At 40.9% G+C, this 144,179-nt stretch overlaps 1 protein-coding gene and 1 long non-coding RNA gene across 15 annotated transcripts; one reads left to right on the top strand and one right to left on the bottom strand.

Moving 5' to 3' along the window:
* Positions 1-55,764: 55,764 nt before the first annotated feature.
* On the bottom strand, positions 55,765-91,526 carry LOC129145851 (uncharacterized). The gene is made up of 5 exons (XR_008551955.1): positions 91,442-91,526; positions 90,551-90,730; positions 65,712-65,826; positions 57,060-57,138; positions 55,765-56,206 (listed from the first exon to the last, which is right to left on the bottom strand). It is a non-coding gene; the product is annotated as an uncharacterized LOC129145851 (long non-coding RNA).
* A 467-nt stretch (positions 91,527-91,993) lies between these two features.
* On the top strand, positions 91,994-131,090 carry FMR1 (fragile X messenger ribonucleoprotein 1). 14 transcript variants are annotated; one of them, XM_037511845.2, is made up of 17 exons: positions 91,994-92,202; positions 103,767-103,819; positions 106,829-106,922; positions 109,050-109,121; positions 109,392-109,540; positions 110,837-110,930; positions 111,016-111,132; positions 113,340-113,510; positions 113,597-113,675; positions 117,292-117,401; positions 118,619-118,753; positions 119,246-119,308; positions 121,500-121,586; positions 123,980-124,175; positions 125,691-125,873; positions 126,362-126,444; positions 128,605-131,089. In XM_037511845.2, the coding sequence occupies exons 1-17, from the start codon at positions 92,152-92,154 to the stop codon at positions 128,764-128,766; spliced, it is 1,899 nt and encodes a 632-aa protein (XP_037367742.1). In that variant the 5' UTR covers positions 91,994-92,151; the 3' UTR covers positions 128,767-131,089. The 14 variants fall into 14 exon arrangements, with proteins under 14 accessions (XP_037367742.1, XP_054551493.1, XP_054551492.1 ...); XM_054695518.1 differs by having other exon boundaries at positions 91,996-92,202; positions 125,766-125,873; positions 128,656-131,090; XM_054695517.1 differs by having other exon boundaries at positions 91,996-92,202; positions 125,766-125,873; positions 128,605-131,090.
* The last annotated feature ends 13,089 nt before the right edge of the window (positions 131,091-144,179 follow it).

Genomic DNA, 144,179 nt, shown 5'->3' with positions numbered 1-144,179 from the left:
AGAGGAAAATATATAGCAATAGAAGCTCATATCAAAAAACAAGAAAGAACTCAAAGAAACAACCTAATCTCGAAGCTCAGAGATCTAGAAAAAGAACAACAAAAAAAACCCAAAACCAATAGAAGAAAAGAAATAATAAAAACCAAAGCAGAAATAAATGAAATTGAAACTAAAAAAAACAATCCAAAAGATCAATGAAACCAAGAGCTGGTTCTTTGAAAAAATCAATAAAATAGACAAACCCCTAGCCAGGCTCACAAAGGAAAAAAGGGAGAAAGCACAAATAAACAGGATCACAAATGAAAGAGGAGAAATCACAGCGGACACAGCAGAAATCAAAAGAATAATCAGTAACTACTATGAACAGTTATATGGAAACAAGTTCAACAATCTAGAGGAGAGGGACAAATTCCTACAACTCTACAATCACCCAAAGCTAGATAAAGAAGAAATAGAACACCTAAACAGACCAATTACAGTTAGCGAAATTGAAATGGTAATCAAAAACCTCCCCAAAAACAAAAGCCCAGGACCTGATGGATTTACAAATGAATTCTACCAACGATTCAGAGACAAATTGGTGCCTATCCTTCACAAACTCTTCCAAAAAATTGAGAAGGAAGGGACAATACCAAACACGTTCTATGAAGCCAACATTACACTAATACCAAAACCAAATAAGGACAACACAAAAAAGGAAAACTACAGGCCAATCTCCCTAATGAACACTGATGCAAAAATCCTCAATAAAATTTTAGCTATCAGAATCCAACAATGTATACATAAGATAATTCACCACGACCAGGTAGGATTCATTCCAGGGACACAAGGATGGTTCAACATCCAAAAATCAATCAACGTTATCCAACACATCAACAAAAAGAAATATAAAAACCATATGATAATATCAATAGATGCCGAGAAAGCTTTCGACAAAGTGCAACACACATTCATGATAAAAGCCCTTGAAATTCTTGGGATACAAGGAACATACCTCAACATCATAAAGGCCATCTATGAGAAGCCAACAGCCAGTGTCATTCTCAATGGTGAAAAGCTGAAAGCAAGTCCATTAAGATCTGGAACAAGACAAGGATGTCCACTCTCACCACTGCTTTTCAATATAATACTGGAAGTCCTAGCCAGAGCAATAAGACAAGAGAAAGACATCCAAGGAATCCAAATAGGAAAAGAAGAAGTCAAACTATCACTACTTGCAGATGATATGATAATATACATAGAGAACCCTAAAAACTCTACAGAAAAACTAATTCAACTCATCAATCAATTCAGTAAAGTGGGAGGATACAAAATCAACATGCAAAAGTCAGTAGCCTTCCTATACACAAACAATAAATCTGAAGAAGAAGAAATGAAAAAAAAATCGCTTTTAGTATCGAAACAAAAAAAAATCAAATATTTGGGAATAAATCTAACAAAAGAGGTAAAGGACCTATACAAAGAAAACTATAAAACACTGTTAAAAGAAATAGAAGAAGACACAAAGAAATGGAAAGACATCCCCTGCTCATGGATTGGAAGAATAAACATTATTAAAATGGCCATCCTACCAAAAGCAATATACAGATTCAATGCTATTCCAATCAAAATTTCAATGTCATTCTTCAAAGAAATAGAACAATTATTGATGAAATTCATATGAAATCACAAAAAACCCCGAATAGCCAAAGCTCTCTTGAAAAAAAAAGAAGGAAATGGAGGCATCACACTCCCAGACTTCAAACTCTACTACAAAGCCATAATCATCAAAACTGCATGGTATTGGAACAAGAACAGACATACAGACCAATGGAATGGAATAGAAAATCCAGAAATAAACCCACAGATTTATGGTCAACTAATCTTTGACAAAGGAGCAAAGACTACGCAATGGAGCAAAGAAAGTTTGTTCAATAAATGGTGCTGGGAAAACTGGGTCGCTACATGCAAAAGAATGAAGCTTGACCACTACCTTACATCATACACAAAAATCAACTCAAAATGGATTAAAGAACTAGACATAAGACCTGAAACCATAAAATACATAGAAGGAAATATAGGCGAAACACTACGTGATTTGCACATCAAAGACATCTTTACAGACACATCACCCAAAGCAGTTATAGTGAAGGCAAAGATAAACAGCTGGGACTACATCAAATTAAAGAGCTTCTGCACAGCAAAAGAAACAATAACAAAAACAAAGAGAAACCCCACCAACTGGGAGAACATTTTTGCACCCAACACTAATGATAAAGGACTGATCACAAAAATCTGCAAAGAGCTGATGAGACTCAACAACAACAAAGAAAATACTCCAGTCAAAAAATGGGCAGAAGAGCTAAAAAGAAACTTCTCTGAAGAGGAAATGCAAATGGCCAACAGGCATATGAAAAAATGTTCAACATCACTTGTCATCAGGGAAATGCAAATCAAAACTACCATGAGATACCATCTTCACCAGTGAGAATGGCACATATTAAAGAAACTAGCAACAGCAAATGCTGGCGAGGGTGTGGAGAAAAAGGAACTCTTCTACACTGTTGGTGGGAGTGCAAACTGGTCCAACCACTATGGAGAGCTGTGTGGAGATTTCTGGACCTACTAAACATTGAGCTTCCATAGGATCCAGCAACTCCACTCCTAGGTATTTACCCAAAGGACACAGAAACATCAATTCCAAAGAGCACCTGCACCCCTATGTTTATAGCAGCACTGTTTACAATAGCTAAGCTTTGGAAACAGCCCAAATGCCCAAAAATAGATGACTGGATCAAGAAGATGTGGTACATATATACCATGGAATATTACTCAGCTTTCAAAAAAGATAAACACATGCAATTTGCAGCAACATGGATGGTGCTGGAAGCGATCATGCTCAGCAAAATAAGCCAAAAAGAAAAAGAAAAATACCGGATGGTCTCACTCATAGCAGGAATCTAGAAAACTTAAATAAGGGATCAGGAAAATGAATAACTATAAGAAAGTGAAAATCAAAATCAACAAAAAACTATGAACCAGAGACACTTTTTGAGGGGTGGGGTGCGGGAGGGGAGGGATTGGGGTCAGAATGGGGGGTTTGCAATTGTATGGGGGAATATAAAAATAAAATTTATTATTTAAAAAAAATAAAAACACAGTAAACTTAAAAAAAAATAAAAGTAAAAAAACACTTAGGGGACTCCCTGGTGGCGCAGTGGTTGAGTGCTGGGTTACGAAGCTGTCCGCAGCCTCTGCAGTGCCGGTTTGACCCCCGGCTGCTCCCCGGCCACCAGAGGAGGGTCCCGCATGGCACGCAGACCTCTCCTGCCGCCCGCTGCTCCCTCAGCAGTGTACTTCATCACTCTGCCTGCTCTGTTCCCCGCTCTGGCTCTGGTGAATTCTCTCACCCTCCCGCACTTCTGACTGTACCCAGTGCTTGTATAAATAAACAAACAAATAAATAAATCTAAAAAAAAAAAAATACTTAGGAGGGCCTCCCTAGTGGCGCAAGGGGTTAAGCACCGCACTATGAAGAAATCTGCAGCCTCTGCAGCACGAGTTCGATCCCCAGCTGGCCAGGAGAAATCACATGGTGAGGTAGACCTCTCCTGACTCACCTGCTGCTCCCCTCAGCAACTGCTGTGTGTTTCAGTCAGTCTGCCTGTTCTGTTCCCCACTCTGTCTCTGCTGGATCCTCTTACCCCCCACATCTCTGGCCTGTACCCCAGCTCTTGTATGAGTAAATAAATAAATCTTTTTAAAAAAATAAAAAATAAAAAAAAAGTCAGTGAAAAAAAATACTACCTTACTAAAGAAATAACACGCATGAAACATTTAGCAGCTTACGAAGTACCTTATCTCATTGTGACGTCACCACCCTGCAAGAGAGATGTTGTTATCACCTTGAAACAAAGCTCCATAATTATTTTTATGTTCCAGCTGGACATAGACCATATTTGTGAAGTTTTATTTAATTTAGTCAAGAACTATGTGAGATATTAACAAATCAGAACTTTAGACAATTTTAGAGGAAATTCAACTTATATAAATCTTTTAAATATGGTGTAATAATAACTGTTAAGAGGATTCCAAAGGAAAGGTCACCCTGTTAGATGCCCTTTGATGAATACATGACGCTCTGCTGTGCATAGCATAATATTTTCACTTTCCTAACTGTTGTGCTAAAGTCCCACAAAACGCTTAATACACTTAAGTGGATTAAACAGGTCTCCTGTGATCTGATTTATATGGTGAACGTGCCAAGTAAAACCTCTCTCCACAGAGGGATCAGATTGTAAACCAGTTGAACTCTGATAAAATTATCATAAATTCCAAACTAGTGGAGGCAGAATTAATGACATTTTTGCTTTATGCTCTTCTTATGGAAGGGCCAAACCATCTTTGTTGAACATTTTAAATGTCTCAACAATGTTCGAAGAGCATACTGTTTAATATAATTGTCACTAGACACATGTGAATGAATAATTGAATTTTCTGTTTTACATCATTTAAAGTAATTTAAAATGTGAACACTGAAGTAGTATAACTTTTATATTGATTATACGTTTAAGAAAAATATTTTGGAGTAACTGGCTACATAAAATATTGAAATTATTGAAATTATTTTTGCCTATATATTTTAACTTTTTAATGTGGTTACCAAAAAATCTCACATCCTACTAGTGTTTTGCACTATATTTCTAGTGGACTTCACTGTTCTAAGGTATTCTTTACTGTTCAACTTGGGTGGGAAAAAGAAATGTATGGTTTGTGTAGAATGGTACTTACAATTTTTAAATGTTTGTTTTTTATTCCCCAATAGTAAGTTAAGCTCTTTGGACTGGGATGATTTCCTAACACCAAGAAAATATCACATGCCTTCCCAACCCATGATAACATAGGTCATAAACCACGTTCTTGGAAAGAGTGGACATGTCCTAATTACACTACCACACTACTTATCCGGATTTGTCTTTTTGAAAAGCAACAGAAGTTGTTTTATTTTGTATTTGTAGCTTTTGTTTTGCTTTTTATTCACTGGTTTGTCCATCTTTCATGAAATCTTACCTGCAATGTATGAGGTGATATAAAGGATGGCAGCAGAGAGTGGTCATTGGCCTCCCTCTACCACAACCCATGACCCTAACACCATACCATCCCCTGCATGTGCTTGTGCAAACACACGCACGCACGCATACACACACACACACACACACACATCCCTCTTGACTGCCTTTGGCATCTGTTCATAATATACAGTCTGAACAACACTGTTCAAAAACTAAGCCTAGAGTTGGATTATGCTAAGTGAAGTAGGTGAGCAGAAAGCAAAATATTGAATAATTTCATTCATATGAGGAATACAGAGAAACAAAACAAAGGAACAGACAAAGCCAAGCCAATAATCCTAGGAATCTGACTGTGTAACTCAGGCTAGCAGAAGGGGAAGGTGGGGAACAGGGAACAATGGACTATGGGGAAGGATTATGGATGACTTGGTGGTGGGGCATGGCGTGGTAACACATCTGAAGATGACACCCCTAATCATATACAGTGTTGTGAACCAATATTACTTCAATAAATATAATTTAAAAAATTAAAATCAGTAAATGGGGGGGGGGGAAACAGCCTAGAATTAGAAAGGAAACTAAAAGAATACCTCATTTAAATGAGATATGTCATCATTCAGATACTTCTGCTCCCATGCTTTCCTCTTATGAGTGCTCTCTGCAAAATCTGTTCACTCGCTCTTCTTGCATACTCTATTCTGAAATGTTTGGTTGAGGTTTCCCGATGTACAGAATGTCAGCTGTAGGAAAGTAAAAATGAGCCTTGCGGGGGAAGAGTGTACAGAGGGGTATGCATACAAAGAGAAGACGAAAGAGGGATTTTGCAACTGGTAGCTCCTAGTAATGAAAGCAAGATAGACAAACTGTTCCAGAACAGGGTCATCATTCACATAGTGTAACAGGTTGGAGCCACTGACTATAGAGATGAGTTCTCCCAATGCCTTCACAGTTCCTGAGGAGAGCACAGTGTCAGGACACATTAAAATCACTGATGCCCACATTCATCCTTAAGCTTTAAAGAAAGCATGGGTCAATGCAGAAGGCAGAGGAATATGCAATTCATTTAAGCAACCTATCCGTACAACAGGCCAACATAACCCAAGCTTTAGTACCTCAAGGGCAGCACCCAGATACCTGTATCATTCACAAATGTGAAATAGCTCATGTCCTACCAAAGTCTGACAAATGAGGTAATACAGGGAAGGAAGGAAGCCCCCATGAATTACAACATATAACTAACATACATCTCAAAGCAGTCAACACATGGTTGAAAGTATGCTTTGCCTGTGGACTGTGAACTTGGCAAATGAACAGAAAGTTTGCTCACATAATTCATGCATCCCATGCAGCTAAATGCTGACTCTGTGTTCTGACAAGTATTTCCTGAATCAAAGCAGCTGTCTGGGAGCTGGGTCCAGATTGCCCTATCGCTGTAGATTTGTGGCTACAACAGACACCTTTCAAGGCTAGTGGAGACGGAGGGGGGAGGCAAGGGGATGGGGAAAATTGCAGGAGGCCCAAGAGGGAAGCTATTTGGGAATGGCAAAGAGCACACAGGGAAAGGCTTAACAGCTTCTCCGCCAAGAAGCAATCATTGTGGGTCCTCCCCTTCAACCCTGAATCCCACTGGACCAACACAGCTGCTCTGTAGAAGGAATGTGTTCAAGAAACAAAGTATCCTTCAGAGAGTGCTTATTATTTTTTCCCACTCGGAATGTGCTGAACCTGTAGGCAATGTTATGCAACGCTTGATATGACCAGGATTAGAAGTGACTGGTAAGAGACCTTGGCATTTCTCTTTTGCTAGTTATAATTCTGAACCTCTCAGGTGGTGTGACCTAAACAGGAAAGAATGCATTTGGAGGCAGGGTGTTGGCACATAGTAAGCCATGTCAACTGGCCTCCTTAATGAAACTAGTATACTTTTGGTTATAACCACCACAGCAGCCCCAGAAAAGTGCAATTTAATGATCATGGTGGTTACGAGGATTTTCCTTATGCTTTGCTTTTCCTTGTATACATTAAATGTACAGTTCAAACACCGGATGTGGTAATTTAAAGAATGCATGCCAAGGTGAACTATTTCTTTTGGTAGAAAGATCATCCCACTAAGAACAAAGAAATGTGTTCTGCATCTTTGGTAGTCAATTTGCCAGTATCCTCTTCAGTAAAATGAGGCGATTTCACACAGTGACCTTGAAGTGTGTCCTGCGTGGTTCTCACAGCACGTAGGATGTGGTGCGTGGACACTCCCATGCTTAACACAAGGCAGACCTTGGCCATCGTCCCACGGACAGGCTCTAAGTTGCTAACGCTACCATGACTGTCTGGTGTCAGCTTACGGTGTCTAGGACAGGATGTCCTCTGTGACTGATGGTGGTAGACTCTCTGGATGTCTAGATTTGGCTGGTAACATGCCAATTTTTAATGGACTATTCAATTGTTCCAATGGATTTTAGGAAAAGATTAAAAATACTTTATTTCATGATGTGTCCACATTCACCTTCCCAGGGAGCCCCTCAGTTACCTCATTTGGGACAGTCCTATGTCTCTTGTGACTCACATCTCAATCATTAATTCAGACAGGGCAAAGACAAACTGCTGCGAGTATCTTTTGCCTCCCTCCTGGGTTCCTTCTCACACAATCACCAAGCAGCACTAACATATGAAAAGACCTCATTATGTAGTTCATACACGTCAACTATTTACCCTCCCCTGAACTGAGTGATTCCATCATATGATACAAAATCACAACTAACAGTAAATGAAAAGATATTCCCAGGCTTTGGCATGATGCCAGTTTACTTGAACACTTCTTTCCAATTAAAAGCTTGTTTTAATGACAGTAAATTGCAGAAATCCTTCCTTAGTATCCCCCTAAGTTGATTAGCACCAGAAATTTCCCAAACGGTTGGCAGTGCTCAAGAGAAATTCAATCCATGTGAGATTCAATCATTTGAGTTTTGAGCTTCCTATGGACTGATGCACCCTCTTCTTAGGGTTATTTTTCAATTCCCAATGTAAACTTGCTTATGTACTGAGAATACCCAAACAGCCTGCACACATAGGTATGCATAATACAGTTGGTTTGAATCAAATAACCAGTGACATTCTCACACTGAATAAATGAACCCCCAAGATAGGATTGTTTAAAGAACTATCTTAACTTTTTATTCCACTTTTTCTATTTCATAATCATTAATGGTAAATGCACCAATTATTATTAATACACATGCTTAAAGACTTCGTAATTTCTACAATCTATTGCAATTTTAAAGAAGAATGAACAAAGATGTGGGAAACAAATTTCTTTCATTTATTAGTGTTTTCAGTATCTTTGTACCTGGACCAGAGTACTCTGTTATTGTCAAGAGCTCAGAGCATGGAATGTTATCAACTCACTTTAGATTCATTTTTTATTCTAAAATACACCTCTGATAGAAAAAGAAGGGAAAAGTTTTCAGCTCCTCATCTTACCACAGCCTATTGATAAACCCTATTGAAATAAAGCTTGCTTTATATATTATCAATACAACAACAGAGAAAAAAATAAATCACATATTGGTATGAATTGTGCAACTCATTGAAAATATCACTATCCAAACAATAGCTGCTAAGTCTATCAGCTGTCTGTGACACGCCTCCTCCTCCCAAGGTACCCTGTTCTTAACCTTCCCTCTGCCAAAGCAGAACAAGACAGTAGTCAGCTCAGGAGGACGTGGGGGCATTCAGGAACATTCTCCCATCCATTGTCTTATGGGGAACCATACTCCAAATGCAGACAGAAGCTACAGTCCAAGGTCTCCTGGCCAGCATCTGTTCCCTAAGAACATCACTAATATTAGCATTTCTGTATAAAGGACTAAGGAAAGGGTAAGAAAAATTAGCATATCAACTATTTTCCTCTCTCTAGTCTGTGCATGGTTGAATGCTTCACTGGTCCAAATTTTGCTTATCAGTCAATGCTATGGGCAGGGCAAAATACAGCCACAAGAAAATTTCATAGTAGGAAGTTTAAAGTAGAGATAGAAATTTAGAGCTGGAAATCATCTTAAAGATGTTCTAGTTTCACCTTCATTTTAGGGATGAGACAGTGAGACTCCAAAATAGGGAGTAGTTTGCCAGGTATGGCCTAGGGAGGGATAGAGAACAGACAGCATTCAGGGTTCTGGATTGCTCTGCCCCCTACCAACTCTCACTGTGCTTAAGTTGTAGCCTCTCTGGGGTTTGGTCATTGGCCAGATAAGACTCTGGAGACTGTAGAGCCACCCTAAGGACAAATGGGGAGTTTGTTCCAGCTTAAACAACCACTAATAAACACCAGAGGGCAGACATCATCTATCTGAATCCAGTGACCAATAAAATGAGGGTGACTGGTACCTGAGAACATAGTTCCAGAATGCCTTTGTCCCCCTCATATGGAAGGCTGAGATTTCATCCCTGTTTAGAAGACACGTTATTACCAGTACTTATTCATTTCTAACTCACCTTTCCCCAACAGGTGGTTCCACCGCTTTCTTGAACCCTTATCCAATGCTCCCAAGATTATATTTATGATTTCTAGTACACTGTATTTTAGTTTGCGACAAATGTTATTTTATTGCCATCCCAAATCTATCTTTCCTAATGAACACTGTGCATTTCTGAGTTGTATGGGATTCTTTTCTCTTGTTTGGCAAAAAAAAAAAAATAATTCTTTATTATTAAGCAAGAAAACAGAAAATACAGAGAAACAAAAATAAAAATAATCCCTAATCCACCACATCTGGAATAATTGCCACTGCTACCATTTACAAGTTTCTGAAGATGATTCTAATTGCTGTAAGGCTTTCCTTCAGTTAACAAGGGCAGGACCATTAGACCAATGTCCTTATTATATTGAAAAATGACACAACCAGTCTTTTTTTCAGCACTTTACAGCATCAAGTTTATTTCTGCCTCAGCGCCTCCAGAACAGTACCAGCTGTTCCCTTCACATGGAATATTTCCCCTACACCTTCTCGGACTGGTTCCTTCATATCATTTCAGGTTTCTGCTCCTTCAGAGAAGAATTTTCCCAACTAAACTACTCACATTAGAACCCAATCATTTTCACTCAAATTACCCTATGTTGTTTTCAACCTAACACAGTGCATCCTGGTATTTCTTCTTTATTTCTTTAGCTCTTCATTGTGTCGCTCCTTAGTTAAGATCCATGGAGACAGAGATAGTGTGTGTCTCGTTCACCATTAGATTCCACAATACCTAGCACAGTACCCAAGCCCAAAGAAGACAAAGACTTGGGGTTATACTGAATGATCCATTGTCTCTTAGGTTACCTCTCATAGCCAGTAGTACAGGTAGTAGTCCATGGCTTTGGAAAGCACTAACTGGACTACACATGACACGAAACACATGTCATAGTCTCAGTTTAAGCCTGAGATATGACAATGCTATCAATTCCCTCTTTTACTTTAAACTTGCCATAGCACTGGAAACACCTTGAATTTACTGAACACCACACAATGTAGGCAACTTGTATAAACACAGATGTCAGGTTTGCCTCTGTAGTACTTCTGTATCCAACTGAGGTTCTTAGCAGTGTTGGTAGTGAAATAAATCATAATCTCTTAGCACTCTAGTTCTTCAGTTTCTCTTCCTTTAGAAAGCAGGGCCTTGATATAAAGGTCCACTTGTCTAAATCCAATCTGATTTTGGGGAAAAGAGTAATTTTAACTTTGAGATGCATATTCAATTTGTTTATAATGATGTAAAAAGCAAAACATATCAAAATTTTCTATGAAGGAAACAAAATCCCCCATTGTGGGTGGTATTTGGGAATCGTATCTTGTCTGTTGGCGGGGAATGACCAATATCAACAGGCAATAGCTGGAGGCATGAACTTTGCAGTCAAATCTAAAACCTGCCATTTAGGTGACCTTGTGTAGGTGACTTTAACCTCCTTAAAACCCAGTTCACTCATCTGTAAAATAGGTAATAAAAGTGCCTACCACCCAAATGAGTATATAATCCATATATTACTCTGGAATGTACTTATTACATAGAAAACATTCAACAAAGAGTAGCCATTATGACTCTATAGGTAGACATATTTATTTACTTACTTATTTAGCTTCCTTACTAAATACAAATACTCGTTAAGATCTACAACATGGTATGTAATTGTTAGTAGTCATCTAAGATGTGGGACAAAGCAACTATGGTGACATTTCTCAAGGAGTCATACCTGAGTGCAAAGGAATGCAAGGAAGAATACAAGTTCTACAAAGTGAAGTTGTATGAGTTAGGATTAGTCTGTTTGAAGGTGATAAAACTTAACCCAACCAGCTTAGGTATAAGTGTTTATATACTGGCTCTCAGAATCAAAGAATGAACTTCAGGGACGTGGACTAGAGACTTCATGCTGCTGAGCTGCCCACTCTCTGTTCCTCTCCCACTCCTGCTACTATCCATTCATTTTTGCTTGCTCCATTCTCTTCTAATGTAGGAAGAATTCCTCCTTGTTATGGGAATTATGGCAACAATTAGCCTTCACTTCCAATCCTTCTAATTTACCACTGGAACAATCAGTGTGGCCAGGATGATGGGGGTATTATGATTGGATTGACATGGATGATATGATTATGATATGGATGGCTACCCATATGTGAACTACAATAAGAAGAGAAACAGTTCTCCAAAGGAAGGTGGGGACAGATCTCTGGAGCGATATAAACAATGAATGTCCAAACGCAAAAGGCAAGAAACATTGGTGTGAATGTGGAGAAATTGTATGCAAAATGGTGTAGACACCATGGAAAACAATATGGAAGCTCATTCAAAAATTAAACAGAACTACTATATGATCCATCAAGTTCAGTTATAGACACTTATCCAAAAGAACTGAAATTAAGATCACCAAAAGATAATAGCACTGCCATGTTCACTGCAACATTGCTTGCAAATAGCTAAGGTATGGAAACAACTTGAAATTCTAACAGATGAATGGGTTTAAAAATGCAATGTTGGGGGTCTCCCTGGTGGCACAGCAGTTGGGTGCTGGGCTGCAAGGCTGCCCGTGGCCTCTGCAGTGCTGGTTCAATCCCCCGCCGCAGGCAAGGGTCCCACATGGTGCACAGACCTCTCCTGCCGGGCCCACTGCTCCCCTCAGCAGTGTACTTCATTGGTCTGCCTGTTCTGCTCCCCGCTCTGGCTCTGGTGAATTCTCTTCTCTCACCCTCCCATGCTTCTGACTGTGCCCAGTGCTTGTATAGATAAGTGGACAAATCTTTAAAAAAAAAATGCAATGTTGGTTGTTTGCCAGGGGCTGGAGGAGAGAAAATATGAAATTACTAATCAAGAGGCATGAAGTTTCAATTAAACAAGGTGAATAAGCTCTAGATATCTGCTGTACAACATTGTACGTATTGTTGACTAACAATACTGTATTATAAGCTTCAAAGTTTAAGTGAGTAGGTCTCATGTTATATGTAATAAAATAGAATTTAAAAAAGAGAACAAATATCAACTAACACAATGATCTAATAGTACCAGTCATATTGCATCATAACAAATAATCCTGTATTATTAGTGTGAATATATATTTATTAATACCATTTGGGAAATTCTTAATATCAAAACAAGTTATATTTCTCTTTCTGACTTTCTTGTTTACTGTTTATCTGGGATGTGCTAGAGAGTAAGCCCCAATATTATTTTCAATCATGGCTATAACAGACTCAATTTCCATCAGATTCCTTTTCTTTTTGAATGAATACAACATTTATTAATATTTCCAATAGAACTCTAAGATAAAATTCTTATTATTATTGAATATGGAAGCCCACGGTTATTTGAAAGAATGCAACATTTAACATTTCCAATAACATACTTAGAGAAGATTCTTTTTATCGTATTTTATTGATTTGCTATTCATTCATAAAACTATCTAATTTGGGGAGCACAACTACACCCCTCCACATGTGCACATGCATCACTCACACCCCACAAAGCTCCAGTGCCAATATCCTATTACCTTACCTGCCTCCATCATTTCCTTCCTCCCTCCCTTCTGATCAGCACCATGTTTTTCAGAGTCTAAGAGTTTTTTTTGTTGTGTTTTGCTAATTTTTTTTCCTTTGGCTATTTATATTCCACAAGAGTGATGATTTAGAATCCCCCTGTAGTCAACAGTTTGATTAAAAGGTTGAAATTATTACAACCAAAATCAGAATAACTAGTTACTTCTCTCTGAAATCAGTCAAAAGCCAACCGGCTGATGATGAAGAATATTGTTGAGATATATTTATGCCCACGAAGTGGGGTACATTTCATATGTCTATGAAACAAGAAAAAAGTTTCATCACCCTGAATCATTATGGGAGTTTGGTAGGTTGTAATTCTGACAAACAACAATAAAAGCATCATGAAAAGATAGCATGAGGCTAGCATTCTTCCCCAGCAGCCCACACTTGGATAAGTAAGAGACTATCTTCCAAATATCTGTTCTCCCCTTCTCTTTTACTGAAAAAAAAAATTTTTATTTTATTTATTTTTTTTTATAGAGGCATGTTTTATTTATTTATTTGTTTGTTTGTTTGTTTTGTTTTTGTTTATACAAGCACTGGGTACAGTCAGAGGCGTGGGAGGGTGAGAGGATTCACCAGAGCCAGAGCGGGGAGCAGAACAGGCAGACTGACGAGGTACACTGCTGAGGGAAGCAGTGGGCAGCAAGGGAGGTCTGCGCGCCATGTGGGACCCTCCTCTGGTGGCTGGGGAGCAGCCGGGGATTGAACTGGCGCCGCAGAGGCCGTGGGCAGCTTCGCAACCCAGCGCTCAACCGCTGCACCACCGGGGAGGCCCTCTTACTGAAAATTTTAAGCAAATACAATACAAAGTAAAAATCAAAAGCAACAAGCAACGATAAACCAGGGGAAGGGAAGGGCGGGGAGAGGAAGGACTAGAGTCAAAATAAGGGGGGCGGGGTGCAATTGTATGGGGAATATAATCAAGATGAAAATGCATACATTGTGCAAAGATGAAAAATGATGTAAGAATTATATGAAATAAAATATTTAAAAAAAATACATTATCACCTGGCTGAGCAAACTACATCTCCAAGAGCAGTTTGCAGCTTGGAATGGTCATGTTACTAACAACAAGACAAGTGCAAGTCTGGTATGGTGTTTCCAAGAAAAATGAAGGTAACATGCTTCTTGTTCTCTCTTCCCCTTTTCTGCTTCGGGAAATATAGATGCAATACTTGGAATCATCTTGGTCTCTGCTGGTCCACTGGAAATCTACTGATAAGCCATGTATGACGCCACGGAACTATAACCTAGCCCTGAATTGCCTCTCTCCAAATTGAATAAATCTGTATCTTGCTTAAGCTACCCATTTTCATATATTTGATACTCACAACCAAACCTAATCCTAATTGATGCAAGTGCTTCTTATTTCATTTGAATTAAGAATGCAAACAGCCTTTTCCCTGTGGAGACACAGTCTGATACCATCCTGAAAGAAGAGGAGAAACTCCTAGCGGTCTTTGAGTCATTACATAGCTTTTGTCAGTTTAATGCAGCAGTAACACAAATGATAAACCTAAATAATACAAATGTTTTCATGAAGAATGTTTTCATTTTTTTTCACTTTAATAATGTTAAAATGCAAAGATAAATATAAAAGTGAATCTAACACCTTATGTCAGTTCTTTATAAATTCATTGTATAACTGAATAGTTTAACACCATTTTAGATGAGTCAGCTCCCAACAAACTAGCTCTAAGAGGTGAATTAATCTAATTGTTCTGTCAATGCATACACATTTTATGCTAATGTTGGAAGGCTTTTCCATGAAAGAATTATAACATGCTGGCAACCCTCCTGAGGAACTACACAGTTTGCACCAAAGATATGAATGAATAGAAAAGTTGGAGTTTGGGAATTTTTGAAGTATTTAAGAGTGATACTGCTGAGACTACAGCTGAGTTAAATACAGAAAAGTTACCTTTTCTCTTCATAAGTAATGAAAATGTACAAACCAATATCTGTAAAAGATACAGCATGAATCCTTCAACAATGTAGATAGACTATGTATACACAAGATGGTCAAGTGAAATGGACAACGCTGAGAGTAAATTTAATGAGTATTTGTGGGACATCAGCGATTCATATACTCATTCACCCACCCATCTAATGTACAGTGAGTACTTACTATGTGCCAGAAAAAATGCTAGGAGTAAGGGTAGAAGGATAAATAATACACAAGGAAGGCAAATCATCCAGTGTGGCTGAAGTAGAAGGTATATGGGTAAATAAATCAGGAGATTTCTCTATTCATTCAGTCAGTCACCACTCAACTCAACCAACAATTACTGAATATATACTATGAGCCTGGCTAGGAATTGTAAGGAAATAATGAAATTAAACATAAATTTGCCCCACAGCATATTTAACTGACTAGAAGGCTGAATATTATGGCACAGTACATAAAATATTGTCTAAATATGAAGAGGACTTTTTCAAGTTTCTTCATTCTGTTACATTCAATCTACCTGTATATTCTTTTGCTAATGCTATGCTGTTTTCATCAATGGCTCTGTAAAATAAGTCTTAATATCAGAGACCGATGCCTCCCACTGTATTCTTTGTCAAGATAATTTTTGCAATCTTAAAGTCTATACATTTCCATATAAATTTTAACATAAGCTTGTCTCTGGTTACTAAAAATATTGCTGGGATTTTTATAGGAATTGAATCAAATCTGTATGTCAGTTTTTACTGCATGTATATTGAGGCTCTGTTGTTTCTGGCATACACATTTAGGATTGTGGCTTGGTTTGGTTTTGGTTTTTATCATTATCTAATGCCCTCTTTGTCGCTAGCATTTTGTTATTGCTCTGAAGTTTGTTTTATCCTACAGTAACATGCCCATCCCCTTTTTCTTAAATGTATGTCTGTGTAGGACATCTTTTTCTAGCCTTTTACTTTCAACCTACTTATGTTCTTGAAGTGTTTTATAAACAACAAATAGACTTTTTTTTTTAATCCATTCTGCCAATCTGTTTTTGACTGGTGTCTTTAAACCATTTACACTGAAGATAATTTTGGTTGTTAGGGCTTAAGTATGCCTTTTTATTACTTTTTTCCCTTGTTTCCTCTGGTTCTTGTTTCTTTGTTTTCACTTAATTGCCTAGCTATAAGATAATGGAACATTTTTAAGAATTTCATCTTGATATATTTATAGTGTCTTTGAGTGTGTGTCTTTGTATAGTTTTCTAGTGGTTGCTCTTCATGTTTTATTATACAGACATGGCTTATTACAGCTTATTGAAATCAATATTTTACCACTGTGAGTGAATTTAGTGAACATTACTTCCATTTAGGATTTCCTATCTTCCTCTCTTTCATGAGTACAAGGTGGTGTTAGAGTTTTCTTTTCCATTATTAAATACAACTTATAAAATTCATGCGAATACTATTGTACACACTGAGATATGTGTTCTTTCCATTGTTCCTTTTCCCGTCTTGATGCTTCACTGTTCCTTCTTTTATCATTTTCTTTTCATTTTAAGAAAGTCCTTTAGCCAACCTATAAGGGTATGTCTGCTAGTGACTAATTTTGTTAGTGTTGCTTCATCTGAGAATGTTTTCATTTCCCCTTATTCCTGAAGGATAGTTTCCTGGATCGAGAATTCATGGATGACAGATTTTTTTCTTGCAGCATCAAAAAAATGTTTTGCCACTTCCGTCTAGCTTCCAAGGTTTCACATGAGAAATCCACAATCATTTGAATTGTTTTTCTCTTACTGATAATATATCCTTTTTGTCTAGCTGCATTCAAAGATTTTTCTCTTTGTGTCGGCTAAAGTTTTCAGAATCTTAATTATGGTGCATCTTGGCATTGAGTTCTTTATTATATTTGGAATTTATGCAGCTTCTTGAATCTATAGGTTTACATCTTTTTGCCAAGTTTGGGGATGTTTCAGCTATTATTTCTTTAAAAATTCATTCAGATTCCCTCCCTTTTTCTCTCCTTTTAGGACTTCAATAAACAAATGTAGGTTACTTTCTTATTTTCTCACAGGTCCCTGAAGCTATGATCATTTTTAAAAAATCTATTTTTTGTCTGTTGATAAGGGTAGGTAATTTCTATTGTTCTGTTTTCAAGTTCACTGAATTTATCCTCTGTCATCTCCAATCTACCATTTAGCATATCCAGAGAGTTTTCATTTTGGCTAATGTGTATTTCGGTTGCACACTTTCCAGAGGTTTTTTTAAAAAATAATTTGTTGAGGTTTTTTTGTTGTTGTTGTTGTTACTATTGCAAAAGAATTCCTAATTGCTTGTTGATGTTGGTCTCATAAAGTGTATTTGGAGGTATTCCTTCTTTCTCAGTTCTTTGGTAGAGTTTGAGAAAGATAGGTTTGTCTTTGGTTTCAATTTCTTCGATTTCCTCATCAACCCAACAGTCATTCAGTAGTGTGTTGTTCAGTCTCCACATAGTAGAGGTTTCCCTGCTTTCTTTATGTGTTATTTGTAGTTCGATGCTATTGTGATCAGAGAAGATACTTGATATGATTTCATTTTCCATGAGCTTATTGGTACTTGTTTTGTGGCCCAATATGGAGTCGGTCCTAGAGAATGTGCTATGTGCATCACAGAAAAATGCATATTCAGCTTTTTGGGGTGTAGTGTCCTACAAATGCCTATTAAGCACATGGGGGCTAATTCTGTTTAAGGCTATTGTTTCCTTTCTTATTTTCTTTTTTTTTAAAGATTTATTTATTTATGCACACAAGAGCTGGGGTACAAGCCAGAGGTGTGGGGGGTGAGAAGATTCACCAGAGACAGAGTGGGGAACAGAACAGGCAGATTGACCGAAACACACTGCTGAGGGGAGCAGCGGGTGAGACAGGAGAGGTCTGCTGTGCCATGTGGGTTGCTCCCTGGCCGGCTGGGGGATCGAACTCTTGCTGCAGAGGTTGCGGACAGCTTCATAGGTTGCATCTCAACCCCATGTGCCACGAGGGAGGCCCCTCCTTTCTTATTTTCAATCAGGTTGATCTATACATTGGTGAAAGTGGGGTGTTAAAGTCCCCTACCACTACTCTGTTGCTGTCAATGTCTATTTTCATTTTGATTATAATTGCTACATATTTTGATGCTCCTTCGTCTGGTGAATATATGTTGATGAACGCTGTTTTCCTCATGTATTGTTCCCTTAATCATTATATAGTGTCTATCCCTGTCTCTTACATTTTTTATCTGCCTTAAATGGCTGCCCCTGCCTTCCTCTGGGTTCCATTTGCTTAAAGGATTGTTTTCTAACCATATACCTTTATAAAATAGAAAATTAGCATTAAAAAGTTCCCAACAGTTATTTACCTTTTATTTTCCAGAGTTTGACAGTAATTCACTTATAAAACAGATTTCCTTTATTCTGGAAAAAAATTCTTACAATAGCCCCTTGAAATGGTGTGAATTAAAGTAAGTACTTCACCATTGTTCTTAGATAAGGATACTGCCACAGAGTAGGTGTGGTGAACTTGGCAATGGCTTAGGGTTTCAATACTCTTATTGAATGATTGTAAGTATAGTTCCTGTCATCATTCCCATGCATATTAATTTGTATCCACAAGTTTATGCAGAAACTATTTCCTGTTAGGACCAGTGGTGGTGGTGATGCCTGAATTCAGTTTTAATCATGTTTAGGCAAGTAATGCAGTAAAGAATCTTCTTGATCTTTTCTCAAGTGCCCATTTGGTGAGATGAACCTGTCTCTTCTCCATCAAATACAAACAGGCTCATTGTGACAAGATTCTCTCTAGCATAAAAGCAAAAGCCATTAATTTGCTCTTTCAGTTGAGTGAAAATAGCATTGAATTCAAACCATCTGGGTAAAGTAATCTTGAAAATAGCTTGTCTCCAGAAAAAGTGGGATTAGTGTCTGGGTTACCTGGGGTATCAACACCCATGAGGATTTTGCAGTTAACTTCACTTTCCCCAAAGTAGGAGATATCTTTCTCTTACTCTTATATCTCAGTAAGTCCCTATACCCTTGAAAAAATGTTCATTCCTTTCTGCATGGCATTAGGAATAGAGAGTATCTACCAATGGAGAGAAACTAAATCACAAGGACAAGGTCATATCCCCTGCAATCATAATAGAAATCCTGGGAAGTATATTCCAAGAAAGAGTCCCTAAGTCTACTGGGGCAAGATTGGGTAGGAAGTCTAGTTCAGGAAGACTGGGACAAGGTATAGCAGATGGATCACTGGTTCCAAAGGGTTTGTCCTTCTCTTCCCCTTGCAAGGATTATACATACCCGCCCATAGTGCCATGTGACTTGCAGTGTAGCAAATGTGAGAAGTAAACTTTCTTATTGCATTATAGTTGTGCTTGGCCAATAGGATGTGAGTGGATATGTCACATCTGAGCAGATATTTTAAGCTAAATTGCATGATATGGTTCTGGTTCTTGCTTAAGAACCAGGATGTAGCATGTTCAAAATCAGAACTGCTCCATTAACTGAGTCCTAGAATGAGAATGTGCATAAAACAGCCAGGAGCAAACTCACACCCATCAATGTGTCACATGAGTAAGAAGTAAATCATTACTATAAGCCACCAGTGTTTGGTGCTGCTTGTTACTACAACAGAACTGACTGATACACAAGAGATGCCTGGGCCATGTCCTTATAGGAGGGAATGGTATGTTGCAGTCATTTTTCTCAACTCCCAGGATCCATTCCGGTTAATTCAATAGCTTGTGTCAGAGAGAGGCATAAGGCCTCCTGGGACAGGGTTTTACCCCCTCTGCAGGGAATATGGTATTCATTCCTTCATTCCTTGGGGTTCTGTTCTTTAGCTCCCCTAGACGGGGGGAAATCATGTCAGTAGAGCTCTGTATGAATGGATTTTTTTCTCCCACTACTACTATCTTTACCATAAAAACAGAAAATCAGAGCAGAGCTGTTTTGGCAGTGCTGGGAAAAGGATGTAGCTAGCCAGGATAATATCTGTAGTGATTTGTTAAAGTTCATTTCAATGTTTACTGCCTCACAACACTTCCTTGCATCAATTATCACTGGAACACGCTATATTTTTTCAAACCCTCAGCAATAGAAGCAGGTGAGCAGATGTTCTCGGGCTGTTACCAACAAATAGTGGCTACTCAGTCAGAGAAGTCAGCTAAATTTGACGTTTTGCAGAAGTAGCATCACTTATGAAGACGCTTTTTCTTTTTGTTAACATCTCTTCTGCTCTTTCCACTTTTCATTCTGATATTTCCACATATGAAGCTATAATTGTTAAGTAGCTGTTAGGTGCCAGTCAATTTGCATATGTTAATTTACAATATTTACAACAACCCTTCAAGATTGACAGTTCACTGATAGTAACTTTCTACCGCTGATAAATTATCCCTCAATTAACAACATCCACTTGTGATCTCACAGTTATCTAGATCAGCATCCAGGTGATGGCATACTTGAACTGGGTCCTGTTCTCACAGGCTGAAAGCAAGGTGTTGGTGGGCTGTGCTCCCTACCGGAGGCTCTAGAGGAAAATCAGCTTCCAAGCTCCTTCAGGTTGTTGGCAGGATTCAGCTCCTTGTGACTGTGGGTGTGAGATTGCCGCTTCCTTGCTAGCTGACAGCCAGCAGCTCTCTCAGCTCCGTAAGTCCCCTGCATTCCTCACGCTTCATCTTCCCATTTACAAACCAGCCAAGGCAGGTCCAGTGCCTCTCATGCTTTCGGTCACTCAGACTTCCCCTTCTGCCAAGTCTCTTCTGCCTCCCACTTTCCTACATGGCTCTCATTTCAACTGGAAAAGTTTTCTGTTTTTAAGGGCTCATTGTGATTATATTTGATCCACCTGCAAAACCCAGGACAGCCCTCCCATCTCAAGATTTGTAACGTTAATCATATCTTCAAAATCATTTTGGCCTGGACAGTAACATATTTATATATTCTGAAGATTAGGATGTGGTCACCTTTGGGGTGGGAAATATTCTGCCTATCACGTTACCCAGATCACTCATTTAGCAAGTGACACAGAGGTAGGTGTGAAATAGGTCTACTTACTCTTAAGGCTCGAGCTCTTCCAATTAGTCCAGTCTGCCTTTCTAGTATGTTTAATTTGTTAGAACATATAATACACGGGGAAACAGAGGAGGCATAATGTCTGAAGGAAAGCAGAAATGTACTTAAGCAAATAAAATGTTTCCAATTTTCAACATGATTTGTACTTTTGGAATAAAGTACTTAAAATTGTCAAAGTTGCACAAAAATCAGTGGTGTCACCCCATATTCTGAAAGAACAGTGAGAGTGTATATTAAATATACATATACTTTCCACAATAAATGTAGATGAAAATTTCCAGAACAGTTTTGTATATTCATCTGAGACTAAAAATGCTTATTCCCAACAGAATTGAAAGCACTTTGAAACTCAAAGCACTCTGTGAGGGGCCTCTCTGGTGGTGCAGAGGGTTAAGATGCAACCTATGAAGCTGTCTGCAGCCACAGCAGCACAAGTTCGATCCCTGGCCAGGGAGATACCCACATGGCGCAGCAGACCTCTCCTGACTCCCCAATGCTCCCCTCAGCAGTGTATTTCAGTCAGTCTGCCTGTTCTGCTCCCCACTCTGTCTCTGATGAATCCGCCTCTGGTCTGTACCCCAGTTCTCATATGCATAAATAAATACATATTAAAAAAATACACTCTGCGAGATCCACTATCAGTAGAAGGCAGCACTAGGGTTTTGATATTCAGGGACGCACTGCCCCCAAACATCAGGAGTAACGCAGGCCTCATAAAATGTCCGAAAAGGGGTGAGATCCCTCCAGCACCCACCCAGACCAGAGGCTTCACGGTTTTCTGTGAGATCTCACCAGTCCCTGCGCAGACCTGTGAGACAACAGGCCCAGGTCAGAGAGAGTGCCAGAGTGGCGAGAGGCCTCATGACCTTCTGAGAGACCCTGCCAGTGCCCACCCAGAACAGCAGAGGCCTCATGACTCTACAAGGCCTCCTCCCCAGTGCCCACCCACACTGGTAGAGGCCTCAAGCCTTCCAGTGGACTCGGCCTGTGCCCACCTGGACTCCCTGAGGCCTTGTGATGTCCCCGCAGCTTCACCGACTGCTAAGTCCCTCGCCCATGTGAGGGGAGTAAGCTGCAGTGCTTCGTGGCTCACAACTGGTCCCATGTCACACAGCTCATCATCAGGTAGCCTGGCGCCAGCCCTCTGCCTTGTCGCCATGCTGACTGAATAAACACCCCAGTCAGAGAGGTATGTTGGTAACACAGTCTGAAGGCTGGGTCCAGATCTGCTTGTGGAGCTCTCTTCGAAGACACGAGAAAACATGGAAGGGGCCATGGAAGCTGGAGTGACACATAGGTGCTTGGCATCTACTCCTACTGCCACCCAAAGCCACGGGAGTTACAGTCGTCACAGATCTGTAAACCTAAGTTTATTCTCTGACTCCATGAAGGGAATATGTATAGTGAGAAGCCCCCTGCCTCTCCTCAGAGTTGTCAATAGCAACCAGAAGGATGGTAACTGGGGCCTTTCTTGGAACCTGGAAGACACTATGCCTATGTTAAGGATCATTGCATTCTCCACTTCAAATATTTTTAGACAAGTCTGAAATCAGGTACACAGAAACATATGTGCATGTGTTAGGAAAGCATTGTTAGTCATCGCAAAATATGTGGAGATGGAGACAACCAAAACATCTATCAACAGGGGAATGATCAAATAACTTGATACACCGTACTGTGGCATGCAGTGGGCACTGAATGGGTAGCTTTGTATATACAGACATGGTAACAGAAGTAATCAAATAAAACTGCAAAGCTACATGTATGCTACCATATTCCATAGTTTCTAAAAAACTCTACAAATGATTTTTGTCTTGATCTACACAGTGGTTAAATAGGGTATACAGCACTGTAAAAAAAAAAAAGGCTATATATTATACTTTATATTTCTGTACTTTTGTTTACATAATTGTACCTCAATAAAAAGTAACATACATGCATATTTATACTTATTCTGTACACTGATACATGTTTTTAAATTTATACATCAAATAATCAGTGCAGGTTACTCATGGGGAGTTGGTGTGGGGACAGGATGAAATATAAAAGGGCTTTCTTATAACTTAAAGGCTTTCACATTGTTTTGAATTTTCCAAAATAGACATATTTCTTGCATTACTCAAAAGAGCAAAGATTTTTAAAATAACCAGAGATTTCAACCCTAAATGCTATATGCAGGCTTAATTCAAAGAGCAGCTGCTCTCAGACCCTATTCCCAAAGGACAACCTCCTGGGTGAGATGGAGGAGCCGCACGTGCTCATGAGGCCATGGAGGACCGCCCACCAGGATGCTTACCAGGCTTGAGGTACACTTAATGGTGGCCTCTCACCTTCAAGTGCCCCTTTTGAAAGGGCCTCTGTTCACAAACTATCAGATTGGGATGGGCCGTTATCTTCAAGTACCTCCCACTCCTAAATATTCAAATGAATATTTCCATATGCCTAGAGGAAACCACGACTTGGATTCAGATTCCCAGAGGGTGTGTAAAACTCATAAGGGCCAGCCACCTTCCAGACTGCTGACAAGCTGGGGCCTAGACCAAAGGCTGCAGAAAAAACTGGCATCAACTCCCTTCCATCCATCGAACCACTAGCAAAGCACCTCCCGTGGCGGCTGCCCTTTGAGCTCCTCCTAGGACTGCAAAGAGTATTGGCTTCATTTGAGTGTGTGGCAGATAATCTGTAGGGGCTGTAAGAGGATTTGCATTTCCCCCAATAGTGACATCTGCTCAAATGAGGAGGATATGGGATTCCCGAAAAGTTCTCCTTTCTCTGCCCTTTACATAAGCTGCTTATGCAGTAAAATCAATTCTGTGCTAGTCAGCCTTAGGGGTGAGTGTGGGTTCAGCCACATTGCAGCTGTAAACTGTGGGCATGTTTCTTACCTGTGTGGGCGTCTGCTTCCTCTGGTATCGAATACAGATGAAGCTGGACGGGGCGGCTGAGCAGCAGAAACACTGTATGTGAATGTGTTTTAGAAGAATGTTCCCTCTTGCCTGCTACTCCCCTCAGCAGTATATTTTGTCAGTCGGCCTGCTCTGTTCCCAGGTCTGTCTCTGGTGAATCCTCTCACCTTCCCGCACCTCTGGCCTGCACCCCGGTTCCTGAATAAATAAATAAATAAATCTTTAAAATAAAAAAACAGAGTCACAGTCCAGATTCTAACGCAACCCTACTACATAATCTGGACTCTTAACCAGCCAGGGCAGCTTTAGTCAATCTTTGTTTTTCACAGAAACGTAAAAAGAAGTCTTCATTAAACTATAGTGTCTCAGATCCCTGGGTTTTTTGGAAACTGTAATGGGGAAAAAGAGGGTTACAAAAAGATTTGCTTCGTGCAGGCTATACTTAAAAAGGAAAGTGACTGAAATATCAGATTCCTCTTCCTCAGCCCACCCCCAAAGTGCCACTGTGCTCTTACCAAGAAATTAAATCTTGCACTATTAGGATTGGAAGGTCCTGAGGGTCCTTTGGTCCAACTTCTTCAATTTATAAACAGGCGTGCAGGCCTGCAGGAGGGTGGGTCACTGGCCTGTTAATAAACTCCCAGCCCAAGCGCGTGTTCTCTCGGCGCGTGCGGCCCGTGTGCGTGCCAAAAGGTAAGTCACCGCCAGACTGCCCGCTGTATGCTGAACCAACAGTTCCTGGAATAGTGTGTCCTAGGAGCCTTAAAGCTCTTCCATATGTTGAAATGAAATTCTGTAATTCTCTTTCCCTCCCCATCAGTCCTGGTTTGACTCTCTGGAGACATATTCAGACATTCTTCAGACATTCCAATTTTAAAGCCAGGAAAATATCTGAGTTCGGGGTATAAATTTAGCTGTCTTATGCCTCCCATGTGCTCATTTCCTCATAACTTCTGCAATTTAATTTATGCTGCATAATGACAGTTTACGCCGTCTGCTTTTTCTAAGGCCCGACTGATGCCTTCTTGGTCTCCACTGACAAGTACAATGCCATTGGACCCACTTGGCCTTTGAGCAAGGCGGACCAGAAAATCAGTTCTTTCCAGTAGGTGTAATACAGGCCTGGAGCCCCCAAGCAATACTTTCCAAAATGCAAAGTGAGCAATGTTCTAGAAGCCCCAAAGGCTGAGTGCTTGTGGAGGAAAGATGGGCTTGTAGGAATTAGCTCTTTGGCACAAGCTTATTTTTCTTGCCTTCTGCAGTTGAGCTGTGTAGACAAAACCACATATGGTCACTAAGCAAGCTGAGATTTCTGCCCCAATGTGGGTGCATGTGTGGCACTTCAGAGGTCTACAACCTTGACCTAAATGTGCTTTATGAGCATTCAAGGCAATCTCACTACCTCAGTTTGGCCAGAGTCTCTGTGGAAGGGATCAAAGGTCTCATCACTTGAAACTCTGAAACGATGTTGTACTTTGAAACACAGTAACTCCAATAAGCATCCATTAGGCCCTAGTCTTGTCCTCCTTCCAGCCCTGGCCCCTCTCTTCTCAGTATCAAAGGACTGGAGAGGGTAACAAGGTCAAGGGAAGGCTGTGAGGAGGTGAGATATTTTACCCTCTCAAACATTTTTCCAATTCCCGCCTGTCCTTTTAGAAACTTCCCAAAATAGCCATTCCTTCTCTCTCACTTATTTCTTAGCTTCTAGAAGTCTTACCTTTTTTCCAGAACTGTTCTTTCAAGTTGTAGGGTGAGGTAAAAGTATCAGGTTTTTCTGCCCTCCCGCCATTAGGATAGATGAGGGAACCCTGCGGTCCTGAATGCATGCCTGATGGCGGCACCTGGAGTGGGGACACCTGGGCTGAGAGACTGAGTTTATAAGGGCGGCGTCGCGGGGACGCCAGCAGAAGCCAAGAATGAATGGAAGCCGAGAGAAGAGAAGCCGAGAGAAGGCCGGAGAGCCCAGATAGAGTGAGGATTTGCCGGAGGCTGGGAGGACTGCCAGCCTCCCAGCACCCCTGCCTGCCCTGTGCCTCGTAAATCTAGATAAAAGACCTGCAAGAGCCACGGAGGACTCTGACTCCTCCTTGACCCGCTCTGCCGGATCAGAAAACCTGCCCTGTGGCCTGTCCTGTCCCTACACAAGTCTACCAAAAAACTCCTGAATTCAAAAAACAAATTCATTTTCTTATTCCTCCACTTCCCAGACACCTCTGCAGCTCTGACAATGCCCTCTTTCTTGAATCTCTTTTTTTAGCTCCTGGAACACCCTGTACTTTGACTTTTCCTCTCCTCTCCCAGACCACTTCTTTGTGTTTTAATTGCTACCGTCCCCTGCCCACTGCAAAAAATGACGGTTTTCTCTAACATTCTCTTCTTAGCACACTCAATTTCCCCTTGGCTCCATGAATCCCTTCCATGTAGATGATTAATAATTCCTAATCTCCAGCCCAGATCTCTTTACTTTCAAGCTCGAAACTCATACTTATTGGACATTTCCACCTGGATTGCAGTGACATATCAAATTCAATATGTCAAAAATCATATGCATCTTAGTTTTGCCTCTGAAAGTCAATGGTCCCACCATGTTCCCTATCTTAGCTGAAAATGCAGTTATCACATCGTACTTAGGACTAAAACCTAACCATCTACCTCCCTTCACCTGTGCATCACAACTGTTGTCAGGTGGAATTAATTCTACCTGCAGAATGCCTCATATCTGTTTCTTCCATTGTATTGTTAGTGCCACCACATTAGTTTTCGAGATCTAAGTTATACTTCCAAACATTCCCAAGGAAACTTTCAGTCTCATATTTCCTAACTTTTAGAATGTGTCATGAGTTACCACTTTGATCCTATTATTCTTCTGCTTAAACACTTTCAGCTCCCTGTTGCCTAGCCTAAGTGTCGGCAGGTTTTTTCTATAAAGAGTCAGATAGCAAATATTTTTGACTTTGTGGGCCATATGGCCTCTGCTGCAGCTATTCAACTCTTGCTGTTGTAGCATGAAAGCAGCCATAGATAATTCATAATTGAGTGAGCCTGGTGGTATTCTAATACAGTTTTATTTACAAAAACAGGAGGCCAGCTAGATGGGGCCTAAGGGCCATGATTTGCCTTCCCCTAGTCTACACTATAAATTCCATTTCCAGAAGTTTGGCACTAAAAGGCCACCATAAATTAATAGCCCATTATTTTCCAACATAAACGTTATTTTCTAAACCATCTCTAGATATATTATAGTTCTCTAAACATACGTTTTCCACTTCATGTATTTTTCCATGCTCTTCCCTCTATCTGTCATGCTCTGCGCCCTGCAGTCACTCTGTCTCAAGAGGCTTTGGATGTGCTGTCTGCTTTCAAAGGCCAGATATCAAAGCAGAGAGACACATACCATTTTTAAGTTCATAAGCCAGGATTCTGCAGGGTGCTCACATTAAAACTCAAATTTAGCATTGTTGATGAATCCCAAATACATGGCCTGGTTTGGGCCCCATACACCATGGAAATAAGACAGAAAGTGCCATACCCAGCACTAAGTTACCCAATGTTGAAATTTAACCTAAGGAAGGTAATAGGCAAACAGAGATATTTGCCTTCAGGTAAAATGCAATCACTGTACAATTTTTCTGCGTTCTGAATTCCTTTTTTCCACCTGCTTATGTTTCCAATGTGTTTTCTTTTACGTGTGAACATATTTCTGTTTATTCTAGGAATGCTACAAAAGTATAAAAAATATGCAAAGATGACTGTAAATTACAAAAAGGAAAGGCAATGAATTCTTTTTTATATAATTTCATGTATCATTTTACCTGATGACTTTCTATGATTATTTCCTGCAAACAATAGCACACTTTACTTCCACAGGACTGCCAGAAGTTAAAAAGTTCAGTGTGCAATTCAAGTATTATTCATTGAATACAAGATACATTTACACTATACTGATTCATAAAGATTTCAGTGCAATTTACACATTGGAAGAGCAAATGACCGCTGCATCCGCATTTGGTATATAGCAGAAGAGCAATCTTAACACTGGATTCTCTGCATGTTTAACTCTTGATCAAATTAGGAAGTGCTACCATAGCTCTTAATATCTAATGCCCAGTAGAAAATTAAATATCAATACCAAGTATTAGTTTGATTTTAATAATCACTTATACCCTAAAGAAAGATATATCCTTTGGGACAGTCCTGCAGAACACAAAATAAATTTTTATTTAAACATTTCAGTGACTTTTTAGGTCTGCATAACAAATACCACAGTGGCCCTAATTCTCTTAAATTGAACTAATCTAAAAGGGCACAACAAGGAAAATATGGTGCGTGCTAAATTGATTCAAATTATATAAAACCCATGAGAACATCAGCAAGACTCTCTTTCTCAGGGTAAAAAAAAAAAAAAAAAACGAAGTGGAAAGAACTTAGAGATGGGGCCTAGAGCCAAGACTATTATGAACAAACTTTGGGATAGAATGCAGGACTAGCTGGCAGCAAAACAGCACTGCTACCTGGAGGTTTCTCTGATCCAGTTTGTCCAATTAATACTCTAAGCACAACTTTTAGGGAGGAAGACTAGAATACTGTGGCCTAGAAATATGGGTAGGAAATCCATGAGACCTTGATCTAACATCTACACATTAAAATAAGCGGAGCCTCAAAGGTTATTTGGCAAAACACAGCCCCAGTGCCTGCTACAGTATTTTAAAGACTCTAAAGGATACGACCCATCAACATCACTCCTAGCAATGACAACCTGCTGACTGGCCATCAGCCTCATCTTCCATCCCAGTCTCAGCATCACGCCATGCTACAGTGATTAGGAACTGTTCATGGCGATATGCTTCCATAGGCAAATGTTGCTCTGTGTCTGGGGCGGGTTTTGGCCATCACCCAGTGGAAGTGATTTATAGAGTCAATAGCAGTCCTTTTGTTTCAACCTTCAAGGCAGTAGATGTGCGAACACAGACTTTTTTTTTTTTCTGCATTAAAGAAGTATCTCAACCGGTTGCATTCATTTTTATCTCTGGGGTGTTTATCTGTATTAAATGTTCTATGTAGCACTCCCCATTTTCTAATGGTAGACATAATTATGGGAAAATTAATTAAAAGATGAGATTTTTTTCTAAGTATTTATTTCACTCTCTTTGAGAAATGCATGAGGTGATGCTGTTCTTCATCTCCCAGAGATGGGATAAGAATTGTGTCTCATATTAAAATTCCTAGACTAGGTAATCTCCACTCTGTTTGCAAGTTCAGAAACTCTGTACACAGGATAGTAAAGGCATAATTATCAGGGGTGCTTCAAAGAGCCCTGGTAGGTACCAATTGATATTGGTGGATGGTGACTAGGCATTTGGCGATGGGCTTGGTGTGATGCAGTTGCTAAGGGGAGAAGCTGTATGCTTAAACCCTACATGGCGTTGTAGACTAATGCAACTTCAATAAAAAGAAAAAGGGAAAAAGGAGTCCCTGGTCAGTCCCATTCCAGCTTCTTTTGGGAACCAGAGCAACCATTACGGAGGTACAGCTGGAGAATGGTTGCAGCGGATAAAGGAGCAGCTCCATGCTGGTCCAGGACTCTGTCATGCTCCCCGCCCTCCCAGCAGAGGGCATCACAGCACCGAGGGATCAGATGGAACTGTTCAGGAAGGACTAAACAAAGAACTGTTAAAACCTAAAAAGAAGATATGAAGGATTTTTTCCCTTTTGCATTTTTGCGCTTTGTTTGGGGGACACCTCCTTATTAGAGGTTCCTCTGACCTTAGAGAGCTAAGAGAGAGGACCCAGATACGAGATGGTAAGGAATTGGATCCCCAAGACTGGGTGTAGTTCCTAAAGAAGAGAAACATGGGTTCTCCTTTTAGGTTGCCCATCTCAGCTCATCGGGGAAGGAAAACAGTGTTCCAGGGGTAAACCATGGCTTAGGAATAAAAACATACTTAGCTAGAATATCTTCTGCATGTGTTCGGTCTCCCAGGACCCTGATGTCTGTGCCAGATGGTAAGCACTAGCAATAGAAAGAGAGGCCCCCTCACCATTAGTCTGCATTTACACTCTGAAAACTCTCACCCTAAAATGTACCCTTGTGGACTACAGTTTATCTACCTGGGTTCTAACCAAAAGAATCAGTGCCGAGTAAGAACAGAGGGCACCTATTTTGCTGCAGCAAAATAATTCCAACACTAATTCAGTAACCTCTGTACACAGCAATTATAGGTTTTGAAAAAAGGCAAAAGATGAGATTTTTTTGATAACATTTTACAGATTTCAAAATAACGGCCACCATTACTAAACTGTTACTATTGCACACAATCCCTGGAATTTGCACACAGATTTTTCTGTAGAAAGTTTCCATTGTGCCTGATATGTTTAAAGGCAAAGGGTTATTAGGAGACTACAGTGAAAATTGTTCATGATTGCTCAGCAGCTCAATCTGAGGCCTTGACCAAGTTGCTAAATGTGTTCATTTCACAATTTTAAAAAATGTAAAAGAATGCAACTCAAACTGAATAGGTATCTGAGAAAATGTTGAGGTGGACACATATCAGGGTCCAAATCTGTGACAGCACTCCCCACCTTTTAAAGTGTACTTTTACTGCTTGGTACTTCTACCTGAACAGGCACAGCCTACTGCAAATCGTTGTATTTTCTATTTGAAAAGAGTAAATGCAACTCTGCCTTTAACAGAAACATTTTTCTCCAAGGAATTGGTGGCTACGGGATGTACCATTTGTCTAACGAAGATCAGCTTGTCTAGCTGGGGACCAGAAAGAAGGGGATTTGAAATCTCCTCTTCCTATTCTATCAGTGTCCGTCATCATATCACCTCCTTAGGAAGTGTGATGAACACATCTCTCACTCACTGGTTGCCCACAAGTACCATGGAAGATGTCTGTCTTTACTTTTTTAAAGAAACGCTGTGCGCACACCCAGGGGGATGTCATAAACGGAGATCATGATCAGTTGATTTTTGGCCACAGTTCTTCTTCAGTCTTGGGCCCAGATCAGGCACCAGGCCTCTCCCTGCCCAGCTTGGTGATGGTGCTGGCCCGGCTCCTCTGCTTGAACGTACTCTACTCATTGGCGCAGGAGAGGGTGTCAAGGTGGCCAAAAGCTGCCAGAGGCCACACTTACTGTCTGCTCTCTCTGCTGCCTGCATTCTGCCCTGTTCCTCCCAGACTTCCAGTCCAACCCCAGGCTTCTGAGGGCATGCGCATCTTCCCACTATGTCTGAATTGCTGACTGATGTAATTAGCCACCTTTCTGGCATCAAGAATGAGAAAGGTTTATTTCCCACGTTCAGATGCAGGCAGTCAGGAAAGGTTCCAATTATCTGTGGGCTGGTTATTGTCATGAATGATCAGTGGGGAAGTGTCTCTCTGCAGCTGAGCACTGGCCCACACAAGGCTGCTAATGGCATCCAGGAGACTCTCGCTCTACTTGACCTTCCCTAACCAGCTGCCTTCCCTCATCCCACTTACAAGCACAGTTCCTCAACCTCAATGTGAAGGGACAGAGAGATTCCAGAGAAAATTAAAGCTTAGAATGCTACCCCAGAGATTCAGAGGACAAAAGATTGATGCCGTTTGGCAGGATGAGACCAGCGCTGGAGGGAAGCTTGCTCGGGACTCCCTTGGAGGCCTGAGATAGATCACCGACAAGACTCTTAAGGGGAAGCACCTGGAGGCCTGGCATGGCTCCTCTGACTTTAGAGAATCAACAGGAACAGTGTGAGGTGGGAGAGCAAGACAGTGGATCCCCAGAGGCAGCGCAGCAGCAGGGTGGGGATGTTGAGAGACAACAGGAGTGATGAGAGGGAATTTTCTGAAGTTTACTGGGGTTTCATGGCATGAAGGAAATCGTCGGGAAAGTTCTTATTGCATACTGCCATTTTTGTGGAATGGATTCTTTGGGAGAACAAGAGGAGGAATTGAGTCTTACATCGAGGTTGGCTCAGCGCAAAGCCAGAGATGCATAAGCCAGGAACGAAGTGCAAGTTCACATTTCAGTTACAAACAAAGCTAGCAGGAATGCGGAGTGGAAAGGAAGACTTCCCATCTCATGGCATGATGTTGGTGAAAAGGGTTCCTTGAAGATACACGGGATCCTCGGCACCAGGTTGAGGCGGGCATCTTGACAGTGAGGACACACGTGCAGGCCATCCCCCCTCCTTTGCAGGAAGCTGAAACCCAACCTGGGGAGGACGTAGTCTTCATCGCACAAACTCTGGATCACCTTTCTGAGTGACCCATCTGCTGCATCTCATCTGCTAACCCATCTTGCTTTGCCCTTTAGTTTCCCTGGAAGATAATTCTGTAGCTCCTCAAGGGCCAGATTGTGACAGGATTTCTTTTTAAGCCAAACATCTGGGTATTTCAAGATATTCCGCAAATATTCTTGAAATTCGTCTGTGTTTTCGAAACTATTTTGAAACCAAGTATCAGTGGAAATATGCCATCCTGGTCACTTCCCCAGGACTCTGCCCCTTAGGCTTGTTGGTCCTGAGCCAGCTGCCCTGCTTGTCCATTCTTCTCAAGGACTGCAGGCGAAACCTTGCCTTTGGCTTTAGTTGGAAAGCGGCCTCCCCCATGCCCCTACTGTGGGTCTGAAATGCAGGCAGGCCTCATCAAACCTGTATGGTTTCTAAAGCATCTGTGGCAGGCAGAATCATGCCCCCACCCTACCCCCGAGGAAGGTGTCCATGTCCTAACCCCCAACACTATGTCAGAATACATGGCAAAAGTTTTAACAGAGTGATTAAGGTAAGGATCTTGAGGTGGGTAAGCCCAATGCAATAAAAAGGACACTTATAAGCAAAAAAGAAAAAAAAAATAAGGCAGAAGGTTTAGAGTTGGAGAAGGAAACGTGAAGTTTCCCTGGTGTGAGGAACCAAACCAAAATCAAAAACATTGGAGAAGCTAGGGAAACAAATTCTGCCACGATCCCCCAGAAGAAACAGGCCTTGTAAACACCATGACTTTAGCCCAAATCTGGACTTTTTATGTCCAGAATTATAAGGGAATCAATTTTTGCTGTTGGAAGTCACTACATCTGTCGTGGGGGCAATAAGAAAGTAAGATTCCTAGGCAGACATGTGAACTTGGGAAACACGGACTTGCTAACCAAAGGAAACGAGAAAAAGGAAACAGCTCAGGACTTATTGAATACCTACTCTGTGCCAGGCACTGAACATGCACAGGCTTTTTATAATAATTCAGTGGATTTATTCCATTCCTCAGATGAAGAAACTGAGCTTTAAAAATATAGAAACTGGGCCTCCCTGGTGGCACAAGGGGTTAAGACGCAACCTATGAAGCTGTCCGCAGCCACTGCAGCACAAGTTTGATCCCCAGCCAGGGAGCAACACACATGGCACAGCAGACCTCTCCTGGCTCTCCCGCGGCTCCCCTCAGCAGTGTATTTCAGTCAGTCTGTCTGTTCTGTTCCCTACTCTGTCTCTGGTGAATCCTTTCACCCCCACACCTCTGGCCTGTACCCCGGTTCTTGTATGCATATATAAATAAATCTTAAAAAAATAAAAGTAAAAATACAGAAACTTGCTAAGACCTTATAATAGTTACTGTGTGGTGGGTCCCAAATTTCATCCTGTTTGTCTGAAGCTAGTGCACATGCTACTCTGCTGGGTCCCCTTGAGAAATGACAAGTACAATATTCATGCATTCTGCAAGCATTTGTTCAGCGCCTACCATGTGCCAAGCCTTGCACTGGGCATTGGGGATACGCTAATGAACGAGACACAAGACTTAGTGAAGTGTACGATCTAATTAAGAGGGTTAGAGGAAAGCCATCAGTATGTACGCACAGAATTGCCACGGTGATGCTTGCTCTGGCAGAAAGGAAGGGTACTATGAGCATATGGACTAGGGCCCTGATTTCCTCAGGGGAGCAGAGCTGAACTGAGACCCAGAGAGCACACAGGAGGTGGTGCTCCCGAGATAGAATTGCTTTCATCAACCTACTTTCCACATGTATGCCATGGGATCTGGAAGGGGGGCCGCATATACATCTTAGAACACAAAGTTACTAGTCCCATTTGGTAGGACAGAATCCCACTGAGCTATGTCTCCCCTCGAAGGTCAGAGGCCGCCAGGTGTCAAGTCAGGCTCTGGGTTGCATATACTCCAGTTTGTGGCTGATGGCCAGCTGGTGAACCCCACCTCTCAAAGTGAGCACCTAAAAGCCTGCCTCATCTGATCTTACCTGTCCATCTGCTCTGGTGGCATTCCTACCTCTAGTTCACAATGTTCGACCTTAAATCTTGCTAAGATTACATCTAAGTCACTCTCTTCACCTTATCTCTCACTTCTTCCTCCTCCTGAATCATTTAGGAACCCGGCTGGGACATTCATCTGTGTCCACGGGTCATTTCCACTGACAAGCGGTCCTCCTACATGAGGAATAAATGTCTTCACTGAGCTACTCATGCCGCTTCCGCTAGGATCCAAATGGAGTAGAAAAGGATAAAAGCCATTCCATGAGTGGGCGCCTGTGTAGCAGAGTGAAAACCTAGACACCTGGCTGCCAGGCGGCACGGGTATGCACAGAACAGGTGGACGCCTCTGCAGATAAGCAGTGAGTGCTTAGACCTGAGAAGGCCTGTAGCCAGCAGTGTGGGGTGGTACAAAGAGCTGAGCTTCACAGTCTGAGCAACCTGGGATCCAGTCCCAATTCTGCACCTACTAGTGCACAGCTTTAAAGCAAGCTGGGCATGGCTGCCTCTCCTCAAGCCCTCAGTCACCACAGTACATTCAGTCAGACATGGCTGGTCAGACACTGCCTTCCGCCTTTACACCCCATGTGCGTCCACTGTCAGAGAGAAGTGGACTCTCATCGGTCAACAGTAGAAAGTCACCTTAACATCTCTGAACCTTGATTTCCTATTTACAAAGTGAATACTCTATGTGGCAGGTCTGGCATGAGGCTAAAATGAGAAGGGATGTAAAGGGCCTTGGATCTAGCAGGTGCCCTTTATAGTCAAATCTCGTACATGTTTTTCATTTCTAGCAGACGAAAGTGTGTCCCCTAGACTATTTTCCACCTTAATCACAGGCCACCCACCTGGCCCAGGGGCACTCTTCTAGAATGCAGTGAATAAAGGGCATCTGAGGACTGGGTGGCGGGCAAGGAAAGCCATTGCTACTAGGCAGAAAGGCAGTGGGAGCTTCGGTCTTAGGCACCGGGAGTCACAGGAGGACAAGACCCACCCTCAGCATGTGGCACAAGAGACAAGGCACAAGAAGAAAGATGTTGCTTAAGGTTTTTGATTTATGAAACATCCATCAAAATCCCAGACTATCTCCTGGGTATTAGAATAAAAATACTGTGAAGCTGTCATGTACTCAACTGGGCGGTGCCTGGACTGACTGAAGCAACTGTGTGGCAACAGATGGGTGAAGCCTGCTTGGAGTCAAGCCCAAGAAGCTAAAGAGAGTTGGACGGTGTCCGGTGGGCCCACAGCCTCGCCCGAGCGCAGGGGTTGCAGTCCTTCAAGAAGCAATTCTCCTCTCAGCCCTAGTGTCGCTGGGACGTGACGCTAATCACCAGTAACCGAGGACGCCGTCAGGTTTCTGTACTCTGTCCTCACACCAAGTCACCTCCTGGTAGAATCTCATTTTTCTCTATGGACTTCCCAAAGGGCTGCAAATGCAGCTGTCCCTCCGTTTGAGCTACATGGTGAAGATGGGGTCTGTACCATCCAGGTCTCCTCTGAAAGAATTAGGCTTCTGTTTTGGGGTCCACGCTTGATGCTTCAGAATCTTGACTCAAAGCCAGCCTAGTTACTCTCTCTTCCTTGTTCCCCCAGACTCTTGCTTTTCTTTATCTAATCAACTGCCATTTGGTGACTCCTCCGTGTGGTTTTCTCGTGCTGAAATAGTTTCCCTTCAATCTATTTGATATGCAGGAGTTCTGAGACTCTGGGAATTTGACTGATTTATTGACATTAGAGGAAAGGGGCCCACATCAAACACCAAGGTAACTGAGCGAGTCCCATTTCTTAGGTCCTGACGGGCAGAGCATCACAAGATGCCAAAATGCCCTGAAGAAATATCTTTGAATTGTTAAACATGGGTGTTATTTCCGAGTGAGGTGAGAAACATTAACATCCGAACTCCCAAGATATCCATAGAGCTTCTGAAGAGGCTGAGAAACCAGGCAGATACTGGCTTCTCTTAAGCTCCCTCAAGAGTCAAGATGACTGAGGAAAGTTGAATTACATCAGTCTCTTGTGAATCTGGTTAATTGAGTTGCCCCCACAGCTCGATCCCTGTGATCACTGACTCCATCCAGTTCCTAAACTGATAAGACTGAGACCAGAACTGGAGGCATGGTGACCCCAACAAGAAATGGCACTCCCTGAAACGGACTCTTAAGAGTTTCCAGAGAGAGAAACTAGAAGGGGAGTCTGGGCTCCACCAAATGAAATGCTGGGATTTCTATAACAGTAAATGCAAATGTTAGAAGGGACCAACCATGCCAACGTCATAGACATAGAATCTGCAGCGCAGAAAGGGGATGTGATTTAACTGCAGAGCCAGAAAGTACCCTCCGCTATCCTGACTTTCCAGTGTGCTTTCCACATCATCACACTGCCTCCTGTGTCCAGAGAGCTCTGAGGAACCAAAATTAGTGTGGCGCCTGCAAGTCCTGGGACTTTTTTCAACACCCAAAACAGTGTTGGTGTAAGCAGTCTTTTTGGACAGCTATCTCTTGCAGGTAAATACCAGTTCTTTCATATTACTTCCTCATCCCTTTGATCACCTTTTGTTGAGAAAGGGTGCTCACTTCTTTCATTCACGGTGGGAGGAGAGCAGTGGACTCCAAGACCTCCCTGGGTCTTCTAGTTCTTTCCAGTGTCTGCATGGCACTGGCTGCTCTGTTCCGATCTTTGAACCAGGGACCACAAAGCTATATCTGGTCCCATTTGGATTTTTGGATTTATATGCTCACCCTAGCAGCCCATTTGTCACAATCTTAAGTCCCTACCCACAACCACAAGTCCCTATCCACAGCCACTTCTCCAGCCTGATCCTAGGCATCTGTTGGTCTTCTCATATGTGGGACACTTGGAACTTTCCAGATCTGCTATAGACTATGTACAGGCCACAGAGTCTAAATTTCCTATCTAGCCACTTGAATTCATCACTGCTGGGTTATCATACCGTTTTCCCACCCCGGAGCTCTAAACAGAGAAAAAGGAGTAAGTTTCTTTGCTTTTAGCTCCCCCTTGTGCAACCCCCCTCCCAACTCCAGGACTTGAGCCCACAGAGGGTGATCAGGGCTCATGCGTCTTATTCTACCTTCCTCTACATCAGCCTTCTTTCCCTTCCCAGAAACCACTTAGGCAGACAGTGAGGACTCTCTTTTTCTTTCTTTTCATTTGTGGTAGACAGTTCCCTTACAGTGTAGCCAACTCCTTTTTCTGGACCACTAAGGCTAATGACTAAGGAAGAAACTTTACATAGTATGGAAGAAACCCCATAATCTTTGTTAACCAGGCATGGCTGTTGATTCAAAAGCCTTAGGCTGACTAAGAACTAGAGATAGGAAGGAAGGAAGTTTGGGCTTAATAGTCCCAAAATATGTCTATCACACAAACAAAAGCAGACGTCTTGGGTCCAAGTGGGAAAATGGGCCCAGAAGATAGTCACCCAATACCCCTCTCTCATCAGTGGCCCCAACAGTATGTCCAGAGTTCATTAGGACACCATAGAGCACAATTTGGAAAGAATCGCAGTTGGGTGACCCTTTGGAAATCCTTTTCCCTTCGTGAACTGTAGTTCCTCAATTGCCCAATGAGGGATATGGACTGAATAATCTGCAGTCTTGTCAAATGTTCTGGCTAATCAAATTTTTAAAAAAATATAGACCCAGGGAAAAAATCTGCTTAGCACTAAAACTCTGCTAGACAAAACTGTTTCTTTTCTGATGATTCAGGAGACGCTGAGGATCTTCGGTGCCTCTGGGTCATCAATAGGAACATCCATCCTGTAATCCTGGAGCTGTCCCAAATGTGGATTTGTAGGAATTTCCAATTGATTGAGCAGGCGATAAATCAGCATTTGCAGCAATAACCTCCTATTGGCTTTATCCTGGGACTTCACTTTTTTTATAAAAAAAAAAGAACTGACAAGATTTGTGTTTGTAACTGAATTTGCAAGCTATGCGCACAAAATTAACTTTCATTTTCATATCCTGGATATTGTTTAACATTAACATAGCTAATACACCCGATAGTAGCAAAATTAATATGTAATGAACTGTTTCTCTGGGGATGTTACATGTGAAACCCCTCTATGGAAGAAAACAAATACTTGAAATTATCTGATCTGAATGTTCTACAAGTAAAATCTTCCATAATAAACACCTTATTTTTCATTTTGAGATTTTATTTTGCTAAGTCAAATCAGAGCTTTAAACTTGATTAGAATGTGTCTGTGAGCTTTTATGGGAAACGAAATAAAGACACCTGCAGGGAAATAACAATCAAGAACCTTTTTCTCTGTAGCAAAAGTCACGCTTCTTTCCAATCTGTAAAGGTCAGCCCTTGCTGGAAACCACAGCGCAGGGATCCACAGTGAGATAGCAGCTCCCCCAAGAGGCCTCGGCGCGAACTGAGGGACACAGCACAATTAAAGCAGAAGCAGAACATTCCACCTAAGAGGCTCGGGAGTGTGGCCCCGGAGCTTGGGGAAGGGTAGGACTGCTGAGGCGGGGGCGTGCTGGGTGGAAGGGTGAGGACTTTGATCTTCCTTTGTTTGTTCAACTACATGAAATTCTGTGGTTCAAAAGAAAGTTGAGCACTGATGAAACATTAGCAGACAATAGACTCATTGTGAATGTGAATGATCCACGGCTAAAGGCTAAAGCAATGATTGCTGAGGGGAGAGAAGGAGGAGGGCCTGAGGGGAAGGCATCTGGGAGGAGGCTAGGGGCAGACCCAAGTGAGGGCGGGGAAGGAAAAGCAAGAGGGGACAGAGCAAGAGAGGAGGAAATGGGAAAGAGAAAAGAGAGAGAGAGAGAGAGAGAAAGAAAGGGAGAGAGGATGGGGAGGAGAGAGGGTGGAGAGAAAAAAACGTTGATGGGAAGAGGAAGAGGGAGAGAAGAGAAAAGGAGAGAAAGAAGGGAAAGGCGAGAGGAAGAGCGAGAAGGAGGAAGAGAAAAGGGAGGGAGAGAGGGAGAAGGCCGGAGGAAAAGAGCAGGAGAAGGGCGGAGGGAAAGAGAGAGAGAGAGGAGGGGCAAGGAGGGCCAACGCGGTGGGGGAAGGCAGAGGCTGGGGAAAGGGACTGGGAGGGAAAAGCCTGAGAGGCTGGGCTTGACCAGGTCAGCACCTCAGCTTTGCCCCGTCTGTATCTTCATTTCTCAAAGTCAGTCATTCTCTGAGGATAGAATTCAGGTCAACAAAGCTAATGACTAAAGCAGGAAGCAAAGGATTCAGGGGGTGCCGAGGAAATAGCACTTGGTCAGGTGACCGGCCTGCAGGCCTCACTGGTAAAGAAGTCAAGTCATGGGAAACCCAAGTTTCCGCTGCTGACCTTGGCAGCAGAGAACAAAGGGACTGGCCTCATCGCTGGTTCAGAGCCCTGCAGTGAATCACCCGGTTCCATTCTCAGCACACCTTGGGAGCAGCGCGCCTGACCGCAAGGCACAGTGCTATCTCCCCTGGCCAGGGCTGGCCGGAGCCACCCTGACTGATTCATTTTCTTTACTGCTCACCCTCTCTTCAGCTGCATTCAGTTCTCAGCCTTCTGTTATGATAATGCAATGCTGTCTCGGGTCTCTCTGCTGAAGTCAGGAATGTTCCAGTCTCATATGTAGATGGAGACCTTGCAGACAGCCTGGGCTCCTCTCACTACTGCCCAGGTCCCAGCAAGAGTCATGCCTGCCCTCTCCTAGGGTGTTTACTGCTCACAGACCCACCCGGGCCTCATACATTCTTGCTGGATTGCATTGGGGTGACACCAACATCCCTACCTGGTTTGGCCTGCATTTCGCAAAACCAAGCTAGCCTGAAACAACGTGGACAGAAAGCCCCAGGTTCTACCATTGAATAGCAGCAGAGCTCTGGCCCATTTTCCACAGTGCCTCACCCATCACACCACCCTAGTTCACACAACAACTTCTACTATGGCTTTCCACTCACTGCCTCTTCCACAGAACTGAGAGCAGTCACCTACCTGGAGCCACACTCAGCCCTTCTTGACACCAGTTTCAGTACCCAGAACTCAAGAATTCCCTTCCATAGACCTCAGCCTGCTTCCAAACCCTGCTCAGGCATCTTCTCAAGGTCTGCCTTCCTTGGCCCAACCCAGACACGTGCAGCCCTAGATTTGAGGGGTCACCAAGGCATGGACATTTAGAAGGGACTTAAAGGTATGGCCTGGGTGTCCATGGGCTTAGACATGAGATCCCTCCTGCACTGGCACTGAGCTGCCTTGTTAAGAGTCACCTTCACACACATAACTCCAAGCAGTCTAAACTGGACTCTGCCTTCAAGTTCATTATGAAGGCCTAATGCTTCCTTGAGTAGTCTGTTGGTGCAATTGGTAACTTCCAAACACTCGATAACATGGCATGTGGGCTCTTACCTGGGCACTGCAAATGTTGGCCCTAGGTCTGCCCTTATATGCTGAGCAGAGGTGACTCCAAAAAGGATTTCTCAATATTGTTAGGGGGAAAAGGATGTCCCAAAGCTATTTCCATACAGGCTTTGTGGACTCCACCCCCACCCCAGGTCAAAGCCAAAGACACTGGGAACTCCAAATCCCATCACCACCAAAGGGAAGGTGGCTGGGACCTGAGGGTGGGGTTCAGCAGCCAGGTGGATATAAAAGGCAGACACGTGGGCTTTGGGGGCCCCCCATTTTGGGCTCTCCACCAGCTCGCAGCGTCCGGCCAGCTCTGAGAGTGACTTTGGGTTTCCAGGTCGTCGGATCGGGTAGGACGCATTAAAGACTTTATTTCCCTATTTTCTCCCTGAGTTGTACATTTTCCTTATTTCCTTCCTCTTGTAAATAAACCTTTTATTAACCCTTCTGTGTGTGTCTGTAGTAGAGTATTCATAAGTCCCTTTAAAGCGTGCGGGTGAGGACCCACAGCCAGGAACCCGTTTAATATCGGGGTTGCTCTATAACAATATGACTTCACTTACAGATGCAGTCTGTCTTTTCTTCAATCTCTTTCACATGAGATACATCTTCAAATCTAAGACATTTCTCAGGGACTGAGTGTTTTGGGGAATTTTTAGGGCACCGCTCACAGACAAATACAGACTCTTAAGGAGACATGCAGAATGGAAATCTTCAGTGTTCTGACATTTATCTCAGCCACGTGGAGAAAACTGGTCTCATCCAGACACAGCCTAATCTTTTATAACATCTCAGAGTTCCAGTAAGCCCATTCACTGTGCATTCCTCTCCTTCCACTTGGCCTTTCCAGAGCCCTGCCTGGTGTGCACAGACAACAGCCTACTTTTAGGATACTCATTTACCTAACTGTAAAGCCTCCAATGGCGTCAGCTAGTTAGGTATGTGGTCAACTAACTTCTAGAATAATCTAAAATGCTTTCCAGCTCTTCAAATCAGGAAGCCACTTATTACTGGGAATTGTTTTATAATTTAGGTCAAGGGGAACTCTCTAGTCAGCTTTTCCTTATTAACATCTATCCTCTAGCACAGTTAAAATTTCAAAACATGTCATTCAACACCCGAAACAAGCTGCTGACCTAACCGGATATACCTCTGTCTGAGTTTTCAGGAACAGACTATCCAAGAGAATTCATAATTTGTTTTGCCAATTTGGTGGTTTCTAGTTCTGAGGCAGATTTCGTGTCAGAGTTTAAACTTTCAGGTGTCTTCTTCCTTCGTTATTTCATAGTACAATCCCCAATTAATGCTGTGACCATCACCACTTATCCCTTAATTAGTTTCCTTGTCAGAAGATCCTTTTTTTGGTGTGTGCATGTGTGTGCGCGCACACACACACACATACACACACACTAAACAAAGCACTAAACAAAACAATGTATTTAGAAATAGAGGTGGAGGAGCAAGGAGGTCAGATGCCATTGACATAGACAATGATGTAATGGTGGTCCTCAGACTCATTCAGTGTCCAACCTGCAACCCATTCCAGGTAGTCATAGAGAGTATAGGGTAGAAGGGAAAGGAAAAAATAGTCAGGAGCTCAAGTTCAAGAATTCTGAGCTGCTGAGAGCCTGACAACCTGGGACTCGTGGGATGCCCAGCCCCACTTGTTCTCAGGGATAGTGTCTTGGTATCCAGATTTCCTGCTGGTCAAGCTAAAATGTAGAGTCAGGCAGAGGGCCTCTCACCAGGGCAAAAGTCCTGGTATGAGGAAATATTGGAAAACCAGTATCTGCTGAAAACAACAGGCAGAGTTTATGGCCAGGCTAGCATAAGCAGCTAGACCACCTTAGCAGAAAGTTAAGTGAGAACAGGAACTGGAGATAGGATGCTTTGGTCAGCCAAAACAGTGGGGCAACTCAGGCAATAGCCCTTATACATTCCCCCAGCTTGTGCCAGACAATCATGCATCCCCAATCCACATCCCCACCACATACAGATTATGTACCCCCAATACACATCCCCAAGGCCATTCCTCCATGTACTTGTCCACCTTCCCTGAACTTGATACCTGATCCCCAATAACTGTGAGACTGCCTGGAAAGGTGCTGCACTTCCTGAGGTGTAAGCCTCTAGGTCAGTTGGTCTCTCTCTCTCTCTCTCTCTCTCTCTCTCTCTCTCTCTCTCTCTCTCTCATTCTCTCCCTGGACTTTGAGTTGTCTTTCCTCTGCCCTTCACTGCTCCCAACACTGCCACCCCACAAGGTGACAGGGACCAACTAGCTAATGTTAGTTCTATTTTATCACAAGCTTAAAATTTAACCAGTAGCAAAAAGATAATATTACTTTGAAAATTCATTATTGTGGAACTATATCCTTCAACTAAGTATGTGTGTGTAATATTCAATAAGGTCACACCAGGTTGGAAAATTATCTAGTCTATTTAAGCAATGAAGAAAATTAAATTTGGTGATTTAAATATCAAAAGACATTAGAACCATCAGTGATTAATTCAGGAACAAACAATGTAGCAAAAAGGATGACATAGTTGCCAAAGAGGAAAGGACTGAAATCATAAATCTACTTCATTTTGGTGTGTTGTCGTGCAAGTCACTTAACCTAAGCTTCAATATACTCAGTATACTCATGTGTAAAGTTGCAACAATGATGTCGACTTTGCACAGATAGCCTGAGGAGAGCATGTAGAGTGGGGGTGCAGGCACTCAACACAAACAATACTTATCTAACATGACTGCATGTGTAGCAGCACAAAGTTTCATCACTAGTGAGGACAAAGGGCTAAGGAATGCACTGGGCAGGTGAAACCCTTCATACTGATTCCCCAGTTGAGACACAGATTGTATTACAAGACTCCTGACATTCCATCCAGGCATTCCTCTATACTTTATCCAAGGGCCCAAATTATGACTTTTGGAAAAGACTGTGCTCTGAGCCAGGGCTCAACTGCAAAGTTGGGGGTGGGATGGTTTCCATAGTACAGCACTTCTCACCACCCTCCTCTGTTATGTGTGTGCTTTATTTTTACTGCCATGTCAACTCATACTGTTCTCATACCTCATCACTAGATACTGGGCAGGTAGGAGGCAATAGACTCTTCTGGAAGGCCAATTTGCATTAGTAAAACTATGCAGAGGAATTGACAAAACAGGCTCCTGAAACAATAAATCTCTCAAGGTCCTCAAGAGAACAGCTACAGTTTTATGCGCCACTGGAAAAAAAATATACACAGCTTTCCTAGTTCTTTTGTAAAGAAAGAAAAAAAAGCAATCCATGATGAATCTAGAGCCTCTGGGTATTGATGGAGAGGTGGAATCCTAACCTGCCAGTAGGAAGCAAGAGTTCAGAAGTTCATTCTCATCCCTCTCTCCCCCTTCCACTCTATCTCCTTCTCTCTTCCACAGTCTTAAGAGAGGCTACTTAGGTTACTTGTCATAAAATAAACTCCCTTGAATATCAATTGGTTGTCAAAGTGTAAAATTTGTTCTCTAATATCAAATGTTTTAACTCAAACCACCTAAAATACAAGATGACAACACTGGCAACCACAATTGCTTTGTCAAATGGGAAACAGCATTATTTGGATACACAACAGCAGAATCTTGCAAGTTCTGAACTACACTGGGCCTTTGGAAATCACTCAATTCAACTTTTACATGATGCCTGCATTCCAACTACTTTATCCCAAGCAAGGGGTCAATAGTTTCTACATGAACACTCCTCCAGTGATGGAGAAATCAGTACATTCTGGGGCAACCCAACCTGTCAGCAGCCAATACAGATCACCAAAAATGCACAAAATGACAAAATCATGACAGCTTTATAAATAGGAAATGTTGCACAATATAACATTAAGACAGCTATTAACATTTGAAATAAATCAATTCACAAACTTTCTCTGGATGATGAAGTTCTTTTTATTACCAAAAGGACAGTTTTGTGCAACATGAAACTAAGCATGATGGAATAACAAAAGAGGTCAAATGGCTCCAGGAGAAGACCCAAGGATTACACGGAATGGTTCTCTGAATTCACAACAGAGGAAGGCTTGTAACTTCTTTGGTTAACACACCTTTACTTAGCATTTGTCTCTTGACTCCATCCCCTTCTATATCTTCTAGAAAGTTCTCTACCAATTATCCACTGCTATTCATTCACTCAATACATACGTAGGGAATGCTCATACATGCGTCAAACACTTTTAGATCCACAGATGATCTATGAGTAAACAAGCAGTTTCTAGTGGTATTCTTATTCTTCTTCATTACTGGACCCCACATCCATATCTTCCATCCCGTAGATTTGCATTTTCCCAATTTTTTTACATTTTTCTTTAATGGAGGTAACATTGGTTTACGGCACTGTCTGAGATGTGGAGGTGTAGATTCACACCTCTTCAGCTGTATGTCCCCACACCCAGGCACCCTGCCTCTACCACTTTCCTTGGGCCCCTCTGCCTTCACTCCCCATCCCCATTCTCCTGTCTGGTAGCCTCAATTTAAAACCACAATGAGATACCACCTGACCCACTGCCTTTTTTTCCTTCTCAGGTCTCATAAGAGCTGTTCACACGTACTGCCTCCACGTCCTCATTTCTCATTCACTCTCCACCCCACTGCTATCCGTATACACGCCCACAGTACACTTAAACTGCTCTCCCTCTCGTCATAATTTCCAACTTAACAGACTTGATCTTGCAACCGCACTTGACAGCCTTCATGTCTCCCCACTTTTCCAAACCTTCGATTCCCTTGCTTCCATGACATTTATCTCTCCTTTTTCTTTTCCTTTTCCTCTGCATACTCTAAATATTCACTAATCTTAGGGCTTAAACTCAGTCAAATGTTTTTCTCATTTACATATATTTCCAGATGATTCCATCCCCTCTTCAGGGTTTAACTTCTTGGTCTGACCTTTCCTAACTTCAAATCTATATACCCAACTGAAATTCTCCACCTGGATATCTTACAGGAACTTAAATTGCTTAGATGTTCCCCTCTTTTTGTCTACCCCATATCCATGCGTATCATTATCCACCTACCTAATGAGCTATCATTATTTACAACATATGAAAATTATTAGGATAGTTTCCTGATACATAAAATGGAGAGAATAATACCTATCACACATTTCCTGGGAAATAAAAGATGACTTGTGAATCCTAAGTCAGTCTTCTCCTTCACAAGGATCACCTTCTTCTAAGACACTGAGGAAGGGATTATAGCACATCTGCTCCTGAAGCTCCCACCTCACAGCTGCTCTTCTTGCTATTCTCAGCTGGGCCATGAGCCACCTCTTACTTGGGTGCTGGTTGCCTCCAGAAACACTTGAGCACAGCTGCCCACCATGAGCGTGTTGTCTCTGCACGGCGCCAGCAGGGCCGCTGGGAGCATATTCATGCCACCTTGTACTGCTCTGTCCTGGCCGTGCCTCCACTACCCTCCGAGGTGGCGGTTGGTGAATCTTTACTGAGGAGTTGAGAGTAACTGAAGGGATTACAACATATCAGAGGAAAGATTGTAAAGCTGTCATCTTCACATGAGTGTTCCCAGGCCCAGGAGAAATCGCCCCCAAAAAGGGCCTCCCCTGTGGCTCAGGCGGTTGAGTGCAGCACTGTGAAGCTATCCACAGCCTTTGCAGTGCCGGTTCGATCACCGCCGGCCTCGGAGCAACCCACACGGCACAGCAGACCTCTCCTGTCTCACCCACTGCTCCCCTCAGCAGTGTATTTCAGTCAGTCTGCCTGTTCTGTTCTCCACTCTGTCTCTGGTGAATCCTCTCAACCCCCCGCACCTCTGGCCTGCACCCCAGCTCTTATATAAATAAAATAAATCTTTAAAAAAAAAAAAAAGAACGAAATCTCCCCCAAAAGCTGAACCGTGTAAAGAGTTGCCATTTTAGATGTCTGCAGCTACCAGTCTTTCTGCTCTCTCCACACATTCATCTTCCTGGACTATCACAGTCTTTGGTCCTCAAAATCTGCCCTCACTCTATCCTCCTGTCTCTGAGGTGGAATGAGGAATCACTCTGGACATCCAGTGCACAATACAGAGCCAAATACATACCCCACCCTTTCAAGAAGCTCCTGCACATACTACCCTCAAATCGTGTTGAAACATTGACAGTCACTCTTTCTGTGTGTAAATCTGCCTCATTTCTTGCCTTTACCCCCGATTTTACACCTGTGCTCACACCTGCCTCCTAGCCCCCCATGCTGTATTTCAAACACTTTGAATTGTCTGAAGGGCTTCATTATACTGTGCTTCCATTGCCACTGAACCTTCTAAAATGCTGCTCTTTCACACAAAATCTCAATTGGAAATAGTTCAAGGAACCAGACTCTGTCAGACTCTGTCAGCGTCCCACTGGGCTACTCTTCCAAATGTCAGCTGATTCTAGAACCTTATTTGTCAGCGCTAACCCCACATGGAAAATTACAAACACAGAGAGACTACATATTTATCTACACTACACATTAGCTACATGACACCTACACATCTCTACACATGTACATGTAGTCATTGCATAAGTACATACAATCTAAATACAATCTAGTAAGTAGAAAATTTCCCTAAATTGAACTTGGTCTGCACATATCTCGGCCCACAACAGGAAAAGGCAGTGTGAGGCCCAGGACAAGGAGAAAGGGGAGCAGCCACAGGGTTCCACAAACAGCCCGTGCAAGGTGTGAAATGCCCTGTTTCCCGTACCTAGGCGGCACATTCCTAGGTGTCATGCTGCTATAATCTCCAGAACCAAGAAGAGTAAAGATTTTCAGTGCTCCTGACGGAGCACACTTCCGCAATCACATGTAAAGGGGGCTCTGCCCCGCAGCGCTCAGCAACATGTGGCAGCTGTATCATCCCTAAACTGAGAAGGATGAGCCTCAAGCTTGCTACCAGCCCTGCACTTTCTGAAGCCTTATTCTCTTAACAAAAGCATAAGCCTCACACGCTTCACCACCAAGGCTTTTTCTTTTTCTTATCCCTCTGCAGAACTTGTTTTAGACATAGGTTGTTTGGAGCTTGTGGTCTGTAGATTACCTACAAACCATACTCATCACAGACTATCTCGCTGGCACCTCTGTGCCTTAAAATATTTTTTAGGTGAGTTTTTAAATATTACTCACACTCAGCCACATTTAGAGGAGATGTGATTATGTCAAGGCAAAAGAGATCGAAACCCTAACACTTAACCTTTTGGGGGAAATCTTTGCAAACAGAATGGAAGTTAATTGGCTGTTTTTCTCTGTATCATCATCTTAAGTTTGAAAAAAAAGATGCATTTTCTAAGTTAAACTATACATTTGTTTCCTCCAAATTGGTTAATAACACCTTAGGTGTAGAGTGAAAAATATCATACATAACAGAAAAATAACAGCAAGATAAATGGTGGGTTCAGAACTCAAAAAACACAACCTTGGTTTCGAACTTCTCAATTGTAGCATGGAACCCTTATTCCTAGAACTCGAGTCATCCTTGCACTCTGAAGTTTGGTTTGGACTTTCAGAGAAACCAATGCTTTTCCATCCATTTCACATTCAAGCAAAGGTAGAAAAGGAAACTAGTTGATTGAGGGATTGCTTCTTGCTGGGCACTTCGTATAACTGTGGTCTCATTTAATCCTCACAACAATCACTGCATCTAGGGATCATTATATCAACTCCCAGACTAAGGAAAGAAGCTCAGAGCCTTTATATAATCTATTCAAGGTCACATTCTTTGTAATGGATGGGCTTTACAAAGAACCCCAAGTCACTGCAGGTATTGGAAAATTGTCCAAAATTCTGACGCCTCATTTATTCCAACAAGTCTGTTCCCAATTAATTCAAGTGACTGTTGCTGGACTATACTTCAAACGCAGTTGAATTTGCATAGAGTCATTTAAAGCATAAAGAAAGGCCTACCATTTCCTAAAGGATTTATGTAACATACATACACTTGTCTCTTGTTTTTTTTTTTTTATAAGAAAGATGTGCTCAACTCTCTCTCCCACCTGCATAAACTGTTAATATTAATTGATAATTGGCCTTATTCATTACTTTATATATAGTATGACTCTCAGTTCACAAGGTTGAACGCACAAGAAATATCACTTTTGCTTCTCTACACTGCAAATTCTATTTTGAGCTCCATTTCCCTGGATGGCAAAAAAAAATAATCTTAGTCAATTTGAGATCTTCTTGGTTCCCTCAGGGTTATGTCTACATTCCAAGGACCTTCTAAAATGCCAGAGCAAAAGAGGGGTGTAGAACCTGGCCCTGAAGCCAAGCACATACATCCTTTTCAATGTCTTTTGTTCCCTTAAGATCTTGAATCTTTCTGCCACTTCTGCACCACATGGTAACCTTTCTGGTAATTAGAAAAGACAAATGCTAGAAGGACAAGTAGTTCAGTGGACCAGTAGGTGCAAACACCTGGTAAAGGCATTCCTTGCTGCCTCTTCTAGAGCACCCCTGGGAGTAGGAATCAGGATGCAGGGCCCTTCTTTCCAGAGGCTATCAACATTTTTCCTCTGATCAAATTCCTTCCATTGTTTCACCACCATCACTGCACCCATAGCCAGCAGGAATCTTTCTGATGCAATGGAGCAAAGCCCCCATGTTTACTTCTCTTACATTTCACTCCAAAACAAATTTTCTCAGTAAGCCTAAAGGCTTCCTTAGCCTTTTAAAGGATTAAATAGAAGACTCATACTCTTTCTGCTTTCCATCCTGTCATAGCTCTCCTTCGATGATACCCCTGCCTAATGAGCATAGAAACAGCTGTATGCTTCGAAAGGGAAATGAGAAAGAGATAAATACCCAAAGAGGAGAGAAACACAGCTTACATCTCAACAAATGGTATCCCACCATCATCCTATGATCCATCCTTATAACAGTTCTTTCTTAGACAGCACCCTTCATTTAGGAGGTATTCAGTGAAAATGCCAAAAAGCCGTAAAGCAGGTGCTCATAGTCTCTTCTAAAAGATAGAACAGGGGCTTCCCTGGTGGCACAAGGGTTTAAGACGCAACCTATGAATCTATCCACAGTCAGCATGAGTTCGATCCCCAGCCAGGGAGCTGACCCACATGGCGCAGCAGACCTCTCCTGTCTCCCTGCTGCTCCCCTCAGCAGTGTATTTCAGTCAATCTGCCCGTTCTGTTCCCCACTCTGTCTCTGGTGAATCCTCTCATCCCCCACACCTCTGGCCTGTACCCCAGCTCTTGTATGCATAAATAAATAAATCTCTTAAAAAATAAAAGGTAGAACATATCCAGTAAGAGATACTAACTGAATAATGTAACGGGTTAATCATACAACAACAACCAAACAAAATACAAGTCAGGGGCTAAAGGAATTTGGGAGAAGGAGTAATTCCCTAGAGGTCCAGGAAGTTGGGGGTGTTTTGTGAAGATTACACACTGTGTGATAAACCTAGGAGGTTCTGTGGGTTTAGAAAACCAAGAAGGAAGAGGAAAAATAAGAAAAAAGGGAGTAAGAACCTGCTTCATCCCATCCATCCTGTGCACCTTGCTGGATATTTTTCTTAAACAGTAATTTCATCATGACTTTCCAGTGCTCTCTACTAACTCTTTAGCCTGCCTTGCAAGACAATGGTACACAGTGGTTTATTGTTAAGCCTTTGGTAGCTTGCAAATAGTTGCGGTGGGAGAATTTATCCCATGGCATCATCAAAAGTTATAAATCAGAACTTTTTTTTTCCTTTGGGGAAGTTGTTTTAGCAGTAAAACACTGCAATTAACTTTCATATTATTTTCATGTGTTTACCTCTCCAAATAAATTGCTCCCAAAAGTTTCTTAAAGACCAGGGTTATATTTTGATATAAACAAAGTAATAAACAAATAGTGCTATGAATATATAATAGTGCCCTGCAATTATTTATTAAATAAAGTCAAGAATAGGGCAATAAAAAAGAAGGGAATGGAGGTATCACACTCCCAGACTTCAAGCTATACTACAAAGCCATAGTAATCAAAACTGCATGGTATTGGAACAAGAACAGACACATGGACCAATGGAACTGAATAGAAAATCCAGAAATAAATCCACGGATTTACAGTCAACTAATCTTTGACAAAGGAGCAAAGAATATGCAATGGAGCAAAGAGAGTTTGTTCAAAAAATGGTGCTGGGAAAACTGGGTCACTACATGCAAAAGAATGAAGCTTGACTACTACCTCACACCATGCACAAAAACCAACTCAAAATGGATTAAAGAACTAGACATAAGACCCGAAACCATAAAATATATAGAAGGAAATACAGGCGAAATATTACATGACATACACCTCAGTAACATCTTTAAAGACATATCACCCAAAGCAGTGATAGTGAAGGCAAAGATAAACAGCTGGGACTACATCAAATTAAAGAGCTTCTGTGCAGCAAAAGAGACAATAACCAAAACAAAGAGACACCCCACAGACTGGGAGAAAATTTTTGCACACAACACTAATGATAAAGGACTGATCACAAAAATCTACAAAGAGCTAACAAAACTCAACAAAAACAAAGTAAACAACCCAGTCAAAAACTAGACAGAAGAGCTAAAAAGAAATTTCTCCAAAGAGGAAATGCAAATGGCCAACAGGCATATAAAGAAATGTTCAACATCACTTGTAATCAGGGAAATGCAAATCAAAACTACAATGAGATACCATCTTACACCAGAGAGAATGGCACATATTAAAAAAACTAGCAACAACAAATGTTGGCGAGGATGTGGAGAAAAAGGAACTCTCCTGCACTGCTGGTAGGAGTGCAAACTGATCCAACCACTATGGAGAGCTGTGTGGAGATTTCTGGACCTACTAAACATAGAGCTTCCATATGGTCCAGCAATTCCACTCCTAGGTATTTACCCAAAGGACACAGAAACATCAATTCCAAAGGGCACCTGCACCCCTATGTTTATAGCAGCACTATTTACAATAGCTAAGCTATGGAAACAACCCAAATGCCCAAAAATAGAGGACTGGATCAAGAAGATGTGGTCCATATACACAATGGAATATTACTCAGCAATCAAAAAAGATAAACTCATGCAATTTGCAGCAACATGGATGGCGCTGGAAGGGATCATGCTCAGTGAAATAAGCCAGAAATATAAAGAAAAATACCAGATGGTCTCACTCATAGCAGGAATTTAGAAAACCTAAATAAGGGACCAGGAAAAAGAATAATTATAATCAAGTAAAAATCAAAATCAACAAGTAACTATAAACCATAGACACACTATGGGGGCAGGGAGAAGGGAGCAGGATCAAAACAAGAGTGGTGGGAACTGTATGGGAACTATAACCAAGATGAAAATGCATACATTGTGCAAAAATGAAAAATGATGTAAAAAATATATAAAATTTAAAAAATAGGGCAATGTTTTAAAAAGATAATTTTCAAGTTCAGAAAGTGTTGAGATCTAACATGTCAGCAAAACTGATGTCACTAAACCAGAAGCCATCCACTGAATCCTTCTGACAGTCTTATCCAGTCATCATTTAATACCTTTCTCTTTACATCACTGGAATTATGATATTTTATAGGACTGTAATATGTTTAGGTTTGCAGATTAGTGAGGGATAAGTTCTATTTTTGAAAACAACTTGTTGACTAGTTGACCTATTCAAATTACTTTAATGTCTTACCCTACAATTTTTGTCTTTTATAAACCTGTCCTTATTCCAAATTTATAAATATAATTTTTCTACACTATATCTAAAAATTTTTAAGTTAGGCCTTGCACATTTAAGCTCTTGAAGAATCTTGTAGTGATATTTGTATGGTATAAGGTAGCGGTCTAAATCTTTTTTTTTCCATATGGATAACAAATTATGTTAGCAAGACATGTAGAATACTGCATTTTTTCCTTCACCAATATGCAATGCCAATTCAATCACATATCAAGCTTCCCCATGTGCATAGGTCTGCTCTGGGCTCTTTAAAATTCTATTAGCCTACTTGTCTGTATTTACAATAATAATTCACTATATTAATTACTATAATTTTACTGCAAATCTTCCCAATGTAAGGAAAAGTCCTATTGTCTAAGAACTAGACTCTGGACAATGGTTTCTACTGGCTGCTATTTACCACTGAAAATGGATAAATGGGTCAATGTTTCATTCATTATGAACATACACATCTTTATAATGTCAAAGCAGTCACCACAAAACTTTTTAAAAAGCACATGCTCATTATTATTTCCTCTATAGCAATATCTCATATTTATAATTGTAGTTATAGGGGAGACACCTATTATTATCCCTGTGAGTTTAAATAACCTCCCCATTGTCACAAAGCCGTCTCGTGGAGGGCCAAGGCTAGACTCCAAGATTAAAATCTACACATGATCGGTTTGGAAGGCACATATTATTAAATTAAATAAATGTCCTTCCAAAGAAGTTAAAGTAAACTTAAGGAGCATCCTGTCCTCAGAGCTCTTTTGCTCTCTCACAGCAAATTCTTACTCGTAGATGAAGAGGGCAGGAACATCGCTGAAAGAGGTAAGATGCTCTAGGAAGATGCCAAGTCAGATTGTGAAAGTTGTTTATCTGAAACAGGCTGAGAAAAAGCCAAGGGGTCAGGTCCAGTTCACAGCAGAAAAAAATGGTGCCAAGCATCAGACTTCAAAAAGGTACATACAACTCTTACAGAAACGAGAATACAAACTCTATAGTTAGTAGCCAGGAAATTTGGTCATAGGACAAAAACAGGTATCCGGAAGGAGTCAAGGAACTTTATTCCAATCCAAATCTAAGAGCAAGTGTGAGCTGTAACTTCCTGCCTTGATACACTCCTGTATGTGGACCCTTCTGTCACTATTTATGCAGAACTCGCATTGCAAAGTATGGTAGCATACAGCAATGTCCCTTCTCTACTAAAGACAGGTTCTAAACACTGAGAGGATTAAGAGTCAGTAAAAACTAATAATCATGAAAATAACTAGCATTTTTGAGTACTTACTCTACATACTATAAGCACTTTATATGTGATCTTATTAAATCCTCAACAAATTATAGGATGCAGGTACTAGGATTAGTTCTATTGTAGGATGAAGTGGCTTGCCTGAGGTCATGAAGCTGGTGTGAGGCCAAGCCAGAACGTGACACCAGCCGGCAAGCCTTCACACTCATATTTTTAACAATGTGCTGCCTCCTGATTCTTACCCAAATATGACTTTTGCTGGACTCACATACCATTCATGGCCCTCATACTATTTTAAAATTATATCAAAATGTATTACTTTTTTGGGGATTTATGAAGGCAAGTATGATAATATTAATGTTGATGGTCAGATGTTTTCCTAACTACACTTCAGCTGGTAACGTAAGCACGGCTGAAATTGGAGCTCAACTTGTCTTTGCAGGTCCTCTTGTGGTACAACTCAACTACTACAGTTTGAATCTTTTAGATAACTTACAGTTTTGGAGATTTTCCAAAAGTGAATTGTAAAAGATGAAAGTCAGCATTTAAAGCCTGAAAACTTCAGTCTGAAAAATTTATTTTAAGGAGAATATTTGTCAACTCACTGGTTAAGGCAATTATGTTAATAACTGAAAAACACTTCATAATTTAGCACATTCCCAAGTGGCATCTATACCTAATTTTCAGCTAGAGGTTCCATACTGCTGGGGATCTCACTGTACAACATGACAGAAATGTTCTAGATCCGTCCTGTCCACAGAATAGCCACATGCAGCTACTGAGCTCTTGTGCTGTGGCTAGTGAAACTTAGAAACGGAATTTTTTTTTAATTTCACTGTATTTGATTTTAATAAATTTAAATCCAAAGACTTAAATTTTCATGATTTTGATTGTACTACATTTCACTTTAATCACTAAAATTTTAGCATCTGAATTGAAATGTATAAAATATTGCAAGTATTTAAAGGGAAAAAATACACCAGATTTAAAGTACTTAAGGTGAAAAAGGAATGTCAAAGAGCTCATCAATAATTTTATATTGACTACATGCTAATACATTTCAAGCATATTGCTTTACCTAAAACATAACATTAACATTAATTTCACTCGTTTCTTGGTACTTTGTTGCAGTGACTAGCACTATGTATGTGGCTCGTATTATATTTCTGTTGGCCAGTAGTACCCCGGAACGTTGGCATGTTAGTAAATGGTAGCAGACAATCTTTGGCAGGGATGGGATCATGATGTAGGGAACTCAGCCCTGTAGCAAGGGCCACAGCTGGGTATAATCCTCATTGTAGCCCAAGCAGCATCTCTTACAGCCTAGTGTTCCAACTGTCGCGCAGGAGTGGGCGACTATAAAATGACGTGCATTCTTACTTGCATTCCTGTCCTCTGGGGAGCAGGGGCTAGGAGCAGAGCGGCAGAGGTTTCTGGGCACATCTCCACATATTGGCCCCAATTTCTGACCTCCATGATCTTTTAGTGGGTCCAAGCTAGCTGCATGCTGATTGCACTGGGCATGCACAGCTCTTATATATCATTTTGAATAAAACTTGATAGGAAAAAATTTGATTGGATACAAAAATGCACTTATATATTGCCAAAAATTTAATATTACATTTGTCAATGAAATAAAAGAGCTGTTGAATTTTTTAGATATTACCATTGTGCACCCACCGCCAAAGGACCCCAGTCCACCACCATAGTAAATTGTGCCTCTCTTGACTTTTTCTCACCTCATCACCACTCCTACACGCCCCTGCCACCCCACAGCCTCAGTTCATAGTCAGTTTTCAAGGGTTAGTTTTTAAGTTTGGCTTTATCTGAAATATAAATGATGATTTTTTATTTATATATTTCACCAATGGTGACCATCAAGAATTTGAAGAGATGATCTTTCTGAAGGCCTTTATCAGGAATTGCAAGGAGCCTTTCACACATAAAAGCATACAACTTGTCTTCTCCTTCCTTTAATAAACATTTGCTGAGTACCTACTCCACCCAGAGTTTTTGTGATGCATAGACTATCTCAGTGAACAAAACAAACCCTGCTCTCAAAATGTCAGAAAAAATCACTTTCTTATAACATGTTCATCTATTTAACTTTGAAACAAGCAGAATGCATCCCCTATATGTTAAGTGGTATTAATTTCTTTCATTGACCACAATTTAATGATTTATGTTTTAATACTTAAAATATAAATTTTAAGTGTGCTTCCTTCATTGCTCCTAGATCCTCGACTAGAGATCTGTTTTTCATTCAATGTGTCCCTAGTCCCTCATTCACAGAGAACAGGGCAAAATCACATTAGGCTGGGGAAGACTTCCCATTTGGCTGAGGTGATATATGCTTATGGAAAAATGCTGAACTCTACACATATAAAGACCCTTTTATAAACTCGGAAGACCTTCAAGTCTGCCCACAACCCCCAAGTTCTCTGTCTGCCTGGGGTACCCTGTTCTAGAGTTTGTGTTATCCTCATCCCCCCACTTACTCTGAGGGTCAGAATACCTCAGAGGGTCTAGATTATGCTTGCCCCTAAGTGGCTGGCAGTCTCTGGTTCCTTACAGCTTTTCCTCTCCTCGCAGGAACTCTTCTCAGTGGAGATTCTGTGAAAGAACAGCATGAACCTGCAGAGACCATAGGCAGCACAGCTTACCCAAGTCCTTCAGATAACTCAGTAGGTCGAAGTGCAGGATGGGGGGCAGGGAGGCGGATATGAACGTAGGTGTAAAGATGGGACTACAGGCTAGAAATCCAGTAGGAGAGGGACATATACATATGCACGCATGGAGAGCAGCTTCTAATAATTCAATATGACTCAATTTCAATAGACTTGTGTGTGTGGAGGAAGGCAGGGAAACATGAACACTGGGGTGCAAAGATGAGGGTAAAACCTGAATAATACACAATGTGTCTTTTAAATGCAAGGATGAACCATTAACTAAGAGTTAAAGATTACCTACAGAGAGGAAGAGGGAACAAAGTAGTTGGGCAAGGCCAGAAGCTACACTTCTTGGAATATGCCTTGATTTATAGATTTGATTTTGGAACTATAGAAACTTTTTACATAATTATAAGACAAAATTAAATTAAAAAACATACAAATCTAAACCAACACAAAGCAAATATGCGTCAGTGTACACTGATCTGGTGGCGTAACCTCCTAGTGAGGAGCTACACTCTTCTGTTTCGTGTACATTTGAAATTTTCCAAGAGAGGAAGCGAGGTGAGGAAAGTGAGGGTGAGGAGGAGAGACAAAGCGGGAGAGAGCAGCTAGAGACAGGAGGGAAAAAGATAAAGAATGTGGAGTTACAGAAACCATTGTTTAGGTAGGATGGGATAATGAGAACAGTCAGATGTTGTCCGGGGGTCAAATACATGAAGAACTGTGAAGCGTCCATGACACTGAGCGGCCCTAGAAGAGCTTCCAGATTCCACTCCCAACATCACTTCTCTTACCTCTCTCCCATCACACAGGTTCTATTTCACCAAGATGCAGCGAGCGCCTTCGCTGATTTCCGGAAGGCTTCCCAAATCTCTGAAGTCATGCAAAAAAAATCATGCAGGTAAAGATCAGATCTGCTTGAGGTGCAGGACCATGTATCGTTGCCGCTATTGTCCTCATCCTCATCATTCTGATTTAGCTGTACTCATATTGTGCTTACTAAAAACCAAGCCTGGTTGGAAGTACTGGGTAAAGGTTAAAGCATGCTCTGAATCCCCTACGAAGTGGGACTGCTAGGAGTTTTTGCTCCGGCTCTATCACTTTCTCACCTTGTGACATCAACCCAAGCATTTCTCTTTTCTGTGCTTCAGTTTGCTGCTCTGTACAATGGAAGATTTTGCTGAAGATTTTGAAAGTTCTTTTCAAGCTTAACGGTCTGTGAGCTGTGCTGGTGATCATTCAGCACTGGCCACTGACCCAGCATTGTGGGGAGGTGGGTAATGCTTCGGGTCCGTGCTTTTTAATCTCCCTTCAACTTAGAGTTCAGTTGCCTGTATTCTGTTGTTCTCCCTACGGAGGTGGGAAACGTTCAATAACTGCAGAGCCTGACTCTTAACACATGTCTGACAAATGTTTGTAAAAATGAATGAATGAAAAATTAAGTTATCCTTGCCCCCATTTCTAAGAGGCCCTGCTACCACACTCCTCTAGCCAAAGAAGTGATGAAATTTTGGCCAAGGATGTGGGGGGTGTTGTGTGTGTGTACATGTGTGAGTATGTGTACATGTGCCTATGTGTGTGTTTCAACAGCCCTGCTGCAATGCTGTCCAGAACCTTTTTACTCATTGAAAAGCTTTCAGCAAAGAATTTGCAGCAAGAAGTCAAGGTCAGATCCTAAAGGAAAAGAATTTGGGGAGCAGTGAAAAGTAACCTGAGGCTCTTTAGAAAGTTGAGTAACTAGAAAGTGGCACATCAGGCTCTGCTTTGATGGGTTCAACTGAATGGCTGTTCCAGGCCCCACATGGGTTTGTTCAAGCATTCATGAGCATGTCTGCTTCTGGATCAATCAACAAATAATTAAAACTGTAATTCTGTTGTTTCAACCTTCTATAAATTCGAGGTAGAGGAAAAATGTAGGGGAGGGCCTCCCCGGTGGTGCAGCGGTTAAGCGCTGGGCTGCGAAGCTGCCCGCCCGCAGCCTCTGCAGCGCCGGTTCGATCCCCGGCCGCCAGACGAGGGTCCCACATGGCGCGCAGACCTTTCCTGCCACCCGCTGCTCCCCTCAGCAGTGTACTTCGGTCCTTCTGCCTGCTCTGCTCCCCGCTCTGGCTCTGGTGAATTCTCTCACCCTCCCTCGCTTCTGACTGTACCCAGTGCTTGTATAAATAAATAATAAATAAATCTTAAACAAAATTTAAAAAAAATGTAGGGGACCCCCTGCAGCAATTCAAAAGTAGATATTTTAGGAGGAGATCATTCACATTACAAAACAAAGTTCAGTGAATGCAGGGTCCCTTTAAGTAGCCTGCTCCCTCGGTGACCTTAAGATGTGACCGGATTTTCCAAAACTGTATCTACACAAAGCTTTTCAGGAACACACATTTTTGGTAACGTGAGGTTCCTCTGTGTTTAACACTTCCCCACCTTCAGCTACCACTTTATGCTCAGTGAATATTGACACTGATTTGTAGACTAATAACTCACATTGGAGAAGAAAAAAGTAAAATTTCCAGTATACACATTACAAAAAGTTCACGGTATGGGGAAACATTTTATTGAACACATCATCTTTTGTGAGAACCACTGCATTAGATTCACTAGATCTTACAACTGCATTTTAGTTTCTGGGTGATATTTTCCATGTGTACATTTCAGCATAACTTCTCCTAGGTCAGGATTACCAGAAACCCTTGGAAATTCCTCTTTGCTCTCCATTAGCCTCCCCCGCAGCCCCATGCAGCCGTCATAATTATCTGGCTATCCTTTAGAAATCTTACCTCTTGTGGTATGTGTATTCTGCATAATTTTGGTTATAGGTTGTAGACAGAAAAGGAGGCCTTCATGAAATCTGTGTGCCATGGCAGCGAAGAGAAGGAAGATTTAGAGCAGGACCGTTTGAACATGAGAAGCAGCAAAACTGCTGCTCCTGAGGGAAGAGTCTTTCCCGTGGCATCCAGCCCAGAAGCTGCTAGCCCTTCCTGGTGAAAGCCACAGCGAAGATGAAAAGTGGAGTCCAACAAACAGAGCCGAATTGTGGTGGGAAACAGACTGCTGAAGTCAGCAGTTGGCCAAACTGGGGGGTCCGGAGTGAGAGCGAGACAGGCTGGCCAGTGGCCCCCGAGCAGGGCTGCACAGGTGACAGGCTGGCACTCAGGCCAGAAAGCAGTGCTCACAGTGAAGCTAAGTTCCTGTGGAGTTTCTCAGGAGGTTTAGCAGACCTACAGCCCACCTTTGGGTTGACAGCAGCATTGATGATTGATAACAGACAAAAGATGAGAACACAGGGAAACTTGAACCCCACAGGCAGCACAAGCACACAGGTGCAGCGGCCAAGAGACTATATGATGCAGGCCACTTCAGCTGCAAGAGCAGCAGTAGCGCTGGTCGATAAAGCACATGATTTTGCATCAGAATCAGAGACCCTGGGAAATGCAGTGGAAATGTGGGAACCCCACTAGCAAGTACTAATGAAATATCCACCATTGGGATGACACGTGCTGCCCAAAGAAAAAAGAAGAGCAAAGAAACAAAAGGCCAGGACCAAGCCCTAGCCTGCCATCTTAATGCTTCCTGGTGTGGTAGAGCATGAAGAATGAAGTCCATGGGGATCAAGCAGGACAGACAGAGCCAGGAGCCTGAACAAGATGTGGCAGCGATGGTGGAGCATGGCTTTCTGGTAAAACAGGTTCCCAGCTGCCCTTCCCTTTGAGAACATACTCCCAACAGACTCTGCTCCCTCCAACCAGCCCACCCCAGCAGGTCCTGCTTTCAGCCACCTCCTGACTGCAGCTGAGCTCACTCCAGGCAAACTGGTGCCAGCAATTAACCCTACAGGTCACATCTCCCTTAAGGGATGTGACACCTGGTTCTGCAGCTTTGGCATGATCCCAGGTGAGTTCCCTTGCATTCCATTGGCTTGTTTATTAAGCCACACATCTACTAAACCTGTCAGAAAATTTCAAGCTGGCTCCTCATGACCAAAAACATAATCCTATAATCCTCACAAAATATTTTGAACAGATAAACAGTACAGTAATATCTGACACAGCCAGGCACCTGCAGGCCATCCATCCCCACAGCTCCCCCGCACACTTAGCGGACCCGGCCAATACAATTAACCCTTCCATGGCAGACAGGGCCCCCACCCTGCCGTGGAACTAGGCTGATCTTTTTCAGTTCTTCCTTTAGAATGCAGGTTACATGTAAAGAATTAATATATAAAGTTGTCTGGAATAAGTGTTAATTTACAACAGTGTTATCAGTTGGTCTAAGAGCCTAAATGGGGTACTTTGAAGGTGCTATCTTCTATAGCAAACCCAAATACAGATGTTTAACTACTGGATAATTAAAGGTTCACTACATGAGTACATTAGAAAAACTATCCCATATGATGTAAGGTTTGGAGATCTCTTAGGTTGATGTTTTTCACTAAAAGTTACTTAAAACTTGGTTTTAATTTTGAAATTTCACCTATTTACCTGAAAGGATACTGACAACAAAGCAAAAGCCCTTATTCAGTGTGGAATGAGTAGAACATTCCACTTGCCTAGTAATATAACTTCCAGCACCCTTAACAATTATAGCTTAAAGTCAATGAAAATGTACTGAGCCTTTAATGGAGCAGCTCTAACAAAGGGCATGAACTAGAAACCAGTATTTTTGAATTATGTGTGATATTTAACCAGTTTCCTTATCTGGTTTCCCCTGGTAACCTTCCATGCTTTCTAAAATTACAGTCAAATGAGAAACAATGAGTGGGTGGAAGAAGAACACTGTGAGGAATAGGTTCACTGAAAAATGAAACCCCCCCCCCCAAAGAGGAAAGAAGTCACCAGAAGGGCCACAAGAGCCTGAGCAAACAACCCTCCACACATGAATGGCCCCTCAGTGCCCTGACGGGGCTACCAATACAATACAATCCAGCACATTCCAAGAAGTCATAAAGAAAGGGTTCAATCAGGCCTAGTGCTCTGTACTGAACAAAGCACAGAAAGTACATAAGGCACCTTAAAAATTTTCCAACTTTTGGCAAGCAAAGGGAGAGATAAACTTCAGCTGTGTGAAAAATGCAGTCACAGGGAATACCCCATTCCCTCACAGAGACTACTCCACCCCTGCGTAGAGAATACCCTGTTCCCTCACAGACAACACCCCATCCCTTACAGAGTACACACTATTCTTTACAGAGCTCTACAGGAAACAGTGAAAATGGTTTTCACTTCACTCATAGAAAACTAAACACCTTCACTCACATAGTTCAAAGCTTGGGTTCAAATCCAGGACTGTCAGGCTCCAGGCCCTTTCCATTGCTCAGTAATTCAACAATAAGAAGGATACCCAAACAAAAATGCCGAAGTATTTGAATGGACATGTCTCCGGTGAATACTGTTACAAGAGCACTCACGGACAAGTTCCTGCGTGGATATTTGTTGTCATTCCTCTTGGGTTTATACCTGGCAGTAGCATTTCTGGGCCATATGCTGGGACTATAGTTAACTTATGGGGGAGGGGCTAAACAAAACAAGAAAGGGGTGCTGACCGAGCATGCTCCAACACAGGGGAACCTCAAAAACATCACGTGAAGGGAAAGGCGCCAGGCACAAAACAGCACATGTTGCACTAGTTCACTTAGAAGTGTCAAGAGGCAAATATGTAGAAACAAAAAGTAGATGTGAGGTTACCAGAAGCTGGGGTTTGGGGAGGGAATGGGGAGGGATGGCTTAGCGATCCGGGGTTTCTTTGGGGGATGATGCAAATGTTCTAAAATTGATCGTGGAAATGGTTCTGCAACTCTGTGAATTCATGGAAAAGTCGGAATCGTACCCTTTAGATGGGTGAGGTATAATATGTGGGGATTATATCTCGATTCATCAATTATATACGGAGATAAAAGTTTTTGCCTCAAGCAGTGCATCTGAAGGATGCTTAACATTCAGTGTATCTGCTACTGGATTTTAAAAATTGCTTAAGAAACACAGTTGGTTTTAGAGTTTTAGTCAATGATGTGCTTTTTGCTTCTTTGTTTTAAATGTGAGCTCTTCCAAAGATGCTGAATAAAGCCAAGATTTGATGTTGTTATTTACTCCTGGCAACCGGAAAAAAATATGTAGTAATGACATTTCATGGTATGATGCATTTATACTATGGCATACAAGCAGAGTTCTCTTGGCAGATGGAAGTTTTGTCTTCACATTTTTAATTTATAAATTTATTGCTTTATTATAAAATAACGCATAATCAGCATAGAAAATATGGAAAAATGCAGAAAAGATGAGACTAAAGCCAGTCAACTCTATTCCCACCCACGAGATAGCAACTGTTAACATTTCGGTTTATTTTTTCCCTGTGTTTTGCATGTTTTTTTTTTTTTTCCACTGAATTGTAATCACATGGTATTCTTCAGCATTTATCCACTGTCTCCTTTCACGAGAGCTTTTAGGAACAACCCTAGGAAGTCTTGGGCCAGAGCGTGGATCTGTATCTCAAGCTTCCACCTCCCTCCCTCTTACCTTCCCTTTCCCTGGAGTGCAGGACTGCTGCCACCTGAGCATGAAGACAACGGCGCCATTGAGAAGAACAGCTACCCAAGAAGGCTGGAAGTGCCCATCCTCTGGAAGCGCCCGTCACCATGAAGCATACTGTTGTCTTTCCCAAGGCTGACACAAAATGAATTAAAACCACAGCAACAGTTCGATTTCATGTTCTCAAAGGAAGTTATGAATACAGATGCGGATGTTAAAGAGCCCCAAACTCTCTTCTAATCAACTCTCTGACTCCCTTACCAGCTCACAGGAGATCTGTCAGGCTACTGCTAGCCCCTCAGTGGAAGTTTTAATGTTAGTACAACACACAGTGAGCAACTCTCCAGAAAAGGAAGGCACTGCTTCCCCTTGGTAGAAGTGGAGGCTCATTCCAGGCTAAACACTGCATTTTAGAAGCCAAAGACACAAATGGAACCTAGAAGCAGTGTTGAGCATCAGGAAACAGAAGCTCCATCTACTCCAAAGTGCCCAATCAGTGAAAGGCAGATGGAGGTGGAGGGCTGATGAATGGGTGCTTCGCCGACTCACTGAGCATGGGAAATAGGGGCGGACAGGGCCGAGGCGCTGCGGTGGAGAAAGTGCGATTAGAGCTAGCAAGTGCAAAGCCCCACAACTGACAGTGTGTTGTGAAGCTAAGATCCGTACCATGTGCTCTGCAGGGATCAGTAAGACAGCCGAGACACCCACAAATGAACACGGCAGCACCTGAAGTTGCTGAAAAGTTTGGTAGCTACCAGAGAAAAAGACACCTGTTGCTAATACCCTTGTGAATCATAAACCGCAATTTTCTCTATTTGTGTTCATTATTAAAGTTTCTTAGCCCTCTCTTTCATGCTGAAAATATGGAAAATAACCTGTTAAAGAAAAAGGAATAAGGCACCTTAAGCCAGTTGTTGTTTGGATCTAGCTGAGATCAAAAGAACTATTAGGACAAAAGCAGAAAGAAACAGATTATGCAAAGCCTGTGACATTAGTCACTAATAGGATCCTGTGGGAGAACCAAATGCAGTTAAGATGGGTACATAGAATGATGTCAAATTAACCCAACTCTTCCAAGGACTGTTGTACTAAGAAAAGCTAAGTGCAAACATGAGTACTTATTAGTCCAAGTTGAGAGTTGGAAACAGAGCTGTCAATCCATGCTATTTTTTGAACTAAAGTTGAAGTAGCCAGTCCATCAGCTAGGAAAGCATGTGGTTAAAACAGGAGAAGAAGCACAATGCAACTGGAGAAAATCGCAAGCATCACAAAAGTCCAGCTGAGGCAGAATAATTAGTTAAATGGATGTTTTTGTGCAGTTTTTTTAACCTTCCCTTCAGGAATAAGCACCTCTGACGTGAACTGAGTCTTAAAAAACAGACATCATGTGCAAAAGTGATAACCAAAGGTCAGTAAACAAGTAATCCAACTCCAACACTTCCAAGGCTAACATTCATCAGACCTATTCATTTCGAGCAAAGCAGCAGTGAGCGGAGCACCCAACAATCTAGCCAACACAGAAAAGACAAGACAACATAGGGAAATATTGCTCCCTGTTGCTCCTTCATACAATAAACTTTTGTCTCTAAATTTCATTTTGCAGTTTCACAGTAACTGGAAAACACCCTGATGTCACTGTTTTTCATGCAAGGGGGCATGGATTCACAGATTATTCTTTAAGCCATTCTATAGTTTCCATTTGGAGCAAAGAAAAAATAATTTTGGAAAGTTCATTGTCAATTTCAGTTTGTCATCTTTATCAGACAGATGGGATTAGATGCAAACATATGGGGACATCTTTTTCTAAGCCTAAAACGTCTTGTATATTTGTATATTGTCTTATTATTACACAGGATTGGGCTGTCACTTGGCTATCACCTTATAGTGATTTCATTTGGGACATAAAGAATGTGCAGCCCTACACTAATCTCACTGTAGGGCACATGCCGCATATGGGAAAGCACTCCCCTAAACAGGTTGCTGTCTTCACCCTTCCTAAGAGCTACCCTTTCCACTGTGCTAAGGGCAGTTCCAGCTACCTCTCTCTGCGCTTCAGACACTGCATCAAGCTTACAAGATTTTTCATGCACAACTAGTTGCAAAATCAACTTCTGTTGTTTATCCATTTCTATAGTCATAACTTTTCTTGCTGGCGTTGAAATAAGTATCTTTGTTTCATTTCTCCACAGTCGGCATTTGAGATGTGTTGGCCACAAATATTTCTTGCCTATTAAACAACTCCGTGGAGTCTACCTTGTGCAGATGCCACCACTAAACATTCTAATATCAGAAACTCTGTGGCATAGTGGATGCCTCTGGGTTGTTTTTCCTCCAATTCAGTGGTGGTAGATTAAGTTTGTTCTTTGCACCCACTTCCCAGAATCACTCCTTCCCCGGTCACAGTTGAGAAGTCAAATTGCGTACCATTTTGGATATTTTTTTTTTTTGTAATTAAAGTGAAACCATGAAAGATCAAAAACAATGTAAAAAAGAATATTCACCTTTTCTCAGGATGGACTAGACTTGTAAGCACAAGAGAAGAAACCATCAAATCAATGATATGTGGATCTAAAATTTTAAAGAGCAATCTTCCATATGTTGAAAAAAGGGTAAGCTTCAAAGAAGAAGCTGGAGAAATACATTTGACAAATGTGACACACAAAAAAGGGCTAATACTGTTAATGCACATAGACCTTTCACATCGCGGTAAGAAGAGGGAGATTCTAATAGAGACATAAAGACCATGCACTGTTGACTGGCTAAGTTAGCAAGCATCCTGTTCCTCTTCTCTCTTGCCTGCTCCATTGGATCCAGGAGTAGTCATATGACAAATCTTGCAAGCATGTATCTACTGGAGGAGAGGGGTAGTTCTAGAAAAATTTATCTTCCTTGATTAAGAGTTCAAATGCCATACATATTCCTTACCTTGCTCCTCCTGCCTTGGACAAGGATGGGATGGCTGAAGCTGGGCAGTCATCTTGCAAATGATATCACTGAGCGGCTGAACCAACACCACCAGCAGCTGGTTACTTCCGGTCTCCTGTTTGTGTGAAGGAAAAATAAACCCTTATTAGTTTAAGCCACTGCTAATGAGGGCTTCAGATACTTTGAGCCAAAAACATTCCTCACGGATATTCCTCATGAGTAAGCAATTCATACACAAAAGTGAGATACAAATGGACAATAGCACAAACATTATTTCACCTTACAGATAAAATATATTAAAAATTAAATAGCTACCATGAAGATGAAAAATTTCTGGCGTTGGAAGTTGGTTGATGGTTGTGAATATACTTCATGCCACTGGATTGTAAACTTAAAAATGATAAATTTCATGTTGGATATATTTTATCACAATAAAATACTAAAAAATAAAATAGCAATGTAATACTATGTTTCAATTGTAAAACTGGCTACATTTAAATATTTTTTATTTTGTTAACGATGGTCTACAGTGTTTCTAAGTGTGGGAGAACAAAAACTCTCACTTTCTACTGGTGGGGTCTCTGCCAGTTTAGAGGGAACTTCAGAAAATTGCACCCAAAAGTCTTATAGATATTCATATCCTTTGGTACAGTGATTCCACTTCAATGAATTTAGCCAAAAAAATAATCAGAAATAAGGAGGATGTTTTCTGGCCAAACATGTTAATGACAACATTGTTTATAATATCAAACACTTTGAAACCTATGTATCCAAAAAGGGGTTTGGTTAAACACATTGCTGTCCATCCTTTCCATGGGATACTGATTAGCATGATGAGCGCTGGTGTAGGTCAGTGGCTTTTAAACTTTGCTGCATATTTGAATCACCCCAGGAGATAGTCTCAATGCTGCAATAACTTCATATCCATTCAGTTCAGACTTCTGGGGACAGGACTCAGACATGAGTACTTTCTAAAGTCCCCCACCCCCACCACCCAGTGATTCCATTGTGCAGCCAAGCTTAAGAACCACTGATGTCGATTTCTATTTATTGACATAGAAACAACATAAATATTCACTAGAATTTGTTTGATGATAAAAGCAGATTATAGAACAGTCTGTATAGCATGAGCTCATTTAAAAATATAAATGTGTGGGATTTCTGAGTAAAGATGATGGATTAAGCACCCACATTTGCTTTTACTTCCTTTTAAAACTCCACAAAACAACAATAAAATGATTTTTAAAAGGTACAAACTGACAAGAAAAAATAATGGAAGAAGAGAAAACAGCAACACAATGTAGAATCAAGAAAGCCAAATTCTGAACTGATATTAGGGAAAACTGAGAAATAATCTGGTTTACAATATGGAACTTCCCTCCAACACAGTCCTGATGATAACCTTATTAGTGGAATCAGATACACCTGGAAGGATGAAAGAACCCATCACTTGAAAGTTCCCTTTGAAGCAGTTAAAACTCCATATCCCTTCCCTAGCCAAAGTCAGAGCTGGGTTTCCTTCTGGAGAAGGTAAAACAGAAGATCTCTGACCTGGGGATACTACACTGAAAGCAAACAGATTCAGTTAAGACTAAGATGTCCAGCTCTCTTCCTCACTCATTTCTCAGAACCATGGTAGCCAGATTTATATCTTCCAGGCAGAGGTTTGAAAGAAAGCTGATGTTGTGGGTTGATCTGTGGCTCCTCCCATTCCCATGTTCAAGTCTTATGTCAGATTGTGACTGTAATTGGAGAGAGGGTTTTAAAGAGGTAAGTAAGGTAAAATGAGGTCATTAGGGTGTGCCCTGATCCAATTTGATTGATGTCCTTATAAGAAGATAAGATTAGCGCGCAGATGTGAAGATGTGGTGGGGGGGGGAATGTCTATGCACAAGCTAAGGAGAGAAGCCTCAGAAGAGACGACAACTTTGCTGATAAGTTGTTTAGAAACTCTATCCATCAGAATTGGGGGACAGTGAATTCCTGTTTTTAAGCCACCCTGTCTGTGGTACTTTGTTACAGCTGACTAATATAGTACTATACCAGAATTCCCACTGTAGGGGCAGGAATACCACAGTGCAGGTTTTCTATGATCCAGCAGACCGGGTAAATGAGGAGTCAGAGTCCTCAGTGGTATTGCAGGTTTTATTTGGATTACCAGGTACACGGCAGACAGGGGTACTGGGGGGCTGGGAGGCCTCCCAGCCCCCAGCAGGTCTTCACTCTGGGCTCTCCGGCCTTCTCTCGGTTTCTGCTTCTCTTCTCTCTCGGCTTCTGTTCGTACTTGGCTGCTTTTTCGGCTTCTACTGGCGTTCCCGTGACGCTGCCCTTAAAAGCACAGTCTCAGCCCAGGTGAATCCCATCTACCTATGCCCACACCCTATTCCCGCTGCCCGCCATCAGGCATGCATTCAGGACCGCAGGGATCCATCATCTATCCTGATGGCAGGAGGACAGAAAAGCCTGATATTTTTCCTTACCCTACACCCACCAAAATGCCCAGCCATAACACCCTGTAGTGAAACTCTCAGTTGATAAGGTCTATCCACACCCTCACAGCTTCTAATTGACCATTGGTTCCCCATTCTTAAATGTGAATAGATACCCAAGGATTATCAGACATCTGTGGAACACTTCTGACAAGACAGAGATCAAAGCAAACAAACAAGACATATAACACACTTCTAAATCATGGGTACATACTACAAAATGAATGAACTTTGAAAATAGAATGCTAGGTGATAGGAGCCAGACACAAAAGTCCACATAGTGTGGGATTCCATTTACATGAAATCCCCATAATGTGAAAATTCATAGAGACAGAAAGTAGATTAATGGCTGACATGGCCTGGGAGAAGAAGGGAACAGGGACAAACTGCCAATGGGTATGGGGTTCTTTGAGGGAGTGATGAGAATGTTCTGGAATTAAAAAATGATGGTGGCCACACAATTCTGTGAATATATTAAAAATCACTGAATTTTATATTTTTAAAGAGTGAGTTTTTTGGTTGTGTGAATTACATGAATTCATAATCATGGATTATATCTCAGTAAGCTGTAATATATATATATATATATGTATATATATAGGTATATATATACCCTTAGAGAAATATGACAAGATAGTACATATATGAAACAGGATACTACAAATAAGGGGCATTTAGAAAACTAAAAAGGAGCTCCTAAAAATTACATTATGGCAAAAAAAAAATAAGCTTTCTTTCAATTCAATAGAAGAATTACAACATAAAATTGAGAATAATCTCCCAGAAAGTGAAGCAAAAAGATGAAGAAACAAAATAAAGATAAGAAAATTAGAGAACTTATTCAAGAGAACAGTCCACAGATAATGGAAGCGCAATAGAGAGAATGGAGAGAAAACAGGGAAAGTGTATCAGTTTGCTAATGCTGCATAACAAATTTCCCCCAAATTTAGTGGCTCGAAGCAATAATAACCATTTATTATCTCAAGGTTTCTGTGACAGGAATTCACACAAGGCATAATGGGGACTATTTGTCTATACTCACAATGTCTGGGCCTCAGCTGGAAGGCTCCAAACTTTGACTGAAATCATCTGAAGGCTCATTCATATTGTAACAGGGTGGTCCCCAGGAAAGGGGCAGGTTCCAGGTTTCCTGCCCCACCCAAAAGGAGGGTGGAGCTGAGCAGGGAGAAAAGAAGCTTCAGAGGAGACTAAGGAAGGAAGGAAGCAGGATGGAGCCAGAAGGAGGCCTGGAGGGGGCACATGGAGTAGAGAGACATGTGAAGAAACTGTGCTTGCCTTTTGGTCATGGACTGGGTGACTCAGATGTGGGTGAGAGACCCGTGGGGAGGTGACAGTGGCAGTTTCTGTCTTGATTTTGGTTTTCCTCTTTTCCTCCCAGACTTGTCTGGTTGTTTCTGATCCTTTTCTGTGGGTCCCCACTGGAAGATGCTTTAGACCTGTGGCAGGCTTTGGGGCCTTGCTCTGGGCCAATCCTGCTTGGGTGGACTTTTACCCACGAGGGGATGGGTAACTTTGGGTGCTTGATTTAGAAACTATATTCTTTGCCTTTCCTGTATTGTTCACTAATTGTATTAAAGTTACTTTTCATTAAAGTTTCATATGTTTTGTGTTGATGCAGCGGATGGCAGAACTTATTTAGAACAGGCAGGTTTGGGGGGTCTGGGGTGCCCCTCTCCCTGCCCTGTAACAATATGTCTAGTGGTTAGTGGTGCCTCTTGACTGAAGGTGTCTAATTGGGGTTGTCAATTATGTCAAGCCACATATGTGGATTGGGCTTTCTCACAATGTAGTAACTGGATTCCAAAATAAGTGTTCTGAGTGTGTGTGTGTGTGTGTGTGTGTGTGTGTGAGAGAGAGAGAGAGAGATAGATTCAGGCAGAAATCAAATTTCCTTTCATTACCTACTCTTGGAAGATGCTCAGTGATGCTTCTCCCACATTCTATTGACTGAGGTAGTTCAAAAATTGCACCTATGCTCAAGGGGAGGGAATGTGGACTCTACCACTCCTGAAGAATGTCAAGGTCACATTGTAAGAGTATGTAGAATGAAAGACATATTGGCATTGTCATGTCTAGAAAATGCTAAGTCATCTCACTGAGAAATTTCAGAACATGGAAGTCAAACAGAAGATCCTACAAATTCCATTAGTTTTTTAAGTGCCCTACATCTTTTCTTTACGGACTCTTCCACTGTACCATTGGGGAAATTATGCATCATCACACAAATCTGCTTCCCCTACCTCAGAAGAGTGTACTTGGCCCGGGTCAATCAATGTACCTATTCTCTTAAGTATGCTGGTTGCTTCAGAGTTGGACACATTTCACAAATAAAGTCAAGCCAGCTCTCTTTCAGGGATTGGTACAGACATTGGTTATGAAAAGGCCTCTTCTGAGGTTGTAAGCACCAGGGACAATGTAAGCCAGGGGCTGTCTCTGCAGCCAAATACAACAGGCCTGCTTGAGAATGAAGCCAACGCTAAAGGAAGTAAAGAGATGGAAAGAGAAATAATTAAAATGATGTTGTTTGAATGCCTGGAATTATCTCTACCCTTGACTACCCTAGATCATGTAAGCCAACCAATCCCCTTTTGCTCATGTAAGTCTCTGTCACTTTAAACAAAAAATGTCTTGACTAATTCAATAATTCATTGCACTGGCATTTTGGAAGAAAATAACCATATGAGACAGTAATCACCAGAATATTCTACCTTTGTCAGTTTCCCAGGGGTAGACTCCAATAGTAGCAAAGATTCCTAGGACATTCAAAAAATTCAAGTAACAACTATAAAAGATTTTGCCTCCAGGATTCACTCATATTTCAGTAAGTTCTTTTTGTATCTGTAATTCAGCGTAAGTGATATGTGTCAAAAAAAGTTAATTTTAAAAAGGCAGTTTTCAGAAATGACATATATAATAAAATGAACTCTAAAATATATGGTACAGTTGAGGATCTGTTAAGGGTAGTTTATAATTCTCATATGTTAAATTTTGAATGTCTTAAATTTTCCAAACATTATCTTATAATTGTTATAATTGACTATTCATAGCCTGTACATATGTATTCTGGGTATATTTCCACAGTTATAAAAGAAAAATATTTTCAAACACTGTTGGTAAACAATGAGCTTATGTGGGAATCAGATTACAGTTAGGTTCTATGCGATGCTTTGCTTTTGGAAATTGAATGTATGAATTTTCCTTTAGAGAAGGGAGGATGGAAGGGAAGAGGGAGGGAGAACTAGGAAAATTAAACAATGGGTAGGATTTGAATTATTTGTTCATTGTAAGCATAATTTCAAATTTTCAGGTAAAAATACAAGGCAAAACACTTTTGAATAATTATAATTCTAGCAAGTCAGATTCCCAAACAGATGCATTCTAAGTTTAGTATAAACAAATGGTAACTCAGGGGTATGTATTTCTCCACTATAATAACTCAGAAAGAAAAGTTTTCAAAATCAGTTTAAAGCCATACTGTTTCCAGAGTGAAGAATCAAATAAAGCATGTATAGCTAGACATTTCTGATGTCAGTTTAAGTAGACTTAGAGCCATAAATCACTTGATGCAGATTTTGGTTTTGTTTTTGTTATTCAACATGGAGGATGTAAGATTTTCAGGGGAGTTAAAAAAATAAACAACATTGCAGTCATCAGACCATGATTCTTTGGAATTGATTTCCATAAAGTTCAAATACATGAAATTATTGACTTGTGTCACCATTTCTTAGATAAAAATAAAGGTGTTTAAAGTACATTTTCCTATGATGTATAGGAACTAGACAATTATTTGGTGTCAGATGCTGTTTGACATATTTATCACACTTAATTGTCACAAAATCCTATGTGGCAGGTATTATCATTGTTTGCATTTTAGAAAGGAGAAAGTGGAGTTATACAGCCAGGAAAGTCACATACCAGAGGCCTGGCAGCTCATAAGTAGCTGAAGCAGGATCTGAATCTCCCACAGTCATAACCACCACTCTCTAGTGCCTACAATTCAGAACTGGCTTGAAAATGACCCTGGAAATAGCTGATCACTCTGAGGAGGAAAGCTTAGTTCATCCTGATAGAAAGTAACACTTTAATATAAAAGTTGGAAACACAGGTTGCCCAATAAAATAAAATCCCGTTCTAGTCGGTAAACATGTATTCAAACTCAAACCATTTTTAAGAATATAAAATATAACGGAATTTCATTGTTATTAGCATCCAATTCATGAGAATAAGAAAACATCTGGGTCCAATTAATCATTACAAACTTCGTATTTTCATATTCAAGAAGCAATCAACTTTACTCTGTCCACAATCAGCTAGGACAGAAGTATGGTAATTCATGCATATTAGCTTATCACAACACATAACAGAAAGCAGCTTTCCCTGTCTTTATTTTTATTTTATCAAAGTAATGAATGTAAATGGCAACAAACCACTAAGGGGTACAGAAAATCCTAGGACAAAGGCCACAGACTCCCCTTTCCCAAGCCTGAACCCACTCGTCAAAAGCAATCCATTTTTACTGTTTCCCTTTTTAGCTCTCTGGAAGTATGGATGATATGCTTAGACATCTGTTTCTTAATTTGTGTCTGGTGACACCCTGATAGCCCTCATGTGAAAGAAGCACTTAATTTATAAGATCCCTCTGGTCCTCTATCATCTTCTGAAGATTGTTGTTCTTTGTTATTTTTAGTTCTTTCTCCGGTTACCTTGGTAACTTTAAATACTGTACTTAAAGCTCTAGTTCCAGTTCTATTAAGTTTTGATAGTATCTCTTGGACAGAATGTAAAATATTCATAATACTGACAATACAGAAGATGGAATGTGGCCAGGGCTGATTTCCTGGGTATTGACTTGTGCACTTACACAGAGACCTCGGCCTAGAAGCACTGAGGGCTTGATTTAATGCTCTGCCATCGTTGCCTTGAAATCCTTAAGATATTAAAGAAAATCTTAAAATGGAAAGGGATGCCTGGTTCATGGTCCAGTGATCCATAATTCAATGTAATTCCAACTAAAATTACAACAGATTTTTTTTTAAAGGAACACAATCTAGACTTTATATGCTCAAGAATAGCCAGGGTTTGTCTTCCCTATATCAGATGTCAAAAGTTATTCTAAAGCAATCTTAATGTGATATTGGCATAGGAATAAAGAACTGAAAATTGAAATAGAGTGCGCAGAGTATTTAGAAATGCTATATGCCAGGAGTGGTATTACAGTGACAGGATAGACTATTCAACAGATGGAGCTGGTGGATTAAAACTTTTAATGTGAAAAAACAAAGCTTTAAAAAATTAAAATACAGTATAGGAGTATATTTTTGTAAACTCAAAATAAGGAAAAATTTATCAAGACACATAAAGCAATGACAATTAGGAAAATATTGAGAAATTCAACTCTGAAAATTATTAACATTTGTTCATCAAAAAAAAAAAGTAAAAGACAAGCAATAAACTGGGATGAGATATTTACAACAAATGTTTGGACTATTAACATCTAGAATACAAATCAATAAGAAAAGAAAACCAACTGAATATAAAACTAGACAAAAGCCTTGAAAAGACATTTCACTGAAGAGGAAAAATAAATGGCACATTACCATATAAAAATATATCCAACATCATAGGTAAATATATCCAATTTCATAGATAATTAAAGAAATACAAATTATTGCAGATTTAGATTTCATATCTATTAGGTTGTCAAAAATCATGAGGTCTGATAACACCAAATGTTTGTCAGGACACAAATCACAGAGAACTGGTAGTGCGAGTACAAACAGGTATAAAGATTTTGGAAAACAATTTGGCACTGTGTTGTAAAGTTCAACCTTCACATACTCTGTGAAGCAGCTACTCCACTCCTAAGAATATAAGCTAGATATATGCATATATGTTCTTACATTTGCACCTCATGCTCATACCTACAGTTCATAACAGCAAAAACTAAAAATGGGAAAAAATCAAATGCATCAGCTGCATGACAAATGGTAAATTCAGCCAATGAAATATTATACAACAGAAAAAGTGAATCCACTATAACTACATGCAATGGCAAGAATTAATCTTATAAACACAATATTAAGTGAAGAGGAGAAAGTCAAAAGACTACTTCAGTATTCATTTTTATAAAGATTAAAATTAAAGGTAACCCAAACAAAAAAATTCAGAATAAGAGCTCTAGCTGGGGGAAGGTTTGAAGATGGAAGAGGGAAGGAGTATACCGGTAGTTACCCAGCGCCCTTGCTGAAACAAATTTTCTTGCTCTCCCCATTCCTGGAAGATGAAATGTTTCTAGTTCACTTTTCATCTTCAGTGACTCAGCTTTATGTGGGGATCTCAGTTCAACTCTCTAGGTTATGCAGTCCCTTGGGGTCATTGTATTCTAAACCCTTTGTTAATGAGATTGGCAAGCCTCACAAAATTTCAGCCCTAGGCCCAATTTACCCCTCTGGTTTTCACTTCTATTTGGTTTATTCCCCTGGAAATTACCCTTCCTTTCTTTTGAGCTCAGATATGCTTTTGAGAAGATGTTTGTGACAGTTGATCCAACATTCTGTGGTGCATTTTGCCCTGGTACATCTTATATCAATTTTCTAATCTTGTCTATAAATTCGATCTTTTCTAGTTTTCCAATTCTATTTTGATCAATTTAGACTAAAATGAAATCAGTAGTCCCTCTGTTTTTAGATATGCTGGCAAAACATGTATGTAATATTGACTTATAATTCAATCACAATGTTGTATGTGAATTTGTCTTCTGCTTATAAATTTTGCCAATTTTTGTTTTCTCTACTTTTTTCCTTAATCAATCTTGAAATGGGTTTAAATGTATAGGTATTTTCAAAGGACAAGCTTTTGCATTTTTATCCTATTTACTACTATTTTTGTTTCCTAATTTATTAAAATTTCAACTTTCATTTTCTTAACTACTTTTTCCTAGTTTCTTCTGGTTTATTTCATTGTTCTTTTCTCAGTATTTTCTAGATGAGTATTTATTTTTCATCATTTTTAAATGAAGATATTCCTCTGAGAATATATATTTTGATATGAATTTCTTTTATTGCTAGTTTTAAATTCTTTGATCCAAAAATTGTTTTAAAATGTTTTTTTAAGTATCAAAGTATATAGGAATCATCTTTATATTATCTACTCCAAATTTTAAATTGATCAGTGAATAGAATCTGTAATTACTTTTTAAATCCTGTTGCAATTTTCTTTTAGGACCAACTTATGAGAGTATAAATGTTCCATTGCTTTCCCCTTTAATGCCCACAAAACACGGTGCTCACCAATCCACACATAGCTATTAACTCAAGTTTATTGATTATGATATTCAGGTCCTTTATACATCAGATAGCTGCTAGAAAGAGAAACAAGAGGAATAGTACTTAAACAGGACAGAGTTTTATTTTCTCTCTCACACACACAATAGCAAATTTGGCAACAGATACCTCAGAACGGATATACAGTTCTACGATGTCATTAATGTGCTGCAAATTTTAATGCTATTTTCCATCCTTAACGTTGATTTATAGCCAAAAGAAGGCTGTTGCAGTTTCATCCATCACAGCCAATATTCCAAGCAGAAGAAGAAGAAAAGTTAAAAGGCACAAGAGACCTTACGGTTTAATCAGTCTTCCTTAAAGTGCTTTCCTAGAACCCCCTCCCAGTGATTTCTGTTTATGAATCAGTGGCCACTTGTCCTTTATGTATTTATGTACTTACTATGTTGCTTACTGCATATAGGTTTATATGTGTTCTTAATAGCATTGCCTCTTATAATTACATAATTTCCTTCGTTGTCCTCTCTGGTGCTTTTTACTTTAAATTTCTCATGCATTCTCTTTTACTAGTTTCTGCCCAATATTTTTTGCCCATTTCCTTAATTTAAATCTCACTGCTACTTTATTTAAGTGTACTTTTAATCTACTTTGACAGTCTCTATATTTTAAAGAATGAGATCCATCCATTCAAATATAGAATGTAAAATCTGATGTACTTGATATTTGTTTCATACCTTGCTTTATATTTACAAATTTTATTTCCTTTTATCATAAAAGAAAAAATGCCTTTTCAATGATACTTGCCTCAAGAGAACCAAGGAACATTTTGTATTTCAAAGGATTTATGGTTGCATGTAACAATTGTAATATATTTTGAAGATACTTTTTTCCAAATAAAATTAACATTAATTATATCCACTATAAAGGGCATACCACTTTATACCCTTCTGGTTTCAATCTATTTTTTATTATTTTATTTTCTTCTACTTTTACTTTAACTTTTTTAAGTACTTTTTTCTTACATTGTTGTTAATTTTTGGACAGTGTTTGATTTCTCCTCTCAGATCTAGTTCCTGTAGTTCTCCCACAACCCTATATAGCATCAGTGATACATCACCACAGTCTCTTGTGTTCTTTCCTCAGATCTATTGTCAGTTTGCAAGTTTTGTCATTTTCCTGACCCTTTGTTTGGTTTCTCTATATTCCAAATGTAAGTGAAACCATCTGATATTTATCTTTTTCCTTCTTATTTCACTTAGCATGATCCCTTCCAGATCCATCCATGTTGCTGCAAATGGTAGGAGTTTATCTTTTTTTGATTACTGAGTAGAGTTCCATTGTGTATATATACCACATCTTCTTGATCCATTTATCTGTTTTGGGGTATTTAGGTTGTTTCCATATGATGGATACACTAAATAGTGTGGCAAATTAGTTTTGGGGCCCTTTGAGTAGATTCCTAGTAATGGAATTGCTGGGTCATATGATAGGTCGGTTTTTTTAGAGTTTTGAGTAACTGCCACATGGATTTCCATGGCGGATGGACTAGTTTATATTCCCACCAGCAGTGTAAGAGGGTTCCTTTTTTACCACATCCTCACTAGCACGTGTTGTTAATTCCTTTTTTTTTTTTTTAATATGGGTCATTCTCACCAGTGTGGGGTGGTATCTCATTGTGGTTTTAATTTGCATTTCCCCAATAATAAATGATGTTGAACATTTTTTCATAGACCTGTTGGCTATTTGTATTTCTTCTTTAGAGAAGTGTCTATTTATTTCTTCTGCCCATTTTTTTCATTGGGTTGATTCCTTTGTTTTTGTTAAGTTGTGTAAGCTCTTTGTAGGTCTTCAATATCAGTTCTTTATTAGATGAATAGTGTACAAATATTTTCTCCCATTCAGTGTGGTGTCTTTATGTTTTGGTTATTGTCTCTTTTGCTGTATGGAAGGTTTTTAGTTTCACATTGTCCAAGATGTTTATATACACCTTTAATTGCCTTGCTTTTGGAGAAAAGTTCTCAAAGGTATTTCTGAAGTTTCTGTCATGGAGTATTTTGCCTATGTTTTCTTCTATATATATTATGGTTTCAGGTCTTATATCCAAGTCTTTTATCCATTTTGAGCTGATTTTTTTGTTGTTGTTGATGATGTGAGATAGTAGTCTAGTTTCATTCTTTTGCATGTGGCAGTCCAATTTTCCTGGTACCATTTGTTGGAGACTTTCCTTGTTCCAGTGTATATCCTTTGCTCCTTTTTCATAGATTTGTTGACCACATATGTGTGGTTTTATTTCTGGGCTTTCAATTCTATTCCAGTGGTCTCGGTGTCTGTTTTTGTTCAAGTACCATGGTGTTTATATTATTTTGTCTTTGAGGATAGCTTCAAGTCTGGAAAGCATAATGCCCCTATCCTTCCCCTTTTTAGTCTGGAGAGTTCTGGATTTTCGGGGTCTTTTGTGATTCCATACAAATTTCAGTAACATTCCATTTCTTTTAAGAATGCCATTGAGATTTTTACCGAAATTGCACTGAATCTATACATTGCTTTAGGTAGGATGGTCATTTTGATAATGTTGATTCTTTCAATCCATGAGCAGGGAATCACTCCATTTCCTTGTGTCTTTTCCTATTTTTTTTTAAAGATTTATTTATTTATACAAGAACCGGGGTACAGGACAGATGCGCAGGAGGGTGACGGAATTCACCAGAGACAGAGTGGAGAACAGAACAGGCAGACTGACTGAAATACACTGCTGAGGGGAGCAGCGGGCGAGACAGGAGAGGTCTGCCCCACCATGTGGGATTCTCGCTGGCTGGCCGGGATTGAATTCACACTGCAGAGGCTGCGGACAGCTTCACAGTGTGGCACTCAACCACCTGCGCCACCGGGGAGGTCCTCTCCTATTTCTTTTAACAATGTTTTATAATTTTCCTTGTATAGGACCTTGACCTCCTTTGTTAGATTTATTCCCAGGTATTACTCTTTTTGGGGGGGTACGATTGTAAATGAGATGGTTTTCTTAATTTCCTCCTCTCTAAGTTGGTTGTTTATATATAAGAAGGCAACTGATTTTGGTGCATTGATTTCATAATCTGCTACTTTACTCAGGGGGGAAGGGTGGTGGCTGTTGGCTATTCCCTTGGTCAACCGGGTCCACAAGGCTCCAGGCAGTGAGTCCAGGCGTCCTGTGGCCACAGGAAATGCCAGGAGTAGTCTATGCAGTCTGTTGGATGACCACAGGGGAGGTGGGAGGAAAAGCAGCAGCCCAATTTTTATTTCTTATTCCTGTTTGCTATTTTTCCGTTCCTCTAATACACATATTTCCTTACTATTCATTTAAATGAATATATCATGTTGCCTCCATCAAAATGCTCCATTCCCTTCCCCAATTTTTACAATGCCAATAAGATACGTTTAGAATACTTTCACTCTACTCTACCTACTTTTCCCTATCCTTTGAAAGGTATTTGTTTCCTCTCACCTCCTATCTTCCAGTCTCACCCCTATATTTGGTGCTGGAACAATTGAGTATCCATTTCAAAAAAATTCAAGCTCAGCCCATACCACCGCCTTACACAGAAGTCAATTGAAATAGATAATAGCATTAAACCTAAAAACTAAAACTTCTAGAAGGTATCAGAGGGAAAGAGCTTTGCACCCTAGCATAAATGAAGATTCTTTTTTAAGTAGGACACTTAAAGTACAATTTATGAAGATAAATAAATAGGACTTCTATCAAAATGCAAAGCTGCTGTCCTTCAAAGACATAAAATAATGAAAAGACAAGCTACAGACCAGAGGAAACAACCTGGGAAACACATATCTAAAAAAATGACATGTTTCCAGAGTGATAAGAGAAACAAATAACCTGATTCTCAATGGGTAAAAGATTTGGGCAGTATACAAAACACACACACACACACACACACACACACACACAAATGGATAATAAGCACATGTGCTCAACATGACTACTCATCGGGGAAGTACAAATTAAAATCCAAATGTGAGCTCATTATACACCTATTAGAATGGTTATTTAAGAACAATAACTATACCAAGTACTGTGAAAAATGTTGAACAACATGCATCACTGATAGAAATGCAACACAGCACAGTCACTTGAAAACGGCAATTTCTTATAACGTTAAGCACACGCTTCCTACCATAAACCAGCAGTCCCATACTCAGAACTTACTTGAGAGAAACAAAAACTTGTATATTCACACAAATCTCTCTGTAATGTCTATGCCAGGATTATCCATAATCTCCTAAAACAGGAAACAAAACAAAATGGTCTCCAAAGAGTGGAAGGATAAACTTTGGTTCATGTACATACACATACTGTCAGGCTGCTCAGCAATACAAAGTCGCGAACTACTAATGCATGCTGCGATATGGATGAATCACAAATGCATTCTGCTAATTACAAAAATTCAGACTAAAAAGGATATCTATTGTATAATTCCATTAACATGACATTCTGGAAAGGGTAAAATCATTGGGGGAAAAACAAAACAGCTCAGTGGTTGCCAGAGGCTGGGGGTTAGAGGGAGGAGTTGTGCTTATGCAGTTGTGAGTAGTAAGTATACTTCAATAATAAAACTACCCAGAGAAACAAAAACCCAATTTTGCATTCTGTGGTTACCTCAGGATCAACATAGTGATAACGCACGAAGTCCATTCCTTCAGCGTAATCTAGTTACTAAAGTCCATAAGATCGTGAAGTATGGGATATGTTTTTTCCAGCACCAGATAACAGGTCAGCCAGGGGTAGCAATTCCTCCTCAGGCCTAGGTGGGACCAGGGTCAGTGATGTGTCAATATTTATTCTTCAGGAATTTGACTACTTAGATGAACCCTTTGCTGGGGGCCGCGAGGCTAGCCGTTCTCATGCTGCATGTCCAACTGGCACCTGCTTTCATTGGCACTGTGGCTTGAGGGCGGGGCTCAGGTAAGCTTGTCTTCCTATAGTTCAGTTTTCTGAACAGGTCTGCTTTTGTTTCTTCTCCATCTTCACCAAGCCTGTGCTTAGTCTCTTCTCCAAGCCCCGGAGCTGAGGTGTGCAGCTTCTCTTCCACCAGGTTTTGTCTGACTTCCTTTGCTGTTCTTGCTCGGCTGGCTCTAGCTGTGCATGCCCGAGGAGCCCGCTGTGAACTGGCAGAGTGGGGTGGTGAGGGTTCTCGGGCGTCTAGCAGATTTACTTCTCCTACTTGTTCCTCTCCTATGTGCCTAGAACTACTCTTGCACTATGAACACAACAGATTTCTATCTTGGCCAATACTGTCCATTGAACACGCCTCCCATCTTTTACAATCTGCCTTTCCCCAATTTATATTAAACCGGATAGTCCTAATTCCCTATTTTCCGGTTCAGATACCTCAGCTACCAAGCAAGATTTTAAAATATTCCAAGGGAAAGAAAATGAAAGAAAAGAAAACAAACTATTCTTTTCACGAGACTTGTTGTCTTGGAGAGGAACTATTCAATGACAATTGTCTGAGTTTATTGCCAGTGCTCCCTCTTGTCCTCCCTCCCCCAATTTCAGTTGCATTCCACTCCAGCTAGATGATCTTCTCCCTTAAATAAAATCATGCCTGAAGTGAAATACTCAATTTTTAAAGCCATACTTATTTTTAATCCTTTTAGGCAATTGTCTCAAAGCCATTTTCAGTTCAGTGTACTTGAAGAGCATTGATCATTCTGGAAATGCTGAAACTTAGACATCAATTATACCCATTGTCTGATCTACCTGCCTAAAATACATGTATACTGGCATTCATCTTTTAAGCAAAATGTCATAATTTTTTTAATTTAATATTAACCACTGGAAATTGCATGTCTCATTTACAGACACTTTAGGCGGGGAGGTGTCAAATTCCACATAGAAAACCATTTCTGAATGTTTGTCCTCAGATCATCATTCAACAACAAAAGAATTCAGTCACATAACTCACCATTTCCTCCTTGTCCACTTTTTCAGAAGTCAACAAAAACAAAGCTTTTAAAACTTTATTGGTGTTACTGTTATCCCTTCTTACATTTAAAAAACTTCAGGTATTTAAGTTTCTTTGGTCTTGTAATCTCTGTACTTCACATTATTCTTACAAGGAGTTAGCTTCATGAAAGCTAAAACTTTTTCATCTCTACTGTCACCATGTCCTACTTCTAAAAGCCTGGATGGCCATTAAATGCATGTCGGAAAAGTTAGCAACCGCACATTTGTTGTGGTCACAGGGTGAACCTCAAAACATCCCTAATTTCTTGTTAGCAGGCATAGTATCAGGACCTGGGGCATCAGTGTGAGATACCTACTGGGTCCTCTGCCTGAATACCAGGCCTTCCCTCCCATTAGGGTTCCAAATCCCCTCTTTTTTTGTTGTTGTTGTTTGTTTTTTTTAAGATTCATTTATTTATACAAGAACAGGGGTACAGGCCAGGGGCGCCGTAGGGTGAGAGAATCCACCAGAGACAGAGTGGGGAGGAGAACAGGCATACGGACCAAAGGCACTGCTGAGGGGAGCAGCCGGCGAGGCAGGAGAGGTCTGCTGCACCATGTGGGAATCTCCCCCACCGGCCGGGAATCGAACCTGCGCTGCAGAGGCCACGGACAGCCTCACAGCGCCCGCCCAACCTGCTGCGCCACCGGGGAGGCCCTCCCTTCATTTTCTAAGAAATGTTTTATGTTGGAATAATTTTCAATTTATAGAGGTTACAAAGATAAGATAGAGTTCCTAGGCTTAGCTGGGATTTCACTTGTTTTTCCCTTTTCCTCTGCCACGCTCCAATCCGAGCCTCACATTGCATTTTGCGATCGTGTCTTTTAGACTCGGCTGGTCTGTTACCACTGCTCAGACTTTGCCCTCTCATTTTTAAATGGCTGAAAATTTTGTTTATTTCAGTTCTACAGGAAGAGTCTGAGCCGTGCTCGGCCTAGATACTGAATGTTATGGAAAATATTTCTTCCAGTTAATTGTGAAACGGCAGGTTTGTCGAAAGAGAGGAGCAGGAAAGCTGTAAAATGTTGCTTTATAATATAATCATGAATTATATTTCTGAGGTTCAACTTTCTTTTACTCCTTCAAAACAGGCCACCTGGAGCAAACCAGGAGCAAATATCTCTACTCTTTACCCATACCCTCTGCTCTGTTGACAAGTTTGTGATTATGAGCGGGACTGTGGCACTCAGTTCTCTGTAGAACCAAAACCATTCTCATCATCTTCTTCCAAAAGAAAGCTGGTTTTATTTATATATTTATTTAATTTTTTAGGGCAGCGATGTGTTTGGCGAAAATACGGCAATGCTCAGTCTTCCTTGCAGCTCTGTGTGACCATGGAACACCCCTGGTCAATAAGCAGAGGCTACTGGACGGGCCTCTGAAGAAAGCTACTATTCTCCTGTTTTTAACAGGAGCAGCTGGCATGTGCCTCATGCACTTTATCCTTCTTTTTCCTCCATAAAATGTAAACTCTCGGCCTGGAAAAGGAGCAGTCAATTTGCAAGCCTGGGCATGTGAAAGACAGAAAGCGGGAAGCAGAAGGAACCCCACACCAGCCCCACGCTGCCTGTCTCCAGATTTCTTGTTACATAAGAATAATTAATAAAATAAAATAAAACAACCCCCTTTAGTTAAGTCAGTATTTGTCAGGTTTAAATGACAGGTAATCAAATGTGATCACACTCATCAACAGAGCCACGCTGGCAACAAGTACTAGGTAGGCCTGACCAACAGCAGACCACAGCTTGACAACCACTTTACATAATCTCCGAGAAATCAAGAGAATGAAAAAAATGCCAGAGATTGGAGATAGACAATATTCCACAATTCAAAAAGGGCATAAAGACCTTGGGGCTTAGTCAGTCCCTAGAACTTTAAGCATGATTCTTACTAAACAAATTTATGTGTCTAAAGGGCTTTGCTTGCTGCCCTTCAGGTAAATTCACTTTGCTTTGGCGGCTGTGATCAAGCAAAAGTTCACTGCAGTTAAGGAACAGTCCTCCGTGCAGGAATTCAGAGCCCTTCTTGTAGTGCTCCTGGATGCGGGAAGAAGTCAGTCAATGTGTGCTGCTTCTGGAGGTGGCAACGTTGTGTGAGTGAGGGGCTGCTGATGGCAACGGAGGCACAGGGCTGGGTCCATAATCCAGTTTGAACGTCACTGATACAAAACATGTGTGCATATACTGCTTAAATTCTTTACAGAAATGTTCTCACTAGATGCTCCCAATGCCCCCCATGAGGTACATACTTTGTTATCTCTGTGTCACAGATAAAGAAACCAAAGTTCAGGGAGAGCCAATAACTTGCCCAAGAAGACTAAGGCGCTCTTATCCTTGATTCCCATCTATGTAACACTGGGGCATGGCAACAGCCCCCACCTCCTTGAAAATTCCTCCTTTTTCATGCTACTGGTCACTGCACTTGGGCCTTACACAGACTCAACAGCCCTTCCACCTCTCATGGAGCTATGTGTACAACAAATGACAATCGGCAAAGCTCTAGTCCTTGGTATTTCAATATTAAGACTAAACTTCACTTTAGTTCTTAAGTGGGCCTTAGCACAATTTCTTTGATTGTAACTTCTTCCTGCTCTTCCTAGTGTTTGTTGGTTAGACTGCTTTCTTGGATTTCTAGCTCAGCTTCCATATAGGTTAGTTGTTCCATCAGTTACAAGCACCTATGTCTGCAGGTTATGGAAAAGCCCCCTGAGGAAGGCTTAGTTGAACAGATGGTTATTTTTCTTACACCGGAAGTCTAGTTGGTGGCAATGACTCACAGAGGGCACTGTGACTCTCCTTGTCTCCTAGCCACGGTTTCCCAAGCTTTAGGCATCACCTCCAAATCAAGACAGACATTACAGAGGAAGCAGCAACATCAGTCAAATTTATCCTCTTTTCTCAGACAAGCTAAAGCTACCCCAGAAACTTCCTAGTAAACTTATGTTTACATTTCATTTGAAAAAAAATATGTCATGTGGCCACTCAGTTTCAAGGTGGCTGGAAATACGCATTTCCAGGTTTCTCAGCCTCTCAGGTAGACAGGCAAACAAGGGGGAATGAGCCTGGGAATGGAAGTGGAGTTAGCCATCCCAGTAGCTGCCACAGACTATGTACTTATTGGTTCTCAACGGATAAAGAGAAAACAATGACATATCTCATAATGAAGTACATACTGAGCTGACCTGGAGAGTTAACACTGCTGTTTGTGCAGGTTTATTGGTGACATTTGGGTATGAATAATTCCTGGCACTCAATCCCAAGGTACAAGAGAAATTCCAACTCGAATGTCTAATATCAAGCTCACATGTAGAGAGCTTGGAAGTTGTCACCCCCTTCTATACCATAGGAAAAACATTGATCAAACAGAAAACACTCACTTTTATTAGACCCAGAGAATTGAGGTCACAGGTCAAACTGTCCAGATAGGTGAATACTGAGAATCACAGCAGACATCAGATTATCTGAGGCAGAAGCTGCTGGGGCCAATTATTGGTAGAAACACTTACATGGTGGTTTTGATGAATTGCTTGAGGCTAGGTATGGACTAGTTTGAGAGCTGAAAAATCCTGGGGGACCAAGCTTGGGGGGAAGGCCTATACTTTCATGGGTTTTGCCTCCAGGAACCCCATCAGGTTCTCACTGTGAAGATCAGAGAAAAATTCCCTCCTGTTTCCTGCAGGAGGAAGGAAAAGCAACCAGTTGAAATATGCCCAGTACTCTCCATAACAAAGGCCTGTCCTCCAAGGGAAATGACCTCACTAGAGTAATTCCTAACCTGGGAGAGGAGTTACTAGGCCCTGCTCATACCTTCTAACTTTCCTATAGCACCTAAACTGAGAGGGAACAAAAGCTAAGAAGTACTTCTGAAGACCACCACCCAGGAACTCGGGCCCACCAAAAATCTGAGATTTAATCGCAAGATGATATGATGTGCCCCCCACACACACACTTTGCCACCACATCAGCAGCACTCCAGTGTAATAGATTACAGCTAACAGAGCTGAGGGACAGACTATGTAAGGAGTTCTCAGGGTAACCCAAAGATGACAAAGGAGACAAAAACAAGGGTATTAGAAGAAACTGAAGTAGATGTTGCACTTACAGCTGCAACAAACATTAAACACCAATTCAGCTCTGAGTGAAATTAACATAAAGCCTCAAACTAAAAACCTAATTAATTCAGTCCCTATTACTCAATATGTCTTGCCCAAATTTCAACAAGAAACTGTAAGGCATGCTTACCGGCAAGAAAAAGCATAGTGTGAACAGACAAAGCAAGCATAGAAATGAGACTTAAGACACTAATACTGGAATTATAAGATAGGGAATTTAAAGCAATTAAGATTTTTTTTCAAAATTATCATTTTTTTTTAATTTTAAAGATTTATTTATTTATTTATACAAGCACTGGGTACAGTCAGAAGCGCGGGAGGATGAGAAAATTCACCAGAGCCAGAGCGGAGAGCAGAACAGGCAGGACTGAGGTACACTGCTGAGGGGAGCAGCGGGCGGCAGGAGAGGTCTGCGCGCCATGTGGGACCCTCCTCCGGTGGCCGGGGAGCAGCCGGGGATCGAACCGGCACTGCAGAGGCTGCGGGCAGCTTCGCAGCCCAGCGCTCAACCACTGCGCCACCAGGGAGGCCCATAAAGCAATTATGATTAATATGTTAAAGGTGCTATGGAAAAAGTAGATAATGTGTGACAATAGTGTAAGCAGAGGGATGGAATCTCTAAGAAAGGCTCAAAAATAAATGATAAAAATTAATATAACCACACTGTAGCAGAAACAGAGAATATCTTAGATAGGCTCATCACTAGATTAGAAATGGCTGAGGAAAGAATCTATAAGCTTGAAATTATGTCAGTGGAAACTTTCCAAACCGAAAAGTGAGAAGAAAAAAAAAGTGGGCAAAAATAAAGAGAATATAACCAAGTATTGGGGAGCACTTATAAAAGGTGTAATATTTGCATCAGGGAATACCTGAAGAACAGAAAAAGGAACAAAAGAAAGACTTCAAGTAATAAAGACCGAGGCTTTTTCAAAATTAACTAAATACACCAAACCACAGATCCCGAAAGTTCAGAGGACTCGTAACAAGATAAATACCAAAATCCACACCTAGACATAGCATTATCTAAACTAAAGAAAAGAGAAAACTTAGAAGAAGCCAGGGCTGGGGAGAGTTACTCTGGAGGAATAAAAATCAGAATTATCTGTCTACTAATCAGAAACCATAGAGGTAGGAGGAGAATGCAGCAAAATATGTAAAGTGTTGAAAGAGGAGAAAAAACTAAAAGTCTGTATCCAGTGGAATTTGTAACCAGGAGATATGCTTTGCAAGAAATGTTAAAAGTTCTTCAGAGAGAAGGAATGTAACACAGGTCAGAAATTCAAATCTGCATAAAGAAAGGAAGAGCATTTGAGAAGGAATAAATGATGGTAAAATGAACTCTTATTTTTCTTAATCTTAATTGATCCACAAGATACATAGCTACCAAATCATAAAAAGATGTGTAGAAACCTGAAATTTATACTGCTAAGTGAAAGAAGCCTGTGAAGGGACTACAAACATACATACATACACACATACTGTATGATTCCAACTATCTTTCTGGAAAAGTCAAATCTATGAAGAAAGTAAAACAAAACAAAACAGTGGTTGCCAGGGCTTAGAGGACTGAGCTGATGAGCAAGTGGACCACAGGGGATTTTTAGGGTAGAGGAACTATTTTGTATATGATACTCTAATGGTGCATGTCTGACATGTATTCGTCAAAATAAATAGTGTAAAACAGATGGACTTCAACATAATCATAGACTTAATAACATCATAGACTTGGGCATCCCTGGTGGCACAAAAGGTTAAATCTCAGCACTATCAAGCTATAGGCAGCCACTGTAGAACGAGTTCAATCCCCGGGCAGGGAGCTACCCACATGGCGCAGCAGACCTCTACTGTCTCGCCCACTGATCCCCTCAACAGTGTATTTCAATGGATCTGCCCATTCTGTCTCTGGTGAATCCTCCCACCTCCACACCTCTGGCCTACACCCCAGTTCTTGTATGTATAAATAAATAAATCTGTAAAAAAAATCATGGACTTACTACACAGGTACCACGCTAATTCAAGATATCACTAATAGATGCTAATAATAGTAATAATACCCTAAGGTATTGGGAGAGTATATGGGAATGCGTGAGTATGTGCTCAATTTTCCTGTAAATCAAAACTGTTCTAAAACATAAAGACTATTAATTAAGAACTTTTCCCTTTTTCCTGATATTTAGTTCAAAGGAGAGGACAAAATGAGGTGAAACTGCCAGAGACAGTGTCATGAAAAAGGGAAACTAGCTGGATCCTAGAAGGCACCTAGATTCTAGAGTAGGGTAGGACAAAGGCCATTTCAGTGGGGATTCAGGCATGAAAATCACTTGGTCTCAAGTTGCAAGACAGCAGGAAATAACCTGGAATAAATCAATGCAGAAACAAAAGATAGCAATATAGTGGAAGCAAGAGGCCAAAGCAAGGCTAGAAGTGCTGAATCATCATTCCAGTATTGGCTAAACTTAGGAACGGGAGCAGAGTGACCTGAGCCAGGACCTCAGCACGCATGCACTCATCCGCGTGGCTCATCCACTCCGGAACTGCCAAACACCCGTGTCCCAGCACAGTGGGAGGCACAGACAAGCCCTGAATCAAAGAAACAAGAGTTATAAAACTTTCTGTTCTACAAGTGCTTACCCTCAGTGAGGAGAGACAGAAGCTGCCTGGAGTTTTCAAGAATCAGCAAAGAAGCCAGCAAGGCTGGAACGGAATGAAAGAGGGAGGTGGAAGGTGAGATGGAGATTAGCAGCCAGCATGTGAAGGACACTGGGGCCAGAATAATAAAGACTTTGGCTTATACCCTGAGGCATTTAGAGAACCATTAGGATTCTGAGTCTGAGTGTCAGTATGACTTGGTTAACACCGGTATTGAGTGGAGGCCAGTGAGAGCATAAGAGTGGCTACAGGGAGACTAGAGGTGGTTGCAATAACCCAGGTAACAGAGGATGGGGCTGGCATCACATTTCTGACAGCGTAAATGGTGAGGAATACATTGCAGACTTTGAAAGGGCTTGCTGATGTAGTGGATGCTTGAGAGAAAACCAGGATGGAAATGATTTTGATTTAGGCCTGAACAACCAGTTTGAACAAGGGGTTAGCAGTGACTGAGCGAGAGAAGAATATCAGAGGAGAAGGTTCCTGAGCGGGGCTAAGTCTGGTACCTGAATTCAGATGAGCTTTCTTGAAAGGGGGGGTTTCAAGAGCTAGACAGTAGAGTGAGACTGAGCCTCAGAGTTAAGTGTGCAAGGCTATACAGGTGGTGAAGAAAGGCGTGTATTCATTCATCAAACATTCGTTAAAGTTAACCACCTTTCATGGTGCCAGGGAGACAAAGGTAAGGAAGGAATCTTTCCTGCATGAAAGAAACTCACAATTCAAGGGAGGAAACAGAAATAAGCAACCATACTGTCCTAAGGATCATTTGGCATTTAATGAGTCCCTGCTATGGGCAAGCAGTGTGGCGAGGAAGGAGGAGGTGAGAAGTTTTGCTGGGAGTCCAAAAGGAGCTGCTGCACAGCGTCTTAAAGACATTCCCAAGGGTTTTCAGTGCGGTGTGCCACTAGGGAATTGGTGGTCACTTACGTGTCCTTCGCTAGGCAAATGGATCAGTAAAATCTATGGAATACTCAGAAGTCTGAAGCAACCAAGGAGGCATTCACACAGCAATGTGGACATAGGTCAACAACAGTGCTGAGTGAAAACAGCAGGAAACAGAGTAATGGTCCAGCATAAATGTGAAAGCCATACACAAAGTACTAGTATCTTAAGTTATCAAGGATCTGTATGAAAAAGGATTGCACTTTAGCAGGTTGAGGAATCCCCACACAGCTCTCCATAGTGGTTAGGCCAGTGTGCACTCCCACCAGCAGTGCAGGAGACTTCCTTTTTCTCCACATCCTCGCCAACATTTGTTGTTGCTAGTTTTTTTGATATGTGCCATTCTCAGTGGTGTAAGATGGTATCTCATTGTAGTTTTGATTTGCAGTTCCCTGATTGCAAGTGATGTTGAACATTTTTTCATATGCCTGTTGGCCATTTGCATTTCGTCTTTGGAGAAGTTTCTTTTTAGCTCTTCTGCCCATTTTTTAGATATTTACCCAATGGACACAGAAACATTAATTCTAAAGGGCACCTGCACCCCTATGTTTATAGCAGCACTGTTTACAATAGCTAAGCTTTGGAAACAACCCAAATGCCCAAAAATAGATGACTGGATCAAGAAGATGTGGTGTATATACACCATGGAATATTACTCAGCAATCAAAAAAGATAAACACATGAAGTTTGCGGCAACATGGACGGAGCTGGAAGGGATCATGCTCAGCGAAATAAGCCAGAAAGAAAAAGAAAAATACCGGATGGTCTCACTCATAGCAGGAATCTAGAAAACCTAAGTAAGGGACCAGGAGAAAGAGTAACTATAAGAAAGTAAAAATCAAAATTAACAAGTAACTATAAACCAGAGACACACTGAGGGGGGGAGGGACTGGGGTCAAAATAAGGGGAGTGGGAATTGTATGGAGACTACAACCAAGATGAAAATGCATACATTGTGCAAAAATGAAAAAGATGTAAAAAATATATAAAATAAAATTTAAAGAAAAAGTATTGCACTTGGTGTCTAGGGGAGTGAGGGGGTGATTAAAAAAGACAAGGAAAAGGAATATAAAGTCATAGGGCATGGTGGGGACTGATGACAATATGCTGAGAATTAAAGTAAGGCCATTCTCTGCATCTGAGGTGAAATAATCAGCTAACAGGCATCCAGCTGGTCACCCTAAGGAGCTGGCTGTTTCTGGGTGCCAGGAAGCATTTGCTGAGACAGGGAGGCATGACAACGCAGCACAGGTTCCAGGGAGAGCACCGGGTTCAGTGTGGCTGGTAGGAAGGGCGGTGGGGAAGAGCTGACACTATTTGGAGGCCCTGAGTGAACTGGACACACCTTGGACTGCCAGGTCCGGCCCTTCGGGTCACCAGGTCCGCTTTTATGACGTCGGGGCTAAAGGGCAAGCTCTGCTCGTATCTGGTGTGCTTGACATCCTCCTTCAGTCCTCTTGAACTCTTGGCATCTTATGACCACTCCGGAAATCCTAGTCCAGGGGGTCATGCCTATTATCGTGGCCTGGAGGAATGTGGAAAATAAACGCAGGCCCTGGATCTGCTGCTTTAATCTCCACCAGCAGCAACAGCGCTGCTCTGGCTGAGAGGGGAGTGCAAACAGAGGCCCGAGGACGCCTCTGGCTGTGGAGCACCTGGCAGGGCAGTTCCCACCTCAGCTGGAGTCACAATCTCTTTCTGCCCCTCCCCCTCCCCCGGGCTGGGTGTCCCCCCCTCCTGAGCACGCGCCTTCATCCTGGCCCCCAGCAGGGCTGCCAGGCCTCAGGTACTTTTCTGACGGCGGGCTGTCGACCTGCGCCTCTGTGTGCCCAGTACACGGCTGCGATGTGCGTCCTGGGTTTTGTTTGGTGACGGGACGGGCTCCGTCCACGTCGCAGCTGCACACAAGCTTCCCCAAGGAAGCCTACGCCGAGCTGGACGGGCCGAGGGCGCGGGCAGGAACGGGACATTGGGGGTGTTGCAGTGCAGTCGGGCCGGGGCCCCGCGGAGGGGTGGCGGGGCAGCGACACACGTGCCCGCTCAGCCTCTGGCCAGGCTGGGCACGAGCGGGGTGGACCTGAGGTGTCTGGCGAGGGGCGCGCGGGAGCCCCGCCGCTTGCGGTCCCGTCTAGGGCAGGTGTGAAGCGAGGGCGGGCTGCGGTCGCGGGGCCCGACCCGGAGAGGCCGCGGCGGCCCACACCACGACCCCTGGCCGGGGAGGAGGCGTCACTCTCACCTTCTGCCTCTAAGCTCACCCCCGCCTGGGTCCCCGCGGCGGCCACCTCACTAGCACAGTCCTCTCGCGGCTAGTCTTCGCGTGTGTCTCGACCCCGCCGCACCAGCGGCTGCACCCGGCTGCGCGCTCCTCTGGGAAACAAGAGTCCCGTCCCCGCCGAGGCAGCCCGGGCCGAGGCCTGCGCGGGCCCCTCGGCAGAACGGCGCTCTGGCCTTCGCCGGGCCACGCCAGGCCGCGGGACCCGGGGCCGCGGGGCCGACCCGTCGCCGCTCTTCCCGCCTTCCCGCCTTCCCGCCCCGCCCCGCCCCGCCCCGCCCCGCCCGACGTCCGGCCCCGCCCCCGGCCGGGCGCCAGTGCGCGCATGCGCGCGCTCCGGCCGAGGCGGGCGGTGCGTGCGGGCGGGGCGGGGGGCCGAACCCGCGGGGGGGAGGGGCGGTAGTCACGTGACGCGGCTTCCCTGTTTACACGCGGGGCGGCCGGCGCGCTCGGCCTCAGTCCGGCGCTCGGCTCCCTTTCGGTTTCCGTTCCGGTGAGGGGCGCCTCCGAGCGGGCGGCGAGCGGACGGCCGGAGCGGGCGGGAGTGGCGACGGCGGCCTCGCTGCCGGGAGGCGAGCGGCAGCGCGGCAGCAGCGGCGGCGGCGGCTGGGCCTCGAGCGCCCGCAGCCCAGCTCTCGGGGCGGGCTCCCGGCGCCAGCGGGCTTGACGGGAAGATGGAGGAGCTGGTGGTGGAAGTGCGGGGCTCCAATGGCGCTTTCTACAAGGTACGGAGCTCCCGGGCCCACCGCGGCGGCGCCCGGCTTTCCCTCCCTTTTCTTCTCGACCTCCGCGGGCGGCAGGCCGGCGCCCTCTGCCCGGCGCCCCGCCCGGGGGCTCCGGCGCGCTCGGCGGGAGGTGGCGGGGCGGGCCGGGCCGGACTGCGGGCCTGTAGGCAGCCCCCCGCCCCGGGCCCCGCCGCCTCGCCTCGCCTAGGGCCGGGCGCCTGTGGGAAGGAGCGGCGGGTGCCCTTGCGGGGACCGAGCCCCGCCGGGGCGAGCTGGGGCTGGGCCATGGCCGGCGGCAGGTAGGCGATCCCGGCGGACAGGGCCGGTCTGCGCGCCCAGGGACGGCGAGGGCTTGTATCTCTTCGCCTCCGGAGCCTTTCCCCGGGGGGATCCGGGCCTGACGTGTTCGTTGTGGCCGAGGAACGGGGATGGGGGGAGCCTAAGGGGGGCCCTTCCGTGGAGCCGCCGCCTGACGGGCCCAGAGGGTGGGCGATCTCCGTGGGGCTTCTCTTTTCCGGTCCAGCCCGGGGACTTCGGAGAGCTCCGCGGTTCTGGGCAAAGGGTGTGAAGCGAGAGTGGTGAGAAGCTATGGTCGGTACCAAATCACAATGGCAACCGATGCCTGGTGGCCTCCCTTTGTGGATTTCAGCAGAGCTTTTAGATCCAAAAGTTTCAGGCAGACCCTGACCTATCCCGGCGTTGAATTAAAGAAGTTGGTAATCTCAGATATTAGCGGGCCCTCTTCCTGGTTAGAAATGGGGACAAATTCGGGAATACAGATGCTTCAGCGTCTAAACACATTACCAAGTCTGCTACAGGGGAGAAAATTATTTTCACTCTCGAAAGGCCTGCTGTATCGCATGCAACTTCAGGAAATTAACTGAGTAGATTATTACGGGGGAATGTTTTAAAGGGAGTGGAAATACTTGTTTTGTGCTCCAAGTACTCGACTGTTTTCTGAATGGGTGATATTGCAGGGGGCTGGATTGTTGAGATTTTACAGAGGCATGCTTGCTTTTACTGTGGATTTTTCTTCCTAAACTCACACTGTTACAGATCAGCTAGTATCTTAAAATGTTGCAAAGCAGAATACAAAATAGGTGGATGTGTCGGTAGTGCTTCTGTTTCTACACGCTTTCTGTAAGGCTGGTCATCTATACATTCCCTTTCTTCTTGAATGTTCCTCTAACTTCTGTAAGTAATGACCCACCTGACTATAGTATCTTGGCAGTAGAACGTCCACATGGAAAAAAGACCGGAAATTAGCTATTGCCGTCGTCCAGGATAACTTGGGTAAATTTCATGTCTTTAGTGAATTTCGCTTTAGTAAATTTAACTTTTCAAGTGACACTCGTTTGACTCTAGAAAAATCAACAATTCGCTTAACTACACAACATGTTCACCGATTTTTTGGAGACATTTGGAGATCAATACATTTCATAAGTGAGAAATGGGACTTCCATACTTTTAGCGAAAAGGTTAAAACCTTAAGTGTAAAGCGAGGAGGAAAAAAACCCAGCTTTTCATGGTCTTACTAGTCTCTCCAATATAAAATTCTTTCAGTTGACTACAGTCAAAATGTTGCTGGCATTTGTTTCAGTGCCCTGTAATGTCTGCTGGTTTGTGTAGAAGCATTCTCATTTCTTCATTGGTGGTTTTGGTGACTAGATTTGTGGCACTAACTATAGTGAATGTGAACAGGGCCTGGTGGTTGAACAGTATTCTAGCAGATCTCTGATAGCTTCTTTGGACTTCACTCTCGCTGTCTTTTAGTGACTTTGCTTGCTCTAAGGGGCAACTAGCACATTCCTGGTCTTTTTGAAGGATTTATTGTTCTCTTCCAGCCGCCTATATTTGGTCCAGTGACTTTGCTTGCAAACTGATTGGAATATAAGAAATGATCTTTTATCTTTACTGTTTGTTAAACCCCGGTTTTTCTTCTTGATATATTTTTTTTTTATACGAAGTTCCTTAATTTGAGGTGAATAAACGGAATGGGTTGCCTGGTTCCTTGAGAGGAAATGTGAAACTTGAACAAATGTGTATAGATAAATTGCTGTTCTGTTTATTTAATTAAGGTTTATTTTTAGGAAAACCTCATAGTCTATGTTTGTGGAAAATAGTTTCTATGATGAAAAAAATTAAGTTTTTGTACACTCATAATATTAAAATAAACCGAGTTGCTTGTCCAGTGGAATGGGCAAGGAAAAGATGGAAATAAAGACCAATAATAATGAACTGCTATGGAGATACTTTACATTTATGAAAAAATAGGAACCTTGTTCATCAAATTGATGAAAAACCTTTAAAAAATTAAACAACTCGAAGGCCTTTAGTGTAATTGATTTCAGACTTTGATTTGTCTGATGAACCACCATATTGCAAGGGGCCAGTCTCCATCTTCTGAGCACATGGTCCAAGTTTGCAGCATGAACTGGACAGAATATATGCTGGGAATTGATGAATTCTTTCTCTCAAAAATAACTCAAGCTCAGGATTCAAAGTCAACAGAACCATGAAACCTAAACCCTAAGGTTATAACAGCTCATTTCTATTTTCCCCTCTAGTGTTTGTTCTTAAAAACTAAAGTTTCTTTTAGTACTCATTAGTCTTTTTTTTTTAAAGATTTATTTATCTATGCATACAAGAACTGGGGTACAGGCCAGATGTGCGGGAGGGTGAGAGGATTCACCAGAGACAGCAGGGAACAGAACACGCAGACTGACTGAAATCCACTGCTGAGGGGAGCAGCGGGCAAGACAGGAGAGGTTTGCTGCTCCATGTGGATTTCTCACCGGCCAGCTGGGTTCAAACCCGTGCTGCAGAGGCTGCGGACGGCTTCACAGCGCTGCACTCAACTGCCTGTGCCACCAGGGAGGCCCAGTACTCATTAGTCTTTACTTTCATGCTTAGGTATTTCTTTGACTTAGAAAAAGTTACTTGCATTTATAATTTGCAGAGCTTTATTTAAGACGTGAAGACACTTGAATTATGTCTCATGGTGGAGTCTTTACAAAGCATTTCCTAAAGGAATAATCTAGAAATAACATCTTCATTCTAAGGGTCATTTGTGTAAAATAGCACAGTGTTGTTGTTTTTTCTTTTTTCGAACTGAGTTTTGACTGATACCTGATCCATTATTGTAATATGGGGTAAAAAATATGGTAGATTGCATTCATCTTGTTAGGTTATACTTTAATATTTCTTCAGCTTTGAAGTTTCCTATCTGCAGACCTTCATTTGGTGAGTTGTAATATGGAGCCAGCAGCTTAGTTTGACAAAATGTACATTTGAGGAAATTTTTTAAATTAAAGTTTCAGTGGCCCAACATGATGCTAGCTACCTAGCCTGCTAGAAATCACTGTTTTGCCACAAAAACACTTGCATAAGGTGCTGTTCATGTTTTCTGTGAAGTCTTGAGATCTAACTTTGCATACAGGTGTTATGTACGTCGAGGAAGTGAATTATTTGGGTCAACTACATTTCTCCTTTCCAAAGTCTTAGTAACTTTTTAGTATGTAGTATCTTTGGAAGCATGATTTTTCTCCATTTGAAACTGTGCCATTTTCCAACTCTCTACAAACCACCAAATAATTAAATGCAAAAATCACTGCTATAATTGCATTTCTGATTCCTCCCTGCTCTGGGAATCATAGTGACTACGATCAGGGTTATTACAACTGTTAACCAATGGTGAGAGCTAGTTTCTAGGTGCCAGACACTGTTTAGGTGCTTTACCTCTGTTAATTTATTAATCTGCCTGCACAATCCTGAGGTACTGTTTTCATGCCCCTTTTATAGATGACAGTGTAGAACATTCAGAGAAATTGGGTGACTGATCTTATCATAAGTGTCAGATCTGATACCGCTCAGATCTGGGATTTGAGATCAGGTGATCTTTCTGAAATCAATTAGAGTTGATTTCCTGCCCATTTTTCTGTTTTATTGTGATCTTTGATTGTATTGGATCCTCAGATATTGGTTTAGCAAGTTGTATTAACTTGCAAGGCTGTTTTAGCCATTTTATACAGTTGATAGGAAGATATCATGAAATATTCAGCTTATATCTCAGTTTCCTTTTTTTTTTTTTAATTCTTGCACCTTGCTTACTACACTATAATTCTCCCTGTCAATGTTGGTTAAGAAAGACAAAGTTAAAAACCTTTGTTATGAAATTTGCTTTCTTTACATTGGGAGTGCATAGGAACTTAAGTAGTCACAAGTTAGGATACATACCACAAGGAAAATTAACTTTATACTACTTGTCTGTGTGCTGTCTTTAGGCCAGGGTAACCAGAAAGTGCATTTTTCTCAGAATTTATGGTAAATGCCCAAGTGAAGTTGCGTGTCTCTGAATCCGCACTGTGGTGGGAAGGGTTGTTGATGAGGCTTGTACTTTTCCCTTCCTGTTTGTTCAGACCCCTGTGGTGCCCATATACAAAGGGTGACAGTTGATTTGGTATGTGAAGTCTTGGGTTTGAATTCTATTGAGTCACATTTCTTTGGTCCCTCTGCTGTGTCTCACGGGTTTTCTTTAGGAGCGGCATTTTTCTGCTCTGTCAAGGTACAGTACAGGTGTTGTCTTCAGTGTTAATGGAGGAGTGTGGTCAGTGTGGTCCTAGGCTTACACTGAAATTGCTCCACACCAGTAGCCTTTCCTGTGACTTCTGACTCGTACTTGTGAGTGCGTTCACTAAGCTTAGGGGAGCGGGGTAGATGGAATATGTAGTGGGAGAATAAGAGTTCACCCAAGTAGAGATGGGCTTTCTGTCTTGGTTTCATTGATCCTGGCGATCTCTGGTCAGTTCACACTTTGGTAAGTACGATTTTGTGATGGCCTCTTTGGCCCAGTTGCCAGTAAGTTGAGCATCTCATAATGATTTTTTGATTTCCTGTTTATTCCCCATAATTAGGGGCCTGTGTCTGTCTGTAAACTGTTTTGTCATCTTTCTCAAACCTCAAAACATTTTCATCACATTTTTTGTCTTAGTATAAATAACCTTTTGGTATTTGGTGTCTTTGAGGAAATGACCTTTTCTTTTTCTTTAACATGATTTTAATCTTCTTTAATTTTTTTTCATTTTTATTTTGGGGGTACATTTTTGCTCTCCATATGTGCATGTGTACCACTTACCTTCCACCAAACCACCAGCACCCATACCTCCTCTGCCTCCCTCCCCCATGCCATTTCCCTCTTTTCTGTTCCTCTGGTAACCATTAACTGCCTTCATTAGGTCCAAGACTTACTCTTGCTGTATTTTGCGTATGTGTGTTTTTTGGTTATTTATATTCCACAAATGCATGAAACCATCCGATAAATGTCTCTCACTTTCTGACTTATTTCACTTAATATAGTCACCTCAAGGTCCATCCATTTTGTTGCCCAAAAGCCATTATATTATCTTTTTCCCCTGCTGTATAGTATTCCTTTAAATATTTATTCTGCACTTTCTTTATCCATTTGTCTGTTGAAGGACATTTAGGTTGTTTCTGTGACTTGACAAATGTGGAAGTGTTATATTTACATATGTGTACATAAAGCTTTTTGTGTTAGAATTTTCATATTTTTAGGCTAAATGCCTAATGGTGTTATTGCTGGATCATACAGAATTTCCATTTTTATTTTCTTTATCTCCATACCATTTTCCAAAGAGGCTGCCCCAACTTGCATTCCCACCAACTGGATGAGAGTTCCCTTTTTCACCACATCCTCACCAACATTTGTCTGTAGACATCTGAATATCTTCTTTAGAAAAGTGTCTATTTAGGTCTTTTGCCCATTTTTTGTTGGATTGTATGCTTTCTATGTTTTGGGATTAATCCTCTTTTCAGATGTGTGATGTGCAAAATTTGTGATTCTGTAAGATGCCTCTTTTTTATGAGGGTTTCTTTGAGGTACAAAAGCTTTTTAGTTTGATGTAGCTCCATTTGTTTTTGTTTTTTGCCATTGGGGTTGAGTCCCCAATGTCCTGTTAGATGTCCTGTAGTATATCCCCTATATTTTCTTTCAAGTATTTTACAGTTTCAGTTCTTCTATGGAGATCTTCAATCCATTTTGAATTAATTTTTGGTACGGAGTTAAGTATGGATGTAATTTCATTTTTTAAGATATCCCGTGCTCATGGATTGGAACAATATACATCATTAAAATAACCGTATTATTCAAAGCAATTTATAGTCAATGCAATACCTTTCAAAATACCAATGACTTTTTCAAGGAAATTGAACAATTATAAAATTTATATGGAACTACAAAAGGCCCCAAGTAGCTAAAGCAATTCTGAGAGAAGAGATGAAAAATGGAGGCATCACAGTTCTGACTTGAAACAAAATTACACAGCAACAGTAATCAAAGCAATGTGATACTAGAACAAAAACAGACATGTAGACCAGTGGACTAGATTAGAAAGCCCAGAGATAAACGCACACAAATATGGACTGTTAATCTTTGACAAAGGGGCTGTTGCCATACAGTGAAAAAAGGATTGCCTCTTTAACAAACAGTGTATATTTTTTAGTAGACTTTTGTGGAGACAGAACTTCCCTTAATGCTGGATCACTGTGGTCCTTTATCTCTCATAAACTGTGACCTTCTCTGCTTTATCTCTCATTTATTTAATGCTAGCTACGTGCCAGGCTTTGTACTAAGCACTAGACATGTGTAATTTTATTGCAACAACCTTAGGAATCAGGTCCAGTTCTCCTGTATCCATTCCTTCCTTGTAGATGAGGACTCTGAGGTCCAAAGGCCACCCCTTGGAGAGTTCTACAGCCGTAATGTGATAGAAACAGATTTTGAACCTCGGTCTCATTCACAGCAAAACTCTAAACCACTGAATTTACTGAAGTACAAGAAACCGAGCTCTCATCCAGTAATTTGTGTATTCATTCAAACCCCTTCAGTCGGTCTTTGGTAACCTCACAGGAATCCCCTCAACTGTGTCCCAAACACCAGCTTGGCTTAATGGGATGGGTAGCAGTTTACAGCAGTGTTTTCCAAGTGGATGGTGAGTGGGGTGATAACAATCTGGAGGTGACTAGGAAAGAGGGAGAGAGTTTTGGGTAAGAGAGGGGCAGGGCCAAACCAGGGCCGGGTGGGGTGGGGTAGGGGGGATTGGAAAAATGTTATGGGAAGCAGGAAGATGGGACACTTGTGAAAAATGACAATTTCTGTAGAAAGGCTCTAACATCACAGGGGGCCTCTGTCTTTGGTATGCGTGCAGGCAGACCTGAGACAACCCATGGATTTTTTTTTTTAAGATTCATTTATTTATGCATACAAGAGCTGGGGTGTAGGCCAGAGGCGTGGTGGGTGTTGGGTGAGAGGACTCATCATAGACAGAGTGGGGAGCAGAACAGGCAGATCTACTGAAATACACTGTTGAGGGGAGCAGCGGGTGAGACAGGAGAGGTCTGCTGTGCCATATTGGTCACCTCCCTGGCCAGGGATCGAACCCATGCTTCAGTGGCTGCCGATAGCTTCATAGTGCTGAGACCTAACCCCCTGAGCCACCAGGGAGGCCTTTTTTTTAAGATTTATTTATGCATACAAGAACTGGGGTGTAGGCCAGAGGTGCAGAGAGGGTGTGGTGGCAAGAGGATTCACTAGAGGCAGAGTTGGGAGCAGAACAGGCAGATCTGCTGAAATACACTGCTGAGGGGAGCAGCGGGGAGACAGGAGAGGTCTGCCGCGACATGTGGGTAGCTCCCTGGCCGGTCAATAGCTTCATAGTGCTGAGACTTATTAACCCCTTTTACCACCAGGGAGGCCCAACTTTTATTCCACTTATTACAGCATCAAGAGAAGGTGTCCATATGCCTTCTATATGCTCTTAATATGCACTATCTAAAAGTGACCGATTGGGGGAGTATCAAGGAACTATGCATACACAGATGAGCCTCGTGAGCGTGAAGGCAGTGGCCCTGTAGATGGTGTTGATTACTCAAACCATTTCTGATTCTCCACATACTGAGTTGCTTTCAGAGCCTGTGAAAGCTTTTTCTTCTTGAATAGTCACAACAATTTTGCAGCTCTTCTCCTGTGATGGAATGTTTGATTTTAGGAAATAGTCAAATGTGGTGAATGAGTATGATGAAACCATGTGACATCTTTTTGTCAAATAAAAAAATATAGCAGTGAAGTAATGAGACTGATGTTTAGTGTGCTTTCAGGGTGGATTGGAAAACTGCCCCCAGCATTTGTAAAGGTTTTAAATCAGTGCTGCCCAGCAGCCCTTTCTGCAGTAATGGAAGTGGGCTCTCCCTGCCCTGCCCACCACAAGGGGCCTGTGAGCATGGTGAACATGAGGCCATGTTTTCATTTTACTCTATTGTAACTAATGTAAATAGTCAGATATAACTAGCAGCTGTCATGTGGACAGCACAGCTGTAGCCAAGGACAGTAGTCGTGGAAAGACACCTGAATTCGTGAGAGCAGCATTTCACCCAGCTGTAACAGGGTTCTCTTCGCTGACCAAAGGACTTACCATTTCAGCATATACTGCCAAACATGCAAATACAGAACTTTGTAGAGGATGGAGACAGACACAGTAAATAAGGGGTTACGTCCTGATGGGAATTTTGATTTTAGTGCTTAATCTAATACTGTCCCCCAAAAGCAGATTGCTTAGTTTGGTATTAGCCGTCATATAAGGATGTGGGGAAAATGGGGGGCGGGAGCTCCTGTTCTTTCTCTTCTCCAGCTTACTGTATAAAACTTAGAATGACTGATTCCAGTAACTAACTCAAATTCAGGCCTTCTTTGTTGCTGAAGTCATAGTGAGGCAAGCAATTCTTTAGAATGCTGGAGGCATGTGCCCTTATGATGAAATCTATCATATTCTAACACAGTATCATGATCATTATTAAACTAGAGTTTCCAAAATATGCTGTACAGAATCTTGATGATTTAAAGATAGCTGAGGAAAAATAGGCAAGGTCAAAATGATAGGAAGAAAATGGGGATTCCCCCACCCAAATTAGTCTATAGCTCTAAACCAGATATATACATACTTAATTTATTTTTTTAAAAGATTTTTTTCTCTCTCTTTTTTAAACATTTATTTATTTATTTATACATGCACTGGGTACAGTCAGAAGCGTGGGAGGGTGAGAGAATTCACCAGAGCCAGAGTGGGGAGCAGAGCAGGCAGAAGGACCGAGGTCCACTGCTGAGGGGAGCAGCGGGCGGCAGGAGAGGTCTGCGCGCCATGTGGGACCCTCCTCCGGTGGCCGGGGAGCAGCCGGGGATTGAACCGGTGCTGCAGAGGCTGCGGGCAGCTTCGCAACCCAGCGCTCAACCACTGCGCCACTGGGGAGGCCCCTACATACTTAATTTAGAATAGTAATTCCACCATTGTGAGTGTAGCAGAACACCTGGATTCCATCTAGGAAACTTGTTTTTAGTGACTTTTATTCCTTTGAGCATAATGTGGAAGTGTTCATTCCTCTGTATCCATGTACATGTTCTCAGGGTCCCTGCCTCACCTGCCATTGTTTTCCTTACGAACAACTAATTAATAGTTGGCTGGTATGTTTTCATTTGATATTTTGGGAAGTTTCAGTTTCTTTAAAAATCCTTTAACTTCAGACCTTTGAAGATACATTTGTTTATAAGACATTTGCATTGGATCATTTGTTTAACACACATGTTGGGCACCTGTTATATGCCAAAAATTGTGCCAGTTACTGAAGATACAGAAGAATGGCTTCAATACAGACTAGTTGTCTTCCCAGTATTCAAAGTCGTGAGCGTTTGTTTCTGTTTTCTTCTCAGTGTTCTGTAGTTCTGGCTCTTACATTTAGGTCTCTGATGCATTTTTGGTTTTCGTATATGGTATGAGGTAAGGGTCAACATGCATTCTGCGAGTGGATATCCAGTTGTCCCAGCACCATTTGTTGAAAGCACAATTTTTTTTTCCTCCATTGAATTGTTTTGGCTTCCTTCCCCACAAAGGATTATTTTTGACATGCCTCAAGCTGTTTCTCCAGGTCTCAGCATTTGTTCATGCTGCCCTGAGGCCTGGATTGCCTCTCTGTCCTCCACTCCCTGTTATTTGGCTATATTCTCTCTCTCTCTCTCTCTCTCTCTCTCTCTCTCTCTCTCTCTCTCTCTCTCTCTCCCCTCTTTCCCTCCCTCCCTCTCCCTCTCCCCCTTTAGGTTTGGTAAGAACCTCACCTTCCTTCTGCAGCATGTTATCCCTGATCAGCATCCCACTATCCCCACAGCCCCCACGCCCATCTTAGAATAGGAACCTTTCAGGCAGTGATCAGCTTACTAGTCATTGAATTCATGGTAGGCATTCAGAAGTAAAGTATTGCCCACTCCTGGGACCTTACTGGTCGTGGGGAAATGGGTGATAGTAACATAGTGAGGTAAGTTTATAGTGGTGGGGTAAGATGCCGTGAGAATGGAGACAACAGGAACTTAACCTAGTCCTCTGGGTTCTCTCAGGAGGTGACAACTTGAACGGAAACTAAAAGGTCAGTAGGAGATAACCAGGTGAAAAGAAGGAAAGGGCTCTAAGGATGTGGGAGCCATATTTACAGAGAGAGACCCAGTGGCTTCGCACTGTTGCCTCACAGCAACCTCTGAAGGACGTGAGAGATAAAGCTTGGAGAGGTGAGCGGCAGAGCCAGATCAGGAAGGGCCTTTTGCAGCCAGAGAAGGGATTTGGTCATAATCCTTCAGGCAGGGAGAAATGATAGGAGAGACACATGTAACCCGAACAAATTTGAGGAAGAAGCTTAAATTTCTCAGGCCATTTAAAAATTAATTAAGATGTAAAGCCTCTTGGGTTTTGGTGTCTTCCCCCCTACTCTAATTGGCAAGACAAAAGCAAACCTCCTTTCCTGCACCTATTAAAAACTTAATTTTATAGAATTATGGATAGCATGCTGATTAAAGAATTCTTCATAATTAGCTATTACTTTTATTATGTCTGTCTGCAGATCACCAGCAATTACGTCATCAGATTTAAAAGATTTAGATCTCTATATTATTTTTCCCCAAGTTCCTGTGAGATTGAGAATTTAATTAAATTCTGGTAATTGGTCTTTTTGGCAGTATTAGCAGCATATGGTTGTTAAAGAAAATTTAGTGTACTTCTGTTTACATAGAGTTGAGATTATATTTAATCATATGCTATTTGTAGTTTCCTGAAATTTTATTAAGGAGAAAAAGATAGGTTATGATAAACAGACTGTAATGGCAGGCATATGGCTCTGGAACAAGTTTCTTAGTCTTCGATAATTCTTACCTAAAGTATACATGATCCATTTTGCACGTGCACCTGCGTTGGAATTTTCAACTTACTTGTCTTTCTCTTATTAGATGCTGAACTATGTGGAGCAATTTTTTTGTATGTATTTTGTTTAATCAGTATTCCTAGGGCCTAACACATAGTAGGTGACTAAATATAGACGTGATTCATGAATGAGCGATCCTAAAAAAAGGGCAAGCTTTCGCTTGTAGCGTCACTTGATTTTTGGTACCTGTAGATTTTAACTAGAAGCAAAATGATTTTTGTGCCTAGAAGTTAATTTAAATGGTGTTTTTCTTCTAGGCATTTGTAAAGGACGTTCATGAAGACTCGATTACAGTTGCATTTGAAAACAAGTAAGTGTCTTAATATAATTTTAAGGTTTAGGTTCTTTAATAGTTTATGCTAATTATTATTTTTATTCCTCATTTTTAAAAATTCAAGTCTAGTTTGAGTGTTTTTCAGAAATGGATCTTCATGTTATTGACCACGAATTTCCTGAACAACTCAGTATTAAACCAGTGGATGGCTGTTCAGTCCCTTTGAATGTGAAGAAGGAAACCAGATTCTTCTGTATTAATAGCTGAGAGTTTGGATAGGAATATTTGTATTTTTTAAAAGATGAAAATGAAGGGATTCATGGGTATTGGTAAAATCGATGTGAGTTTTGTAACCTTAAACCTAAAATAAATGGTTTTTGTTGTTTAGCATATATGATTAGGAACAATCATGTTTAACCATTAGTTTATTTTTAACTATGTCATATATTTATAACCAGTAATAGCAGTAACTGATCTTTTCTGCTAGATGAGTAAATTAACACAGGCCTAGGAATATTAGCTATGTGAATTCATCAATAAACATAGATGTTAACATTTTGTTGGCAAAAACGTCTTTGATGATTTTTTTTGAGTACTAATAAAGGCTGTTTTCAGAGTAGCCATTCAAAATTCTAAAATATGTAAAGACTCCTTAGCCAAAGTATAAATGTGGTCATGATCTTAGAATGTTATTGAACCCCGAAGAATGGTCGACATTTAAAATGTTTTGATTTTTATGTACCAAGAGAATTAATAGTATTTCAAAGCAGATTGACTAGAGAGAGAGGAAATCTATAGAGATGAGTGATTGCTTAGGGCTGGGGGAATGAGAAGCCATACCTAAGAATATGGGGTTTCTTTTTGAAGCAATGAAAATGTTCTAAAATTAACTGGCAATGGTTGCACATACCTATGAATATTCTTAAAAACATTGAATTGTACATAGACTTAAATGGATGGATTATGTGGTGTGTGAATTATATCTGAATAGTAAGTCTACTAAAATATAGTATGTGACCCAGACATACTGCAATTAGATTGTTAGCAGATTCTTTTAGCTGACAACAGGATGATGTAGTATTCTTAGATGCCTGAAACAAATTCAGTGGGAGAGGTAAAAGAATTTAGTGACCCTGTTCTTAACTCTAGACTAATAATTTCAGTCCATAATACAAGTTAGAATAAGAATACCTGTCTCTGAATACATAGAACCAAATCTTACAGAATGTGCCAGTTTGCTACTTTGGGTTCTACACTAGAGAACAGCATCACACCTCTAATGGAGGAATCTTTGATAACAGAGAGTGATTTTTTTCATGTAATTATCCTCTTATCTTCTTGATCCCATCACTGGGTGAGCACTGTTTCCTATAAAGGGAGAGTTATCTTTATTTGCCACTCTTTGGTTTCTCCTGTAGTTCTTAATATAAAGCATTAAGCAAGCACTCATTTCATCTATGCATTTAAAAATGTGTCTAGTTTATACACTGATTTATTAGATTGGTTCTTTTTTGTTTTCCATACAATTACTGCTATTTACTTAAAATTATTCTCTTTGGACTTTCTCATTTTCTCCTGTACTGTAGCTGCATAAAAGTTTCTCTTCAAACTATCTGTCATCCTGGGAATTTGAAATAGATCAGCTGTTTTTCCTTGTATTCATGGAGTTTGACATTCAACACTGGGTTTGAGCACACCGAGCATGCCACTCGGTCCCTTCAAAGTATAGTCTCATTGCCCTTTGTGTGTTTCCATTTTCTCTGTTTAAAAAAAAAAAAAACTAATGTTTTATGGAACTTTAGACTATATTTACCTTTTTTCCCTTTCAATCATAATGAAGCTCCCATTATGATTACATTTTTTTTTGTGATTCCATATTTCACTTTTTTGAATAAATAATTTGAATTTTCATTTCTGTACACATAAGACTTTGGAACTGAGAAAATTATATTAAATATTATATGCTTTACCAGTCATACTTAGTAATGAATTTGTAACATGTTAAAAGTCATTGATTTTCAGTAAGTATGAAAAGGCTGTTCTGAAGTAAGGACCATTTTTTATAGTTTTCAAGTATATATGATAATTCAGAAAAGGGGGTTCACTGGAATATAGGCCCTAATCAGATTTGCACAAATGTGACTTAATTACGTACAAGCTTACATAATAGCTCTTCTTAATAGTAATAAAGAAAATATTGCTTTTCTCAACTGCAATTTACTAAGAAAACCCTTTGGTAACAAAATACAAAAACAACTGCTCCAGCACTTGAATCCCCCAGTATTTTTTGCAAAATTTGCCTTTTCATATATCATTATGGATATAAAAGAATAATTTGGTATTTTTCAAAATTATTACCTATCATTTCAAATTAAAAAACATAGGCACACTTACCAAACTCCTATAGGCTGTTTCCATTGGGTTTCTGTGGTTTAGGAGACCCCACCAGCCCAGTGCATGCTGGTACGCCATACTGATCAGCAGCCAGCTTTCCATGGCAAGAATTGACCACCTCGTGGGATCTAAAATTTAAAAGGGGGAAAAGTGAGTTGTGACTTGTTACTGTGCTGACTGCCCCATTTTGCTTGGGAATTAGAGGGCATTTAGGGCTAGTTTCTGTGGTCATTGGAATGTGGTTAAAATTCCTTTGCAAGTAGGAGTATGATGATGATTTTACTAACACTGATACTAACATATTTAACCATCAAAGGAAATTGCTGTTGTGGACTTACATTTAGAACTCCTAGAGGTTGAAACTGTTGTAAGAAAGATTTGTTCGGAAAACCATCCTGTTGATTTTATTGTGTTTTAGAGAACTATTCCAAATAGAACTACAAGGCTGCTATGCTGCATGTAGACTTTGTTGAAATGTCTCTATATATTACCGTTATACCTCACTCAACAAAACACCGACAGTTTTAAAGCACTTGCTCCTTAAACAAGAAAAACAGAGGGCTGTACTTAACCAAAAGTTAATGGCAGCATGGTCATTGTTTCTGTTAAGCTGAAAAGTGTGTTAAATAATTTGTGTTTGCTTATTTGCAGTTGGCAGCCAGAGCGGCAGATTCCATTCCATGATGTGAGATTCCCGCCACCTGTAGGTTATAATAAAGATATAAATGAAAGTGATGAAGTTGAGGTGAGTTTCCCCTGCCGTCAAGTTATGAAGTACTGAAGGAGCGGAGGCATACAGCTTTCCAGTGCCTTTTGTCCCTTAACACAGTTTAAAAGCTACCTAGTGAATGAATTACAGCTGTGATGGACTTGGGCTTCTGACTGAGCCATCCTGATAATGCTTGGAGATCTCACTGTGCAGCTCTCAGCGCATCTTTGAAAACCACTGCTAATTCCCTTGGCTTACTAGTACTCCTTTTTCCCCTTTCCTCAATCTCTGAATCATTGTTTGAATGCCGTATTACTAGTTTGCTACCCTGTCCCCAACTTAAGCAAAATAGATTAGGAAAATTAGTATGACAAAGAAAAAAATCATTCCTTGTAATAGAACAGTAACCAAGAATTTTGCTAAAGTAACAGTAAACTGCTACATTTTAAAAAACAAGGTTTAGTATATACATACCTGCTCATCTGCCATTGAGGTCTGACCAGAAGGTGCTGTGGAGATGTGCCACGTTAACAGGAATGTAGGAAGAAGGGGAAAAAAAAAAGGTGATGTAGGGGCTTGCAGAAGGCCTCTGGATGTCTTGGCCTGTGTCCTTTTCTCTACAATTTTAAAAGTGGAAATAGAATGTGGAGTGTTATTTTATTTACTAAAAATGTGCTCACAAGCTACTAGGGGTAAGGAACTAGGCTTGGATTTGCAAGGGATTGCAGTAGGGAACAAAACACTATCTACACTGGAGGACCTTCACCTGTCCACTGGTCCAGAAAAGCAGTCTTCCTGAAGGCGAGGACCAGGACTTTTGGTCTGTCTGTATGGGGAGTGCTCATAATGGTGTTTGGATGGATAAAGTGGACTTTTTCCTAAGTCACTTGGAAGGTGGTGCCCAGTGAGATGCTGTTGGTAGAGTGATCTCACTGTGACCTCGGTTATTGCTCTGGCTAGACTGGAGTTGACATGGATTGATGGTGACAAGAGGGGAAGGTAGGTTAAATTAAGTTGTATTCAGTCACTATGCTGTATGCCCATTAATTGGATTATGATAGGGAGGAAAGATAAGTCTTTTTGTCTGTATCAGGAATATTTATAGTAATGATGAATAAAGGATACTTCCCCCGCCCAGTTTAGTCACATGACAGGTGGGGCCCAATAAGATGCTGTTGCTAGGATGACTTCATGATACTCTCTCCCTAACAGTTAACTGAGGGTATTTGGCAAGAGCAGAGGAAAGGAAATGTGATGGGGCAAGAAGAAAAGGTAGATTGAGCTAAGTTATGTTTAGTCGTGTATATTGTGGAATCACAGCTTCCATTGTAAACGGAGGGAAAGGGTTGGAGCCTTGAGTTGCTTATCAGCCTTAGGCTTTGACCCTCTTTTCTCTCCTGTCCTTTTCTGCCCATCAACCCCCTTGTATTCTCCTTTCTGCTTGAGTATTTCTGTTTCTTGCTCCGTGTATATTCTGTTTTCCTATTAACCTTGACTTGCTAGTATCTTCACAAAAGGTTTCATGCTGGACATCCGAAGTGAACTCTGAAGTGGTCACCATCAGTTAGAAGAACTGACCCACAGTGTGTGAGAGCAGAAAGGTGGTGTTCAGAAGATTGCCAGTGTGAAGTTGTCCATTTTAGTGAGTAGGAGCCAGGAAACCAGAGAGTGACCAAGGGTCTGCCCATTTAGTCCCCAGGAGACATGAATGCCTGGGTCGGCTGAGTGGTCACTGGCCTTACCCAGTATATGATCAAGTAGCCAGACAATATGCCAAGGTCGATAACTTTGAATCAGTCGTTGGCTTATAGAGTAAAACAAAAGCAAATGTGTGCATTTTTAGGTACATGTTTTTACTCACAGCACATCCAAGGAAAGTATGCCCAGATTTCCCTGAGCATTCATATTCAGAGTGCTAATTACTACTGAGTTAAAATAGAGGAAAGCAGCTTATTACATGACTCTCCAAGGTGATCAGTTGGTTTCTGATTATGTATATCTATGTTTAGCTGTAAGGGGGTACAGTCTGGTTTAAGGTATACCAGTATACTCATTTGGAGGACACCTGGATACATTTTAATAAATTTTCCTCAGTGTCTGATAATCTACAGATTTCTGAATTATATTAATCATGAACTGTTCTATGTTGTAATTTTTATCTAGGTTTATTCCAGAGCAAATGAAAAAGAACCTTGCTGTTGGTGGTTAGCTAAAGTGAGGATGATAAAGGGTGAGGTAGGAAAACGCATATTTAATTTTTTTTCTTATAGTATTTTTTTCTAAACCCAGGTACTCTACATTTTGGTCTGGATTTCTATTTTAAAGTAATATCTGATAATTTATTTTATAAAAAGTGTTTTCTCTGTGTTCAGTATGTTTCATGTGTTTAAGTTGATAGAGTATTTTTCCTATCTAAAAAATCTGAAAATAACTGAATAGGTACAACTTGAATTTTTCTTACTTTAAAAACTATGACCAGCAATGACTTTTATTTATTTCTCTTAGTTTTATGTGATAGAATATGCAGCATGCGATGCTACATACAACGAAATTGTTACCATTGAACGTTTACGGTCAGTTAATCCCAACAAACCTGCCACTAAAGATACTTTCCATAAGATCAAACTGGATGTGCCGGAAGACTTACGACAAATGTAAGTTGCTATGCAAGATATACTGAGACGTTGCAGGTGATATGTGGTTTATTTAAAAGAATATAAACTTTGAAGAGGAAGAATCAGTTTTTTAATTCAGTGAAATTTGGCAAAAGTGGTTTGTTTTGCAAAAGTAATGAAAAGCCATATTCAGCTTTTTTTCAGTTGTATAATCAAACCAGCATTGATCTTGCTTAAACTCACTTGGCTAGCTACATAGCTGATGTACATAATATATGTGTGTTTTCTAAAATAAACTATCTTTGTTTATTGCAAGCTGATAAAGACAATGAAAATTTCTCCAGGTTTTTCCTTTTAGCTAATATTTTCAGGTAAGTATAAAATAAGTAGAACTAAAGAAGCCTCAAAAGATTATCTCTGTCTTAGAATCCTTGATCTGGAGTAATACTTGAAGACTTTTTAGGTTAGAGGTTCCGTTTTAAATATTTCATCAAGGTAGATAAATTAGTTTGATTTGGACATGTCACACTTTAGATAAGCATTAACTTGTACGTCACATGATATAGAAATCCTGCTTTTTGAGTCTAGAGATTGTGTGTGTAAATTTTTGTGGTTTTTGATTCATACACATTTCTCTCCTTTGAATTGGTCAGCAGCTTTTCTTCAGAAAAGAAACAACAAAATTGGCCACCCTATAGCTAACCCCAAAAGTTTTCAACAGTTGACTCAAAAAATGTACTGACATCTTGGGCCTCCCTGGTGGCACAAGGGGTTAAGATGCAACCTATGAAGCTGTCCGCAACCTCTGCAGCACAAGTTTAATCCCTAGCCGGCCAGGGAGCAACCCACATGGTGCAGCAAACCTCTCCTGACTCGCCCACTGCTCCCCTCAGCAGTGTATTTCAGTCAATCTGCCTGTTCTGTTCCCCACTCAGTCTCTGGTGAATCCTCTCACCCCCCACACCTCTGGCCTGTACCCCAGCTCTTGTATGCATTAATAAATAAATCTTAAAAAAAATTTTACTGACATCTTAAGGAATTAAAATCTGGAAGCCTGCAGAGTGGCTTCCCTAAATCTGTCACTTTGCTAATCTGAGATCACCAGTAATCCTTTAAGGGCATAACTGACTTTTTTCTTTATAATATCAAATGCTTGATCAGCCTATTTCAGAAATAGACACAGCACAGAAACTCAACTTTTAAATAGGGATAGCATATTTTTCATAAGTTATGTTTAATATGAATCCACAATTGTAGTGCAGATCTCTTTGCATGCATTTATGCCAGTAGCTGGTAATATCTTAACGCCACAGTGAGTATTCTCTTTATTTCTAGGTGTGCCAAAGAAGCGGCACATAAGGACTTTAAAAAGGCTGTCGGCGCCTTTTCTGTAACTTATGATCCAGAAAATTATCAGCTTGTCATTTTGGTGAGTGTTTTTGAGGTATCTCTTTTGGTGTATTTCATTTGGGATATTTGCTTTGATAATGAAGGTGTTAATTTATATTCTTTAGTCTATCAACGAAGTCACCTCCAAGCGAGCACACATGCTGATCGACATGCACTTTCGGAGTCTGCGCACTAAATTGTCCCTGATACTGAGAAATGAAGAAGCCAGCAAGCAGCTAGAGGTATGTGGCTTTCCCTCGCATTGCTTGTAAGACTATTTAGAAATAACTACACAGTTACAGAATTTGAATATGGGCAGCTTGTCCTTTGCTTTCTGGTTCTTAGCAATTCCATATGTTCTGTATTTTGGAAAATTAAATTATACCAAACATAATTATACTAAAGTTTTTGTGCCCGGGGTTTCAAAATTAAGCAGCAGTTTATATATCCTAAGGGACTTCTGGTCAATGCACTTTTACTAGAAGTTTGTCAAAACTGCTAATAAAATGAGGGAATGCTTCTTCCATATAACATGTTGTCATTATTAAAGTACTAGAGAGTATTTAAATATCTAATCATATTCCTTTCATTATGTATGTTTATCTCTGTTTAAAAGGGTATAGAACTTCATTCTAATTGGTTGTCACTCTTTAAAACTCCTGTCTTCAGATTCCTGCCAGAGGCTATTTCCCTAACTTACTATTTCGTCTCTTAAGGTGCATTTTATCTACTTTTATTAATCTTCCAATAATGTTCATCACCATACATTTATTTTCATTGATAACTATCTAGTTACTTCCATCCATTACCATAGACACTAAATGAGTTTTAGTTTAATATGTCAACTCAAGTATATTAATGTTAAATACTGGAGGTGTCCTCATCATTACTCATTTCATTAGAGGGAAAATACCATGCAGTTGAAATAGTAAAGAAAAAAATGGAGTTCAAACCACATTTTATGAGAGAAGATAGTTAAGGCTGTGTTCCTGTAAAGCCCTGTGAAACTTGTCGCCTGCTACTTTTGATGTGTGATTGCTGAGTTGTTAGCAGGAGAGGAGACGTTCATCTCTCCTTTTGCTGCTTTTCCTTATGGCCATGGAGGTCTGTTTAAATTATTTTTACTCTCATTCTTTCTTGACATCCCTCTGTTCGCAAGTATGTGTGTACTGTAGTGATTCTCTCATAACTTTCAGGCCAGAACAGCCTCCTTATTTTCATTGAGTATTACAGAAACATACTCGTATGCCTCTTCTTAAAAATTTAATTTTTCTTAAATGACCTGTTATCATACCTTTGGCTTACTATTTACCAGTGGGGTTTCAATTAGCAGATTAATCCAGGTGAATGAACCCTGATAGATTTTATTACTCTAATCTACACCAGTGATACTATATTTTTTAAAATTGTTTACAGTAGTTAGACTCATTCAAATGATCAGGTGTGTTGATAATGAGAAACTAGTGTGCATGCCTATCTTTCCACACTACTAATATTAAAGAAATTCACATTCAGATTAGAAATTTCCATTTTTCAACATGAGCCACTAATATGTTTGGTTTTCATTAATGGCATGCTAGAACTAAACATTAAATTCTGATAAATACTATTTTCAAAGAGTAATTATCCACAAGTTTGGGGTGTCTGTAAATTGGTACTGTCATCACCAAATATTTGAATTAATATTAAAGAATTAATCTTACTTGTGGATCCAGATCACAAGGTTTTACAGACTCTGATCTTATTTTAGGGTCCAGGTGCATATGTAAGATAAGTTGTAAATCTTTGACATTCAGTAACTAATTCAATTTATTGATGGTACAAACCATTTTTATAGTTCTTTTTGTCAGGGTGAGTGGGTAGGAGAGTATCCTTTTAACGCCATCACCTCATCAGAGGGATGTCTAGACCACTGTATATAGTGATGTTATAAATGGCACTGTTCTAGGGGGAAGAATCTATATACTGATATCCTTTAATAAGAATGAAATGAAAAATATAATTTTCTATAAAGATGATATTTAAGTTTTGTGGTTTTTTTTTTTTGTTGTTGTTGTTGTTGTTTTTTTACTTAAATACATTGAGTCTGTCAGACCCAGTGAACTGGTTTTTATGGGAATACCGGCTCTGCTTCTTAATTACTGTTGATGTCATTGGTTAACTAAGGCAGCCTTGCAAAGAGGTTTTCCAAAGTTACCTTGGAAAATTGTCAAGCCTTTTCCTGTTACCCAAAAAAAAAAAAAAATCAAATGGCATAGATCTTCAGTAACCTATAAAATGTGTATATGCTTATGCTGTGGGAAATACTTGCTAAAGCTTGTTAGTGTTCAACTAAAACTAATATATAGGCCCCTGATATACAGGGTCAAAATAATTTACATGGTTGACCTAAATATAATTGCCTTAATAGCTGATAAAGCATATTAATCAGATGTACATTTCTCTTCAGAGTTCAAGGCAACTTGCCTCAAGGTTTCATGAACAGTTTATCGTACGAGAAGATCTGATGGGTCTAGCTATTGGTACTCATGGTGCTAATATTCAGCAAGCTAGAAAAGTACCTGGGGTCACGGCTATCGATCTAGATGAAGATACTTGCACATTTCATATTTACGGAGAGGTAAATATCTTGCTAGATTTTTTTCTAAAATCAGTATTTCAGAGAGGCTCATCATTTATCTTAAAACATTCCTCTCTCTTTATTAGGATCAGGATGCAGTGAAAAAGGCTAGAAGCTTTCTTGAATTTGCTGAAGATGTCATACAAGTTCCACGGAACTTAGTCGGTGAGTCAGAAACTGCTGTCGACATACTACAAAAACAAAAGTCCAACATTTATACTGATAGAATTCCATTTTCGTTCACTCAAGTGGTCATTTAATTGAAGCTTAATATTTGAAATTGATCTATTGCTACAGTGTACAGAAAGTATTTGGTAAATATACTCTTAGATTACATTTGCAGAAGGTATGCAAAAGGTAATGTTTTGTTAGTTTAAACCTACTGGTACCTGGGAGGATAAATTTTGCATAACCTCTTCACTGTATATTTTACTCATCTTTAAATTGACTATGTCTTTTCACAGTGAATGACATTTGAGAGCTTTAGAATTTGGAATAGATTGGTGTTTGCTTTCTCTTATGGGTCTGTAAAATGACTGCATCTTTGATTATGTTGGGATTGAAGGTCTGAAAATATGTAGGTCGTTTAAATCTAGTAAGTCCCGAAGCTACAAGCTACCCCCAGTGTCTTAGGCTTTCTGTGAACTCAACAGGAATTCTTCATCCTGACTTGAGCACTTGTCTCATGACTGTCACCATCATGAGCACCAGCACATTCCCAGGAACTCTTCACCAATCCTCTCAAATGTTCTTTAGTGGGAGATATCAAAATAAGGTGCATTTTTATTAAGAACATTACATATGTTTACAATTTATTAATAACATTGGGACATGCAGCCTATACATTTCAATTTTTTTTAATTTGATAGCATGACTGGTAGTAATGTGTGCCCTTGGGAATGTTAAAGAAGAAAACAAGGGCTTCCCGTGCTTTTTGTTCACATAGTTTCAGACCTACTCAGCCTGCTTCTTTTTGGTCAACATAGAATTATAAATATCTTCCTATGTTGTCAAAAAATACCGGAATGCTTTTCTCCCAAAGAAAATTAGTTTGATTGAAAATAAAGCAATAAATACTAGTTAAATATTGCAGAACTATTCATTCAGCTGTGTGCTGCAGACAACTAAAACACATGACTGTGATGTTATTGAGGTAACTTGCACACCAGTTGCATATGTAGAAAATGTTTGTGGGGCACTATCTTGATTACCTGATGATCAAAGGGTGGGTGTGAGTGATGTTTCCCCTCTTATTTACAGTTTGTCAAGCAGTTGCATATATTTTATATTTAGAAAAGTTATTTTAAATTTAGAAATTTTTCATACAATATAGCCAATAGACAGTTTTTCCAAAATTTTTCAAGTAGAAAGTTAGGCATTGGGTTTGTTAAAGAGTCTTACAGACAGCATGATGGTGGGGAAAGATCTTGGAGTCCAGATCTAGATTTCAGTCCTGCTTTGCTTTTTAGTGGCTGTTTGACCTCCACAACTGACTTAGCCTCCTTGAGGCTTAGTTTCCTCACCTGTGAAACAAATATGGTAATAGTGTTCCCCTCAAAGCTTGTTGTAATATTTAAATGGGAAAATATATATGCGTGGGGGGTGGGTATGGGGGTGTGTGTGTGTGGTGTGTGTGTGTCCTGAGTTCTAGACATAGTAAGGGACTCTAAAAGTTAGCGCTCATTCTTTCCCCTATTGAAAACCAATTTTATCTAGTTCAGTAAAGCGGAATTGAAATACCTGTTAATTTGGATTCAGAAATAACTACTGTAGAATTGGATTATTTGCTATTAAAAGTAAATTCTACCTGTGTTTTTACCTGGAGAGAAGATACCAGGAGGGACCTTTCATGAGAAAGACTACTGAAGTACAATGAGCCTATTTTTGGTTTATAGTTATAAAATAGAAAATTCTGTGTTAGAGAATATCTACCCCAACACTGGGAATGTTGGGAATTTTCAGAAAGCAATTTTGTGTAATAAGTTGTGGCAGGGCAGATCTTTGAGGAAGTATGTAATCAGTATTGCATGAGTTCTCTTTGAGTCCCACAATATAATTATGATCACTTTATTTCTCACAGACACTCTTTTAATATATGTATACAGACTTGTCTTTTCTACAAATTGGCTTGTTCTTCACCCACTTCAATCGTGAATTGATTTAATCAGTCAGCTAGAGTTAAGACACAATACTTAGAATAGTTAAGATATTAGTAAAAACATGCCAAAATCTCATTTTTATTGCTACTAACTCATTTAGACCTTTATTAAAATCAGCATTAATTCATGAAAATATGTGCTACAGATTAAAAATAAACTGTGGGAAGATTCCATGTAGCTCCCCTCTCCACCTGCACCTCCCTTTTCATTTGAAGAGAAGAGCAGAAATAATTGACAAAAAGACCTAGCTCAGGAATTCTGATTTAGTGGTATTAAATGTGTTCCCTCACTAATGACTAATCAGGTGAGATTTGTGGGGTGAGTAAGCCACCACACATAGCACCTGGGCCAAAGCTATGTTCATTGTGAAGAACCACCAAGTCTTGGTGTGAAAAGGCTTTCCCTGGACTCTTACCTAGGGTTGATAGGAAGCAAATTTTGGCTTCCAGTTTTCCCCTATCCCTTCCTTAGGTGAGAGAAGCACATACCTGATATGGCCAGTGCCAGAGTGCTTTATAGGTATCTTAGGGGCACCCTTGGAATCAGATGTAATTCACATTCCTGGAATCAGTACTTCTTAATATTTGTAATGCCTTGCTGAACTCTCTGCATGATGATGGCTATGAAAAGTGGTCATTTTCTGCTTAAATATATGATTGGATTTTATACAATGAAGAAAAGAATTGAGTGCCTATTCATTTACTGGTGTATGAATTCTTTAGGGTTTTAATAGATGTTATTGAATAGCACTTAATTTTTGTTGTGGTTTTGCATTATGTTAAAATGTGTTTTCTTCTTTTAAGTTTTTTATTGTTTAATATATTCATATAATTTGCAAGTAATGCATAGGAGTAATAGTTGCTTAGTGCATGGGCCTCAAGAATTTGTGCTTCTTTTAGATGTATATATACCTGCTGAGGTCACTTTTAAAACCTAGAATGTCTTTTGTAAATATGACACACAGAATTCCAAAAATATTTACCATGGGCAAAGAAACATATTTAAATCAGGTGCAGATAGAATTGAAATTGCCAAATAGGCAAATGTATTTTCTGTTATCTCCCTTTTTTTCCTTAATTCCTTTTGTAGAACTTTGCAGAAAGAGTGCTACACATCACTGTATCAGCAAGTACTAAAGTGTTCCTTTTTATCAAAATAAGCATCTCTCTTTGAACTGCCTTCAAAATCTAAAATTCCCCATTCAGCTCATGAGTACTGATTAACTCTACTACCTGTTTGTATGAATTTAAACAGTGATGACCTAATAAAAACAGAAAGCCAGTTTAATTCCCTTTGAAAATTCTGTTTTAGTTTTGAGATAATTTGATCTGTCTACATAGATACCCATGCATAAATCTGTACATACTTACACACACACACACACATATATATATATGGCCTCTGAGACAGTGGTCTGCCATTTTGTCAGGTTGCTGCCTCCCACCAACTCCTGTTTCTTTAAGTATTGGCTTTCAAGTGGCAGTGAGTAGCTAGACCCAGGCTTCTGTAACAGAGAGTGTGTGTGTGTGTGTGTGTGAGAAAGTATAGTTCACAGTGGGGTGTGCTGGTTTGATGTACATGTTTTTAAAAACCAAACGTGAATTATTCATTTCTTAACTTAGGCAAAGTAATAGGAAAAAATGGAAAACTGATTCAAGAAATTGTGGACAAGTCAGGAGTTGTGAGAGTGAGAATTGAGGCCGAAAATGAGAAAAATGTTCCACAAGAAGAGGTATGTTCTAGTGAATGTATTTCTGGTTTGTCCAATTAAAAATCAACATTTTTGTTGTTTTACTTGACACACTAATTTAGAGGTCTCTGTACTACGTGCCTAATGTGAATGCCAGTGAGGGGTCTTGTGGGTGATGGCTTCTCCTCTCTGACACAGTGAATTTGGATTAGTCACCTTTACCCCTTTAAATCTGATTTTCAATCTTTAAAATGGGTCATCATAAAGGGGAGGGGGTGTAAAAGGTTCTTCTCAAATATCAAAGTTGCTGTCAGACCAAATTGGGACACTGGTTACATTTTCTAGCTTTAACCCTCTAGCTGATGTGGTTTCTGTGTATGTGTGTTTATTTTGTATACTTTACATTTTTTTCTGGACATAACATCTTTCTCCCAATCTTTAAATTTGATAACCCTCACTTTTGTCTTCGTGAATATATGCTTTTTGGTAGTGACTTTTAAGTATGTGTGTGGGGTGGCAGACTGGTGAGTGCTCTTCTCTGCAGTGGTATTGATTCAGATCCAGGCCCCCCAAATTGCCAGTTTTCTCATGTTGTCCAGCCTTCTTTTGTGAAAAGGTTCTTTTTCTTTTTAATTGATACAATACAGTACTTTGTTGTTGTTGTTGTTGTTGTTGTGTGTGTCTGTGTCTCTGTGTCCTTTTTCTCCCCACAAATTATGATTATTGAGGTTTACATCTTTGATTCTATTTGAGGAGTTACAGGTTTCAATCTCTACAAATGTGTACTGTCATACCCTGCCCACTACCAGTGCCCAGCTACCCTCTACCGTATTCCACTGGGCCCCTTTCTTACCCCACCTCCTCACCACCAATTTCCACCTTTGGGTGCCTCAGTTTTGCAGTTAGATGCTAAGAGTTTATCGTTGGTTTGGTTTTGATTGACCTTTCACTGTGTTCCACTATATTCCACATGTAAGTGAGACGATCTGGCGCAATTTGTCTTTCTCCTCTGACTTATTTCACTTAGCATTATCCTCTCCAATTTCATCCATGAACATGGATGGAAAACATTCTTTTGGTTGAAGCTAAGCCTTTTGGGACTTTTATTGCATAATTTTTGCATTTTCTAATTTTTTCTACCAAAACTGTTTATAATTTATATTCTAAAAATATGATCATTAATGCAATGATGGAGCTAAATACAGTATTTTTAAATTGGTCCTATTTTTCTCTTTTGTATTGTGTGTTTTTTTACCAAGGAGATTATGCCACCAAATTCCCTACCTTCCAGTAATTCAAGGGTTGGACCTACTCCCTCAGAAGATAAAAAACATATAGATATAAAGGAAAACAGCGCTCATTTTTCTCAACCTAACAGTACAAAAGTCCAGAGGGTAAGACATATTTGTCACTTTGAATTATACTAAAAGTAATTTCTTCGGCTCAGATGTCACAATTGGTGTTCCGGGTGTTTTCTCTGGTCAGGCTTATAGGCTAATAATGTTCTATTTGTTTCAAATCTGTCCCCTTATGCGATAATTCAAACCAAAGTGATACCTGCTTTTCAGTTTATTCACAGTGACAAATCTTATGCTGTAAGCATAAAATATGGGGTTTAATGGTCACATTTTTTCTTTTGAGGGTGGACATTTATTTTTCCATGCTGTTATCTCTTGAATTTTTTAGGTTTTTAGTAGCTCCAAATGTGCCTTCTGTTAGATGCAATACTTAGTACTATGTCCGTATCTTAGAAACTGGTTTTCAGTATTTGAACTAACTGTTTATAAATGGCTTGAGAAGTCCTGCAGTGAAAGTCCTGCGTTCAGGCTTCTGTGTATCATTTGTTATAGTTAATGACATCACTTGCATTCCTTATACTGCTTTAGGTGTTAGTGGTTTCATCAATTGTAGCAGGGGAATCCCAGAAACCTGAACTCAAGGCTTGGCAGGTAGGAAAACATTCCTTGAAACATACATTTTAATTTCATATTTACTGTTTATTCCCCTTGTTACCAAAGAGTAGAATGATCCTCGGGGTTGGGGGATGGTGGAGCAGCGTTGGTAGGTATGTGGATCTGCTGCCCTGGGGAGAAAGCCCACATCTTCCCTGTTGCTTATAAGGCCTTTCTTTCTGTCTCCTGTCCAGTGGCATCTCTCACTCCTTCCCTTGCACTCTAGAGAAGCTTGCGCCGTCGTGAAGTACTGAAAGTTTTCTAAACCGTTATACTCATTGTCGCTTCTAGACGTAACACACATTTCCCAGCCCAGAGCACTCTTCCTCATCCAGCTTGCCGCCTTGTTTTGACTTGACTGCTTGTGCAGCTTTCCTTGTGTACTTCCGCACATCCCCTCCCCGTGCTGGCTCCAGAGCCTTTCCTCATCACTGTATTCACCCCCAGCTAGCACTTACTACATTGACGTTTACTTGAAGTCCTCAGCCCCACTGTGAGTTTCTTGAGTGCAGGGCTCCCTTCCTGGCCATTGAGAGCTATTTATGAGGAAACTGTTATGACTCATACAGTAGTAAAGGCAAAATAGTCCATGTTATAAGGAGAAACAATTGCCACAAGTGGGTGTTCCTCCCCACAGGGCAGCCCAGGTTGCACCTAGTACAGGGAATCGCTTTTCTTGGCGTCCATGTTGAGGGCGGCCATCATTTGGCTCTCGCTTTCCTTCATGTTAATGGACTCTCCTGGCCCACCAGCCACGTGCTTGAATGAGAGTAGCGTTCGGGCACTCCAACAGATGGACATACTCAAAGAGAAAATGATTTGCCCCAAAGTCGACCTAAGTCCATGACATAGGGCTTCAAAGCTTATTCTGGTCGCATGTGATCCAGAGGGAAGGGTGTGTAGCATTTTATCATCTGACATTACAGGAAATTATATGGCTAACTGCTTTGTAGCACAGTCGTCTTGGGCAACAACTCAACAGTCAAAAATGCTTTTGAGACAAGATCTTATTCACAGGCTGGTTATTTCCATAGTTCATATATTATTCGATGGAAAAAATTCGTCTCGAGCCCCCATAGATTTTCTGTGGCACCTGACTCTTCAGGTGGTTGTTGCTACTGGGAAGCACCGCTTTGCCTACCAGATGGAGGTCAGTCTACAGGCACTGTTTCTAATTGTTCAGTTTTGTTCCCCATCAACAGCCACGTTCTCATGGAAGGAAAAAAGAAAAGAATCTACTCCAACCCCCACATACCTTGTAGATGGGGTGTGCTGGATGCGAGCAAGCTAATGCAGCCCTGCAGTAGCCTCGCCTCTCAAGTGAAGGCTCTTTATAGAAGAGGGATATTTTGTAGAGGGACAGCTTCTTGGATTCTCACACTTAGAAACTTCACCTAGGAAGTTAAGGTCACCTCAAAGCTACCATCTGCTTTTGTAGGTCGCTTGTGAAGTTCGGCAGCCATGTGTATGACCGAATGTTCTCAACTTTGTCGTAACGGCCAGTGGTTAGCTTGCACAGCCAAGGCTCAGCTTCCCTGTAACTCATGACAAAGAATAGTTTTATTTTCATGTATGCTGATGACCTAGAAGAATAAATTTTTACTCTTTTTCACAAGCTATCCCTGTGTTAAAGTAGTACCAAGGAGAAAAGCAAATTTTTGATGATTCAAGCTTTTACAGTTTTCAGAGTTCATCATTGAAATTTATTTGGGCTAAATGTAATGTTCATGAATGTGCCTAGTTTTTTTCCCCTCGCAGAGTAATTACTCAGTACACTTTATTCTAATTCATGTGTTTTGTTTATACTCTGTTGACTTAGCAAAATTGATTTAGTTTTTCCTTTTGTATCCCAGTATCTAACCCTGAATTATTTTTTAAAGAATATGATCGCGATAAAACCTGTAGTAAGTGAATAAGTATTTTATAATAGTATTACTTTTGTTCATGCATCTTACGTTAAAGCTTGTGTAGTTGCTATATTGATCTGTCCTTATTCACAGTAAATGTGTAAATGATGCCAACCACTTTTTTTTAAATCATGTTTTAATTCAAGTTTTCAACAAACATTTGTATTCCTACTCTTTGTAGGACCCGGTGCTAGGAGTGGGATTGCAATTATTTGCATTGCGTTTTTTTCAGATTAAGTCATCATTCATTTTATAGGATTATTGTCACCTTTTTTTTCCAGGGTATGGTACCATTTGTTTTTGTGGGAACAAAGGACAGCATCGCTAATGCCACTGTTCTTTTGGATTATCACCTGAACTATTTAAAGGTGAGAACAGGAAGATCTTTACCTTCTAATCCTTTTGCACTAAAATATAAAAACTCCATAGTAAGCCTTTCAGCAGTTAGGATTCATTTTAGGCTGTACAATACAATGAATGACCTAGAAAAGGTAATAGAGAAAATGCTTTGTTTAGCTTATTATATTCCTTCTTAAGGATCAGTATTCCCCTTGTCAATAAATTCTATTTCCCATTATTCTTTTGTTAAACTCTTACATTCAGTTTAGGTAATCTTGCATATAGTGTTTCATCCAGTTGATCCTTGCTAGAGACTGTGAATTTTTTCCAGGCTAAATTTTATGTCTGTAACACTTGCCTTTGTTTTCACATTTATGTTACATCAAGGAAATCCCAGCCTTTTCTGAAGTCCTCTGTTTAAATGTTTGATCTTGGTAATTTCTCTATACTGTTACGCAAAATGTAAATGATTTGTGTCTTCTTATAAATGCTCGTTTGAATTAGTGTTTGTACAGCTATACCTCCTAGATTGCACACTGGAAAGCAGGATCCAGGAGGCTACCAGATACGATGGAAAGAGCCCTGGATTGGCACCTGGCCATTTGGTTCTAGTCGCTCTTCTGCTATGAGCTAGCTATATGACTTTAGGCTAGCCACTTCCCTAGGCCAGATTAGATCTTTTTTAAAATTCTTTTTTGGCCAAAATTTTCTATAATTTCATGAAATGGAATCTTTTCCATGTCACTTTTTAGCAATTTCTTATACCCGTATGTATGGAAATTGTACTGGGACTAAGTAGTGTTTACAAAGTAATCCAAGTTTCTATTTTACTTATGACGATGCTCTCAAGAATTTTTTGCTAATTTCGTCAAAGAAAAATAAAATTGATTTCCACTTGTCTGCAAAGAAGGAAGAACAAGTAAAATAGCTAGGCATTTCATTTATTTTTACAGTCAGTTAATAATTGAAAGTGGGAAGATTTCATCCAGCAAGGTTTGCATGGGTAGGATACCCCTTTGATTTGCTCATTTGTTTTGTTTTATAGTGTGTTTTTGTTTAATCTGTTGTGATTTTCTTCATATTCTTAGCTTAAATAATTATGAATACCTGTTGAGTTAGGGTTGTATTGTATCAGTCCCTTGTTCTTTTGACTAACACTCTTTCTTACATCTTTTGATTTATTCTTCACAATTGAATATCTTGTTTTGGTTACTAGCACTTGTCCTGTTGCCATTCTTTCCATCACCAGATCTTCCCTTGGTTGGGCCTGGCATCTCTCACCAAAAGGTGATTGCTTTGCCCCAGTGGGATAACCTGGACTGTCATTCTGTTTGCAAGATATACCCATTCCATGAGTAACTATACTGTTAGAGTAACTGCTCACTCAGCTGCAGTCTCTCTTTTGTTCTGGTTCAGAGCACAGATGAAACTCACCTAGATCCTTATCTGCCCTTTCTTTTCTAGAAGCTACCTCAAGCAAGATTTTAGGAACTTAGCTTTATAGGGACTTCTCCTATAAGGTTTCATGTCGAAAGTCCCTATTACGGCCTCTGATTAACTGAGACAAGCCGGCACTACTGCTGTTACAGGTCCTGTTCCCTGCAGCCAGTAAATGAGCAGATTGGAAGTACAAGGGTCAGACTCTGGCTTCTTCTGCATTAGATAGAACCCAACACATGGGAAGCACTGTGTGCAAGGGTCTGTCAGCAGACCCTAGGTGTATATTTTAGTCAACTGATTTGATACTGTTCATCATACTTGTTCTAGCAGAGTTGTAGTCAAGAGGTTTTAAAGGCATCATTGTGATACCAAACTTTTTATCAGCTATGAAGTAGTTCCCCCGCCAACCCCATATAATGAATATAAGTGTTTTCAGTTCACTGAAAAGAATTGTTCCTTAATTGCATCATCACATCCAAAGAGCTGCCATAGTACATGTTCTTTGAAAGCAGATGGTCTAAACTGAATACTTTGTAAATTAATATATTAACTGGCAAGTCTATTTCAATAAGATTATTTATAATGTGTGATTTCTTTTTAAGGTTAGCTCATTAAGCCTTAAATGTCATTTATCTGTATTCATACATTTAGAGTTGTTTTATTCAATATCTTGTCAACAAAAAGTCCCAAAACTGGCTTATCTGTTGCTTTAGCAAATTCTATTAGATAATAGTGCTGAATCAAACAGCTTTAAAATCTGTTCAGTATAGTTGTAATGCTATTTTTGTTCTATCTCTAAATCTGGACATTGATAATCTGTTAAACCATTCAATTTTCTGATAATATTGTATAACTGTTTACTATAAATTTAGAGCTGAGATTGAAATATTCCAGTATACTTTTTAATCTGATGAAAAGGAGAAAGGTATTATTAAGTAAAATGTCAAATTATTTTTACTGTTATCTTGTATATTTTAAATAGGAAGTAGACCAGTTGCGTTTGGAGAGATTACAAATTGATGAGCAGTTGCGACAGATTGGAGCTAGTTCTAGACCACCACCAAGTCGTACAGATAAGGAAAAAGGCTATGTGACTGATGATGGTCAAGGAATGGGTCGAGGTAGTAGACCTTACAGAAATAGGGGGCACGGCAGACGCGGTCCTGGATATACTTCAGGTACAAACTAAGCATTTTCCTCAGTAACTTTATCTGTTCCTAGACTTAATAGCTGCTAATCTCTAATCTTCATTAAAACCCCATTATATAACAATTTCTCACTACATGGTTTCCGATTCACAGTGGGTCAATTGTGTTGCAAGAGACATACAGAGTAAAACCTGGTAATACCACAGAGTTCACAGGGCAGGTGTGAGTTCTGTCCATGTTCTGACTGGGGATAAATTTATTTGCTTAAGGCCTTTTGTGTTGATGACTTTCTTAAGGCCTTTCCTGATTTTATTACTGTATAGCCAAAACTTTTTTCATTTGTGTACTGTGGCTCATTTTTTGTCAGGCATGTGCTGGTCATACTTGCTGGATGGACTGTGTAAATCAGGGGTCTGCATCCTGTGGCTCATGAGGTGATTTTGGGTGGCATGGCCAAAGTCAGCCCTAGGCACAGTCAAACAAGTAGGCAAAGTTTCTCTTTGCCTCCCCAGCTCTTCCGTCAGTGCTTCTTTCTTCTCTCCCAGCACCTTTCACTGAACACTGTGCCCACCTCCCAGTACCTACTGTCTTTCTTGCTCAACTGTGTATCTACTATGTAACTTGCTAATGATGGTATAAGGTATAATCCATCTCACAAATATTTGCATTTCAAAAAGGAACTCTTTAAGATGGAAAAGCCTTCAAGATCCACAGGAATGAAGCTATAATGGTGAAGCTATAATTGGTCCTTAGCTCCAACAGAGGAAGAGAGAGGTAGTAGAGTTGATATTCTGGAGTGGGGGAGAGATACACCTACTCCTGAGGCCAACCTTGAACCTCACACCTAAACCCCTGCCAACAGTCTGTTCTTTTTGCTAGTGACGTCCCACCTTACCATGGGACTGTCTTCCCCCACTCCTGTTCCTTATGTCATCACCAGACATAAAAAGTCAATTACAGTCATTCCTTTATTAATGATAAATTATTCCAGTGGGAGGGGAAGGCTGTGAACCAAGCCTCAGGCAAGCGTATCCCCCTTCAACTAGTCCAGTCCAGATCACACGAGAGGCCCTTCCTTGAGACAGTTGCCATGGTGTTCTTCTTTGCCACCCTGTCAGGTGACTAAAAATGTGTAGGTCCCCTCTGCCCCTGGGCCAAAAGGAACTCTTTATAGAGGTTTTATTTTCGAGGTATTGCATTTAACTGTTGTAGACAACTTTTCCTCCAGAGAGCGCAGATGTTAAAGGACCACAGATGTTTAATGATGTGGCATACTCAGGTTTGAACTTAGATGGCTAATATAATATCTTACTACTTTTTAAAATGAAAACCAAAAATGTAACCTAAATTGCCTCAAATATTGTGAAACCTTTTGTTTTGAATTTAAAATAATTTGTTTTTAAAAATGGAAGGTGATAATACTCTTTGGTGGGCTTTTAAATTGGGAAGAGTATTGGATTACCCCTGAAACGTCTCCGGAAGCTTCTGTTAACCTAACTTTTTTTTTAAGTCGGACAATGGTATATAACTTTTAACTCTCGATAGGAACTAATTCTGAAGCATCAAATGCTTCTGAAACAGAATCTGACCACAGAGACGAACTCAGTGATTGGTCATTAGCTCCAACAGAGGAAGAGAGGGAGAACTTCCTGCGCAGAGGGGACGGACGGCGGCGTGGAGGTGGAGGAAGAGGACAGGGAGGAAGAGGACGTGGAGGCGGCTTCAAAGGTACAGAGCTCTTCATGTGAGAAATAAGTGAATTCCGATAACTGTAAAGATCTGTGACCCACCTTGCTGATTCAGTGCCATTTTACTAAGAGTCCATTTGTACTATTCTGTGCCCATCACCATAAGAAAGGCGCGGCTTTACCCTCGTGTGGTAATTGACAGACTTGACAGCCATCCGTCTGGTTCATATAGAATCTATGAATAAACAGTTAACGAGTTTAGCTTCTTCGGGGATTCTAAACCTAGTACTGATTTTTCGCTCAGGCTGATCTGCGACGCAGTTGATGAGACTTGCAATGCCGGCAGGATATTTTGTTTCTTACCAGTATGCGAGGTTATTAACTATTATGCCATTGGATTCACTTGGTTGTTGATTGCATTTTAGATTCTGTGGTTAGTCTGAATACATTGAGGGTGTGGGAATAGAGAACTTGCAGTGAACATTGCCGTCGCAGTAATGGTCGCACCTTTTCAAAATGTCCCTACAGGAAACGACGATCACTCCCGAACAGATAATCGTCCACGGAATCCCAGGGAGGCTAAAGGGAGAACGGCAGATGGGTCCCTCCAGGTAAACCCGTGTGCTGCTTTCCGTCTACCTCGTTCGAATTCTGGTAGTTTGAGATTTATGGGTTGAGTTTATTTTCACTCACATTGAAGGGTTACAAATTTGATACTCGTGAAATATTTTCCTTTCAATGTTGCAGTTGTAGGCAATCTTAGCTCTCCTTGACAAATATATAAAGCTTTCTCTAGAGATGATGCAATTTAACTGTATTTGTCAAGACTTTGACAAACACATTATGACTTTAGTACCACACTGGCCCCAATGCCCCCAAGGAAAGAAACATCATGGAATGTGCTGAGAGACCTGAGTAAGCCCCATGGGGCCCTCCTCCCCTGACTTGCAGAGATAAGGTGTCCCCTTTGAGTGGGAAGTGAGGAAAGGCAGGTGTCTGTCTCACAGGTGATACTCGTGACAGACAGGGCTGATGCTCACCAGCTGGTATCCAGCAAATCAACCAGCTGCTTGTTCACAGGCAGCTTCTATCCCGAGAATCCCCTCTCAGTCTGTCGTCAGCTGTGCTGGGAACCCATTGTTAATTAATTTGAAATTTACCCCTGAGTACATGCAGACACCTTTGCTAGGTGCTTTGTATGTGGGTGTTATCTCATTTGGTCTTACCGAGCCCCTGAGGTAAGTACTTCTACTGCTCCGCCTTACAGGCGTGAATAAACTCAACCTCAGAAAGATTCCATCTCTCGCTGGTTGTCATGGGGTATCCCGTGCAGTGATGTTCGCAGCGCGGAGTCTGGTTCCCAGAACACGATTTCTCCATTTCCACTTTAAGTCTTTTCATCCCAGTAGTTAGGGTTCCTTCTTGACTACAGAACAGATGGTTTGGGACCCGCATCCGAGATGAGTGAAAGATACCCCTTTCTAAGAGCAGAACCTTCATGACAGAATGTGTGCTAGAATCCACAGCAGTTCTAAGTCGGTGCTGGCTCCTGATGGGTTCTTGAGAACCAGCTGAGGAAAGACTGTAGACCTAAATAAAGACTCAGGAAGTGATACATGTGCATGCGCTTTACAGAGATGTAAGGCATCTATATGTACCAGTTGTACAACTTCCTGCAAACTGAAATGTTGGATGAACATGGCAATCTGACCACTTTGGTTTACAAAGCCAATTATAATTTACAATTATATTTATAATCAAAATGGAACACCAAATAAAAAGGTGTTTTCTATGTAACCCTGAGAATAGATCCAAATGAAACACTGAACCCTTGGTGACCATACATTTGAAAAATACACCCACACCTAACACTTCAGCACATTTCAAAATTACAGTGAAGCATTTTGGGATATATGTAGCATTTATTTTAAAGCGCATAAAGATTTGTAGTTGTGTCAGGCCCATTGGTCAACATTTTCTTCCTTTTCTACAACATCTAAAATTCTCTTGGAAATGTTTAAGTACTCAGTGTTGGCATTTAAAATAATATACAAATCTTAGAATACTATCTTTTAATTGGATTCATCTCTACACTATTCTAGGATTGCAGTCCTTATATAGACTGGTGTCTTCAAATTTCCCTATACCAGCCCTACCTGGTATTTAGATAGAGATCAAGTTGTATTATCTGACTTGCTTTACTGAAATAGAAACTACTAGAAGCCAACAGCTATTTTTCTACTGTAAGATGATGGAAGCTGTCAGCAGAAAGAAAATCTTACCCATGATACATATAAAAGTAAACTAAAGGCTAATTAATGAGTGAATTGAGTCATTAACCTTAGAAAGTTAGACAAGTTAGATCTTAGAAGGTGTTTCTCCTCATGGGTTTCAAAATCTTTGGAAAATCGCCTATTTTTTAATTGGAGCATTATAGAGGCATGTGTATCTTCTGGTAATCAATTATAATAATTCACTTTATTTCTCAGTGTTTTATTCTGCTTTGAAGACACGGTAGCATTGTGAGTTTTTATCTCAGTTTGGATGCAGTGAGATGACCAATGTGTTCCAGTGACAGAAGAAGAATATTTTAAAATCACAAACCAAATAAAGATCAATCTGAGCTTGATTTCTTGCACTTCTTCTATTCTTACCTCCATTTCCCCTTTTAACGTGGAATTTACACTTCAGTCTTAAATTTCTTGTCAGGCCAGTTACATATTACATTAGGGTATATGGTCTGTGTATATAACAACTGTAACTTGTTTTAGATCAGAGTTGACTGCAATAATGAAAGGAGTGTCCACACTAAAACATTACAGAATACCTCCAGTGAAGGTAATCGGCTGCGCACGGGTAAAGATCGTAACCAGAAGAAGGAGAAGCCAGACAGCATGGATGGTCAGCAACCACTTGTGAATGGAGTACCCTAAACTGCATAATGCTGAAGTTATATTTCCTATACCATTTCCGTAATTCTTATTCCATATTAGAAAACTTTGTTAGGCCAAAGACAAATAGTAGGCAAGATGGCACAGGGCATGAAATGAACACAAATTCTGTTAAGAATTTTATTTTTTTGGTTTTGGCCATAAACAGCAATTTTCAGATTTGCACAAAAAGATATCTCAAAATTTGGAAACCTTGCTCTTAAGCATACTAAGCACTTCAGAATTTTAGGTTTTTTGTTTCTTTTTTTTTTTTTAAGTACTGCTGAGCAGTGATACTTTGTTAATTTGGACCTCTTCCCTGCATTGGGTGAGAACTCACCAGTACATTTTCATTTATTCTGGGAAAAAAATATATATAGCATTTATAGTAACCAAACTTCTGTTTCCAATCTTATATAGAAGTCTCCATGAACTACTATGTCATTTCATGTCCTGTGTCAGTTTATGTTCTGGTCCACTTTTTCAGTATTTTAGTGGACCCTGGGATGTGTGTGATGTGACATTTGTCATTTTCATTAGCAAAAAAAAAAGTTGTATGATCTGTGCCTTTTTTATATCTTGGCAGGTAGGAATATTATATTTGGATGCAGAGTTCAGGGAAGATAAGTTGGAAACACTAAATGTTAAAGATGTAGCAAACCCTGTCAAACATTAGTACTTTATAGAGGAATGCATGCTTTCCATATTTTTTTCCTTACATAAACATCAGGTTAGGCAGTATAAAGAATAAGGACTTGTTTTTGTTTTTGTTTTGTTGCACTGAAGTTTGACAAATAGTGTTATTGAGAGGGATGTGTAATTGTTCTGTATAGACAGGAGAAGAAATAACTGTCTTTTCATTTCAGAGAGGCTAAACTGCTTTCAACTAGGAATAAAATTGTCCTGGTCGAAAGTTAGTAGGACATGCCTGCTCTTTGGCCTGATGACCAATTTTAAAGTAGAGCCTTTTTAATTTTTGTCCTCCCCAAGTTTTGTGAAGTTTTTCATATTTTACTTTCAAGCTTATTTAGGGGAGATAGGAAGGTCATTTTCATGTGTGCATAATAATCCTGTGAAGTACAGGTGCTTTGTCTCAGAATCATTGGAAGGAGGTTAAATGTTTTGTGAACTTTGAAATATTAGGTCTAATGTACAAGCAGAATGGGAAAACAGACTAGGATTGGTTAACAAATAATACTTCTGTTTCTTTAGTTTTGTTTTTTTTTTTTTTTCCGACGTGTTGGGTTTTGATTTTGAAGGTTTTTTTTTTTAATGAATGAAATTTACTGAGGAAAAATATGTGAAGGACCTTCACCTTAAGATGTTATATTTTTCTTAAAAAATAACTCCAAGTAGGGGTGCCACTGAATCTGTACAGAGCCGTACAAACCGAAGTTCTGCCTCTGATGTATTTTGTGAGTTTGTTTCTTTGAATTTTCATTTTACAGTTATTTTTCCTTGCATACAAATAAGCATATAAAAATGGCAACAAACTGCACATGATTTCAAGAATATTAAAAAGTCTTTTAAAAGTATTGCCAAACATTAATGTTGATTTCTAGTTATTTATTCTGGGAATGTATAGTATTTGAAAACAGAAATTGGTACCTTGCACACATCATCTGTAAGCTGTTTGGTTTAAAATACTGTAGATAATTAACCAAGGTAGAATGACCTTGTAATGTAACTGCTCTTGGGCAATATTCTCTGTACATATTAGCGACAACAGATTGGATTTTATGTTGACATTTGTTTGGTTATAGTGCAATATATTTTGTATGCAAGCAGTTTCAATAAAGTTTGATCTTCCTCTGCTAAATTGATGTTGATGCAATCCTTACAAATGATTGCTTTTAAAATTTTAAGATAGAAGAAGAAATCTATAGAAAGTGTTCTGTTACAAAATGTAACTGTTACCATTGGCAATTTCACGTCATAGGAAGTTAGCCGTTATCTACCAACTTTCAAGAACTTGATCTTGTTTAATAAGGTGAAAAAAATAAAAATGGTACAAAAGCACATTGTGCCATCACAATATGCACTAAGTCTCTTTTTTTACAATGGCTGTATTCAGCAAGGCGCTAACTTGCTTAAATGTGAATTACTAACTTCTAAAACTGTAATTTGATTCACATGTTTTCAAATGGAGTTGGAGTTGATTCATATTACAATATTTGTGTACTAAACGTGTATGTTTTTGAGTTCAAAGTCATGATGTTTTTAAAATCTTATTAAAGTTTCAAAAATCTGGATTGTTTATCTATATGTAAATTTTTATTAAAAAGTTGCACTTATGAAAAAGTAAAAAATTAGTCTGACAGATGTTTGCTCCTGGTTTTAACTGTCTAAATATAACAAACATTAACAATATGTGGGGGGGGGAGTTATTTATCATGCAAAGCCTGTATGCCTTGCAAAAAATTTTTTATGCGCACTTAAGTCGAAAATAATAGATATTTGACATTAATTTCCATATTCTCAGCTACAAAATTTTAATACTAATTATGTAGGATGCCACAAAACTATATTAAACACACACTTCTGTCTGCACACATAAACATTCCCTGCAGTTTGGAAAATACTAAATGTGTATATAGTAAAAACCTTTTTTAATATTAATATTAGTAATTATTAAATGACAGGTTTGTGGGTAGAAATGAGCCTAAATCGGCTGTTATGGTCACTTTAAGGAACCCTGGCACAGCCCAGAAAAGGGATAGAAACAGAGAGTGTTTAAAGTCCCACCTGGAGTTGGAATCCAGAAAGATCCTCTGATGCAGGATAGACTCATTTACATCAACAGTAGTTTATTTTCTTCCAGAAAAATCTTTGTTTCCTGCTTTTCTAGTTTTTCATGCTGATACGATTCTGGTTCTCTGCCACCTGTTCTGCCAAGCATTCCAGAACTGCTGAGCACAGTCCTTAGAGGTTGTGGGTAGAAATGATCTTTTCAATAGTTTGCTTCGGTTTTCCTGGTTTCACCATGTTTTCAGGACTACACACGTCCAATAGGCTTGAGTCCCATTTGATTTCACTCAGGCATTCCACGCATCTGATTATGACTTCAGGCTCCTGGTGATTAGGAGCCCAGTCCCTCCTGATGCCGTTGTACTGGCTTGACCCCTGTTGGGCCCATTTGTTTCGTGGCCACAAGCAGTCTCTTTCCCCTGTGACCCTCTGATGACCACTTATCAGAAAGCTGTGACCAGGTGCTAGTCTTGGCTGCTCTCTGTTTAAAATTTTTATTGGGGGATATGTAGAAATTTTCTTGCCCTTTCTCAGAACTTTGCAAGAAGAAATGGGGAAATCACTTTTTTTATGCTAAGGAATTTGGTTAGTAGAGAAACAATAGAAGGCTTTGGAAGTTGCACTTGTAAATGATTTAAATCTAAACTTCGAAATGGACTGCTTGAAGGCCTTCCTGCCATACACTTGATTTACCAGGACAGGTTGAAAACTGGAAGGTGACCTGCCAACAGGATATGGTTACAAGGAATCCTGGATTTTAGTGTGTATTCTTAACTCAGTGCAATGCAGAACTTGAACGGCTTATAAGACAGGAGAAAAAATAATTCCGCTATTTTTTCAAGTATAAAGTTCATTTAGTAAATACTCTGTAGACTATCACCCTGTGGGATACAAACTGAAGTGTGAGTGCTTGGGGATTACATACCATCACAAGTTGAAAATTCACATAGATGCTGCACAATAGAAAGGGACGTAAGGAGTTACACTGTAGAAAGGGTAGACTCCACACTCACCAGGGCATGAGATAGTTCTGCGATACTGCGTAAGGCATTTCGCCTCTCCTGCTTAGGGGTTCTTCGCTGGTTAAGTGGTTGCTAAGGTTTTACCCATTAATAAAGTTTTCTTATTTTTTATGGAGAAAGCTACAGAGGTATTAGAACCACTCACGTGATCACGTGTTCATTGTTTACTGAGCATTCACTATATAGTAGGCACTTCGCAAACTTCTTGGGGATACAAAGATAGTATTTCAGGTCTTCGGGAAGCTCGGTGTCAGGAGGGGTGATTTGATGAGTTTGTAGGCAGTGCCTGTTTGTGGTATGGTTAAGTGCTTAGGTGCACAGGGCAAGGTGGGAGCCCCTGGAGTGCCGTGGGCAGTGGGCTGCATCCAGGAAAGGACTCCTGGGGAAATGAAATCTTAACCTGAGATGCAGGGCCGGCTGGACACATTTCCCAGGAGAAACAACTGGGACCATTGATGTGGGCATGAAAAGGTGTCTTCAGGAAGTTTCCAAGAGTTCATTGTGTCTAGAACATGGGGCACTTGGGAATGGGTTGTAGTACGGCCCAAGGGGCTTCCATCCACTATGGGGGAATTGGACTCTGAGCAGTGGTCACAGGAGTCCCCAGAGGCCTGACATGCTGACATGATGAAGCTACACCACCAGGTAAATGCCACACATTTGGGGTTCACTGCCAGAAGTCAGCAATTGACAAAGTGCCCCTTAAATGTGCCTGCACTTTGAGTGGGAGGCCCAGGGACATCGCGTTCACACAAACACAAAGAGGCTACTGCCCCCCAAAACTGGATGCAACACCCCTACTGAGGTCAGGTGCTTTGAGGCTCTGGCATTTTAGCTTGGTTGGATGAAAATCGGCATCGGGGATAACTAGTAACTAAGTGACGTCATTCACAAAATGCTGGAAACTGATGAGTTCTTCCACCAGGAAGACATCCCCCCTTGATCCTGCCAGGGAGGAAGGGGTTAGATCATCATTTGGGGCTCATCATCTTCCCCAAGAAGAAGGTGAGATAAGGTGACCAGGTGTCAACAAAAGCGAGCAGATGGGAAGAGCACCACATTTCCTCTCCCGGCACCTCAGGTGGCACGCTATGGCTCAGTCTTCAAAGAAGGGGCGCTTGGGTAAGGAGATAAATGGGACACGTATATGGCGAGCAAGGCAAAGCACTGTAAGGAGGTTGTAGGGAGAACATGGGGGTGCAGGAAAGAAAACGTTAGAGCAGGCATTAGGGACACCCCCCAACTGAGGCCTGTGGGTGGATTCCCTTTGCAGATGGAGACCATGATTTCCTCACTTCCTGGCCAGCAACTCTCCTGTGTTGTGGAGAATGGTCTAGAGGAGGAAGCTAAGTCTTCAGGTAAATTGTCACGCTGCTGATAGGTCTTGAGCACCCCTAGCACCACAGGTAGGCACGACTTGGAGACTGATTTTCTAGTCTGACTGCTCGAGCCCCCTTCAGATTTTTGCATTCGATCAAACCAAAAGTAAAACTTGTGTGGGGTTTGGCCCTCTGCCCTCTTCAGGGGGATTGCTGGCTCTGCCTCGTCCACACACCTGGCACCATCGGTGCAGGGAGCATTTAGCAACCCTGGACCTACCAGACGCTGGAGTGCAAGGAACTGCCACACTGGACCCGGTCAACTCCACAACAAATTTTCCTGGCAGGATTCAGAACTGGTTTTACTTAGAGCAAAGAGACAAGCACAATTACCACAGGTGTCCTGTGCTCCCTTGGTGACGCTGTGTTCACGGCTCTCTGATCAGACCACCACATTGGTACAGACGTGCCCCGTACACTGACCCGCTGGGTGGGTGCAGGCGTCATGCCTCCTGGCAAATGCAGGGCCTCTTGTATTTACACAGTCTTCCCACATTGTGCGGTTGAAAGGGTATCACACATGGGAAGCTGAGCAAGGAAACATCTACCTCAGACAAGGTTTACTCCGTTACCTTGAGGAGTAGGTTGTGCACGCTTCCAGTGCCGCAGGCCTGTTTCGCCCTGGGTAAATCCAGTGTCTGGCTCCTGACTGCTGGTCGTCATGGCTCTACGGTGGCCGCCAGGGCCCTCAGCACTGGATAGACGACTGTGGCTGAACAGCCTGCATTCTTCCTGGCCCCTGGGGGGCAGCCCTAGGGCTGTGCCATGCATTTCCTCAGCCACTTGTGTTGTCTTTTGGAGGAACAGAGTTTGATTCATTCGACTAGTGTTTGTTAAACTTGTCCTATGAGTCAGGCACTGTATTTCATGCTGAAGATACAGAAGAGAAAAAACAAAAAAACTGGCAGACAGAAAGAAAAGATAGTTGAAGGGACATACAGACATAAAAGCTGCCCTCTGTGGTGCACTGAGAAAGGCACAGCACACCTCTGTAGTGTTCCTGCTGAAAAATTAATAAGCTGAATCTAATCGTGTGGGAACATTAGATAAGCTCACGTAAATGAACATTTTACAAAATAAGTGTCTGCACTCTAATTATAGAGGGTGGCAAAGATAAAGGATTCCGAGGAATTGTTTCAGACCTAAGGATATTAAAAGCTATGACGGTCAATTACAACATGTGGTTCGGAATAGGATCTTGAACCAGAAAATGTTGTTACTTTTGGTTATAAAAGACATTACTGGGAAAATTGGCCATGAAAAGGGTCTGTAGATTGCATAATAGGACAGTGCTAATTTCCCAGTTTTGATCACTGTGCTGTGATCATGTAAGAGAATGCTCTTGTTTTTAGGAAATACACACTGAAGTGTTAGCAACAAAGGGCTGAGTGTTTAGACTCAAAGGAAGTGCCAGAGGGAGCATCATGGCTAAGTATCCGCAGGCTCCAGAGTTCAGCTGCCTGAGTTCTGACCCCAGCACAGTATTTACTACCTTATGACATTTGGAACAAGTTTTTTAAATGTTCTACAATACAATTTCCTTCTCAATAAAATGGAGGTGGTCTCATACCATGTCTTAGACCCACATGTGTATGATCGGTGTTCACTGTCCTTAAGCTATTCTACCTCTGTCCTGTGACTATGGAGAGAAAGGCGATATAGCCCCCTATTCAAGGAGAAATAAGTCCAGCAAATAAAATTTAAATAGTTGACAGAGAATAATGTAACCAGGTGATGAGTGCTGGTGATTTGAGTCACGTGCAATTGAGGCAGGGGCAACAAATTCTGCAGAAATTTCACCGAGGGCTTTTGGTTTTATTGTTGCCTGAGAGAGGTGTCTCACTATGATGAATATTACTTGTGTGGAAGTTTTGGAGATATTTTCTTTAAAAGGACTACTTATATAGGTACATGTCTCAGTATTTTTTTTAATTATTTATTTATTTTATACAAGAACTGGGGTATAGGCCAGATGCACGGGAGGGTGAGAGGATTCACCAGAGACAGAGCGGGGAACAGAACAGGCAGACTGATGAAATACACTGCTGAGGGGAGCAGTGGGCATGACAGGAGAGATCTGCCGCGCCATGTAGGACCCTCGCCGGCTGGCCGGGATCGAACCAGTGCTGCAGAGGCTGCGGACAGCTTCACAGCGCTGCACTCAACCGCCTGTGCCACCAGGGGAGGCCCGGCTTTTGGTTTTAATTGGATCATGAAGAGGAAGCAGGAGATCTTACTGAAAATGTGCTTTCCCCACTTTTCCTAGGCCAAGGGCATCATAGGTGCAAACTGCACAGTTCTGGAAAGGCAGTGACTATTCCAGTGTAGCACAGACCAGGCAGTAGTCGTTGGCAGAAATGCCAGCATCACCTGCCCATGTGTGGGGACAGAATGACTACCAGTCCATTGACAAAGGTTCCAACTCCAGCTTAAATATCACCTATAGTCTCAAACAAGTCTTTGAACCTCAGTTTTCCCTCGAAAGTGGAGATATTAGCACGGACCTCAGGACCCTTAGGAGGACACAGTGCTTAGCACAGTGTCCAATACAGGGCTCATCCTAGATAATGACAGCTATTAAGAATTACACAGTTTGGGCCTCCCCTGGTGGCGCAGCAGTTGAGTACTGGGCTGCGAAGCTGCCCGCAGCCTCTACAGCACTGGTTTGAAACCCTGCCACTGGTGAGGGTCCCACATGGCGCACAGACCTCTTCTGCTGTGCCCGCTGCTCCCCTCAGCAGTGTATTTCATCAGTCTGCCTATTCTGTTCCCCACTCTGTCTCCGGTGAATCCTCTCACCCTCCCGCTCTTCTGACTGTACCTAGTGCTTGTATAAATAAATAAACAAATAAATCTTTTTTAAAAAAAAGAATTACACAGTTCCAGGGCTAATCAAATTTCCTGGTCCTCCTCTCCTTCCAGGCACGCACCTCCTTTGAGAGAAGCGTGGTCCTGTAACTTCCTTTGGCTGGCAAGGTGGAAACAGAAAGGACTCGGGTCCTTTCTGGGAGGAAACATTGAAGAGCCAGAGTGGTACGATTCTCCACATGGTCTTCCTCTGACACAGCAATTTTCAAGCTCAAGTTGAGATGCAGCATCATGAGAGAGTGGCAGCTCTGGCAGCCGGGGTCTCAGGGTCAACAGTGAGCAGACTGCCCCCACCAGCAGTGTTGGGTAGGTAGCATGAGCGAGTAATACACCCTGGCTGTTTGAAAGTACCAAGTCTTTGGCATTTTATTATTTTTACCCACTCTCAGAAACCCAGAAGAATGAGGGACTTTCCTAGCCACTTTGGTATCCCATGCCAATAGCAGATAGGGAAAAATGGGCATTTTCCACTCTCTCACCTTGATGATGAGATGCTAAAATTGTATGCAAAGTTTGGAAGGATGTTTGTTTAATAGACAAAAGCCAACTCGATGGAAACAGAGCCACCAGGAAGATGTGTGGCTGCTTCCAGTCATTGTGTGTCGACATAGCCCCCATCGGTGAGTGGGGAGGAGATGAACATGGAGCAGATCTTTCTCTCTGGCCCCGAATTAACTGTGAATTCTGTTTTTCACATTCAAGCACCATAGGATTGGTGATATTATTGTTGTATCTTATATGAAAATAGAAGGAGATCTAACTTGGTCTGGGAGTCAGGAAAGATCTTCTGAAAAAGTAATATTTGAGCTGAGACCTGAGGGAAGAGGAGGAGTTAGCCTGGGGTAAAGTTTGGCCATGATATGTGAATGATAGGGAAGTGGCAAGAGCTGAGGTTGGGGTGTCAAGGCAGGGGATGAGCAGGACTCTCATGAAGTGGGGGACAGGATTTGGGCTGTCAGTCAGTCACCCGTTGTTAAAGAATATTAAGAAGGAGAGGGACTTCATTGGGCTTACATTTCTATAAGTCCACAATGGTCACAGTGTTGTGAATGGATTGGAATGGGCAAGACTATAAATAAGAGAGGAGTTGAGACTATTTTTGGAGTCCTAGAGTAATGAGGAGAAGGTGGTAGAATCAGAGAGCAGTGCATGGAAATAGTCTATCAGCCAGAGTTCCACAGAGAAAGAAAACCAGCAGGATAGAGGTAGGTGGGTTGGTAGGTAGGTACTAAGTAGGTAGGTAGGTAGATAGATAGATAGATAGATAGATAGATAGATAGATAGATAGATAGATAGATAGATAATTACATGGATGGATGTTAAATGGGTGGATGGGCAGATAGATTTTATTTTTAAAGCAATTGGCTCATGTGACTGTGTACTGGCAAGTTCAAAATTCATAGTTCAGGCTGTCATGTTGAAGTAGAGTTTCTTCTTCAGGGAAAGTTCAGTTTTGCTTTTAAGGACTTTCAATTAATTAGGTAAGGCAATCCAGATCATTGAGGGTAATGTCTTAAAGTCAACAGAATATAGATGTTAACCACAGCCATGAAATACCTTCACAGCGACACCTAGACTAGTGTGAGCTCTAAAGGCTGGCCAAGATGACACAGAAAGCCAGCCACCATACTCTGGGTCACATACAATGCTGTAAACCAATGTTACCTCAATAAAAAAAAAATGCAACCATCTCACGTCGTTTGGAGAGTAGAATAGAGAGCGTTTGTTGATTGAATGATTGAAGAATATGGGGGAATCAAAGATATTGCCCAGATTTCTCACTTGAACTATTGGATGAAAGGTAGTACTGCTGACTGGGGAAGAATAACAGGGAAATGCAGGTGTGTGGTGTATTATCAGTTTTGGATGTGAGCAGTTTTAAGAGCCTAGGATTTATCCAAGTGAAGATGTTTAAATGGGGTTCCAGGAAAGAGTGAAATTGTAATTTTGTAAATAATCAGAATGCGATGTTATTCAACTATAGGGGTGCATCTGGATCATATGTGAAGGTCATATAAACTGCAAGAGGACAGAGAAGAAAGCATACAGGGGTGTCCCAAGGGGAATCTATACAAGGGAAGGTTCTAGCAGCATAAATGAAAACCAGCAGTCAAACATATAAGAGAATCAGAAGGTAGAGAAACTAATAGCACCAAATACAGAGACCGTTTCACCAAATGTCGGGGTAGATCTGTGGATATCATTTATCCTGTAGATTTCAGGGAGCCAGCAAAGGTATTTAATTTGAAGACTCATTTGACCGCAATGAGTAGGATGGATTAGAATTGTGAGACCCAATTGGTTGGGAGTTCATTTAAGAAACTTTCTGATCAAGGGACAAAGTCAGAAGGTCGAAGCTCTGACTGAAATAGGAGCAAAAAGGAGGAATAGAATTGAGGAGTATTTTCAAGCAAAATCAACAGGCATTTAATTGGATATGAAGGATAAAAACCGCAGATGACCCAGAAGCTTGAAGTAGAAGGATCACAAGGATGAGGACATCTATAGACAAAGGGAAAAGATTTAAAGGTCAGGTTTGGACGTTCTTCTAACTGAGGCCAACTCTTTCTCTCTGATTCTCAAGCATACCATGCCTATCATATCTCTTTATTCCTCGGAGTCTCTGTTCAGCCTCCCCCATGAAAAATGACTTTCCCACTTTATTTGTCTGGACATTTTCTGTTCAATCTTCAAAGTGCAAATTAAATGTCACATCTCAGTAGCTGTCACTGACAGCCTTAGGCTGAATTAATTGCCCTCTCCTCTGTGTCCCTACAGCACTGTATTCTTGCCTTTGTTTTTAAGAACATTCATCACATTGTGTTATAATAGTATTTCACATGTCTGCTTCCCACACTAGACTGGAGTTCCCAGAGCCTGGGGCTTCTGACTTTTCCCATCTGGTTCTCCTAGAAGCAAGAACGTTCAGCTTGCCTGGTTGATCTTGAGCTTGCAGCCCAGGACAGGGGCAGAAGTGATCTCTGAAGAAACACAAGTGAAATCCCTCAGAAAAAAAAAAAAGACGGAAACCACAAATAGGTGGCAGTGGGTTACATCTTGGGGAATGTCTACATTTAACCAATGGAACCAGGATTAGAAGGACATTAGAATCATACTTTGCCATAGCAAGTAGCCATTAAAATATATTTATTGGTTAGAGACTCTGTGCCACTCACTGTTTAGGCACTAAAAATATATCAATTAACAAGACAAACGAGAGCCCTGTCTATGTACTATCCAGTAGGAGTGTATAGCTTCCCTTAGAGGAAGAGGGAAGTTAACGGTTTTAAATGTTGCAAAGAGTTTGAAAAAGAATCCATCAGTGACCTTCAAATTTGAAAATTGGAATGTGGAGAAACTATGTAGTGAGTTTCAGTCCAAGAATAATAGCAAAATCTTGTTATGGAAAGGAAGTAAGAGATTCTGGTGCCAAAATAGCAAAGTACAGGATAGAGTCTTCTGGAACTTAGTTGGTCCTTGAGATTCAGAACACGGAACAGGTGGTACATTCAGATAATGTAAGTCCCAAAAGAAAGAAGATTGACCACACACATTGAAGCCATTTTCTGGGTAGCAGAGGGGTCTAGGGAGTTGGCTGGCCTCCTCTGTTCACCCAGAGGTAGGAGGAGGAACATCCATAAAAGGGCATTTCCAGGGCAGTGAGGAACTCAGGCAGAGTTAAACAACAGGAAGCTAAACGAGCTAATTCAAGGACAAAGAAAGCAACTGAAAGGAGAAGGCTGAGGATTTGGAGTCATTTCTTCACATGAGGATGGGAATTTAAAAAGGCACAGTGGAAGAAACTGTGCCTGGGTGGTAGTAGCCCTCATCTTGGCGGGGGTGAGGCTGCTGGGAGTGAGAATGGCCTACTCAACATCCAGCCTCTTTGGGCAGGCCTTCCTACACCACAGAAACTGGAAGGCTAAAAATGACATTTCTCAGATTCCCCTGCAGACACTGTTTGGTTTGTGATTTAGGTACAACCATGCAGAGGCAACCACATTGTGTCTGAAATTCAGACTGAGCCAAGTTGGGGACAAAGCACCCTGCAAGCCACCCCCCATCCTGCTGGGGAGACTCTGGAACCAAGGGACTTGGCTGCAAGACCCTTATCTCCAGATCCCCACTAAAGCAGTGTTTTCCTATTAGCAACTATTCTGGAATTAATTCCCTGATCTGTAGCCTCTCAAAAATAAGAAAGGTAACATTTCCTCTTATTGGATGCCAAGCATAGCCCCAGGAATGGATCCTTTTTAAAAATACCTTTTCTAGGGCCTCCCCGGTGGTGCAGTGGTTGAGTGCTGGGCTGCGAAGCTCCCCGCAGCCTCTGCAGCGCCGGTTCATACCCAGCTGCCGGGCGAGGGTCCCATATGGTGCAGCAGACCTCTCTTGCCGCCCGCTGCTCCCCTCAGCAGTGTACTTTGTCAGTCTGCCTGTTCTGCTCCCCGCTCTGGCTCTGGTGAATTCTCTTACCCTCCCGTGCTTCTGACTGTACCCAGTGCTTGTATAAATAAATAAATCTTAAAAATATATATATAAAACTTATTAAAAATAAAAATAAGCATACCTTTTCTATATGATGCAATTATTTTCAATAATAATTCAGTGAAATGAGTGAAAATAAATGACCAGAGAGGGAATGCAGTGTGAACACTCTGTTTTATTCTAATATATATATAATTTTATATAATTATACCAGAGAGATAAATAAATAGTAAAAGAAACATTAGATATAATGAAAGGAAAAAAGTGATGGATTGATACTTCTTCATTACATTAACACACATATAGGCACATGCATATATGTACACATACACATAGACATAAACACACAATGGCATATTAGTCATGAGAAAGAAGGAAATATCTGCCATGTGCAACAATGTGGATGGACCTTCAGGGCATTGTGCTAACTGAAATATATCCTACGAAGACAAATACTGAGTGTCATCACTCACATATGGAATCTAGTTTTGTTTTTCCTTAACCACAAAACAGTTTTATAATTTTTAAGGTAACATTTGTTTACCTGTATATTATTCAGAAATAGAAGATCCCACCTCTTCAGACACATTTTACCATACCACACCCCATATGTGGAATATAAACTTTAAAAGTCAAGCTCATAGAAACAGAGTACAAAAGTGGTTGCCAGGATTTAGCGGAAATAGGGAGAGGTTGATAAAGGAGTAAAAACTTTTAACTATAAGATGAATGTGACCTGACATCTGTGTAAAGCACACTGACTAGAGTTGATAACACTGCATTGTATAATTGAAATCTGCTAATAGGGTAGAACTTGAATGTTCTCAACAGAAAAAGAGAGGTGATGGGTGTCTTAATTCACTAGATGGTGGGAAGCTTACATTTCTATCAAATCAGCACACTACACGGTTACAAAACCTTACAATTTTGCTTGTCAATTATATCTCAATAAAGTTGGAAAAAATAGTTGACCTTCTAGAGCAATGAAATCACCTATTGAAGACTGAGTTAGAACCCCAGCTAGGAGAAAACACTCTGTAAGCTTGGGAAACTGTCTTGCAGGATGTGTTGTACAGTCGGAACCAGGACTAGAAATCAACACAAGGTGCTGTTTCTCCCGTAACCAGAATGCGTGGGGTTAAGAAGTAACAGGTGCTGGTGAGGATGCTGCCTCCCTTGAGAATCAAGAACCAAAGTGGAAAGTGGGATTTTAACTTAACCTCTGCAAAATTTTTACAGTTTACTTCTCATTCCCACAACTCTGATTTCTCTATTTGAGACGCTTATTATCCAAGAGAGGAATATTTTTCAGGAAACACAGCAATGCTCCCATTGAATTAGAAACTGAGACTGCCATCTCATGCCAATAAGCAAACCAGCAAAAGGAAAAAAATACGAAGGAAGGGAGGGAGGGAGGGAGGGGGGAAGGAGGAAGAGCTGCCCACTATATTGGCTACGGTGATTCATCCTGATCATAATTAATTGTCATATATTAGTACATCCTAGGCATGAACTACAGTTTGTTTCCACTGCCCACCAACATTCCTTTATGTTGGTTTCACTATTACAATGAATGTGTTGGTACGCGTCTCCTGGTACACATGGGAGGCAGGATAAAAACATAAAACTGGAATTTCTGGGTCAGTATCCACATTACACTTTACACTTTACATGCTGTGGGTCAAATTGTTCTCCAAAGTGGCTGCACCCATTTGCATTCCATCAGCAGTGCTTGACTTCCTGTTTCTGTACATTCTTGTGAATATGTAATAATTATTGCCAATTTGATGAGCATAAAATGATATCTTGTTTAATTTGCAGTCCCCTAAGTGAGGCTAACAATTTTATCACGTCTATTTGTAGTGATATTTAAAAAGTGTCAATTCTCAATTTTCCATGAAACAGCGGTTACATTCTGCCCGATGGCATATACCATGTCCCGGAGCAGCTCTTGTACTCATGCTCATGCAAGAGATTTTCCTCCTTAATTAGGTCTGGCTTGGCTACTATAAAATATGGCTCCTTTGAGAATATAGGATAAAGAGGAAAGCAGAATTTTAAATCTACATTTGATAATATACAAAATGAATACTTCACATGACTTTTTGCAACAAACAAACAAACAAAAAACTTGAATTAGCGTTGTATAAAACAGAGGTACTCCGATGTAATCTTTGGGATTTTGACCCTGTTAGGGGAGAGAAACTTCTCTTCTTCCCTAAGTTCTTTCGGTTGTTTTAATCATTAAATTGATACAAGACAGATGAACAGGAGGAAAAAAAAGCAAATTTAAATTCATACATAGGGAGATCACATAGATATGGGACATGCACAATGACCAAAGCAATCAGTTTATATCTTTTAGACAAAGAAACAATAATTCATGAACAAGTGACAAAACCAAGAAACTCTGGTTTCCCTACTAATAGGAAAAACTAAGCAGGGTTTGTTTCAAGTCTCCTCTGCCCTGAATTTCCTGCCTCTGGTGATAAGGATGCCTCTCTATCTCCTGATGTATGGAGGAACATTTCACATTGAGATTTATTTTCTGCTTGTAAGGACACTAAGGAGGGTCAGAGTGTTCTTTTTGCAACAGCTGTTCCTTAAAGTGACTTTAATTCAAAATAATCAGCATGCTACTTTGGCAGATTTGGGGGCGACCTGCCCAAAGCCCCAATATCCCCCTGAGTTCTTGCTAGCAATTTGGATTTCTAACAGTACAATGTATTGTTGTAGAATTGCTGTGCCTTGCCTGTTTATAGCAACCACAAATGCTACCGTCAAGTAGAAGTCACAGCATGCCAGAGCTGGAAGGAATTGTGACAATTCCCATACTTCCACAGCCTGTAATTTGAAGAAGGGGCAACTTAGGCTCAGGGAGCAAAATCTGGGAAGTGTTCCTGAGCTGAGTTCC

Source organism: Talpa occidentalis, unplaced genomic scaffold, assembly GCF_014898055.3.
Source record: "Talpa occidentalis isolate TD23 unplaced genomic scaffold, MPIMG_talOcc4v2.1 talOcc4.15, whole genome shotgun sequence".
Taxonomy (NCBI): Eukaryota; Metazoa; Chordata; class Mammalia; order Eulipotyphla; family Talpidae; genus Talpa; species Talpa occidentalis.
The sequence above is the reverse complement of the archived record's forward strand: the minus strand, read 5'-3'. Positions and strand labels throughout refer to the sequence as shown.

Bases quoted from the DNA above. Each gene is read 5' to 3' on its own strand.
- FMR1 (XM_037511845.2), top strand. From the start codon at position 92,152: ATGGAGGAGCTGGTGGTGGAAGTGCGGGGCTCCAATGGCGCTTTCTAC. The intron at 109,122-109,391 runs GTAGGAAAACGC...TATTTCTCTTAG, and splicing joins TGAGGATGATAAAGGGTGAG to TTTTATGTGATAGAATATGC. The intron at 113,676-117,291 runs GTGAGTCAGAAA...TTCTTAACTTAG, and splicing joins AGTTCCACGGAACTTAGTCG to GCAAAGTAATAGGAAAAAAT.